The sequence below is a fragment of the Quercus robur genome, chromosome 12 (genome assembly GCF_932294415.1).
Source record: "Quercus robur chromosome 12, dhQueRobu3.1, whole genome shotgun sequence".
Lineage (NCBI taxonomy): Eukaryota > Viridiplantae > Streptophyta > Magnoliopsida > Fagales > Fagaceae > Quercus > Quercus robur.
In genome coordinates, this window is record NC_065545.1 from 1,228,063 (window position 1) to 1,372,241 (window position 144,179).

The window sequence follows — 144,179 nt, forward strand, 5'->3', positions numbered from 1 at the left end:
CTTTTTCGGAAAAATAGAGGTCATTTTGGGTTGAACCAACTCTCAAAATGCCGGTACCATTTAGGTAGATCCTTAAAGAGATTTAAAGCCTATATTGTATATCCAAGAGTTAGGTCATTTTGGATATATATCACTATCAGTTTCTTTAAGATCTTCTCCCCTATCTCCGTGTATGTGTGTAAAAATAGTTAGTATTCTAAAAAAAAAAAAAAAAAAAGGTAGACCCATTTCTAATTCAAATCCAACCATTAGAACGTGAAAGCGAGACATAGGATTTTTGGTTTTTGTTTATCAGATTACGATTTTTATCTGTAGGGTCTCAATTTAGGGCCCAAGCCCAACAAGTATGGGATCTTTGTCCAAGGAGCCCAGAAGCAATGAATTTGTAGAGAGTGAGCTACAGAACTAGGTCTTAGCGAAGTGGACAATGGGTAGGGTTGGGCTATGCAACAATTAGACATAAGCAATTCCTGTTAATACCCATATATTCTCAGTCCGAGGAGATGAGATGAATATTTGCTGGTTCCTGCTCTAAGTCTACAGTTATTTTCCTGTTCTTCTGTTCTCCCCCCCCCTCCCTTTTTCTCGGTCCCCTTCCTCGTGAGGACTCCCTTTCTTATATAGTCTTCTTGAAGCCATCATGGCCTTACACTTGTTGGCTATCTGGACCCTCACTTGAGTGCTTGTCCCATCGGACACCCCCCTCCATCTTTTTGTGAGTTGCGGTAGCCAAGATAGCACTGTTCACAGGTCTTCTCCACATTAATGCGGCCAGAAAAGTAGCTGCAACGCATTTAATGTGGCTGCTGCAGCCTCTCCTTGGACATCTTACGTTTCCTTCTTTGCCACGGGTCTGTGGGACTCGTCCTCGTTACTAATGTCCGTTGGGGTGGGTCCTTCTAGTAGGCAGAGTGCATGCTTGAGCCATACTCGTCACGTCCAAGGAGACATTTCTCCTCGAACTGCCCTTTAAATGTCTTCATGCCCACGAGAACTGGGCTGGGAGCCCTTTTGGCACCCACGTCTTCTCCTCGAACGCAGTGGATCTTCCCGTATAGGGCCCAAGGCCCATTGTATGATTTTGGGCCTTTGCCCCTACATTATCTTTATAGGAACAAGTGAACAAAGAACGTTACTAATCTAAAATAAAATGACTGCCGTCATAATTTTAGGGTAACGGTAGAATAAGATACTTCTACTTTGCTCATCTGGGTACAGCACATCTATATATATATATAAAACCGAAGCCTTTGCTGGCACCATAATTTTCCACGTCAGCACAATATATAAAAAATAAAAAATAAAAAAATATATATATATAAAACCGAAGCCTTTGCTGGCACCATAATTTTCCACGTCAGCACAATATTTAAAAAATAAAAAATAAATAAAAATTATAACTCCTCAAAACCCTAGCAACCTTATCCCTCTCTCAAGTTAAGAAATATAAAACCACGGTTTCTGCAAACTCTCTCTTTCTCTAGACGTAGGAAGCCCTAAAGCATTCAAGATCTACAAAACCCTAGCAACCTTACTCCTCTCTCAAGTTAAGAAATATAAAGCCACAGTTTCTGCAAACTCTCTCTCTCCAGACATAGGAAGCCCTAAAGCATTCAAGATCTACAATGCACGGTATAGATTTTAGCTTATAAAGTTCAGCTTTTGTAAGGTTAGTTTTGTTTATATATTAATTAATACATAGTACTTTGTTTACCATTGAATACTCATATAATCAATTTCCAATTCAGTGTTCAATAATTAAACCAAAATTCTAACTGCGCTATCATAAAATATTATTATTAGTATGAATTTTATGGAGTTGCGGTGTTCATGAATTAAACAAAAATTCTTTTAAATTATCTATAATATTTTGTCTTCTGAAAATTTTATCTTTTTGATTTTAGTATATTGTGTTTCTTAAGCTATAGAGAGATTTTCTTTGGTTTCTGCAAACTCTCTCTCTCTCCAGATGTAGGAAGCCCTAAACGCACGATATAGCATTCAAGATCTACAACTCACGGTATAGATTTTAGCTTATAAAGTTCAGCTTTTGTAAGGTTAGTTTGTTTATATATTTAGTCCTTATGTTTAGGTTTAGGTTTTAAGAGATTTATATATTACTACTATTTGGCTTTTATTTCTACCGCAAGAACTATTTAGGTATGTATCCCTTGCAAGCACACATGAACGTAAATTGTCTTTTAATATATGCATGCTTTATTATTTTCTAATAGTTTTCCCGTGCATCGCACGGGTTAGCGACTAGTTACTTTAATTTCGTTTACTTTAGAAAAAGAAAAGTTCTACGTGCAACACGGGTAGTAATTCATTTTCATAATTCACATGTAACGTAGAATACGTGTAACTTTAACTTTTAGGGTGGGGAACCTTGATGATAATTTAACTTTGTACATAACGTGAAAAAACAGGTACATTTAAGCATATTTACTGTAAGAGGTTACATTTAATTCAACTAATAAAATCTCTATTTCGGAAAGGGATTTGAATTTGAATCTCATTTACACCAAAACGAAACCAATTCCTTATTTAAGGATAAAAAGTAATTATCATAAAGTGGATACTATAAGTTAGAAGTAACAAAATTATTCTATGGGTCAACCCGATTAACCCAACCCACTCGCAATCACGTTCATATGCTCCTTTTCTTTTTTTCTTTTTTCTTTTTTTCTAAGTAATCACGTTCAGATGCTTTAGTGCTTTACAATTAAATAAGGACATTGTGTAAAGTTTACAACCTATAATAGAATTGTACTAACACGTTAGATTTTTGTAGATAAAAGTTATTCATATACTTTAGCACTTTGCTTTTCTTCTCTTCCCTCTCCCCGCTCTCTTATCCCTCCCTCTTATAGAAACAGGTACTGCCAACTTTTTTGTTACACACGGTTCCTATCTTTATCTCAAATTTATCTTCATATTGGTCTCAAATCTCAATCCATATGTCCTCGAAAAAGTCTAAACTCTACAAATTAAAGTAAAATCTCCTACCCCACTCTTTTTTTTTTTTTTTTTGAAATACCCTACCCAACTCTTCTTCTTTGAAAAAGACAAAGATCAAATTCTATTGCAAAAGAGCGCTGTGATAAAGATTCATTGTGCTTCTTAATGTAAAACAGAATATAACAGGGTTACGTCTTGTCATGGCTTGACATAAGCTTTAAATCTGTAATGGATTCCTTATATCTATAGCAAAAATCTTTGGGATCTATCACGAAATGAATGGAAGAACTCTATATTTTCATTAATTAGCAAAGAAAGAGTACAAATCCTTATATACAATCAGTAAAGCAAGCTAACCAACTAACTGCTACTAACAGAACAGAAAAACTAACTCTACACGTGTGTACACAGTGATAACTAACACTCTCACGTGCCATCACTTAAAAGAATTAATTCAGCTACTAAACTACAAGCCGTATCTACAATATAAAACTATCTTGTGTCGTTTATGCAGTGTTTGTTGTTCTGATCAAGCTCCACTGCTCTTATTGCCTTGCTCTTGCTACTTCCTTGTGCTCATTATTGTCTACACTCTGATACTCCCCCTCAAGAGCAGATGGTGTATGTATGTTTATCATTCCCATCTTGCAAACAAGATTGGAAAATTGATCGTAACTCAATACTTTGGTAAGCATGTCTGCTAATTGACAATGAGTCTTAACATGATTTAGCTTAATAACCCTTTCCAAAACTTTGTCCCTGACCACATGACAATCTATTTCAATATGTTTTGTCCTCTCATGAAAGACTGGATTGGAGCCAATGTGTAATGTTGTCTAACTGTCACAAAACAGCAAAGCCTCCCTATCATGTTTGACCCCAATGTCTTTGAGAAAGTATAAAATCCATACAATCTCACATATTGCAACTACCATGGCCCTACACTCAGCTTCTGTAGAGGATCTTGATACTGTGGACTACTTCTTTGACTTCCAAGACACCAAAGAGTCCCTAATGAAGATACTATAACCTGTCACAGACTTTCTTGTGTCAGGGCATGAAGCCCAATCAGCATCTGCAAAGCCCTTCAAGTGTAAATCTGTGTTAGAAGAGAACATAAGACCCTTTCCAAGTTCACTTTTCAGATATTGCAAGACTCTATATGCTACATCCAGATGTGGTTTTCTTGGCCTAGACATGTACTGACTAAGTTTATGGACAACAAAACTGATATCTGGTCTTGTGATTGTCAAATACAATAACCTGCCTATCAACCTTTTGTAGCTACTTGGATCTTTAAGTTCTTCTCCTTCCAACTGACTTAATCTGAGATTTTGTTCCATAGGTGTCTTAGTTGGCTTACATCCAAGCATACCAGCATCATTGAGAACCTCAAGTGTGTACTTTCTTTGACAAAGAGCAATCCCTTTGTCTGATCTAGCAACCTCCAGCCCAAGAAAGTACTTCAAATCACCTAGATACTTTAGCTTGAACTTGTCATCTAGCATAACCTTGAACCTGTCTATCTCAGTATTATCATTACAAGCTATTAAGACATCATCCACATACACTAAAAGAACCATGAAAACATCACCTTGCCTTCTAGTAAATAAGCCAAGCTGAAGCAAAGTATCAGAAAACTTGGCAAACCATTACCTAGAAGCTTGTTTAAGGCCATATAAGGATTTATTGAGCTTACAAACTACCTCCCCCTCGCTATGAGACCCTTGTGGAAGAGCCATATACACCTCTTCATCTAAATCACCATGACGAAAGGCATTATTCACATACAATTGACTAAGAAACCAGCCCCGAATTGCAGCCACAACAAGAAGAACTTTGATAAAAACCATCTTGGCCATAGGGGAAAAATTCTTAAAGTAGTCCACACCCTCCTTCTGTGTAAATCCCTTAGCAACTAACCTTGCCTTGTGCCTTTCAATTGAACCATCAGCCTTGTGCTTAATCTTGTATACCCATTTACATCCTATGGGTGTCTTACCAGTAGGCAGTGGGGTCAATGTCTAGGTATGATTAGCCTCAAGGGCAGCTATTTCAGCCGCCATGGCTTCTTGCCATTTGGGATCAGAAGTAGCTTGGTAATAGTAAGTAGGTTCAACAATGGAAGAAATTGAACAACAGAAAGACTTGTAAGAAGGAGAGAGATGATGCTAAGAAACATGGGAAGAAAGAGGATGGGAAGTACCTGAATAAGGAGGATTGCTAGCAAGAACAGAAGATACCTATAAGGTTGAATTTAATCAACCATGTGTTGGCTTTATTCCGTGACAAATTTGCTTGTAATACAGCACTTAGAAACCCTGTATTTAGGTGGGAATCATGTAAGGGTAGTGTGTGAGAGAGTGTGAAGAAATGCTCAAGACTATGCAGTGAAGTAGGGACTCGCGGCTTGATCTCGCGGGAGGCTCACGGCTTGCAAGCTGCCAAAAGTCGCACACGAGCAGAGCATGCAGGGGAGCTGAACAGTCATGCCACCTGGAGCACTACAGGACAAAAATCCAGACTGGCCATTAAGTTAGCTCGCGGCTTGAACTCGCGACTCAGTCAAGTGGCGAGGTCAAGTCGCCAGCCAACCATGTTTTGGGAAAAACTGACTTTTCGCATTCCACTATGACACCAGTATAAATACCCCTCATTCCCACAAAATATGTGTGGCTATTCAGAAAGAAAAACCCTAAGAGAGGTTTCTTCAAAACACCCACCCAATTAGAGAGAGCTACTCATTCTTAGAGAGAAATCTTTGTAGTCTCTTCTCATTCCCTCTCTCATTGTCATACCTATTGAGAGGAGATTTCTATCCAAACACTACCCACACCCATTTAGAGTGTTGAATGTTCTTGGAGCTATGGGAAGCATTGGAAGAGCCAAGGATGGCGGATGCTATGGATTATAGCGGAATCCGATAAGCTAGAAAAGAAAAAGGTTCGGCGCAACCTCGTTGGAGCAAGAAGTTTGGAGAGCTTAGGTACATCGGGTAGATTAGGCTTGGAGGGTCTATTGCTGTTCATGTATCCCAACTACATTTTCTAGTGGATTATTGACCGCTTGGAGGGCGGCGGAGAGGTTTTACGCCGAGAGCTTCGGTTTCCTCTTCGATAACACATCGTGTGTTGTCCTTGTGTTTGCATCTCTCTTCCCTTTATCTTTGCCTTTTATTTTCTGCTGTGGATGTGATTTTAATTGGCTTAGATTGTTTTCCAATTCTGTATTAAGTTTTTGTTCATGTTTTGCACATTAATTGTTTGATATAAAACTTGAATTGGTAATTTGTAATTTGGGGATCTAAACGTTCAAGGGTGTTTATACACATATTTGAACTTTCAATTGGTATTAGAGCGGGTACACTTGTTGTGGTTTAAATACCTAAGTGTGATCCTTGACCCCTTGTGTTTATTTGCCATGGATTGTGCTTTGTATGCCTCTTTGTATGATTTGGTTGGTGATGCATATAACATGCCACGTGTTTGTGAAAATGCCTCTATGAGTGTTAATCCTCATAAGTGTGATGACATGTTATTTGAATCTATGGGTGTTGTTGACAACCTCTTGAAGAAAAATGCTAAGAAGTTTCAAAAGAATTTGAGCAAGTTACTTTGTGAAAATGATGATTTGATTGCTAAGCTCAATGAATCCAACAAATTGGTTGAAAAATATAAAAAACTTGCTGAAATTTCTCTTGAAAAGCTGAAAGAGTTTGAATGTTTGAATATGGACTTGGATGCTCAACTTGTTTTGTCTAACAAACTTGTTGATGATCTTAAATGTGAAAATGAATCTCTTAAGATGCATGCCAAGTGTTTGATTGCTGAACTTATTGTTAAAAATGATGAAAATATTTGTTGCAATCATGTTGTGGTACCCGATTTTGTGCCTAGTGTGTGTTCTATCTTAAAGGACAAATCGGTGTACATTCCTCCACATAAAAGAAATCAAAAGGTGGAGAGAAAGGCTGTTAAGTCAAAGCCTCCGTTTCGGTCTCAACCTAAGGTTCTGAGTGGATCTAAGTTTGTTCTTACTTGCCACCATTGCGGTGTGATCGGTCACATAAGACCCCAATGCCCCAAGTTAAAAAGAGAACAAACCTTTGTTGTTAGATCCCTTCCCAAAAAGCCTAATGGACCTAAATACATTGTTTGTCACCATTGTGGTGCCTTTGGTCATCTAAGACCTCATTGCTCTAAGTTTCAAGCTCTTAAGAGAATCAAAAGAAAAGAGAAACTTGAGCTTTTTGGAAGTTGTGCTTTGAAAGCTAAACCGGATTGGATGGAAAATGGTAAGTTGTTGAAGAAAGTGGTTAATGCTCTTACCTCCTTGTCTATGTGCATCTCCAGTTTTCATTCTTCCAACCCTCGTCTCACTTCCCATAAGACACTCATTCCAAACAATCATTCCGTTTGGATGAGAAAGGGTTCCTATGGTTGAGCATTTACTCTTTTGGTCCTTGATCTAATTCTTTCGATCTTTGTAAGACCCTTCATGCATTAAATGTCATATCTTCATGCATTTTGTGCATCTTGCATTTATTTATATGCATTGTTTTGTTTTTTATCTTACTTTTATATTTCAGTTTTGTGTGAGTAAAAAATCCAAAACCACATAAAAAGTGAAAAATTCAAAAAGTTTGATCGTATATGTTTGAGCACATATCACATGTGAGTTTGGCCTTGTACCTTTGTACAAATGGCTTTGTGCATTTACGAGCTTAGCTTGTTATTTTTGCACTTATATCTTTGTGTGAAAAATCTTGACATCTTTGTGTGATTGTTGTAAATCGATCTTCAAGCTTGTCATGAATGATTTGTCAATAGTCATGTTGGTTTTGATACATGCGTAGACTTGTGCTTATGTCTCTTCCCACTCTTTTATTTTTATTACTTAAAGAGCTCAATAAATGTAAATCTCAAAATGAAAAGAGATAATGAGCTGCAAAAACCGTCGCATATACTAGTATTTGACTAGGAAAAAGGGAAAGCGACTTGTATTGAAAATGTGTGATGCCCAAAAGCCAAAGGCTTGTTCATTAAATTGAAATATCAAAAATTTCAGGCATCAATCTCAAAAAATGAGATGTATTGCTCAAAATGAGTTGTATTGATTCAAAATGATCAAATGATATGAATTGTAAGAAGCCAAATGAAAAGCTTTAATCTTATGTAATCATTTTCTTGTGGGAGGTCATATATGTTCATTTCTATAATTGAGATAGACCACTTGACTTAGTACTAGTTGTGTATGACTTGATTGAATTGATCATTGAAACTTCACTCTAGACTAAGGATTATTCCACATTTGATATGCACACACAACACACATGCCTAATGTTCAATGAATGTCTTATTCATTTGTCAGATTGTACTTGTTTAAATGTGATGTGTGTGTGCTCAATCATATATGGTTCAATTCAAAAAGATTTTTGATCATTTTATATGTTTTTGGAAGTGATTTTTATCACTCTTTGTGTTCATGTTTAGTATTTACTTTGTTTTTCATTGATTAACCATGTTCTGTATTGAAAAACTGGTGTCAGAGTTTTTCGTGGCTCAGCTGGCGACTCGCTAGTCACGAAACCCCAGTCGCGAGCTCATCCAGAAGCTTTAGGCGACTCACTCGCGGCTTGCTCACGACTCGCGAAAATTTTCGCGACTGAAACTCGCGACTCGCGGCTAGCTCCCGACTCACTCGCGACTTGCGAAAATGTTTGCGACTGAACCTCGCGACTCGCCCAGTCGTGAAACGCCCAGAAACAACTTTTTAAAGGGCTTTTTGTGGGAAACTTGTTTTAAACCTCTTCCATCTTCTCTAAAACCCTCTTTCAATATTTTTACAACAAAACCCAACCAATTTGAATGATTTTTCATTCTATTAACATTTCTAAGGTATTTATAAACTCTTTTCATTATTTTTTATCCTTAGATTATGTTTTGGAGAGTTTTGTGCTCTTGGTTGGGATTTTTATCATAAGGGTTGGGAAAACTTAATTTTTGTCAAATTTCTTCATGGGATTGGTTTTTTCTGTTGATTTGCATTGGATGTTGGCCCCTTGTGGCAGAAAGAACATGTATTAAGGGTGAATTTCATGATGTTCATGCATTGTTTCACATTATTGTTCATAGTGTGCATACTAGGTGTTTGATAAAATGCTTCTTAGACATTTTCTCGCTTGTTTGGACTCCGATGAGTACCAAACTTTGGGGTTTCTCATGTTTCCTCATTAGGAACATGTTTGGTTCATTGGTTGTGTATTTAACACACCTTACCCCACATGTGCATTTTTCATGCTGAAAGTTCAATTATGTGTATAAACACCCTTGAACGTTTAGACCCCCAAAATACAAATTACCAATACAAGCTTTAAATCAAACAATTAATGTGCGGAACATGAACAAAAGCTTAATACAGAATTGGTAAACAATCTAAGCCAATTAAAAACACATCCATAGCAGAAAATAAAAGGCAAAGATAAAGGGAAGAGAGATGCAAACACAAGGACAACACACGATGTGTTATCGAAGAGGAAACCGAAGCCCTCGGCGTAAAACCTCTCCGCCGCCCTCCAAGCGGTCAATAATCCACTTGAAAATGTAGTTGGGATACATGAACAGCAATAGACCCTCCAAGCCTAATCTACCCAGTGCACCTAAGCCCTCCAAGCTTCTTGCTCCAACGAGGTTGCGCCGAACCTTTTTCTTTTCTAGCTTTCCGGATTCCGCTACTACACCGTAGCATCAACCAATGAAGATTGGCTCCTTCCTAACTGCTTCCCAGAACTCCAAACGACTGTCTCACAAAGATGATAATGGTGAGAACCAGGTTTGGTATAATTCCTCTCAAGGTTTTGACAATGGAGAGGAAGAGAGTGAGGGATTTTGATGAGACTCTAAGGTAGGGATTGTGTGTGAAACAATCTTGTTTTTCTTTAGGGTTTCTCTCTCAAAATTCTCTCTGGAAGCTCTCTTTCAATCGTGGGTTAAAGGGGTATTTATACTGGAGTGGAGAGGAATGTGAAACGTCAGGTTTTTCCAAAACAGGGGTGGCTCGCGGCTTGACCTCGCGGCTTGACCAAGTCGCGAGATCCAGTCGCGAGTTAACCGTATGGCCAGTTGTCCTGTTTTGTCCTGTAGTGCTCCAGCTAGCATGACTGTTCATCTTCCAGCATGCTTGGCACGTGTGCAGCTTCTGGCGGCTTGCAGCCGCGAGTCCACCCGCGAGTCCCAGCCGCGACACTCTGTTTTCTTGCACACTCTTGAGCAATCTTCACTCTATCTCACTCACTACCCTTACAACAAACCCACCTAAATACAGGGTTACTAAATGCTGAATTACAAGCAAATTTGGCACGGAATAAAGCCAATTAGATGGTTGAATAAATTCAACCTTACACATGCATTGTTTATGCATTGCACTTAGCCACCTCTTGCACACACTTTTGCTACCCTTGTCATGCATTGGTCTTGACCTTGCCTCTTCATCTTAGCATGTCATGTCTACCTTATGCTTTGTAACATTTTACATTGTCTTAGGTTTGAGCTTCTTTTTCTCATTCATCTTGCTCCCCTCATGCATCATTATCATTGTTCGTTCCTTCATCTTTTGCCCTCGTTTCTTCTTGGCCCTTTGTCTATTCCTGACAAAAAGGGGGAGAGTACACTCTAGAGAGTATACCGGAGTGTTTTGTCATTTTTATATGACTCTTGATGCATATACCAAGGGGGAGAAGACATTGAGATCATAAGAAAACTTTGTTCTGTTTGTTTTCTTGTTGGCTTTATGGTGCTTTGAGTTATGCTTTGTGGTTCTCATCGCATCATGTTTTTGTTTTGGACATGCATATATCCCTATGTTATTGTGCTCCATTGAATGCATGTTCAGATGATCATTTGCTTTGCTATGTGATCATTGTAGTCATTTCTATATGACTGTTTTGGTGTATGATCAAGTTGCTCACATGTTTCACATCATGTTTACTTGATCGCAATTTACTTGTTACATTATACTTGTCCTTTTATTACTTGCTTTACCTTGAGGGTCTAATGTGTTTTGTGCAAGTGTTTCAGGTTACAAGTATATATGTTCCAAGTGCATCACAGTTTCTCATCACTTTGAAGGGGAGAACCTTTATGCACTTTTAGCTTATATTGTTTAAGTTTTTATTCAGTAATTTTGTCTTTGTACCCATGTTGCTTTTGTAAGCTTTTAGGGTTATGTTTTATGCATTTCTGTAGGCTTTATGGTTTGTACCATGCTTTATGCAGCCTTTTATGCTTTGTTTAAATCAGTACTTCTATATAAATGTATTGCATTTTCTTTTAAGTACTGTCACTCTTGTGCCCTTGTAGGATTGTTCCTAGATGCATATACTTAGTGTATTGTGCATTGGTTGAGTGTAGAACATGCAAGTGACTTGCATTGAGCTTGTTTACTTATTTGTTCAAGTGTTCATTCCAAGTGTGAATGAGCATTGTGATCACTACCTTGTAGTGATTGCTTTGTTGATCTAGCCATGGTTTGTTTCTTAACTCCATCTTTGCTTGATCACATATTGCATGTTTCATATGCATTTCATGCTTTTTTACATACAATGATCATGGTGTATTGTTGTGTTTCAGGAGATTCATGGTCATATGATTCAAGAGCTTCACAGCTTCTAGATTTAGGTGTGAGTGAGTTTTGCCATTGTTCCCAAACTCACGTTTAAGTCTAGAGTCTGTTTTAGGGTGTTTTGTCACGGAATAGCCAAAGGGGGAGAATATAAGGTTGAATTTAATCAACCATGTGTTGGCTTTATTCCGTGACAAATTTGCTTGTAATACAGCACTTAGAAACCTTGTATTTAGGTGGGAATCATGTAAGGGTAGTGTGTGAGAGAGTGTGAAGAAATGCTTAAGACTGTGCAGTGAAGCAAGGACTCGCGGCTTGATCTCGCGGGAGGCTCGCGGCTTGCAAGCCGCCAAAAGTCGCACACGCGCAGAGCATGCAGGGGAGCTGAACAGTCATGCCACCTGGAGCACTACAGGACAAAAATCCAGACTGGCCATTAAGTTAGCTCGCGGCTTGAACTCGCGACTCAGTCAAGTCGCGAGGTCAAGTCGCCAGCCAACCCTGTTTTGGGAAAAACTGACTTTTCGCATTCCACTATGACACCGGTATAAATACCCCTCATTCCCACAAAATATGTGTGGCTATTCAGAAAGAAAAACCCTAAGAGAGGTTTTTTCAAAACACCCACCCAATTAGAGAGAGCTACTCATTCTTAGAGAGAAATCTTTGTAGTCTCTTCTCATTCCCTCTTTCATTGTCATACCTATTGAGAGGAAATTTCTATCCAAACACTACCCACACCCATTTAGAGTGTTGAGTGTTCTTGGAGCTTTGGGAAGCATTGAAAGATGCCAAGGATGGCGGATGCTATGGATTATAGCGGAATCCGATAAGCTAGAAAAGAAAAAGGTTCGGCGCAACCTCGTTGGAGCAAGAAGCTTGGAGGGCTTAGGTACATCGGGTAGATTAGGCCTGGAGGGTCTATTGCTGTTCATGTATCCCAACTACATTTTCTAGGGGATTATTGACCGCTTGGAGGGCGGCGGAGAGGTTTTACGCCGAGGGCTTCAGTTTCTTCTTCGATAACACATCGTGTGTTGTCCTTGTGTTTGCATCTCTATTCCCTTTATCTTTGCCTTTTATTTTCTGCTGTGGATGTGATTTTAATTGGCTTAGATTGTTTTCCAATTCTGTATTAAGCTTTTGTTCATGTTCCGCACATTAGTTGTTTGATATAAAGTTTGAATTGGTAATTTGTAATTTGGGGGTCTAAACGTTCAAGGGTGTTTATACACATATTTGAACTTTCAATACCTGGTTGCAGTGATAAGCCTGTAAATAAGAAGGTTGTTTGACAGCTCTAGAAGACCTTCTAAGAGGGACAAGATCAACAATAGGTTCAGGAGGTTCTGCAGGTACCTCATCAAGCAAATCATCATCAAGGGAATGATGTTTGGATGATTGAATCATGAGGAACAGCAGAAGAAGAAGATTTGGACTGAAGTATGTTATCAAAAAGAGGATTAACAACTAGAATACAAGGCAATGGTAAAATAGACTAAGGGACAGAACCACAAGAAGTAGAACCAAAAGGGAAAACTGTCCCATGGAAAATGACATCCCTAGATACAAAGACAATATGAGACTCAAGATCAAAAACTTTATTCCCTTTAACAATGTAGGGATAACCAAGAAAAACACATTTTCTTGCCCTTGGGGAGAACTTAGTCCTTGTATAAGCAATGGTTAAGGAAAAACACAGACAACCAAAGACCTTAAGATGAGTATAATCTGGAAGTTTGTGAAAAAGGAGTTCAAAAAGAGTTTTATCATGCAATAAAGTAGAGGGTAGCTTATTAATGAGATAGACAGCATGTAAAACACAATCACCCCAAAATTTGATAGGAATTTGTGATTGAATTTGCAAAGCTCTAGCTATGGAAAGAATGTGCTAATGTTTCCTCTCCACAACAGAATTTTGTTGTGGAGTGTAAACACAGCTATGTTGATGAATATGTTAGGACATATGTGTTTCACATGTTAAGAACATATGTCATGATTTTATGTAATTGGCTTATCTTTTGACAAAACGCACTTTACTTGTATTTGGGTAGATTTAGGATGTGTTTAAATACTTCAAGAAACCATGTTTCAAGATCAAGTTTTGAAACCTTCAAGTCTGTCCAAGAAAAACAAGCTGAGAGTGCAAATTCATTAAAGCTCGACAGCTGGCTTGACAGCTACATCTATCGAGCTTAAGAAAGCTGTTCAAAGTCCGGTGTGCTCGACACCTACTCGACAGCTTCTCGACACCTCCTATCTGTCGAGGTTTAAGAATTTCAGAATTCAAATCTGATTTTCTTGGGATCCGTGAATATGTCTTTGGGCTTTCTTTTCTCCTAACCCTAGATATATAAAAGGATTCTTTTAAGGGCCGTCAAACAGTTCACAAGTTGCACAAGCTTTGAGCAAATTTTGTTCAAGCAAATTGTGACCGGAGACGAAGTTCTTGCCCTAGTTCATCTCTTTCTATTGAAGAAGTTGCTGTGTATGTGCATTGTAGGGTTTTGTGATCAAGTATCTTCTTGATCTTCATCGTGTGGATGAACTGAAGAACTTTGCAGCCAACAACCTTCATAGTTGGTGATTGAAGTCGCGTACTGGGATCCGCACAATTGGTTAGTCACGTACTTGGGAGTCGTGCATCATAAAGGGAAACTGTCACTACAGAACAAGTCCAATTGGGTATTGGGGTAAGGGTTCAACTGTAGGTTGGTAAGGTACTTGGGATTCCTTTACTTGTAACCGCTTGTTGTGATAATAGTGGAGTTTCGGGAGTGGTGACCTAAAAATCACCCGGTGGGGTTTTTGCCGTTAGGTTTTCCCCATTCGTAAACAAATCACCATATTATTTATTTTCCGCTGCATAATTAGTTTGTTTGGTGATTTGTTTGTGCTATCACGCGTTTGCATGATAAATTGATTAATTAATAACTTGACTAATTAATTAATTAATTTCTATCACAAGGGGTCATTCAGTTTGTGGCCTATCAGAATAATTGCATGAAAATTAAGAAAATCAAACATATCAAACTCTTTAGCATTATCAGTTCTTATAGATTTGATATTTAGGCCAAATTGAGTATGAACCATAGTATAGAAAGAGTAAAATAACTGTCTAACTTCAAATTTAGACCTCAAAAAAATAACCATGTTGCTCTTGTAGCATCATCCACAATAGTTAAAAAATACTTGAAGCCATCCAAAGTAGGAGTTGAATATGGTCCCCATACATTCATATGAACCAAATCAAAAGCACAATTACTGATTTTATTATGAAAAGGAAAATGCAATCTCTTAAGTTTTGCCATAGGACAGATTTGGCAATCTTTATTACATGAAGGTTGTAAAGAAGGAATTACATGACACAAAGTGTTGAGTTTGATGTCACAGGGGTGACCTAATCTTGCATGCCAAATGGAAGAAGATTGAGTATGAACATGTGTGGAAATTGTTGCAGTGAAATGACTAAAAACATCATTGATGTTGTGAGCAGCTAATAAGGTAGCAAGGGAAGAACTCGATGAATGTTGAAAGCTGTCAGACTGCAACAGATACTGAAAGTTCAAATATGTGTAAAAACACCCTTGAACGTTTAGACCCCCAAATTACAAATTAACCAATTCAAGCATTATGTCAAACAACAAGTGTGCAGAAACTTGACATAAGCTAATATATGGAATTGGTAAAACTATCTATGCCAAAATAAAAACATCCACAGCAGTTAATAAGAAGGCAAAGATAAAGAGGAAGAAAGATGCAAATACAAAGACAACACGCGATGTGTTATCGAAGAGGAAGCCAAAGCCCTTGGCGTAAAACCTCTCCGCCGCCCTCCAAGCGGTAATCAATCCACTAGAAAATATAGTTGGGATACATAGACAGCAAAAGACCCTCCAAGCCTAATCTACCCAGTGCACCTAAGCCCTCCAAGCTTCTTGCTCCAACAAGGTTGCGCCGAACCTTTTTCTTTTCTAGCTTCCCGGATTCCGCTACTAGACCATAGCATCAACCAATGTAGATTGGTTCCTTCCTAACTGCTTCCCAGAAATCCAAACAACCCACTCACAATGATGAATATGGTGAGAACAAGGTTTGGTAAAATGCCTCTCAAAGATTTGACAATGGAAAGGAAGAGAGTTGAGGAATTTGAAGAGATTCTAATGTATAGATCGTTGATGAATCAATCTTGTTTTTCTTTAGGGTTTCTCTCTCAAAATTCTCTCTGGAGCTCTCTTACAATCGTGGGTAAAAGGGGTATTTATACTGGAGTGAAAGAGGAATGTGAAACGTCAGGTTTTACAAAACAGGGGTCGCTCGCGGCTTGACCTCGCAACTTGACTAAGTCGCGAGATCCAGTCGCGAGATAACCATATGGCCAGTTGTCCTGTTTTGTCCTGTAGTGCTCCAGCTGGCATGACTGTTCACCTTCCGGCATGCGTGGCACGTGTGCTGCGTTTGGTGGCTTGAAGCCGCGAGTCACCGGCGAGGCCAAGCCGCGAGTCTCTGTTTTCTTGCACACTCTTGAGCAAACTTCACTCTATCTCACTCACTACCCTTACAACAAACCCACCTAAATACAGGGTTACTAAATGCTGAAATACAAGCAAATTTGGCACGGAATAAAGCCAATTAGATGGTTGAATAAATTCAACCTTACAATCTCCCCCTTTGGCTATTCCGTGACAAAACCCTAAAACAGACTCTAGACTTAATATGTGAGTTGGGAACAGTTGAACAAAACTCACTCACACCTAACTCTAGAAGCTTTGAAGCACTTGAATCATAAGAACATGAAACTCCTGAAACACAACAATACACCATGATCATTGTATGCAAAAAAAAAAAAAAAAACATGAAATGCATATGAAGCAAGCTTAAGGTGATCATGCAAAGATGGAGTTAAGAAACAAACCATGGCTTGATCAATCGAGTGAACATCACAAGGTAGTGATCACAGTGCTCATTCACACTTGGAATGAACACAAGGACATACAAGTTAACAAGCACAAGGCAAGATACTTGTATGCTCAACACTCAACCAATGCATAATACACTAAGTTTATGCATCTAGGAACAATCCTACAAAGGCACAAGAGTGACAGTACATAAATCAAAATGCAAGACATTTACTTTTGGCCATAACAAGTCATTTGAATTTCAAATTGTATCAAATGGATGTCAAGAGTGCTTTCTTGAATGGGATGTTGCAAGAAGAGGTGTATGTTGAACAACCAAAGGGTTTTGTCGATCCTAACAAACTGGATGATGTCTACAAGTTGAAGAGAGCCCTCTATGGTTTAAAACAATCTCCCAAGGCATGGTATGATAAGTTAACCACATATCTCATTGAGCATGGATTCAAAAGAGGATTTGCAAATACTGCACTCTTCATACGAAAGGATAAGAATTATTTTGTAGTAGCTCAAATTTATATTGATGATATTGTTTTTGGTGCTACTAATGATTCTACAAATTTATGAAGAAAATGTTTGAAATGAGTATGGTTGGTGAACTAACTTATTCCTTGGGATTACAAGTGAAGCAAACAGATTTTGGAATTTACATCAACCAAGCAAAATATGCTAGAAATCTTGTCAAGAGATTTGAATTTGAAAAGGCTGCACATGATAAAACACCAATGGCTCCTAATGTAAAGTTAACCAATGATCCTTCAGGTGAGTCTGTTGGTGTCACATTATATAGAAGCATGATTGGTTGTCTTTTGTATTTAATTGCAAGTCGTCCTGATATTGCTTTCAGTGTTGGTGTATGCTCTAAATTTCAATCTAATCCTAAAGTTTCACATTTGAATGTTGTTAAAAGAATCATAAAATATGTTAGTGAAACTTATGATTATGGATTGTTCTATAGCAAAGAGTCAAATTTGTCTCTTGTTGGATTTTCTGATTCAGATTGGGCCGGCAATGCCAATGATAGAAAAAGCACCATTGGTGGGTGTTTTTATGTGGGAGCCAATTTTGTTGCTTGGATGAGTAAAAAACAAAATTCTGTCTCTCTATCTATTGCAGAAGAAAAATATATTACTGCTGGAAGTTGTTGTTCACAACTTCTTTGAATGAAAAAGCTTTTAAGTGATTATGGGATATCACAAAACACCATGGTTATTTATTGTGATAATTCTAGTGCTATTGATATCTCTAAGAACCTTGTTCAACACTCTAAGACTAAACATATAGATATTAGATATCACTTTATTAGGGATCTGGTTGAAAGGAAAATTGTGGCTCTTGAATATATCCTTACTGAACGTCAAAATGCTGTCATTTTCACCAAACCTCTTGATAGAAGTAAGTTTGAGACACTCATCAAGTAATTGGTGTGATTATATATCCCTAATCATCTTTGGCTTTCTTGGTCCTTGTGTTCATCGCTCTACTCTTTGTGACCATCCTTTTTTGGTGTTTTGTTTTCTTTGTTTTTCTAGGATTTGCATTGCATAACATTCATGCATTTCATTCTAGGTTGTTTTTGTTATTCTTTTCAAAAAAAAAAAAAAGGAGGAAAAGGGAAGAAAAATGTGTTTTGCCTTATTTTTTCTTGGATTTGAAATTAAGGTTGGCCATATTATCTTTACCTAACATGTTTATATACCTTGTTTAGCTTGGATAAGCTTATTTTATTGCATTTTATTAGTTTGAGCTTTGTAGTGCATGTTGTGTGGGAGTTGTTTATATTTTTTGATGACATGATCCTAATCTTGAAGTCACATGTTTTTTATTGTAAGGACTAAAAAATTATAAAAGAAAGGCATAAATAACCATCTCACCACTATTTACTAGCCAGTCATGCGCACCTTAGTGCATATCATAAGATTTTGTACTCGAGAAAGTGTAGCACATGCACAAAAAGAAGATAAGGTGTTGTCTCGGCTTATAATAAAATTCAAATTCAAATAAAATTGGAGTGTACATTATCTTGGCTATCTAAGTAAGTTTCTAATCAAATAAAATTGGTGTGTATATTATGAGGCCAATCAAAAAACTTACATAATTGCAACCTTGTTTTCTAGGAGATGTGAGAGTTATATGATGTAACTCTTTATGTGATAGTCTCTCTCAAATTTATGTGATGAATTTTGTAGAAATTGTGATTGATTACTATTCACATATCACCTCACATGTATCTCAAATTTTTGCTAGTTGCACACACTACACAAGTTACTTTTTGCTAAACTTGATACATTATATTGTGCATGATCTTGTTGTGGCCATCTAAGATTAAAAGCCTCTTGATTTTAATGCAAAATATGTTTAATGTTTGAGAATTGGGGACAAATTGATTGAAAATTTTGTTTTTGGAAGATCTGGATTAAATTCAAGGGTTTTTGGAAAAATTTTCATCTCATACTCATGCATTTTATTCATAAAATATTGTGCTTTAAGGAGTTTTTGCAATAAAATGCTTTGTTTTTCAAAAATTTGATTTTTCCAGATCTTCGATTGATCGAACTTGTTGCTTGATCGATCGAAATTGCGATTAAAATTTTGGTCTGAATCTGCCTGGCTCGATCGATGCTGGATGAATCGAATGTAATTTTTGATTGATCGAACCTGTTTTTCGATCAATCGAAAATCATTCAAAGAGTTTTTTAAAAACATGAGTTTTTCACATGTTCTTCACTATTCAACTTTTCAAAAAGCTCTATCCTCTCTCTCTCTTCAATTGGTCCAGATTCAAAGCAAATTTTTTGTCATTTTCCCTCAATTTTTCTCAAAGGTTTTTGTCTTCTAGCACCGGTAAGACTATTCTACCCTTCCTTTTTCAGTTTCTTTTCATTTGTCATGCATTTAAGGGAGAATTTCGAACCTATAGAAATTTTGAGGTTTTTGGTGTTTTCAATGATTTCTTTTAAAATTGATCGATGGTTTTTTGTTGTAGGATGATATTAACATGATCTTTATGGTTTAATTTGATCAATTTGATGAATTGGGAAAAATTGAAATTTCTAGAGCTTGAAACTACCTGATTTGGGGATTTTGTTCAATTAAGCTTGATTTGGTGAAATTGGCTTATCTTATTGATTCATTTTGTCATTATGGGTGAGTTTGGTTCAGCTTTTTGAAAAAGTGCATAATGAAAAAGTGGAGTTTTCAAAAAGTGCATAATGAAAAAGTGCTTTTTCAAAAAGCTGAGTGTTTGGTAAAAGCTGTTAAAAAGTGCTTTTTGAAAAAGCTGAGTGTTTGGCTAACACTTATAAAAGTGGCAGTTTGAAAGATAAATTACCAAAAAGGACAATGTATATAAGAGAGTTTATTTCATACTTAAATCAATATTGTGAAATTATTTTTTTCTCACCAATATTAGATAATAATAACCTATCACTTAAGATTTATTGTAAAAGTATTGTGATAATTTATACTGATTTTAATTTGAACGTGCTATTGTAATTATTTTTTTTCAATTTCTAAACAAATTATTTTTTCTCACCAATATTAACTAATAATAACATACCACTTAAAATTTATTGTGAAAATATTGTAACAGTATTTCTCAATTTTAATTTCTTATTCTTTATTTTATGTTTCCCTTATTTTATTTTATTTTTTTATCCATATTTCTTTCTTTTTTTTTCTCCCTCTTTTTTTCTCCACCACACACGTACCCTCCATTTTTTTTTCTTTATTTCCTTATTTCCTCTCTTTCCCTGCCACTTCCTCCACACACGTGCCCCTACTTTTTTTTTCTTTGTTTCCTTATTTCTCCCTTCCACTTCACACTCCACTCCACTCCAGAATCTTCCACACACTTCAAACCCCTCTCATCCCTCAAGCCGGCTCAAGGTCTCTGCATCTCTTTTTTTTTTCTTTTTTTTTTTTGACACTTCAAAAGCTAATGATGATGATGAAGAAGATGAAGATGATGATGATTATGATGAAGAAGTCTCTGCATCTCTGCATCTCTTTTTTCGTCCTTTTTCTTTATTTCCTTATTTTGTCTTTCCTTCTTTATTCTTTTTTTTTTCACACTCCAGAGACGAAGATGATGATGATGATGATGATGATGAAGATGATTGGAACATAAGGATTTTGGGATTTTGGGTTTTTTTTTTCTATGGATTTTGGGTTGATTTTGAGTTGGGTTTGGGATGGGTTTTCCGGATTTGAGTTGATTTTAAGTTGTTTTTGTGTTGATTTTGAGTTATTTTTGGTTTGGTTTTGTTGATTCCGTGTTCGGAATATCAAACGTTGAAATGGGTTTTGTTGATTGTGGGGGTAGACCGGTGAAGAAGCAGAGGAAGACGAAGAGGAAGAAGAAAAGGAAGACGAAGAAAAAAGAGACAGATGAGAGATGAGGGGCGTGAGAGAAATAGCTGGGTATTTCGGTCTTTTTGGTTATTGCAACGGTAATATTGTAAACGCGCATAGCGCGTTTTGATTTATGGACCCCTGAGGGTCCATAAATCTTCTGCGTTTTGTCCTCAGTTTTTATAAAAGTTCAAAACGCAACTTTTATAAAAAAGCTGCGTTTTGAGCTTACCAAACGCGCAAGTTGGTGTGGCTTTTTTGAAAACGCCCTTTTTGGGCTCAAAAAGTGGAACCAAATGGGCTATATATACTGTTATCTAACTTGTGTAATGATAAATTGATTAATTTGTTGGGATTTTTGAAAGTGGGTTTTCAAAATTTTGGGCTTTTTGATATAAACTCTATGTTTAAGCCAATTCTGTGATTTTTAATGTATATGATAGGCCAAAAACATATTGACCCCTTATGATTAGTTAATTGATAAATTAGCTAAGTTTATTAATTAATCAAATTAACATACAAAGCGCGTGGCAGCACAAACAAATCACCAATTAAAATAAGTATGCAGCGGAAAATAAATTGACACGGTAATTTGTTTACAAATGGGGAAAACCAACATGGCAAAAACCCCACCGGGTGATTTTAAGGTCACCACTCCCGAGAATCCACTATTATCAAAACAAGCGGTTACAAGTAAAGGAATCACAGTACCTTATACCAACCTACAGTTGAACTCTTACCCTAATTCTCAACTGGACTTGTTCTGTAGTAATAATCTCTCCTTATAATACACGGCTCCTAGTACGTGACTAACCAATTGCGCGGATCCCAGTACACGACTTTAATTACCAACTAGAGAAGGTTGCTGGTTGCAAAATTCATCAGCTCATCCAGACGATTAAGATCAAAAAGATGCTTGGTCACAAAACCCTACGGTGCACAAACACAGTAACTTCTACATAAGAACAATGAACTAGGGCAAATTTTGTCTTCGGTCACAATTTGTTTGAACAAACTTTGCTCAACATTTATGCAACTTGTGTCACCTTTAACGATCTTTAAAATAATCCTTTTATATATCTAGGGTTGTGAGAAAAGAAAGCCCAAACACATAATCACGGATTAGAGTCAAAATAGAACTGAAAATCTATTGAGCTCGATAGATGGCTAGCTATTGAGCTAGCTATCAAGCTTTAATGAACTTGTACTTTTCAGCTTAAATCTTGATCAACTTGCATGGCTTTAACACTTAATCTTGAAACAAGATTTCTCAAAATATTAAACACATCCTAGATCTACCCAAATACAAGTAAAATGCGTGTTGTCAAAGGATTAGCCAATTACATAAAATAGTAACATATGTTCTTAACAAGTAAATCACATATGTCCTAACAATCTCCCCCTTTAGCAATCCTTAACAAAATCACAACAAATAAAGGAACATATGAGAGAAGTCATAAACTCATATTCACTTGTTGAATAAATAAAATATATCCTAACACAAAATCTTGAAAATTTTTGCAAGAAGAGAGTTTATGGCAAGTAGACGTTGACAATTTGTATTTCTGAAACACTTTAAACAAAACTCATCAATGCATCTTTGTGTGAAACAAAATAATAGATTGTATGCAAGAATAAGAAGCATGTGCATAAAGAGGGAAAAGAATCAACACATGTAAGGGTAGGTGAAAGAAACATACATCAACATATAAAGAAGATAAGTACAATGTATGTCAATAATGGTCACAAGACCCATGTACAAGATATAAATGTATCTAAAGTAGAGAAAAGAAAAAGATACAAATAATCCTCACTACATCCCTCAAATATCAACACTCCTCAAATATCAACACTCCCCCTAACAAAAAGGTCCTATACTAACTCTCCCCCTAAGAATGACTGCTTTCATATCCAAAATTACTCCCCCTTTTTGTCACGAGTGACAAAGGGTAAAAGTGTCAAGTAGACATCTCATCTATACCGGAAGAGTTAGCATCTCCATAATCATCATCCTCGGAAGCAGTAGTATCATCATCATCATACTTATCCTCAAAAGACGCTAGAGGAGGTGGAGGAAAGGCCTCAGGAGCAAAGCCACCCATGACTGCTTGTCATCGTGCTATACGACCAACACGAATGTTCACCTGATACAACTCAGTAGAGATTGTATCTTGCCGTCGTGCTATACGGCCAACACAAATGTTCACCTGATACAGCTTAGTAGAGAGTGTATCAAGGTGAGCATCCATGCGCTAAAGCTGCATCATGATGTCTTTGACAGTCACATCACCCATAGAAGAGGAATGAGTGGATGTGGATGGAGCAGATCGAGATGGAGCCGAACGGGAGGGAGGAGCTACTAACCCAGACTGCCTTGACCTAAATTGCGTCTCACTCCATTTAACGATAGTGGCGTCTATGGCACACATATAGGAAAAGTGGTTAGACGCTGGAAAGGGAATAGAAAAGTGGCGTAAGATCCTCGTGATAGCGGAAGGAAAGATGAGCTTATCATGGTACACTAAATCCCTATGGACATCTATGATAAAAAGAATAAAGTGAGAAGGAAAAACTATAGTAAGATGCTCAAGAAGGGACAAAAAAATCGAGCACGAGGCTCTGTGATAGAGTTATAGTGAGAAAGAGGGCGAAGAATAAATGTCATGACCATGTTCAAAAACCAAGGGCCTTTTGTAAAGCCCGAACAGTAAGTGAACTGATGCTTACCCCACTCAGAATGTTGCTCACAGAAAGCAGATTTGAGCTCATCTTTAGATACAGTCCTTAGACACTAACAACCAGGGTAATTAGGAAACTCTACCCTAGGGGCACGGAGCACATCCGCAACAATCTGCGATGTGAAAGTAATGCGCATACCTTGGACGCGAGTGATAAAATGAGGTATTGAAAGATCAAATCCATGCATGTTGGAGTAAAACTCCTGGATCAACACGGATGGATATGTGACCAGGACATCACATAGTGACTCCCAATCCCGACTTTAAATGACATTGGATAGGTCAGTGTCAGTGAAGTCTGCCAGGATGACTTGGTGTTCAGAATGAATGCCTCATCGAGAAAAGTTCTCCGAGAAAGCCTTTTGAGCATTCTCATCACGGAACCGAACAAATGAAGGAGTAGGATCAAACAAAGTGGATGCCCCAGAACGAAGAGGGTTCTAGGACGAAGTAGACTTGCGTTTAGGTGCCATAGACATAGACTAACGCAAACAGAAGGAGAGGGAGAGAGAGACAATTAGAAAAATCCCAAAACAATTCAAATATAGCAAGTATATTGAAAAGAGAGTACGTATGCATGGGAAATACATGAAATGTGACATGCAATATAAAAAGCATCATGGGCTCAACCCAATCTAATCCTACTAGCACACAATCAATTGCACACATCGAAATGCATGATAATACTGTTATAATGCTCAAGTGATGCAATGCATGAGGTATTTTAGATCAATTCTTTAAAACCCATCCCAAGATTTCAACAAAAACTCAACAATTTTCAAAAACCCCAAAAATTTTCAAAAACCTAAACCCTAGGTTTCAAAACATGAAATGCATGAATATGAGAGATTAGAAGCATACCAAGTGAAGAAGATCTTGAAACGAAACCTTGAGAAAGAAGTTTGGAGTAAGTGAGAGAGGTTTGGGACGTGAAAGGACGGATAGATCGAGAGAGATGTCGAGAAAAATGACAAACGGATCGCGCTAAACGATTTTATAGGAGTTCAGTAAATCTCGATAGATAAAGGTGTCGAGCCATATGTCAAGCATAAAAGGCGTCGACAGATGCAACTGTCGAGGATCTGTCGAGGAACAATTCAACAGAAAAGATAATAAAGAAGCTCGATCCACCAGCTATTGAGAAGCTATCGATATTGCGATAAAAAGAAGTTGAAAAGCTCGATAGATAGCCAGGTGTCAAGAAGGTTTCGAGAAGTTGTCGAGATTGCTTAAAAACAGTTTTTCAAGAAAGGAAAAACACAGATATGAATGCAATCAAGCATGCAACTCAGCCAAGGATCCAATCAACATTATAAACCCTCAAAATCATCTCTCAACAACAATTTTAAGCACATAGATCCCAAAAACACACACACACGCTAAACAAATCTAACCAATTTTATATTTCAAAAACAAGTCAAGACAGTTTAGTGAGCATACATTAACACATGTAAACCTTGTGATGGCCAAATCACATTGTACCTGCACATGTATCAAGAGTAGTAAAGAATATTGCATGTTGTGTGTGAAAAAAAAATCGCAAGATTGCATAAGTGCCAACTAGTTATGACGATTTGAGATATGAGAAAATCACTTTAACTCACACACAATCATAACTGTTTGATGGGGACTATCACCTTTGAGGTACATCCTATAACTCCCACATCTCCTAGTATACACACTTGCAATCATATATAAAGCATTTTGTTCTTTTTGCTTTTATTTTTCTTTGCATATTTTTCTTTTAAGCAAATGATGCATGGGCATATAAGAGATAGAAAAGAAATACCCAATTATGTTAATTATTTGACATTCCAATTTTGCTATGTCGAAACACACAAATGTCATTCATGATTGGCTGGCAACAGTGGTGAGATGGTTATTTATGCCTTTCTCTCAGGATTTTCTAGTCCTTCCCATTAAAAAGAGTTATACGAGTGTTAAGTATAGGAGATTACTTAATCTTACTCATCACAACCACGAGCCACAAAGCTCACTTGCTTAGTTGTGCATAGAGGTGCTCATCTAAGCTACAGAAAAATACAAAATTTAGAAAATTTTGTTTCAATGGCCATCCAAGGTACACAAGTACCAATGTACACAAAACACACTGTTTTTGTATTTTTCTGATTTTTCAATTTTTTTATATTTTTATATGAAAAACAAAATAAATAAAACTGAAACCAAAAAATAAAACATTGTTAATCAAAGCAAAGCATAAAACTAGACTGACTCAAAATAAAAACACACAAGTTATGCAAAAACAAAAACAAAAACAAAAACAAAAAAAAAAACACGAAAAGAGAGAAGAAAGTAATAGAATCACTTGGATCCATTTTCCTTCCACACCTTGGAAGAACCTTTCCTTTGATTAAACCCTTGAACCGACGGTGAAGGGGAAGAATTGAAACTATTCAAGTTCGAAAGGAATATGAAGGCTTTGAGAAGATCTCCAAGGGGAGCAAGAGAGGATTGAAGCTGATTCTGGCTTCCAGATGCTATCATACCGTTGCTTTGTTAAGTGGCTAACCACTTATAGCAATTTGATCATGTATGACCGGCAACTCCACAATGATGACAGAGATGTTGCTTCTTTTGTTTAGGTTTTTAAGAGTTATCCTTCTTAGCCCTAGGGTTTTTAGCTTCATTCTTATCTTGCTTAGGAGGTGCTCCTAAGATAGATTTACCCTTGTCTAAGTTCTCACTAGCTAATTCATTTTTAACAACATTGTTCTCAATTTCAACATTATTAGCAGAAGGAACAAAAACAGTATTACTAGGAGAAGCAATACTAGGAGAAGAGAAATCATACCCTAAACCGGTTTAATCAAAAGCAGATTTCTGAATACTGAGCATCTCATCAAGCTTTATACTTGAAATCCTCTCCAATTGAACTCTAACTTGGAACAGCTCCGCTTCAAGTTTCTTGGTCTTCTCAACTAAGAAATTATTCTCAAATCTCAATACTCCAATAGTCTGATTGGCCTCATCAAACTTTGTGTAAAGCTCTTCTCATTGAAGCTCCACATCACTAAGCTTCTTGGAGGCCAACCTATACATCTTTTCATACTTCTCTGAGACCTTATACAACTTTGCATAAGCTATGTAGATGTCATCATGTTCATCCATCTTCTCAAACTTGGACTCCACCAATTCCCCTTCTTCATCCACATCTTCAACAATCCCTTCAGTAGGATTGACAGTGGTAGTGAAGGCATTCAGGATTCCGTCATCCTCATTTTCGGAATCATCTTCAGGCTCAGTGTCGCTCAAAGTAGTAGCAAGTTCCTTACTCTTCCCAATGCTCTTCAAATATGTAGGACACTCATGTTTCATATGTCTGAAGCCTTGACACCCGAAGCACTTCGGTCCTAAGGGAATAGTGTACTGACCACCATCCCTAGCATCCTTCTTCCCTTTATCTTGGCTCTTGAACTAAGAAGAAATAGATTGCCTACGGTCCTTGTCGAAACCCTTTCCATTGGCATTCTTCATGAACTTCTTGAATTGCCTTATAATGTAGGACTTCATTTTAGAATCTTCATCATCTGAAGACTCATTCGTGTCATTGCTCTTGGCCTTCGAAGCCATGTACTTGCTATTACCTAACTTACTAATCCTCATTAACCCTAGCTTGTAGGTTTACATATTACCAACCAGCTCTATCAAAGGGATCTTGTCAATATTCTTTAATTCCTCGATTGTCGTAATCTTGGCATGGAATCTCTCGAATAGAGATCTGAGCACCTTTCTCACAATCTTGGGTTCAAGAATGTTTTCCCCAATATTGAAAATTGAGTTCACTATGTCCTTGAGCTTGGCATAGAACTCATCGAACGACTCATCCTCCTCCATCATGATTTCTTCAAAGCTTGTAATGAGCCTCTGAAACTTTGAATCTTTGACAGCCTTGGTTCCTTCATAGGTTGTTTGAAGAATGGTCTATGCCTCCTTAGTAGTTTCAGTAGAAGATATCTTCTTGAACTCCTTACTAGTGACTGCACTGAATAAAGCATTCAACACCCTATTGTTGAAGTTTACCGCCTTGATCTTGGCCTCATCCCAATCAGCCAGTGCTTCCTTCGACTTAGTCCAGCCTATCTCAACAACTTGCCACACTTTCTCATCTAAAGACTGGAAGAAAGCTCTCATGCATACTTTCTAGTATGCATAGTTAGTGCCATCAAATAAATGAGGTATAATTAATGATTGTCCTCTATCCATGACAAATAGAGGTCAATGGATCAACACAATAAAGATTAAAACCTATTCAGAGTGTGCTTGCTCTGATACCACTTGATAGGCCAAAAACGTATTGACCTCTTATGATTAATCAATTGATTAATTAGCCAAATTTATTAATTAATCAAATTAACATGCAAAGCACGTGGTAGCACAAATAAATCACCAACTAAACTAAGTATGCAACAGAAAATAAATTGACACTGTGATTTGTTTACGAATGGAGAAAACCAACATGGCAAAAACCCCACCAGGTGATTTTAAGGTCACCACTCTCGAGAATCCACTATTATCAAAACAAGCGGTTACAAGTAAAGGAATCTCAGTACCTTATATCAACCTACAGTTAAACCCTTACCCCAATACACAATTGGACTTACTCTGTCGTGACAATCTCTCCTTGTAATGCACAGCTTCCAGTACATGACTAATCAATTGCGCGGATCCTAGTACGTGACTTCAATCACTAACTAAAGAAGGTTGTTGGCTGCAAAATTCTTCAATTCATCTAGACAATGAAGATCAAGAAGATGCTTGGTCACAAAACCCTACAGTGCACAAACACAACAACTTCTACACAAGAACAATGAACTAGGGCAAATTTTGTCTCCGGTCACAATATGCTTAAACAAACTTTGCTCAACACTTGTGCAAGTTGTGTCACATTTGATGGCTCTTAAAATAATCCTTTTATATGTCTAGGATTGTGAGAAAAGAAAGTCTAAATACATAATCACGAATTAGAGTCAGGACAGAACTGAAGATCTTTTTTTTATAAACCTTGACAGATACCTTATCTATCGAGCTGTTGTTAAGCCATAGGACTGAAACAGCTCTTCAAGCTCGATAGATGGCTAGTTGTCGAGCTTTAATAAACTTACACTTTTCAGCTTGAATCTTGGAAAGACTTGCATGACTTTAATACTTAATCTTGAAACAAAATTTCTGGAAGTATTAAATACATCCTAGATCTACCCAAATACAAGTAAAGTGCGTTTTGTCAAAAGATTAGCCAATTACATAAAATAGTGACATATGTTCCTAACAAGTGAATCACATATGTCCTAACAGTATAATTGAATTATTCTTACTGCATTAGAGCATGCATCAAGTGTTAATACTTGATAGGCCAAAAACGTATTGACCTTTTTATGATGAATTAATTGATTAATTAGCCAAGTTTATTAATTAATCAGATTAACATGCAAACGCGTTGTAGTACAAACAAATTACCAATTAAACTAAGTGCAACAAAAAATAAATTGACACAGTGATTTGTTTACGAATGGGAAAAACCAATACGTCAAAAACCCCACCAGGTGATTTTAAGGTCACCACTCTCGAAATTCCAATATTATTGAAACAAGCGATTACAAGTAAAGGAATCCCAGTACTTTGTACCAACTTACAGTTGAACCCTTACCCCAATACCCAATTGGACTTGTTCTGTAGTGATAATTTCTCCCTTTGATGCATGGCTCCCAGTATGTGACTAACCAATTGCACGGATCCCAGTACGCGACTTCAATCACCAACTAGAAAAGGTTGTTGGTTGCAAAATTCTTCAGTTCATCCCAACGATGAAGATCAAGAAGATGCTTGATCACAAAATCCTACGGTACACAAACATAGCAACTTCTTCACAAGAATGATGAACTAGGGCAAAACAATGTCTCCGGTCACAAATTGCTTAAACAGACTTTGCTCAACACTTGTGCAACTTATGTTCACTTTGACGGCCCTTAAAATATTCCTTTTATATGTCTAGGGTTATGAGAAAAAAAATCTCAAACACATAATCACCGATTAGAGTCAAAACAGAACTAAAAATCTGTTTTTCATAAACCTCGACAGATGCCTATCTGTCAAGCTGCTGTCGAGCAACTGTTGAGCCACAGGGCTGGAACAGCTTCTTAAGCTCGATAGATGGCTAGCTGTCGAGTTTTAATGACAGGCACATTTTAGACTTGAATCTTGGACATACTTGCATGGCTTCAACACTTGATCTTGAAATACAGTTTCTTGAAGTATTAAACACATCCTAAATTTACCCAAATACAAATAAAATGTGTTTTGTCAAAAGATTAGCCAATTACATAAAATAGTTACATATATTCCTAACAAGTGAATCACATATGTCCTAACAATATTGTTCATGCATCATATTGATTGTTATTTTCTATATTTTTTGCTTGTGTCTGATGTAGCCTACCCTTGGGTTTTCTTTATTTTTTACTTCTTTGTCTTTTTCTGTCTGTCCTATTCCAACCTTAGCATCATGGTTAGGAAAACTAGAGTTCATAGGACATCCACCTCCTCTTCTGCTCCTTCTTTTGATAGTAAGAGGGTTTTGAGTGAGAAAAATCAAGAAACATATGAGAAGTTGAACATTCTTAGATCTGTGTGGGTTGAGTGGAAAGTAGTTTTAGATGAGCTTGACCTTGAGATTAGGAGAAACTTTGAGTGTAGGGGTTGGTTACCTTTGGTGGATATTGATCATCCTCCTCCGGCTACCCTGATCAAAGAGTTCTACTTGAACCTCTCTGTCCACTCCAATGATTCCAACACTCAGTTTATGAAGAGTTGGATACGTAGTGAAGAGTACACCATTACTCCTATGGTAGTGGCCTATGCTCTTAGGGTGCCTAAGGTACAGCATCCTATCTACCCGTATGATAAGTCTCCTCTACTCAATGACATTATGTCATATCTTACTGGGTCTTCTATCCAGTGGGGTTCTGATCCTTGAATCACTTCTCACGAGTTGATCGAGATTCATTATCTCTTTTTCCGGATTTCTTGCCATTCTATCTGGCTCATCTCTCACTTGCACACTATTCCTATAGAGAGATATGCATTTTTGTATGCCCTTGTCACAAATGCTCCTATGAGTTTTCCTCATCTTTTCATTCGTTCCTTAGTTGAGGTTCATAGGAGTAGTTCTACTGCTCATGGTCTGTTTTCCCTCGTTTTTATTCATCGGATTTTATTACATCTAGGTTTAGAGGAGTTTCCTGCGTTTGAGCCGGTACACATCATTGCTCCCATAGATGCTACCTTCCTTCGGCAAAGAGTTGCTCAGATGAGAGCTAGCTCTAAACGCCCTAGAGTAGAGTCTTCCTCTGGTGCATCTCCTCTGCCTCCTCCTCCTTCTTCAGGTTATCCAATTGCAGATGCATTTGTTGATCCGACTGCTACTGTTGATCCTCCACCTTCTACTTCAGATGATTCAAGCATTTGTCATATGTTGCACACTGTCATGACCATTCAGGTAGCTCTTGGTCAGCTCTTGGTGGGCATGCTCACGGAGCTTTAGGCGTTGCATGCAAAGTTGGTGAGTTTTAGACAGTCACCTCCACCACCTCCTTTTGGTGATGTATCTTGATTGCCCTTTAGCAATTCATCACAAAACAGGGGAGTACATATGGTTGGAGATAGGGGAGTTTTTTTTTTTTTTTTTTTTTTTTTTGGAGCTTTGGAGCTTTAGATTGTATCTAGGTGCTTCACTTTGCACTTATTTTTTGGCTCATGATGTATTTATTTTGTTGTCTTCTTTTTTATGATTTGTATATGATAGGGGGAGACATTATGTTCTTATTTCTGTTTCTTGTTTCGCATTGTACTAAATTGATTATTGATTTATATTTATGAGATTATTTATGATATATATCTTTTATTTTATGTTATGTGAAATCAAGAATTTATTTTGTTTTACTTGTATTTTCCACACATGCGTTTATGTATTTGTTAAGTGTTACAAGAATATACAGGTTGGTTCAGTCGTGTTTTTATCTACACTTGCAACTGATAAATAGTAATTAGGTTGAATTATTTTTGGTTGGGCTGTTTTTGTAACTTTGAGCATTTTGTTTTATTATGTGTTTTGTCACGGATTACCAAAGGGGGAGTTTAAATGTATTAGAAATTCATTATGTAATGTTGACAAACCATGATCAAAACATCTAGTCTTGTTTTAGACTTGCTCAAAGTGTGTTTATGAGTAAAGTTGGAATCGAGTGTACTGCAGGATTTATTGTGTAAATCTACAAAGCTCGATTGATAAAAAATTAGACTCGATTGATCAAAGCTCGTGCAGATTGTTTTTCTGCAAAATTTCCAACTCAACCCAAGCCCGTGTGACATGTAGGGTTTTATGTTTTGCCTTAAGTATAAAAGGAAAAACCCTAACCACGTTTTATTGCTGTTGTTTATGCTGTGTGTATGAATCTCTTGTGAAATATAGAGGTGTTTGCCTTCATACATACTTAAGGTTATCAAGAATCAAGATTCATGTCGAGAGCTTGATGATCATTTCAGTTGTTACATAAAGAGCTTAAAGAAAAACACAAGTGGGGGTACTTGTGGTTGCTGTGAATTCAAGAAAGAAGTAATTCGTGAACTCGGAGCTGTCACGTGGTCATGGTAGTAAGTTTCCTACTCGAGGTAGCAATAGAATGTTAGTAGTCTAAGTTGCTATGGTGAAAATTTTAATTCTTTCATAGTGGATCTGTTTTATCTGAGGATAGCTAGGTTAAATCCTTCCCAAGTTTCTTACCGGTTTGGTTTTCCTAGGTTATCTTATTGTTGTATTCTTTATTTTCCGCACTGTTTTAATGATATGATTTATCTGTGTTAACCTAGATCTGCATAATTTACCTAAGTTAATCACTTGGTTAAATAACTAGATTAATCTTGTTTGTGTTTAAGGGGTCTAAAAACGTACACTCTTGTTCTATGAGATTACGGATCTGAAATTGGGACATAGGAATTTTATCTTTCTAAGAACAAGTAAACATTACTAACCAAAAAGAAAATGGCTGCTGTAAATTAGGGTAATGGGAGAATAAAGATATTTCTACATTATTTATGTGGGTTTAGAAAAAGAAAAGTTCAATGTGCAAAGCTAGTAGGAATATCTTTAGGGTAACAGGAGGGAAAGTTCAATGTGCAAAACCGTTGACATTATCCCCCTGTTATTTGATGTTCATTAAGTTTGTCTTTCAATAAATTCCCAAACTGCTAGTCTAGTTTCTCAAAAAAAAAAAAAAAAAAAAAAAAAAAAAAAAAAAAACATTCATGTAACTTAAAATTTTAGGGTGAACCTTAATGAGAATTTAACATTGTACATAACGTGAAAAAACATGTCATTCTGAATATTTACTACAATGAGTTCTAGTTAATTTAATTGATAAAATATTTTATCATAGATTAAGAAATCTAGATCAAATCTTGTTCCATCCAAAAATAGTAATAATCAATTAATGTATCCTAGCCTAATGATAAAGAATGATCATCATAAAGTAGACACAAATTAAAATCTGAACACACACAAACCAAAATTTTGTGACTGATTCAATACTGGACATAGAGTAGTGGAACACGTAACTTAATTGGGGTCCTAAATCTTACGAGAACCGTCTTGGAGGATAGTTTTTTTTTTTTTTAATGATTAGAAATACTTGCATAATATATATGCGTGACCCTAGCACACCCCCCCCCCCCCCCCCCCCCGGTCTCCAACCACATGCCTCGGGAGCTACGAACCTGCCCAACTGAGTGGCGGTGGTTGTTAATCTTCTATTTAATCTTAATCAGACAGTTGCATAATGGTTAATAATCACATTCATAGGTTTTTTTTTATATATATTTATTTTTAATCTAGGTAATCATGATTAGATGCAATAAGGATATACTGTAAGAGCCCCTATTTTTATCCAATAGTATTGTGTCTAGTAACCAAACCAGAAATATTTTTTCAAGGGAACCAAATTAAATATTTAAAAAAATTAAAAAATGTAATATAGATTAATGAAAAATGTAATATTAATCTATAACTCTTAACCACAAAAATTCGCAATTTTCATTTCTCTTCAAATGAAATAAAATATATAAAAAAGACATATCCATATCTCAAATTCTCTAGATGAAAAATGATAATTTTTTTTACGTGGTGGTGGATGATCACTTGAAGAAGTTCATATACAAACTTATTCTCAATATTTTGTTTTTTGTCTTGTCCTGCTATCTTTATTTTACGACATTTTTCCTTTTTTATTAAGTATTTTTTTTCTCTATCAAATCATGAATCCTATATTGGGATATTGGGTCCGTTTAATAATGTTATTCTAGTAACGTTGCTTGTATTTTTTGGAAATACGTGTGAGTGAAAAAATGTGTGAAAATACGTTTAATATTATTTAAACACTGAAAATTGTTGTTCTAGTTACACTACCAAACAGCCCCGGGGCCTTTTATTTTTCTAAGAACGAACTTCTACAAAAGTGAAGTTTCTGGAACAAGGGAGAAAAAAAGAAGTAAACATTACTAACCAAAAAGAAAAAGACATGGCATTTTTTAATGCCAAATAACATTTATTATTATAATTTTAATGGTCACATCAGTTTTTAGTTTGCCAACAGAACACTCCGTTTGTCATGTATGCATTTTTCGTCTTTGATGTAACAATAGGGACAAAAATGAGATGCGTTTTTCAAGATAGAGAGTAAAAGTAGTGCAAATAAAAATTAGAGACCAAAGTAAAAATCGCGTGAAAATATAAGAATAAAAATTTTATTTTTCTAAGAACGAACTTCGACAAAAGTGAAGTTTCCGGAACAAGGGAGAAAAAAAAAGAAGGACATTACTAACCAAAAAGAAAAAGACATATTTTTTTTCAATTTCATTGGTCCTGCTTAAAAACGTCGTCTGAAATCCCCTACCCCACTCTTCTTCTTTGAAAAAGAAAAAGTCAAATTCTATTGCGAAAGAGCAGTGACAAAGATTCATTGTGCTACTTAATGTGAAACAGTGAATATATATAAGAAGGTTAAATCTTGTCCTACCTTCACATATGCTTTTAATCTATATTGAATCTATAACAAAAATATTTGAATGCACGAGAAATTTTTTTTTTAAATCTAAAAAAAAAAATATTAATGTATATTGAATTTTTTAGCTTTCCGTTTACAAATTCGATGTCAATCAATATATAGGCTCCATAAAAGCTAATTACAATGTAAGAGCATTCTTAGATTGATCCTAAATTCCTAACTAGAGTACTTACTCTAGAAGAACTTAAATTTGATTCAGAAAACCCTAAAAAACAATTAAAGTAAGGAAATAAAAAGCAAAACTTAAAAATCCAAAAATTATATAAAAATATTGAAGTAGGCCATAAAAATTGATTCCAGTTTGTGGGGGAGGGGGAACTAACTTAAAACAAAGTAAAGGTATTTGAACACTGTTTTGATATATATCTTGACAAAGTAAATCTCCAAAATTCACCGCAATCCAAAAAACACTGTTTTGTTTCACACTTTACACTTTACACCTAAAAAAATAATGGACTTTGACATGTTAATGAAATTGTAGGGCTTATCAGTCCAATCTTCGCCACATTTTTTAAATTTGGTTATATCTTCCATAATATTTCTAACGATCTTCACCTTAACATTATTTTTGCTTATCCATTCAATCAACTCTAAAATTTCTCTTTAACCTTTTGAGAGACTTCTTGTGAAATATTGTCTTCATCTCAAGCTCAGCTTATGGCAGGGCTTTACTTTCTTAAAAAGTTGGGTTCACATTCTAAGCATCATCCCCTTAATTTACATAAATTTTGCATCTTTCAAGCATTGTGTTTCACCATTTTCAAGCTTATTTGAGACACAATAGGATGTAATTATTATTATTATTATTATTATTATAAGGAGTAGCTAATCTATAAATAAAAAGGGCAATATCACTCACTGATGCTCATACAGCATACTAGTAGCATCTTCAAATTTCAAGGATCTTTGCACGCATAAGCAAAGAATTAATCTTCAAGTCAAGGATCCAATCTATTATTTTCAAGTTGGCCATATAAACAAAATATTTTGCATGACTATTCCTAATTGCCGTCACTCTTAAATCGATGGACATGTCACTAATTAATTTTATGGAGTCTATGGATCATCAACTTGATGATACTTGCCCTTAGGAGCTATACTCCTTGATAACCATGCATTAACATAGTTATTACTTTCGTCTTCGTTCCCATATCAATGGCAATACAATTGATATAAAATTAAAAGTTAAATCTCGTTCTCACTAGATAAAATACTTAAATCTAATACAAAGGACCCTTTGAATCCATAATGAAAACTTTAAAAATCCACCAAAATGTGAAAAAAAAAAAAAAAAAAAAAAAAAAAACAATTATCAAATATTTTCTGCTAAGGACTACTGAACCCTAACTTTCGTTTAGGCTTAGATGCCAATTTGTTAGGCTTGATTAAATATCAAATGTTCACTAGATAGGAATTTAACTAAGAAACCCAGAGAGAGAGAGAGAGAGAGAGAGAGATGGGAAAAGGACCTAATATTTGAAAATTCAAATATAACATAATACATAAAAAATAGTAAATCATAAAAATTATCTCAAATTTTGATAAACATCAATAATGATTGATTCAAGGATTCCTTAACATACTTAACATGGAGCATTTGAGACTTAGGGCATATTTAGTACACTAAATAAGGATTACAACAAGAATTGTAATCTTTATTACTAAAAATAAAATATGTTGTGATGGAATAATTAAACATATTCATAAGTTTATTTGGTTATGAGTTGTAATATTAGAGTAAAACTTGAGATTTATTTTAAGAAATATCTTACTCATATAAAAAAATTGAGAGAGAGAGATGAGTTTTTTTTATAATTTTTTATTTTTATAATTATTATATATATGTGGAAAGTTTATTTATTTAGAAATATATTTGTAAGACGCAATTTGAGTCTCTAGCCCAAATGATAAATGAACTTGAGTCTCTAGCCCAAAAAGCCCAATACAATGAATTTGTAGAGAGTAGGTTGGAAAGCTAGGCTTTAATGAATCATACAACAAGTAAAGTGAATTCAGATGATAAGAAAATAAAGATAGACTGGTTTATTCTAAAAAAAATTGTCCTCGGCACAGTCCGAGGAGATCAACTCTTATATATTTCTCCCAAGTTAGATTAAAAGTTCAATTCTTAATTGCTACAGTATTTTTCTCCTAATTTCTCGATCCCTTTCTCTTAAGGCCTCTTTCCCATTTTATACTATCTCCCCCTTTCATCTCCACCTTCCACGTGCAAATCAGATTGTTGGTGTTGATCCTTATCCCATCAACACCTTCTTAAAGTCTTTGGGTAGTAGCTATAAAGCTAAAAGTTACTGTTCAAGTATCACTTCATCATTAATGTGGCCAGAGAGTTAGCTGCAGAGCTTTTAATGCGATGGTAGCAGCTTTCCCTTTAGATATTTCATAGCCTCCCTATATCTTGTTCCTTTTTGATACTTATCCTCATTAGTGGAATTGTCCGAAACATTGCTTTTGATGTTAGACTATACCTTCCGACCTCGGCTTTGCATAGCCGAGGATATATTCCTCCTCGGACCACATTTTTGGATGATTATGATCATACTTCACTTCTTCACTTACTAACACGGATTCTCATGAAAGTGTTTACTCGTCCTCGGACTACTTAATGTTCTCCGATTGGGCCCCCAGCCTAATATGTGCATAGATATGTACTTTTAGGCCTATCACCCCTACAATAGCCCCTTGAGATTCTTCTTTCTGGTTCCTCAGGAAGAAAGAAGAATTTCGACGTCATTAGAGTTACTATGTGCTCATCACCCGTCACCTCTAACTACACAGATGCCTTTTTAACTGCCCAAGACACACTCCTAACGCTTCGGCATAAGAGATGTGCCTTCAATAAATATTTACGGCTCCATGTCCCCTACAATCTACGGCGCGATGCGGATCCAACGGCTGAGGAACTTGCTAGAACCTAGGCGGGAATTTTCCTGCTTGTAACTCTCTCTTTAATATAAATACTACTTAAATCAATCATTCATCTTACTTTAACACTCATACATTGACCCTACAAGCTTACCCAAACTACTTGTGCCCTCACAAATACCAAGAGCTAGTCCAAGTAGATCAGTACCCTTCTTTACGTAAGTCTTTATAAATTTCTTCGTTTACTTTTTCCATCAACTTTTTCTTTTCTTTGTCTTTTCCTCCTCAGCTGCCCTTATTTCTCTCAATTTTCTTAGTACCTCCAAATCTTTCTTAGGAATGGGTTGATTCGCCCATTTGGTAGACTCTGAGGGGGGTTTAGAGAGCTTCAAAGCTAGGTATAGGATCCCATCAGGAGTCACGATTAGATACTGTAAGGAAAGGCAGTGGCACAAGGAGAGGCAAGAGGGAGAGGTGGTAATCCCAATGATTTCCTTTAAAGAAGGAGGGATGAGAATCCCTATAGGAATGGTCACTAGGGACTACCTTAGGAACCATAGGTTAGATCCCACTCAATGTGCCCCAAACATGTTTAGAATCTTAGGTAGTGTAGATGCCCTTAACGAAAGAATGGGCTTAAACCTCACTCACCATGACATCAATTGAATTTACAACCTTCATCACCTAATAGGGAAGGGGTATTACCTAAAATCTAGGTACCCCGAGGTCAGGCTCATACAATGCCTCCCCAATTCCAAAAAATGCCTAAAAAATGACTTCTTGATCGTATCAGGGGAGTGGCACGATGGCCTCCCCAGTCCGACGAGAGAGGGGATACCAGGTGGGGTTCTAGGTCTAGGTTTATGATTTCAAAGTTATCCCCTTTTCTTTTTCTTTTGTTTGTGTTTGTACATGAAATTTCCTTTGATTTGCGTTATTTTTTGCTAACAATGTTTTTTGTTTCTCTTAATGGTTTTGTAGATAAGAACACTGTTATCCCTATCTTCAATCTCGTGAACCAGCTGAGCTTGAACAAGATCTTGAAGGCCGAGGTAATTGTCCACACAGACGGTCAACTGAGGGCGGCCCACTTAATCTTTAGCTACATTCCTATTTCAAAAGTTTCCAGGAGTCGAGGTGTGTAATCAAGGCAAGGGATTAGTGTTGCTACTCCAGGCTTCCTCACCACCGGTCCTATCCCAGAAGGTACTCTTACCACCAATCCAATCCCCAAAGGCATACCAAGGGTAGCATTATCCTACCAATGTGTTACCGAGGAGAAGGCAACCTCATCGCAACCAGCCACTAAAGAGGACGAAGGGGAAGAAGACAGAGAAGTGGTTGAGGTGAATGACTCTCAAGACAATTTTGCCATTTCCAACTAGCCACTATCTCCAGAGCTTCAGGTCGGCGATTCTAGCCACCCTCCTTTGGTTCAAGTACACAACCCTCAAGAAGACACCACAGTTCCTGAAGAGATGGGGATTCAGTGTAAGCCAAGATCAACTCTCCAAGAGTTGCTAAAGTCCTAACCTAGGGGGAAGGCTGCTCAGAATAGACTTCCCACCCCTCCACCCCCCCCCCCCCCAACCCATTCGAGGTGATACTGCCGACCACAAAAGGAAGAGGGATTAGAAGGGTAAGGAGGTGGTGGAAATAGGAAGAACCCATCCCTCCCAAGAGAATGAACCCCAAAGGGGGGCCAAACAGCCCCGAGGCATGCAACCAAGGTCATCCAGCGAGGGTGAGAAGAGGGGTGACCAGCAAGTAGTAACACCAGCCTAAGCCCTATTTTTGGTGTTGGATGGCGCTCCTCTGCCAAGTGATGCCTCAATAAGAGATTTCCAGGGGGGGCAAGGTGGGCTATGTGGCCAATTCGGTGGAGCAAGCTCTGTTACTACCCAAGGATATGGTAGACCTCAAATTCATAAGGAAACATGAGGTGTTCCTCAGTCTAAAAAGGGACCTCGCAATGGTAAGTCCTTTAACCCCCTCTCTCTTTTTCACTTATTATATTTTTATTTTTTATTACTTCTTTTTCTTCCTTTGTTAAATGCTTCTCTCCTTGGCAGGCTATTCAAATGAAGGAAGAAAGAAGGGAGACAGATAACGGCCATGGATGCCTTCCACGTGGCCGAAAAAAGCAATCAAGAGCTTAAGAGTAAGCTAACCGAGGCAGAGAGGGATAAAAGAAGTGTTGAAGCTACCTTGGACAGCATGAAAGGTAGGCCGAAGGTTAAAGAGTGCTCCTTCGCCAGGCTGAGGACCAACTGGCCGCCTCCAAAGAGCAAATCATCGCGTTAAAGAAGAAATTAAAAGAGGTCAAGAAGGCCAAAGATAAAGCCGAGCAGGATGGCTACGACATTGGGGTGGCAAAGACCGAGGAAGCCCTAAGGGCGAGGTCTCAGGGGTATGTAGAAACTATTGCCTCCAAGTGATGCTCATGAGCTTTTTTTTTTTTTTTTTTTTTAAACATGCTGCCACAATGAAGACCTTTGCCATGTACAGTGTCTAACCCCACTTGACATTCAAATATTCAATAAACAGTACTAACTTACCTCAAGCATGTGATCTGAGGAGCCGATTATGGCTAAGACTTCGCTTTAATACTTAGCAAAATGATAGGAAGTATTAATTTACCCAAAGCATGTGGTCTGAGGAGCTAGGCCTGACTAAGGTTTTGTTTAACACTTAGAAAGATGTCATTAAGTATTAATTTACCCAAAGCATGTGGTTCGAGGAGCCAAGCATGACTAAGGTTCTGTTTAATACTTAAAAAGATGTCATTAAATATTAATTTACCCAAAGCATGTGGTCCAAGGAGCCAAGCATGGCTAAGATTCTGTTTAATACTTAGAAAGATGTCATTAAGTATTGATTTACCCAAAGCATGTGGTCCGAGGAGCCAAGCATGGCTAAGGTTTTGTTTAATTCTTAGAAAGATGTCATTAAGTATTAATTTACCCAAAGCATGTGGTCCGAGGAGCCAGGAATGGCTAAGGTTCTGTTTAATACTTAGAAAGGTGTCATTAAGTATTAATTTACCCAAAGCATGTGGTCCGAGGAGCCAAGCATTGCTAAGGTTCTGTTTAATACTTAGAAAGATGTCATTAAGTATTAATTTGCCCAAAGTATGTGGTCCGAGGAGTCAGGCATAACTAAGGTTCTATTTAATACTTAGAAAGATATCTGGAGATATCAATTTACCCAAAGTATATGGCTCGAGGAGCCAGGTATGACCAAGGTTCTATTTGATATTCAAAATAATAATAATAGGAAGCTCAACGAATGATGTGATAAACGAGAATGTGACAAAGAAAATTTTCATTAATAATAATTCATTTTTAGGTTATTTAAATTCCAAGGGCATGGTACAACATTTTCATCTAGGTCTTCAAGATGATACACATCTATTCCAGCCATCGAGGTGATGCGATATGGCCCTTTCCAATTGCGCACTAACTTTCCCCATGTTGGATTCTTTGCAGTACCCAAAACCTTTCTTAGCACCAAGTCTCCAGGTGCCAATGGCCTTAGCTTCATGTTGACATCATACCCTTGCTTGAGCTTGTGTTGATAATAGACCAATTGGACCATGGCATTTTCTCTTCGCTCTTCAATTAAGTCTAAGCTCTTCCCTAACAGCCCATCATTGTTGCTCGGAGTGAAAGAACTCGTTTTCAGCGTTAGGAATCTAGTTTCCAGAGGAATAACAGCCTCAGTACCATAAGTCATTGAAAAGGGTGTCTCTCTTGTTGACCTACGAGGCGTGGTCCGATAAGTCCAAAGGACGTGTGACAACTCTTCCACCCATTTTCCCTTTGCATTGTCCAATCTCTTCTTGAGTCCATTCACTATGACCTTGTTGATAGCCTCGGCCTGTCCATTCCTTGTGGATAAGCCAGGGTGGAATACCTATTCATAATTCCTAGGTCACAACAGTACCCCTTGAAGGCTGCTATCAAACTGAAGACCATTGTCCGAGATGAGGGTATGAGGGATCCCAAACCGAGTGACAATATTTTTCCAAACAAATCTCTTAGCATCCACATCCCTGATATTTGCTAATGGTTTAGCTTCAACCCACTTGATGAAGTAATCCATGCCGACCAGCAAATATCTTTTATTCCCTACTGCCTTAGGAAAAGGACCTACAATGTCCAAGCCCTATTGCGCAAATGGCCAAGGGCTGGATAGAGGATTAAGGACTCCTCCTGACTGATGAATGTTTGGTGCAAATCTTTGGCATTGGTCACACTTTTTCACATATTCTTGTGCTTCCTTTTGCATATTCGGCCACCAATATCCTTAAGTGAGAGCTCTATGAGACAAAGACCTACCTCATGTGTGGCTTCCACAAATCCCTTCATGTATTACCTCAAGGAGTAGCTCTGATGCTTCTAGGTGTATGCATAGTAAGTATGGCCCAGAAAACGAGTGTTTGTACAATTTTTGGTCCTCAGACAGCCAAAACCAATGAGCCTTTCTTCGCATCTTGTTAGCCTCTGACTTCTCTTCGGGTAAGATATCCTTCTTAAGGAACAATACTATGGAGTCCATCCAGCTAGGTTCCACCCTAACTTGATGGATATGGACCACCTCATTCTTCATCTTAGTAGGCTTACACAGATCTTCAACAAGGATAACCCAAGGCAGGCTTTGTGCCAAGGAGGTTGCAAGCGTGGCCAAAGAATTGGCATGAGCGTTTCCACTTCTAGGAATATGCTGTAAATTGAAAGACTCAAAGTCTGACTGTAAATTCCTAACCTGACTTAAGTACTCTTGCATTCTTACGTCCCTAGCCTCCAATTCTCCCTGAACTTGGCCCACAACCAGCCTTGAATCTGAGAATATCTCCACTAGATTTCCACCCATTTTTTGAACCATGGTCATTCCTACCAATAGAGTTTCATACTTAGTTTCATTGTTTATGGCCAAGAAGCCCAATCTCAAGGATTTCTCAATTTTGATCCTCTCGGGAGATATCAGAATTAGCCCCACTCTAGATCCTCTGTGATTCGTTGCACCATCAACGTATACCCTCCAAGACAAAGGTTCTTGTAAGGAGACTAGCCCAACCGACTTTCCATCCATGTCCTGCTTCTCCATTCTCACTTCTAATGGAGATTCAGCAAACTCGGCCACCAAATCAGCAAGGACCTAACCCTTGATAGAGGTGCGAGGCATGTACTGTGTGATTGGAAGCCCCTAGGATTGTACCCCACTTGGCAATCCTCCTTGTATAATCAGCACTTCGGAGTAGAGATCTGAGCGAAAGTTAGGTTAGGACAACAACTGTGTGTGATTGGAAATAGTAGGGGAGCTTACATGTAGCATGCACCACTGCCAAAATGGCCTTCTCCAGTGGTAGATAATGAACCTCGGCCTCACGTAGTGACTTGCTCGCATAGTAAACTGGCATATGCACACCATTATCAACCCGTACCAGCACCAAGCTCACCACATGGGAGGCTACTGCAATATAAGCAAACAAAACCTCGTCCACCTCGGGTGTAGACAAAATGGATGGCCGAGAAAGGTATTCTTTCAACTGTTGGAAGGCCAAGACACACTCCTCGATCCATTCAAATCCCTTCCACTTATTCAACAACTGAAAGAAAGGCCTACACCTGTTTACTGACCAAGAGATGAATCGGTTTAAAGTAACAGTCATTCCTGTCAACTTCTGAACCTCTTTAGGGTTCCGAGGTGGTTGTAAATTGTTAATTGCTCTAATCTGGTCAGGATTGACTTCAATTCCATGGTGAGTAACCATGTATCCCAAGAACTTCCCTGATCTGACACCAAAAGAGCATTTAGAAGCATTAAGTCGCAGCTTGTGCCTCCTCAAGATCTCAAAGATATTCCCGAGGTCATTAACATGCTCGGATTCTAACTTACTCTTGACCACCATGTCATCTATATAAATCTCGATGTTTTTTCCTAACTGTGGCTCGAACATCCTGGTCATCATCCTTTGGTACGTAGCCCTCGCATTCTTTAAACCAAAAGGCATCACTTTGTAGTGGTAATTTCCAGTAGGGGTGACAAAAGCTGTCTTCTCTTGATCACTCAAAGCCAGTGGTATTTGGTGGTACCCCTGGAAGGCATCCAAAAAGCTCATCCGAGGATGGCCTACAATTGCATCCACTTGCTGATCAATCCAAGGCATGGGAAAGGGTCCTTTGGACAAGCCTTGTTCAAGTCTGTGAAATCCATGCATACTCGCCATTTTCCACTTTTCTTCTTTACTACCACTGTATTGGCTAACTATTCAGGGTAGAACATTTCCTTAATAGCCCCAGCCTGCTTAAGCTTGTTCACCTCCTCCTTGACAATATCAGAATGTTCCTTAAATGAGCACCGATGTGGTTGCTTCTTAGAGAGGATAGCTGGGTTAACATTCAGATGATGACAAATGAAGTTTGGATCCACCCCAGGAGCTTCGTAAGCATTCCATGCAAATATATCAACGTTTTCTCTAAGAAACGCTATCAACTTTTCGTTCTCCTGAGGAGGTAACTGAGCTCCGGTTTAAAAAAACTTCTCCAGATCACCATCTATAACAATTTCTTCCAACTTCTCACACTTTTCCCCTTCTGACACCGCATCCATAGATAGAACCAGAATCCTTGATTGTTATGAGCCCCTCTCAGTAGAGGCCGAGGACTCAGCTTTAGGCTGGTGCATAATTACTATTATCAGGCATTGCTTAGCCATGGATTGACTCCCAATAAGCTTTTCAACTTGGTCCCCGGACGAGTATTTTACCTTTAAATGTAAGGTGGAAGAAACAGCCCCCAGAGCATGGAGCCAGGGTCTTGTCACAATGGCCATGTAGCGAGAATAAGCATCCACCACAATTAAGTCTACTTCCACTACCTCTGAAACTGCTTGCATGGGTAGTCTGATCTGATCGATTAGGATGACAACTTTTCCATCAAAGCTTACCAAAGGTGAATCATAGGCTATCAAATCCTCTGGCTTCAGGTTCAGCCAATTGTATAAATCAGGGTACATAATCTCTACACCATTGCCCTGGTCCACCAACACTCTCTTCATATCATACCTTCTTATCCTGAGTGTGACCACTAAAGCATCATCGTGTGGCTATATGGTTCCAACCTTGTTCTCATCCGAAAAGCTCAACGCAGGTCGGACCTCCAGTCTAGCCCTCTTCGGCTTTGGATTAGGGTCCTCGGCGTGTGGCCAAGCTACAAACATCACTCTAGAGGGCTGCGAGCCAGTTCTCCTAGGAGCAGCAAAGATGACATTAATTATACTCAAAGGGAGCCTTGAAGAAGCCTTTCCCTGAGCCCTCGACCCTGCTTGGTCTTCGTGCCTATTGGGCTAATACAAAAACTGTTTCAACATTCTATCGTTGACCAGTTGATCCAAGTGATTCCACAGAGTTCTATAGTCCTCAGTGGTGTGTCTTTGTTCCTAGTGATACGAGCAATGAAGGCTTTGGTTGCGCCTTATGGGGTCTCCTCCCATCTTGTATGGCCATTTGAAGTATGACTCATTCTTGATTTTCTCCAAGACTTGATGTACTGGCTCTCCGAACATCGTGTTAACCACCTAAAGAGCCGTAGACCTAAACTGCCCAGCAAAATCCCTTCGGGGTCTATTATTATTGTAGCGGTCTGACTTGAAATCCCTCCTCTCCTGAGGGATAACCTTACCCTTCTCCTTGCCTTGTTGTTGGTCCTCCTCAACTTTCTTATACTTATCAATCTGGTCTATAAGCTGGCATACATTGGTAGCAGGTTTCCCAGTCAAAGACTTCCTCAAGCCATGCTCGGCAGGTAGGCCTACCTTGAAAGTCCTGATGGCTACATCATCAAAGTCACCATTTATCTCATTGAACATCTCTTAGTATCTGTCCGAATACGTTTTTAGGGTTTCCCCTTCTCTCATGGACGGAGACAACAAGGAATCTAAGGGCCGAGGAACCCTACTGCATGTAATAAAATGAGATCCAAACACTTGAGTGAGTTCCTTAAAGAAATCAATGGAACTTGCTCCTAAGCCATCAAACCACCTCATGGCCACGGGTCCTAAACTGGAGGGGAACACCTTGCACATCAAGGCCTCATTCTTGGAGTGCACAGTCATTCTCTGGTTGAAGTGGCTCACATGCTCCACAAGGTTTGTTCGACCATTGTACATGGTGAACGTTGGCTAAGTGAACCACCGAGGAAGTCTCCCTTCCTCAATTTTGCGCGTGAAAGATGACCTGAAAATTTGGTTGAGTGCTCTACTCATCGCATCATTTCCCAAGCCTTTGGAAGATAAATTTCTGTTTTTGTGCTCATGATGGTAATCCTCATCATACAAGAAAGACTCACTAAGAGGAGTCTTTGATCTGCATCTATAACTACCATTCTCTTCACCATCAGAAGAGAAGTCAGAATTGGAGGGAGTTCGCCTTTGCCGTTCGTGGCACAACTTCCTCTTCAAATTATCAATCTCCCGCTGCACGTTCTTGGCATCTTCCTTATAAGAGAGGTGGCTCCAACCTCGAGGCTGGCTCCTACTGGTCTGGGCAGTATGCACACTCCCTTCTCGGTCCCTTCTTTGTTCAAGATTATAAAGGTGATCTTGATGCTGAGACACCATAGATTCTGCCTGATTCAGACTTGAACCTACCACAGTTAGACGTTAGACTTACTAGAACACCAGAATTTCCCACAAACGGCACCAATTGTAAGGACGCAATTTGAGTCCCTAGCCCTAATGATAAATGAACTTAGGCCAAAAAAACCCAATACAATGAATTTGAGAAAGTGGGTTGGAAAGCTGGGCTTTAATGAATCATACAACAAGTAAAGTGGATTCAGATGATAAGAAAATGAAGATAGACTGGTTTATTCTAAATAAAATTGTCCTCAGCACAGTCCGAGGAGATCAACTCTTATATATTTCTCTCATGTTAGATTACAAGTTCAATCCTTGATTGCTACAATGTTTTTCTCCTAATTTCTCGATCCTTTTCTTTCAGGGTCTCTCTCCCATTTTATACTATCTCCCCCTTTCATTTCCACCTTCCACATGCAGATCAAATTGTTAGTGTTGATCATTGTCCCATCAGCACCTTTCTGAAGTTTTTGGGTAGTAGCTGTAAGTGGAATTGATACTTATCCTCATCAGTGGAATTGTCCGGAACGTTGCTTTTGATGTCAAACTGTACCTTTCGACCTCGACTTTGCATAGCCAAGGATATATTCCTCCTCAGACCACCTTTTTGGATGATTATGATCATACTTCACTTACTAACACGGATTCTCATGAAAGTGTTTACTCGTCCTCAGACTACTTAGGGTGAGTTTGGTTCAGTTTTTTAAAACTGGACTTTTTGAAAAAGTGAAGTTTTTAAAAAGTGTAGTATGAAAAAATTCTTTTTGAAAAAACTGAGTATTTGGTAAAAGTTGTTAAAAAGTGCTTTTTGAAAAAACTGAGTGTTTGGCTAGCACTTATAAAAGTGGCGGTTTGAATGATAAATTACCAAAAAGGACAATGTATATATAAAGTATTGTGAAAATACTTTCTAATTTTTTTTTTAACTTTCTAAAAAGATCTTTCAAGATTTCTAAAAAAATTATTTTTTTTTCTCACCAATATTAACTAATAATAACTTACCACTTAAAATTTATTGTGAAAATATTGTGATAGCATTTCTCAATTTTAATTTCTCATTCTTTATTTTATTTTTCCTTTATTTCTTTACTCTCTTTTTTTCATCCATATTTCTTTCTTCTTTTTTTCTTTTTTTATTCCCTCTTTTTTTCTCCTCCACACACGTACCCTTCTCTCCTTTTTTTTTTTTTTTTTTTTTTTTTTACCACTTCCTCCAAAACATTCCAGTTTTTTTTTTTTTTTTCTTTTTTCCTTCTTTCTCTTTTTCCCTTACCACTTCCTCCAAAACGTTCCACTTTTCTTTTTTTTCTTTTATTCCTTCTTTTCCCTTTTTCCCTACCATTTCCTCCAGAATGTTTCACTTTTCTTTTTCTTTTTCTTTTTCCCTATTTCCCCTTTTTCCCTACCACTTCCTCCAAAACATTCCAGTTGCCGCAGAGCTCTCTTTTTTTTTCTTTTTTTCTTTTTTTTCTTTTTTTCCTTCTTCCTTTCTCTCTTTTCTCTTACCACTTCGTCTACAAGTTTATTTCCCTCTATCCCATCAAAACACACAAACTTAAAGGTCACATACACCACACCATTTGATTCTCATCAAACGAAGATAGAGGGGGAAATCCAAAAGGGAGGAATGGGTCAGATCAGTGCTTGATCTTTGCCTTCACCGCCGCCTGTCTTCCTCCCCATTGCTGCTTGATCTCTTCCCCACTGCCAACGACATGCAACAGAAATGGGTTAGATCGTTTTTTTTTTTTTTTTTTTTTTTTTTTTTCTTTTTCTTTTTCTGATTTCATTATTGGGTTCCTTTGTAAAATTGTGTTATAAACAAAGGGATAAAATTGGGGTTTTGGGAAATTTGCACAACGATAACTTGAAACACACCGGTGCTTTTTTGCAATGGACCTCAGGGCTGCTTTCGCAAAACGAGCTTTTCCTTCACAAATGAAAACGTAGCTTTTTTAGAAAACACAACTTTTAAAATTTACCAAACACACATTTTATAAATTTGGTTTCAAAAAGCGTGTTTCAGCTTCTAAAAGCTGAAACAAACGAGCACTTATTGTCCTCGGATTGGGCCCCCGACCCAATATATACATAGATATGTACTCCTAGGCCTATCACTCCTACAATATTAATTTTAAAAATTATTTCATCTACTAAGAAAAAACTATTATAATCTTTTAGGGAGGAATAATTATTCTTCATTTTGAAGAATAACTATTTATAATGAATTACTATTCCCTGTAATAAAATATAGCCAAACTAAAAAATAACTGTACAGCACCTAAACGCCCAAGTTCATATTGGGCCTTGGACCATGAATCAATGATGTGGGCCAAAGATCCAATCTTCACATCGACAAGGGCCTCGGCCCAAACCCACGAATAGCTACCAACGTGGACTGAGTGTTGTCCGGACACTTAGAAAGCGGATTGCGTACGCCCTGCTCACAGGGTGCTCGGGAAACCATTTCCGGGCACTATGCACATGCTCAGTCACATTGCCTGGACACATTGCCGTTTATGTGCCCGGTAGAACCTTAAGAAACTCTGCTGCTGAACACATTAACTGAAGTGGGAACCATTTCCAAAGCCACTCGTGCCTAAAAACCCACTTAAGCCCATTGACATTGGACCCTTCTTTGCACTAAGGGAGAAGATAATGATGATCACCCCATTAACAAAGGCTATAAATAGGAGAAATGAATGGATAGTCAGGGGATGCAATTCTGAGAAAAAGAAAGGAGTAAGGGAGATAGAGAGAGGATAGAATTGAGAAAGAGAGAAAAATGACTCCGTTGGGTCTCTTAGCCTAGAACAACCCAAGGTAGGATACCCAGACCCACTAGATAAATAAATTGTGAGCCCAAATAGTGGTTTGGCCCATCAAGCCCGTCTTTGGTGCCTACAATTGGCGCCCACCGTGGGGCTCTCCTACGACGCTGTAGTTCTAGAGGGACTCAAATCTGGGGATAATGTCTGAAAGGCGTTCGGAGGACTATGCGGGAACTGGATCCCTAGGGTCCTCTCGGGGATCAAGTTGGCAAGAGCGCAGATAGAAACAATGAGAAGATAGGAGGCTTGACCAACTAGAAGTGATGTCCGGCACAGGAAAGGGTTCGTACCAAACCCAACGAACGGTTTCTGGTGCCACGGGACGTTGGCAGAGGGAGGAACGGGATGAAGAGCTCGAACGGCTCCGCAGACTAGTCAGGGGTTTGGAGCTGGAGGTGAGAGGAAGACGCTGGGGAGGAGACAGAAATGACCGGCAACAGGAGGACGGTATAGGGGGAAATAGACATAAAGAGGGATCCAATCAGTCTGGACCTCGACTACGGCAAAGTCGTTCACATTCCCGAGAATCCCGTCGGTACCGAGACCGTTCGCACTCGAGAGGGTCCTGACGAAATAGGAACCGATCTACCTCCCGAGAAAAGGGGCAACGCCAGGACTGTTCACATTCTCGGGATAATCAAGTCAGGGACTCACTCTCCCCGGAAGAGAGGCGTCCCCGGAATGCTGCGATGGACTCCATGAGTCACGCTTTGCGAAAAGTAGCTCAGTCCCCGTTTTCAAACGAAATCGAGCAAGCTGAAATGCCGGACAGGTTTGCCCGCCCGCCGTTCAACTGTTATGACGGGAAGACTGATCCGGTAGAACACGTCAGCCATTATATTCAGATGATGTCTTTGCATACTCATAACGATGCACTCATGTGCAAGGTATTTCCCTTGAGTTTGGGACCGACTGCATTGAGGTGATTTAATGGGTTACGGAAAGGATCCATACGTAGTTTCTCCGAGCTGATTCAAGAGTTCGGAGTCCGGTTTGTGACGTGCAGCTGAGTACCTCAGCCAGTGGATGCGTTTCTCTCAATGAAAATGAGGGCGAGAGAGACCCTCCGTAGTTACGCCAGCCGGTATTGGGAGCTATACAACGAGATTGGCAGAGATAACGAAAGGGTGGTGGCGAGCATATTTAGGATGGGACTGCCCGAGAATTCCGGACTACGAGAGTCATTAACCAAGAAGCCGCCCGAAGGCATGCGGCAGCTTATAAGACGCATCGAGAAATACAAACGATTAGAAGATGACCGACTGTAGAGTAAAGGCAAAGCATCGTTGATTACTCGTCCCCGGCAGACAGGTTTCCCGTTCAGGCCTTGTGGGGGTCTGGCCATTCAAGAACCGGCTGCACAAATGGGAGAAGTGAACGTGACGTTTAAGGAACCAGTACACAAAATTCTTGACCAAATCAAACACGAGCCGTATTTTCGATGGCCGAACAAGATGGAAGGGGACCCATCTAGAAGGAATCAGAATTTGTACTACACTTATCACCAAGACAAGGGTCACACCACCGAATAGTGTCGGGTACTAAAGGACCACCTCGGGCAGCTAGTCAAGGCAGGGTACTTAAGGGATTTTGTGCTAGACTCGGGGGACAGAGTCGTAGGGCAAGATACCCGGCAAAGGGGAAGCCCTCTCCCACCCCCTGTGGGGGTAATTGAAGTAATCCATGTTGCGCCGAAGAAGCTCATTGAAGGAAGGAGGAAAGGAGTGTTGACAATGGTACCGGTAAAAGATAACTCGGGTCTACAGTCGACAAGTAAGAGGATGAAGTTTGCACGGGAACCCGTCTTGTTTGACGATAATGATTTGGAGGGGACGATTCAGCCACATGATGACGCATTAGTGGTCACAGCCCAGATAAACGGCTTCTTAGTAAAAAAGGGTGATGATAGACCAGGGAAGTGGGGCCGACGTGATGTACCCCGATCTATTCAAGGGACTCAGTCTAAAGAAGGAGGACCTTATAAAGCACACTTCACCCTTGGTTGGGTTTGATGGCAAAGTAGTGATTCCAGAGGGGCAAATTTCCCTCCCCGTGATTATGGGAGGGAAAGAGGTATCTATAACATTCACAGTAGTAAGTTCATTTTCCCCGTATACTACCATCCTGGGAAGACCATGGATCCATTCAATGAGGGCCGTCCCATCAACGCTGCATGTAAAGATAAAATTCCCGACCGAGAGGGGTGTCCTTGTAATAAAAGGGGACCAGCAAGCAGCCAGACAGTGCCTTACTGCCGTAGTGAACTGGAAGCGGGGGAATCAAGTCAGTTAGGGAGGAACAACCGGACAACTGGTCGGAAATAAGGAGACCGGGTGGCCAGAACAGGGGCGTGTTGAACAGGGAGATGTGTCCCGGAAAGACCCATTATAGCAATTAAAGGACCCTCGAGAAGGAATGGGGGCTGGCTACGCTGAGGAGTTAGTAAAGGTAAAAATACTGCCAAATACCAATAAATATTTTCAGGTCGGAGCAAGCATGAGTTGCGAGGCTAGGGTCCAAGTATTACTATTTCTGGTTCAAAACTTAGATGTTTTCGCTTGGGATCCTTATGAAGTCCCCGGGGTCGATCTTGAGTTTATTGTCCACAAACTTAATGTAGACCCTTCATATCCCCTGAAGAAGCAGAAGCTGAGAAGGTCGGCCAAAGACCACGTTGAGGCAGTAAGACAGGAGGTAAAGAAGCTGAAGGAGGCAGGAGCAATAAAGGAGACATTTTTCCCGGAATGGCTGGCGAATACGGTGGTTGTCTGAAAGAAGAACAGCAAATGAAGGGTTTGTGTGGATTTCACGGATCTGAACCGGGCATGCCCAAAGGACCCGTTCCCCATGCCAAAGATTGATCGATTAGTGGACGCCACTTACAGGCACCCGAGGATGAGCTTCCTGGATGCCTTCCAAAGGTACCATCAGATTATCCTGGTCGATGAAGACCAGGAGAAAATGGCGTTCATATCCCCCGACGCTAATTATCATTACACCGTGATGCCTTTTGGGCTAAAGAATGCTAGGGCGACATACCAACGGATGATGACGGGGATCTTTCGGGATAAAATTGGGCATACGGTTGAAGTATATGTCGATGATATGGTGTTAAAAAGTAAGCAAGAGGTCCGGCATGTAGAGGATCTCTGGGGAGTGTTCGAGGTGTTGCGAAAGCACAGATTGCGTCTTAACGCAGAAAAATGCGCCTTTGGAGTGGGGGCCGGAAAATTTTTGGGGTACTTAATCACCAACAGGGGGATAGAAGTCAATCCCGACCAGATAGAAGCCGTGAAGCATCTCCGGTCACCGAGCAACTTGAAAGAAGTACAGGTATTGATCGGGATGCTGGCCGCTCTCAACCGGTTCATCTCAAAATTTTCAGATCGTTTCCGTCCTTTTTATCAGCTATTGAAGAAGTGGAAGGGGTTTCGGTGGGATGATGAATGTGAAAAGGCTTTCTAGAACCTTAAGGAGTACTTAATGCAAGCGTCGATGTTGAGTGCACCTGAGCCCGGAGAGGAATTGTTCATGTACCTCTCGGTGTCCGAACATGCTGTGACCCTGTGCTTTTAAGGGACCAAGGAGTACAACAGCTCGTGCATTATATCAGCAAGACTCTAGTCGACACCGAGACCAGGTATTTGCCCTTGGAGAAATTGGTGTTGGCCCTAGTGCATGCTACCAAGAAGTTACCTCAATACTTCCAGGCTCATACCGTGTATGTACTGACTAAACATCCCTTATAGTCATTATTGAAAAGATTCGATCTCACGGAGCGAATAGCTAAATGGGGGACACGGCTCGGGGCATTCAACGTGAGGTATAAGCTGAGAAGTGCAGTAAAGGGGCAAGTATTAGCGGATTTTGTAGCAGAATTCTCTCCTAAAGGGGATATGGTCTGTCAGTTGGAACATCACCCGTGGAAGGTACATGTGGATGGGGCTTCCAGCGCAAAAGGGGCTGGCGCTGGAATAGTCATAATCACCCCAGAGGGAATTCTCTTGGAGCATTCGTTCAGATTGGGGTTTAATGTCTCCAACAATGAGGCTGAGTATGAAGCTTTTCTTGCTGGACTGAGGGCAGTTACACGGTTAAAGGCCCGAGATGTAGAGATTTACTCGGATTCAAGACTCATAGTCAACCAGGTGTAGGGGAGTTTTGAGGCTCGAGATCCTCGGATGAAAGCATACTTAGACTTGGTGAAGCAGGTCATGGACGGCTTTTGTACAGTTAAGGTGATTCAAGTGGCCCGGGCACAGAATAGACATGTTGACTCTCTCGCCACTCTGGCATCATCAATTACCAAGGATATTCCCCGGCTTATCAGAGTGGAACTCGTCCCTAAGCCCAGCATTAAGGTGGCAGGAAATGAGGGGGCTGCGAGAGCTGAAGTCACAGCAGTCGCAACACTTGGACCGAGCTGGATGGACCCCATCGTAGATTTCTTGGCCGATGACCGGATTCCGGACGATGAGAAGGAGGCCAACAAGGTCCGCAGGGTGGCTTCTCGATATTGGTTGTCCATAGACCGGAAACTCTATCGCTGGTCATTCGGAGGGCCATAACTGTCATGCTTACACCCAGAGAAAGTAGGCCAACTCCTGGCCGAGTTCCATGAAGGGGTATGCGGCAGCCATGTTGGGGGACGGTCACTAGCGCACCGGGCAATGACTCAGGGATTCTGGTGGCCCTAGATGCAGAAGGATGCAGCGGAATATGTTCGAAAGTGTGAGCAGTGTCAGAAGCACGCCCCACAGATACACCGTCCTGCCGGGCATTTGAACCCGATTAGCAGTCCTTAGCCCTTCGCATAATGGGGGCTGGACATACTCGAGCCATTTCCCTGAGCAACAGGCAATCGAAGATTCTTGTTGGTGGCCGTTGATTACTTCACCAAATGGGCGGAGGCAGAGGCCTTGACCAATATCCGGGACGTAGATGTGAAGAGATTCGTATGGAAGAACATAATCAACAGGTTCGGGGTCCCGGACTCCTTCATATCAGATAACGGGCTGCAGTTTGACAGTCGGGGTTTCCGCGAATTCTGTAGCAATCTTGGCATCAGGAACAGGTACTCTACTCCGGCGTATCCCCAGGGCAATGGCCAGGCTGAGGTTGTAAACAAGGTGATCGTGAACGGCTTGAAGCGAAGGTTGGAAGGAGCAAAGGGCAACTGGGCTGAAGAACTACCAACTGTTTTGTGGGCATATCAGACAACTCCTCGAAGATCACGGGTGAAACCCCATTCTCTCTCACTTACGGGGCTAAAGCCGTAATACCAGCCGAGGTCAATTTATGTAGCGCATGAGTTTCAGAGTTCAATAAGAAATGGAACGAAGTTCAGCTGACGGAGCGCCTGGATTTACTTGAAGAACACCGAGAAGCAGCAACCATAAGGCTAGCAGAGTATCAGCAAAAGCTTTCCCGGCGCTACAACCAAGGTGTAAGGGTGAGAGAATTCAGCACAGGAGACCTAGTACTAAGAAAGGCAGTAGGAAGCATGTGGGATACCAATGCCGGGAAGCTAGTTCAAACATGGGAAGGGCCATACAGAGTTACAGCTATTACAGGCGTGGGGACGTATTATCTTGAAGACATGAACGAAGTACCATTACCCCGACCGTGGAATGCTTATAATCTTAAGAGGTTTTATCATTGACCGTCCATGCATGAAAAAAAAATGTACATTGTATTGGCTCATATGATAGAAATGCAACTAGTCCGTTCTTGCCGGGCAAAATCTTTTTGTTAATTATGTCTGGTTGATGGACAAGTGGGAAGCTAAGGAGATCCAAGCAGCTCAAAAATATTTCTAAGGACAGAAGCTTGCTTCTCAGTTCAATTCCTATCACCGAGCAGGTGGAAACCTTGCTAAAATATTTCTAAGGATAGAAGCCTGCTTCTCGGTTCGATTCCTATCACCGAGCAGGTGGAAACTTTGCTAAAATATTTCTAAGGACAGAAGCCTGCTTCTCGGTTCGATTCCTATCATCGAGCAGGTGGAAACCTTATTAAAACGTTTCTAAGGATAAAAGCCTTCTTCTTGGTTCAATCCCCACCACCGAGCAGGCAGTAAACTTACTCAGAATTCCGAAAAGCACAATCCGACTTCCCGGTTCAACCCCAACCAACCAGCAAGGGAAAGCCGCGCAAACATTTGCGGAAACTTTGAAACAAACACAAGAAGTAGAAAATATACATGCATCATCACAATTGATCGGCAAATAACACAAATTTGAAATCAAGCATGATAAATCAATTTTGTCATCACCAAAAGCCGGTGATATCGAGATTCAAGGACTGAGTAAACTGTTTAAAACAGGAAATAATTGTCTAGTCGCCACAGCCCGGTGACTTGGGCAAACCAACTGGAAATTAAATAAAAAGTATTAGAATAAAAGCGAATAAAAGAAATGTAAAGCAGGCTCGACAATTAGGAAGAAAGTTCCACGGGCTGCATCTCGGAGGTGATCTTGGTGGGGTGGTGCTCGGGCACGGGGGGCTGGGAATGGGCATCTTCACCTTGAGGGCCTTCAGTGGGAGGGTTGCTGGTTACTTCGGCCCCGATCATCTCTACGTGGGCATCAATCTGCTCCACCAGCTCCCTCAAGCTATCCGTCTCCTCCTCTTCGTTTGGACCAGTTGGGTTTTGAGCGGCAGGGACAGAGACTGGAACGGGGATCTGATCAGGGTCCCTAAGAGGGGAGTCCTTGGGCACCCCTAGGGCCTGTAGAGCAACCATCTAGCCCTCCCAGAAAGATAGCTGTTGAGCTTGCATAATCACCGGCTCCACGCTCTTCTCGGCGTCGGCAAACCCCTCATCGTACCACTTACTCTCACATGCTTCAAGGGCCGCCCGCAGATCAGCAACCTCTTCAGATAGAGTGGAGTTCAAGCTTGCTGTTTCGGCCAGCTTCATTTCTGTTTCATTCTGTCGCGCCACCAGCTCCGCCTATTTCTTCTCTGCCGCAGCCCGGGATTTCTCCACAGCAGCAGCCCTCTTCTCGGTAGATTCGGCAATGTTCGTTTTCTCCTTAGCCACTTCCACAGCCACTTCCTTACCGGCTTTCTCCCGACCAACTTCCTCGGTAAGATCCTTCACCCTCTCATTCAGTATATGGGCTAGCTGGGCAGCCTGTTAAAGACAATGTTATTCACGACTTAAAGTTACAACGAACACAAAAAATATAAGGATGTGCACGGAAGGAAAATGATAATAACAAGAGTGCGAAGGAAGAGGACTAACTGCGATGGTGTGCCATTGGAGCCTTCTCCCCATGGACTCATCAGTCACATCTACAAATGCACTCACGTCCACGGGCAGGAGGAGACCGTGGACTAAGCTTTGGGCAACACGGCCCCCTTTACCCTTCTCCCAGCCGCCATCCAGCTCGTACGTTGGATGCCACGAATGCGCCGATCTGGAGAATGAGGCCACATTCATTCCAACCTGGGCCGACGACTCCTGGATGGAAATACCCCGAGAAGGTTGAAGTGGAGTTTGGACTTGGCCCTCTCCTGGGCCGGTGGAGGATTGATCGGCAAGCCTTTGTCTCTTGCGTTGCTGCCCGGGAGCAGAGGGGGGCGGAGGATGAGCAGGAGGAGCCGGGACGCACCCTTGAGGTGGAGGTTGCTGCTGCTGAACGGCTTGGCTTGCCCTAGGGATGAAACGGCTGACAACCAAAGTCCTTCTGGTCACCATGTCTTCAGGAGCGGAATGGGTCCTGGAAGGTTCACTAGACTCCGCGGCTTCTTGCGCGGCTACTTGAACTGGATTCACGGGTTCGGCTTGTACGACTTCACGCTGAACGGCCTCGTGAGCATGTTCCCGGAGATGCCTGGATGCTACTTCGGCCGATTCACCCCTTATAGACGCGAGTTTGTCTAAACAGGTATACCGCGAGCCGAGGTCACGGGCTTCTCCTACAATGATGCTGGGGGGGAGGAAGTTCACGTGCCGAACATCTATATAAGAAAGGAGTGGGCTATCTACAATGAAGGCTTGGCTAAAAGGTTGCCAAGTGGAGTATACCGGGTCTACGCTGAGGATGAGGTGAGAAGCACGAATTTGCCCGTCCCGGTGAACGAAGATCTCAGACCTTAGCACAAAATTTAGGTTTCGGACGTGAACTGTTCTGATTTCCTGAGTGAACACTAAACCGTCTGTAGCAAAAGAAAAACGAATCAAGGTTAGAGTAAATAATGTATTTACAAATTTGGGAAACATGAGGAATTGAAGGTTAGGACGAACCAACTTCGCGCCGTGACAAAGGGGGAGGGATGTCATCGGCAAACCAATTACCGCGCACCCGGACAAATTCCCCGGCGGAATTCCTATTAGAGTCTGGCAAACAAGAAATCAGCCGTACCCTGTTATCTCTAGTCTTTAAGTAATAGTTTGATTTCTTCTTTCCACAAAGACTGTACATGTGGTTTATGTCGTTGTGGTCTAATTGCAAGCCGAACGTTTGGTTCAGCTTACCCACATAACTCACTACCCGGTAAAAGTTGGGGGGAAGTTGGTCGGCACTCAACCCGTAGTATCTAAGGGTGTTAAGTAGAAGTGGGTCTATGGGAAACCTGACCCTGCCTTCTAAGATGGACATCAGTGGGAAAAAGGCCGTGCCTGCCCCTCTGTAGAGAGCGATTTCACTTTCGTGACAATAAGCCAACTCCACATCATCAGGGATGCTAAAGGCTTGCCTAAAAGCGGCTAAGGAAGCTTTGGCGTTCAAAAGGTAAGCAAAACCCATCCTATGACTAGAAATTAAAAAGGGGGCTCTGGGAAGGAAATGAAAATAAAGGAAAGGGGAAGAAAACTTACTTCTGGCTCTAAGGGAGAGGAGGATTCTGGGTTTATGGATTGGAGCGCAGGGGAATGCTCGGCAGAGAGAAGTTTCGAAGTGACAGAGAGTGAAAAGTGAGAAAATGAATTAAGATGGGTTATTTATAGGAGCCAAGGAAAGCATCAGTTGGTATGCAATGAGTAACATTAATTAGCAATGATGAAGTAGAAAGGGGGTGACCTTAGAAATGCCCAGAGCAGTCCACACGCGTGCCTCGGTTTGTGAATCGCCAGGTAATAATGGCGGCAAAGCCGCAAGATCTAAAGCGACGCGTCTTTTGAGAAGCGCATTTATGGACCGCTGTAACCCCCCAAGCACATCCGTTGGACTTCTCGGGCAAAACACTGCCTCTCTGACTCCTTGATTCGTCCCTGGTGTCCGAGGACGAATCAAGGGGGGGGGGGGGGGGGCGCTATTGTACGGCACCTAAACGCCTAAGTTCATATTGGGCCTTGGACCATGAATCAATGATGTGGCCCAAAGATCCAATCTTCACATCGACAAGGGCCCCGGCCCAAACCCACGAATAGCTACCAACGTGGACTGAGTGTTGTCCGGACACTTAGAAAGCAGATTGCATACGCCCTGCTCACAAGGTGCTCGGGAAACCATTTCTGGGCACTATGCACATGCTCGGTCACATTGCCCGAACACATTGCCGTTTATGTGCCCGGCAGAACCTTAGGAAACTCCGCTGCCGAACACATTAACTGAAATGGGAACCATTTCCAAAGCCACTCGTGCCTAAAAACCCACTTAAGCCCATTGACATTGGACCCTTCTTTGCACTAAGGGAGAAGATAATGATGATCACCCCATTAACAAAGGTATAAATAGAAGAAATGAATGGATAGTTAGGGGATGCAATTCTGAGAAAAAGAAAGGAGTAAGGGAGAAAGAGAGAGGATAGAATTGAGAAAGAGAGAAAAATGACTCCGTTGGGTCCCTTAGCCTAGGACAACCCAAGGTAGGATACCCAGACCCACCAGATAAATAAATTGTGAGCCCAAATAGTGGTTTGGCCCATCAAGCCCGTCTTTGGTGCCTACAATAACAAAATCATATGAATAATTATTGAGAAATACTAACTTCATAACATTTTTACAATAAATCTCATGTGGTAATTTGTTATAAGCTTTTAATTTGAATCCATTACTGAAATTACTTTATTGCTCACCATTAAAAGCCAATAACAACATGCTACAGAATTTGTTATAAAAGTGTTGTGAAAATGTTAATAATATAACATTTCTCATAATTATTATATTACAGTGCATATTACACCTAACATGCCTTAAAGTACTTATATTTTATGGTGCAAAAGTCTAGGGATGGCAATGGGGTAGAACGGGTCTGAAGGAGGGGGTTTTCGCCCCCACCCTGCAAGATTTTGTTTTGCCCCATCCCCACCCCACCTCGCATGATGGGGAAAATTTCCTTGCCCTAATCCCGTCCCTTAGGGCCCGCGAAGCCCGACCCCACCTCGTAAAACTCTATTTTTTGTTAATTTTCCCTACAACTAGTATAATTTTTTTAATGAAACCTATTTCATTAATAAAAATATATTTGAAATTACAACTAAATTTATCCCATCAAATCAAACTAATTTTTAGAAAAAATTGAATAATATATCCAAGTGTTTAACAAGACAATCATAAAAAAAAAAAAAATAAATAAAAAAAAATAAAAAAAAAATCTCATAGTATAACACATGACAAAATAAAGGCAGAAAACCACATTGGGAAGAATAAAATAAGCTAATATTAATATGTTTGTTTAAATAATTGGGTTTTAGTGTATGAAAAATTTACAATTATAACCCTTAGCAAAGTCTAAATCCATCCCCGCCTCGCCCATGGTGCGGGGCTAAAATCTTGCCCCATCCTTGCTCCACCACCTTTGCGGGGCAAGGAAAATCTATGCGGGGCGAAGCAAGGTGAGGTGGGTTAAGCGGGGCTGGGGAAAAATTGTCATCCCTATACAAAACCTTAAGATCATTCACATTAAGAATGCTAAAAACTTAAAAAAGCTATTTTAGCATCTCATCTCACAAGAAACGCTCTACATCAATGTTGTTATATTTAAATTTTTTAGCAACTTAGCTACAATAGACTATTAAAGATGACAGCCAATTGTAGCTCAGATCTTATAAAAATAATAATATTTTATTAGTCTTTTAATTAAAATATCATTTCTCTCTCTCTCTCTCTCTTTTCTTCTACTGGAGCTTTCTTCTCTCTTTTGTTCTTTGGTTCACCAACCTCTCTCTCTCTCCCCTGTCATCATGTCCTGGTTCTGGAATGGTAATCGTCTCATCGTTTTGGTTCTGAGATGGGTCTCGTCTCATCTCGTCTCTCTCTCTCTCTCCACCAAATCTTTCATCTCTCTCCCGATTTGCCACCGTGGGTTTGTGATTTGTGGTGGTTGTGGGTTAGATTGTGGGTTTTGTGAGTTGTGGTGGAGGTTGTGGGTTTGGTGGGTTGTGGATTGTGGAGGTTGTGGGTTGTGGTGGAGGTTTTGAGTTGTTTTGTGGGTTGTGGTTGATGACAGTGGGTTGTGGGTGGTTTTACTGAGTGGCAATGGGTTGTTTCATTGGGTGGCAATGGGTTGTGGGTTGTGGGTTGTGGTGGGTGGTGGTAGTGGGCTGCGGTGGTGGCTAGTATTGGTAGTAGATTGTGGTGGCTAGTAGAGCAGGCAGAGAGGATGAGAGAGGAGAGATAGGGGTTAGGTGAAATGAATTTGTTGGGTTTTTTTATCTTTATTTAATGAAGTTGTTTATATTATTTTAATATGTTGTGTATTAAAATAGAACTTTTAATGTTGATTGTATTTAAAAATGAGTTGTTAAAATAGATAAAGTAGGTGTTAAATACTATATTTTTTAGCCTTCTAAGTGCGAATGCTCTAAAGAGGTACAATACCATGTATTGCTTTGTATACAGATGTGATGTGACAATCACAATGCATGCAGGTGCGACAACATCCCCAACACATATATAGGTTCTGGGATACTCCTGAGCTTCACTTTATAACATTTTGTGGTTTTTCCGTTTCGTTTTCCATGTTCTTGGCCTGCCTTTCTGTACCAATTGACATTGGTGTGTTATTCACTTATTTGTCTTCTCTCTTTTTTGCCGGTTATTCGCATAAAACAATTACTCCTACTTTTGAAAATTTAAAGTATTCCCAACAAACATAAATAGTAATTATTCCTCCTTTATGGTTTAGGATTAATCTCTCTCTCTCTCTCTCTCTCTCTCTCTTTTATCTATATATAAATAGCTTAAAAACTGACACACATCTCCAGTATTGCGAGGTAGACAACCTTACATCTAATATATATATTTTTCGTCATTGTTCCTAGTGTATTGTAAGAAAGAAAAAAATAGAAGATTTAGCAAAAATAAAGAAAATGGAAGAAGATAGGGATAGACAGAGCCAGGATGATGTGCTCGCCTTCGATTTGTACAAGAATACCATGACAGGTGAATGGGGGAATATTGTTAAGATGTATAAGGAACACAAATTCTCAGCCATTTACGCCAGGATCAACTCGGCAGGTGACACGGCATTGCATGTAGCTGTCTCTATTGCGCCAGAAGAAATTGTCCAACAACTCATACGTGTAATTTCTCTCCATTCAGAGCCCTCTCTTCGGTTAACAAACAACGAAGGGAATACCCCTTTGCATGTGGCAGCCTCAGCTGATAGATTGAACATTTGCATCCTTCTTGCTAAAGTTGACGTGTTTTCGGAACTTCCAACTTTGGAGGTTCATCAAGATCCATTTCGTAACAAGCTCGGTGAAACTCCTCTCTTCTTAGCCGCCTTTCATGGTTACAAACCAATCTTCCTTTACCTGCATTCCTTACTCTTGGAACCATCCGACAAGGACCTTGATTCAGTCAATCCCGCCTACAGAAGAAATGATGGTGAGACTGCCCTTCACTGTGCCATTAGGTGGGAGTATTTCGGTGAGCATTTTTTGCTTTAACTTTTTTCACACCGAAATTTTATATTTTCTAAAGTAAAATCTTATATAGTTCCGCTTTGTCGTTCAAAAGTATTATCTTCTCTCTTTTTCAAGGAAAAGCAAGAATCTCCCTCTAGTACTATTGTCAAAAGCGGAACCAAGATTTGACTTTAGAAAATATAAAATCTCTATAACTAGCATATGCTAGTTATAACATATAGATACACGAATATTATGCATGTGCATAACGCACATATTTTATGTAATGCTCAAAACCAATCTAAATAATAAAATGGCACTAATGTGAATACAAAGTGGTATTTTAATGTTATAGAACCCATAAAAACTGTTCTATTATATTGTATTTATTTGTTAGAGTTTATACATAAATGAGTCATGTTGTATTTTTTTTTTCCCCTGATATCCCAAATTTGACTTAATATTTTTCATCCAATTATATTTAGTAATTATATGAATCTCAAGTGCAACTTATGTTTTTTTTTTTTTTTTTTTTTTTTTTTTTTTTTGAGAAGTACAAATTATGTTGATTTTTGCTAAGCATATAAAATGATTAAATTTAAAAAAAATTTAATCCAAATTGTAACTATTTGAGTATCTAAAACTTTAGAGTTCAACTTAATGTAGAGACTGAATTGACAATGACTCAAAAATGTAAAGAACAAAAATGGTATTTTCATTAACCAAGAATTATTAATTCACATAGTCTATCACATTATGTCTTTACAAGGTTTTTTTTTTAAGTTGATGAAAATATAAAAATGACTGTTAATAGTATTCAACTTTAGGTAGCAATTTTAACATGCATCAAATTATGTTTTCTTTTTTTAAAATGCACTTATTTGTATGTATAAGATTACAAGCTAGTGCTAGGATATAAAGTTTTATATACAATTAAAATAATAATAATAATAAATCGATTATATATATTAAATGTTCTTGTGCATTACTGATTAGTTTTATTATGGTTGACAGATGTGGCATTTGAGATACTTGCAAAGGAACCTAATCTTGCTTATTCTGTGAACGAGGTAGGAATCACCCCTTTGCATCTCCTAGCAAGTAAGCCTTCGGTCTTCAGAAGTGGTTCCCACCTCGGATGGTGGAAGAGCATCATTTATCATTGTAAGTATTACTCAATTGTGTAGCCGCAAATCACTAAATCACTTTAATTTTGTAGATCGGAGTTGTACCTACATTACACGTACTTCTCCTTTGTTGTTGTCCATTGTCCAACATAAAAAACTGTCGTTATCTTTTATTGTTTATGAAAGGTATACATGTTGAAGAGCTGGAGCACGAAACTGCTCATAAAGATTTTATTGATTCTGTCGTTAAAGAATTGCATGAATCTTCCGAAAAGGACATTACTGACAAATTCCCAAAGAACTACCAAACATGCATCCAGTTCTATCAAATGCTGCAGAATATGGCTCGATCGGGTATGGAATAGATTTTTTTTTTCTTTACTTTAATTAAAATAACACTTTTTATGGTCTGTTTGGATTGAGGGAGAGAGATAGAAAGAACAAGAAGGAGTAGACTAGAGTTAACCAAAAATTAAGTTAATTTCTAACTAACTCTCTCTACTCCTTCTCCCTCCTCTTCAATCCAAATAGATCATTAAAGTTATTACAAAACTGGTGACAGAACATATTAACATAACATCAATCAGGGCAACTCAAAAATGTTTAGACCTACACCAGGTAATAAATTTTTTAGGATCATTTAGGACTCTAGGTTTATCAGATTCATGGAGTTGCTTTTCCATTCTTTAATACTGGATGTCTTATTAATCATGTGAATTTTATTTTATTTTATTTTATTTTTTAATTTTGACAATTGGGTACACTTCCGATCTTCTAGCTTTACAACAAAAATGCATTAAACAGAACGATTAAACTTCAAACATATACAGCAACCCTAAAACCAACGGAAAACAGTGTTGATTTATTTATATATTTCAGTTCTTCCCTTGAATTTCTGTTACCGAGTTGCTTTTCTTTTCTAGCGTTTAGAAGCAAAAATATGAATTGCAAAGGTCGGAAAGCAGATGAAGAGAGTGCCAGCGAACGTGATATTGTTGGCCAATCACAAAAAGGTGAGAAATGCTTATTATCAAAAGTGCATTTGAGTTGCCAAGAACCTTCAATTGATATTTGATCATAAAAAAAAATTTCTTTGTTGGTCCGGTACATCTATTAAATGTTTGGCTCGAAATCTTCTAAAAATATATATGGGTGGAGTGCTTTAGTGGCCTTAAAGTACTGATTATTATTGTTATTGTAGAGGCCCAATGAAAAGTAGTTTTAAACTTCCATTATTTATTCTTTTTTTTTTTTTAATCAAGTAGTTCTTCACTTCTACTATTTAAACATTGTTATTTGCACATTACATAATGAATTGATTTTGTTTATTATAGGATACCAAGCTCAGAGTAAAGTTCAGAAGCATCATTCTTTTCGGAGCCGTTATGCAGTCTGTTTTAACTTTTTCCATCTTTTATACACAATATTCATCCGGATTATTCTTGGCCTTGGATATGGTATGCCACTATATACACACACCCCCCCGACTCCACACACACACACACAAATATATCTACAAATTTTAAACTTTTTAATATAAAATAAAATTTTTTATTAAATATTTTTTAAAATTAAAAATAAAAAGCCATAATTATTTATTAAATGTTATTGATATAATTTCAATCACATTAATTATCATGTCAATTCGTTAGTTTTTTATTATATATAATTGATAATATAAGTAAAGTACAGTAATTAATATATTTGCCTTTTGTAATATATATTATATACTTATTGAAAAATAATCAGAGGGTATAAGGAAGATTAAACGGAAGCATGTACATTCTGCTAAAATCATGGAAATCCTTATTGAGGAAATTACAAAAGACGCTCGCGACTTCACAAGTGGGACGGATCCTGGGCATACAATCAACCGGCATGGAAGTTCGGATGGAAAACCATCACTAACAGACGGTGACAATGCCACCACTTCCAAACCTGAGCAACAAGATGGAAACAAGATAAACAGAACTGATAAAGTAGAGAAAAATAATGGAAATGGTGATTACTATTCTTCTACACTGTAGTTTTATGGATTTTACATATTACTGTTTATTTTAGAGTAAGAACTTACTTGAAGTTAAAATTATTTTAGTCAACCATTTTGAAAAGTATTTATATCATATTAAAATATAATTTTTTTCTTAAATCTTTATAATTATTATTCTTTCTTTACATATATCAATTATTGTATATTTTTTACTCTTGGAAAACTCAAAGAAATAATAAAAAATCATTTTGCACAAACTACAATGACTTGGACATTTGCACAAAGATAGTAACGAAAACTCATTTTGCATGACTAGTTCATAACTTGATATGGGTGATTTTTGGTTTTCATTTGCTACAATTTGTTCTTTATGCTATAAAAGTGTGACTTGTATATTTGCACAAGTATGTTAACGAAATTCCATTTTGCATAACTGGTTTGTAACTTGATGTGGATGATTTTTGGACTTTGTTAGCTATAATTTGGATTTTATGCTATTTTATATAAGCTTGTGAGAATAAGGGTCATCAAATAGCTCACAGTCCATGAGTTGGCCCCAGTAACGCACTAGGCTAACCACTAGGCTAACCATTTAGCCCGATACATTAATTAACTCAAAATATATAGCAAAAATAATTTAGGTGGGGAGGGGGTTGAACTTAAAGATACAAGAGTAATAATTTAAGAGCATGCCTAACCATTAGGATACTTGAAGTGATTATACTAAATTATGCTTACTAAATATAAATTTTGCTAGTAAATTGGTATCTTTGATTTTTTTTTTTTTTTTTTGTCAAAAAACATAAACATTGGAAATTTTATTTATTAAAGGATATGAAGAAAAAGAATTATTTAAAACCTCAATAAAAAATTTTATTAAGAAAAATTGACTCTTTTCTTAATTTTTTTTAAAGAAGGAAATCTTACTAGAAAAAATTCATGGTTAGACCATTCGGCCTAAATACAAAATGGTATTACCCATAGGCTGAGATTTTCTCTTTCGGCCTAACCCACTAGGTCCATGGGCTAAGTAAAAACAGGGCAGACCAGCTTGGCTGGGCTCTTTGTCGACTTTTAAGTACAAATATATGCTCGTAGATTTTTTAGCCAAAAGAAAAAACTCTGTGTTTTTATTTTGAGAATCTAATTTATAAGTGGATAAAACAATTTGAAAATTAACAGGAGAGTGGTTCTATTTTTTAGGCAATGTTTTAGTGGGAGTTAGAATTGCGTTTTTACCGAATTATCCTTTAGTTTTGTCTCTACTTAAACACAAGGGTGTAAGTGCATTTTTGAACTAAAAAGTGAGGAATCCAAATAAGAGAAGCTCCTTAAATAATAGTATAGATACTAAAGATTCAAATATGATAAGAAATCACCACATCATATTTTTTAAGTTAAGCAATAGGCACCCTCATACACAATCCTATTCTCCAAACCAATTAAAAATAAATAAATAACTTTTGTTTTTCTTTTCTTTTTTGGGTAAGTATCTAATCTCTATTTCGTTATGAGCATATATAAAACTACATAAGAAAAGAAAGAAAAAAACTAACATAAAAAATTCAAAACTTTTTATTTGTTCTGGGCTCTTCTTGAACTCAAGATTTTCCCTCTACCGTCCTACCAACAAATCAGACTTGATCTCAAGCATATCATGACATTTCATAGTAGTCTTGATGACCTTCTTATAGCGATGATCTATTTCTCAAATCTGTAATTTTGTTAAGACTATTCCATGACTTCTTCACTCAGTTTCGCTTGAGGAGTTGGTAGGCAGTGGTCAGAGCCTTAGAGGACATGGCAATTCGAGATCGAGAGGGTTGTAAAATTTAAAAAGAAAAAAAGAAATTGGTTTGGAGAGTAGGATTGTGTGTGAAAGTGTCTATTGCTTAACTTAGAAAATTGGCAGCATATTATAATAACTGCATATTATTGGAGGTTGTATAACATATGGTTTTACACCATATCTTTATTGAATTCAAACTCATGAACTAAATTGTTATCAGTTATATATATATATATATATATGGCTAACATTTGAAGATGCACTCTGTGTAATTAGCAGGAAAGGAGGAAAGGCCTAAAACTACAAAGACAGAGACGCCCTTACTTATTTTATTGCCAGGTAAAGAGGAAACGCCTGAAACGGCAGAGATAGAGACACCCACATTGGTTGCGGCAAGAAACGGTATCACAGAAATGGTTGAGCAAATACTTCAAAAGTTTCCCATGGCCATTAATGACAAGAGTAAAGAAATGTCTAAAATGACAAAGATGGAGACACCCATATTGCTTGCAGCTAGAAATGGTATCACGGAGATGGTTGAATACTTACTCAAAAAGTTTCCAGTAGTCATTGCTGACAAGAGTGAAGGTAAAAATATTGTTCTTTGGGCCGCAAAGAGCAGGCAAACACATGTATTACAGCTACTGCTCAAGCAAAGGTTTGTAAAACGTAAACTAATTCATGAAGTGGATATGAATGAAAACAATGCATTGCATCTGGCAGCTGAGATAGGAAAGCAAAAGCCTTGGCTAATTCCTGGTGCTGCATTGCAAATGCAGTGGGAAATCAAGTGGTATGAGGTATGAACTCAAAACCAGCTTTGTCCTCGATTTTTATCACACAATATAAATATAGCACATCGTAGCAAATGCCACCATCCTATAAAGCAGTGGCAGAGGAGGGGTAGGCAAGCTTTTTAAAAATTCCTCCTCTCATAAATTTTTTTTTTTTAAAAGAAAAAAGAAAAAATATATCAAAAATTTTTTTTTTAATGTATAGTCAATAAATTCTCTCTCAATTTCAAAAGCTTTTTATTTTTGTTGATGTCTTTCTGATGTTTTCACATAAACTTTTGAAAACCCACATTTTCCCATACCAGTATTTTAATGTGTATATTTTAATTGAATTTAAATTTAATAAGGTCTCTGTTAAACTTTTTATATTTACTCCCTCTATTAGAATTTTGCTATGCTTGTTTTTCTTTAAATGATAAAATAGATAGTTTAATATATAAGCATATTCAAAATAATGGTCATACCATCGCACACCCTTAGTGTGATGGTCGCTCCACAAGTATAAGTGCTTGTGGGGGTGGAGGGCAAGGTCTAGGATTTAAGTCTTTAGGAAATAGTTTTACACATATACACTTAGATTAAATTAGAGTAGAATTTATATCTTATATTAAAAAAAATTAATGGTCATTAAGAACTACTATAAATATAAAATTCTATATATAAGAAAAAATAAAATTAAGAAAAAAAATATTTTATATAATCTTTTTGTGTATTTCATGAGTTAATGACTATATATAATAATGCATGCAGTTTGTAAAAGACAACATGCCGCAACACTTTTGCTATCAAGTCAATAAGGATAACAAGACCCCAGAAGAAATCTTCAATGAAACGCACGAGGACTTAGTCACAAAAGGAGGCGAGTGGCTTGACAAAACCGCTGAATCATGCTCAGTTGTGGCTGCACTCATTGCTACTGTTGCCTTTGCCACGTCAACCGCTATCCCTGGTGACATTGATATACAACACGGGAGAGCAAATCTTGAAGGCCAATCGACACTCACCATCTTTGCCATCTCATCACTCGTTGCTCTTTGCTTCTCCATCACTGCTTTGTTCTCGTTTCTTGCCATCCTCACTTCTCGGTATGAACAGAAAGATTTTCGTAGAGACTTGCCAAAGAAACTTCTGCTTGGCTTAACTTCTCTCCTTGTTTCCATTACATCAATGTTGATTTCTTTTTGTGCTGGACATTACTTTATGCTGAAGAATAAACTGAAAGATAAGGCTTTTCCAGTATATGCAGCGACATGCCTGCCAATAGTCTTTTTTACCATACAACAGTTACCACTCTACATTGACATTGTTTGGGCTATTTTCAAGAAGGTCCCCCGATCAAGCTGTAAGGCTATTTCTCTCTAGGGTTTCTTCTACAATATTATATACATAAACTTTTTATTTTTGAATGTTTGTACTTTTTCTATCAATCGAGATTGATGGTATGCTTTAGGATTGAAATAAGTTGTTTCCCATTTTAAATTAAGATGGGATGCATTGTTTGCTATTTTAAATTAATTTGGGATGCATTGTGTTCTTGGGCTTATGAATTATGAGTTCAATAATTGAATAGTTTTAGTTCCTCAATTTTTTTTAATTGAATAGTTCAAGTATTTTATGTTGAATATCTTTCTCTCTCTCCCCCCACCCCCCAAGCAATTATTCAATATTTTGAAGGTATAGTGAATTAATGATGGGTACTCATTCCCCTCATATAATAGTGAATCCCACTAATTTTTTGTTATTGATAATTTCAATATTTACAATAAGGGAGAGAAGTTTGAACTCTGAATATTTTTAATTTGTTGAAAACACCAAGAAATGCCAACTAATATGTTCTAGTTAACTCAACTAGTAAAGTCTCTTGTCGTTAAATAAGAGATTTAGGATTTGAACTTTACTTGTACCAAAAACCGATTGGTATTTTAGCCTAATGATAAGAATAATTATTATGCAGTAGACGTTATAGGTGAAATTATATTCTATTTATATAAATAAATAAAAGATGTCAACCGATCGAATCTACCTACATAAAAAATTGATTGATACCTTAATCTGATGATAAGAGTAATCATTATGAAGTGAACATTATAGGTGAAATTCTATTCTATTTATTAAAAAAAATATATATCAACCAATTGAGTTATAAGGCTTTTGAGCATTGTTATTTGAAGAAAATGGTTTTGACTTTATCTTTTAATAACCCAAGCCCATTTAAATTTCTTAAAACTTAGGTAACTGAATTGTACGTTCAAAAATTATCTTAACAACTAATAAATCACTTAATATTTTGACAATACAGTTTTGGTTTTACCTAAAATAAACCTCTCCAAAAAAATAAAAAAAATAAAAAGCCTCATAGTAATCAACAATAGAAATACTGAAATAGGTTCATAGAAGAGGTTCATAGAAGAGAGTATATTTCACCTTTGTGATTTTTTTAGTATTTTTTTTAATGGCCAAAATACAAAATCCACCTTCTAGGTTTCACTATTAGTCATTTCAATCCTCTAAGTTTAGGTTTTGTTATTTTAGTTATCTAAGTTTCATTTCTTCTTAATTAAATCCTCCGTTAATATATTGTTACTTTTTGCCATTAACTTACCAAAACCGCGTTGTTTTGAACCTTGGTTAATATATACATATATATATATATATATATATATATATATATATATATATGTTAACAAAGCCATTAGATTTTTTTTTTTTTCTTTGGTCCAGAATGACATTATAAAGTTAAAAGACCTCAGTCTCATGGACTACCAATAAATCGAGAAATTTGTGCATATAAAGGCTTCAGGAAAAATAAAGAATCATACTGAGATGCAGAAAGAGTCGGATTGAAAAAGAAATATCACCCGCCAACGGAACAAGGGCCAAGAGCAAGAAGATCTTCCAGAGTCGTTGGCAATAAAGATGTCAGAAGTGAAGTAGACAATTTTTATTTGGTTTTATGTGTTTCTTGGAGCTCTATGGTTGATGGGTATTGCAAAGGGGAAAGGATAGGTGATGCTAGAAATTTGTTTGATATCGTACCAGAGAGGAATGTAGTAACTTGGACAGCAATGATTGATGGGTACACGAGGTTGGAGAGTTTCAAATATGGGTTTGAATTGTTATTCAAAGGTGGGTGGGACGACGTGGTTCTTCTAATTGGATTTCTGTTTTTTTTTTTTTTAATAAACTTTTTGTTTTCTAAAATTAAGAAAAAAAATTTATCAATTAAGATCCAAAATGACACTGTTTTGGTAAGTTAACGGCATAAACTAACAGCATATTAAAAAATTGAAAGGATAAAACTCAAATTTACAGAACTGAAATGAAAATGAGTGAAATTTAAAGCATAAATTTTACATTTTAACCTCTTTTAATTTATTTTTTTGGATCTAAAGAGTATCTCGTGTTTTCTATAAGAACGGTTAATTTGTACCATTATTTATTATGAGAGAGAATATTTCTTCTCTTAAAAATCATGTCTTTTTGGGCGCTCATATGGGCTTTTATGAGTTAATGACTTATGTAAAACTTACAGATAGTAAAAAAATAATAATAATAATAAGTAAGCTTACTTATAATTACATCTCAAAAATAAGCATATTCTTCAATTCACTATTAATGTATCTACACTCCGTAAACAAAAACAGAAAAAAAAAAAAAATATATATATATATATATATATATAAAAACCATAAATAAAAACCCTTTGTTTCCGTTGCAGCTCACCACCGACCTATTTACCCAGAAAATTTTCAATTTTCTCATATAAATGACAGTACCTAACGGTGAATTTTCAGTTTCCCAAACGGTAACAAATGAATGAATCATTCAAATTTCACATCCTCCTATTAGCGATTCTTTTTGCAACGCGCTCTAATGGAGAATCATCGACGTGCGTGACGGTCTACAAAGAAGGCGGTGCTCCCGCGGTCTTTCAATCCCCAAAATGCCCCCGCTGGACGCTCCCCAATTACGGTTCCACCACCACCGCTCCTTGCCAAATGGCAATACTTCAAGGTCGCCGAAAGTCCCAAGAGGATCGCACTCTCTGTGCCCTCGATATTCGCATCCCTTTTCCTGGTCTCTCTCTCTCTCTCTCTCTCTCTCTTAGGGTTTTTCTTTTGTTAATTGCATTAATACCATTCTATTTAGCACAATTGCAGAAACACCCCTGAGTACTTCCGTTTTGTTTCCTTTTAGGTCAATTTTAGTTGCTTGCTGAGAATTTTCAATGGCGAAAGATTTTTTGAGAGTTTAATTAAAGCTACAAGAAATCGATTATGTTTATTGTGGATATAGTTAGATTTTGAATTTATAAGAAACATTATTTATATAAGAAAATTATAAATTTTAATTGTTTAATGGAATTATTTGATTAGAACAATTAAATACCATATAGGGTTGTGATTAGAAATATTGAAAATAGTTAAAGTAATTAAATATATTATTTCTTTTTATCATCCTAATTTTTTGAAACCATTAGTAATTTAACATAGTATTAGACTAAGTAATCTTGATAAACAATGCTACAGACCCGATAATTTTTACAATAGTTGAGTTGGCAAGTTTTTACTTATTACGATAATTTTTACAATAGTTGAGTTGGCAAGTTTTTACTTATTAACATCTAGGCCAACCATTGATATTAATAATAAATTTTCACATTTTGTGCGACTCTAGACTTGTTGGATCTTGATTCCTGAGTCCCAACCTTGCCTTTACTCTACCTTCCCAATTAAGAGTTAAAAATTCCTCATGTTGGGGTCCCACTTATCAAGGGAGAGTCTAGTCCATTCGTGAGAGTGAGTGTTATAGTAATGATTAGGTAAATTTACCTTTCCTATCGGTTTAAGTTTTTGGGACTAGTGATAATTTATCAAAAATGAAAGGAATTTAGGTGTGTTTTACTGTTTCATTTATTGTAAAGTTGGCATTTGTAATGTAATGAATTTGATGTTGGAGCAGGCAAAATGGGGGTTAAGGAGGTTACAGTTGGAATTATAGCGGTTTTTGATGGTCATAATGGTGCTGAAGCTAGTGATATGGCTTCGAAGCTTTTATTGGAGTATTTCATTTTGCATACTTATTTCCTTCTGGATGCAACATATTCAGTCATATCATCGAAGCAATCCACCGGAAGATTGCCAGATAGAAGAGTACATGATTTTGTTTTTCAAGTGCTTAATTTGGATGAAAGAACCAGGTAAGCATTACTTGGATTTTTTAAGGTGTTTTTGCCTACGCGTTAATGATTAATGTTAGATATCAGTATTTGTAGTGTTAGATTCATGGAGTGTTCTACTTCTACCATTGTGGTATTGCTAAAGTTGATAACATCCACTTTAAATACACAAATATGTAAACTAAAGAAACCAAAGAAGAAAAAAAAAACTTATGAGAAGTTCTTACAAATGAACAGTGGTGGGGTTGTGTTTTACATGTGTCTTAATAAAGATATTTCCCCATTGCTCTGTATGTAGAATTTGTAAGATTGTTTCCAAGAAAATAAGTTTCATTTATTTTAATATGATAAAACAGCTTCCAACATTAACTGAGGGATGTGTTGGTCATGTGTATACATTTGCATTTGTAAGGTTGTTGTTTTTCAGGATGTTAGTTTTTGGGTCTACAAAACCTCTGTTTTTGGTACAGTGCTCTTATATTGTTAATGGTATTGCCTAAATGTTATCTCACCATATAATTTTAATCGACATGATATTGTTTATATGTACTTCCAAATAATGGGAATGCATTCCTAGGTTAAAGTATTCATGGCCGGTGAATTTCGATGATTCTCTTCACTTCGAAAATTTAAAGGAAGCATTGTTGAGGTGTAGATTTTTAATTGATGGGATATTGTTTATATGTACTTCAAATTTGTGAATTCTTTCCTAGGTTTAAGTATTCTTGGCCGGTGAATTTCGATGATTCTCTTCACTTAGAAATTTTAAAGGAAGCGTTGTTGAGGGCAATCCATGATGTTGATGCAACATTTTCTAAGGCAAGTTCTATTTGATATATCTTGGCTTGTTTTAGAATTATTGTGCGTTATTCCCTTCCTTTTTATCTTATGTTGACATTCATTCACTTAAGTAATGAAGGAAGCATCTAGAAGGAATCTTAATTCTGGTTCGACGGCCACCGTCATACTAATAGCAGATGGTCAAATTTTAGTTGCCAACATTGGAGATTCAAAAGCCTTTTTGTGCTCTGAAAAATTCCAGCCTCCTGCAGAGGCAAAAGGTTAGAATGGTCTTGGCCTAATTCGCTATGTGTTCAGAATGTTAGACGATGTTTTGCAGTTATTATTTATGGTGTGATTTGTTTTTTACCTACTAAGTTACACATGCTCCCAATGGGTCTTGAACCTACAACCTCACCCTCCACCTAGTGCTTACAAGGGGAGGAGGTGCCAATTGAGCTAGAGCTCATTGGCTATGGTGTGATATTCTTGTATGATTATTGAAACACAAAGTATGATTTATTATGCCAGAGTTTTACTTATCATTTTAACAAAGACATAGTAAAGGCTATTCAATTGATGTTGCTTATGCATTGCAGCCACTTTAATAAGGTTATATAGGCAGAAAGGACGCAATGGCCCTGTTTCACGCGTGAGAGATCATGGCAACTTCAAAGTGGCTTCATCCAATGGATTCACGCATTTTTATGTTAAGGAATTGACCAAAGATCATCATCCAGATAGAGATGATGAAAGGATTCGGGTGGAAACTGCTGGTGGTTATGTTCTTGAATTGGGTGGTGTGTCCCGAGTAAATGGTCAACTAGCTATTTCTCGAGCAATTGGTGATGTGTCCTTTAAAAGGTCAGGTTCACAAACAGTGTAAAATATTTGAATTGGTATTCTTCCTTAATTGTGACTTCCAAAAGAGCTTGTGATGAAGTCTTATTAACTTTCCCCGCTGCCAAAAGCCTTGTAGTCAGTTCTCTCCTTGTGGAGAACCTAGGTTTGAATCCTTAATTGACTTGGCATTAAAAACTCACATTTCTTATCTTTTTATCATGACATCCTTATTTTACTTGTCACTAAAAGAAATATTAATTGAAATTCTGATTTAGTATTCTCTGAATCTTTTTTATCAGTTACGGTGTTATATCTGCACCAGAGGTGACAGATTGGCAACCTCTGACCACAAATGATAGCTATCTGGTGGCTGCATCTGATGGAGTTTTTGAGAAGTTGAGTCTGCAGGATGTTTGTGATTTGTTGTGGGAAGTAAATAGTCATGGTACCCTGGAATCAGAACTTTCTACTTCATGCTTGTACTCATCAGCTGATTGCATAGTGAAGAATGCCTTTGGAAAGGGCAGTCTGGATAATATGGCAGCTGTTGTGGTTCCTTTGGGATCTACTGTTTTTTCTGAAGCTTTTCTCAAGGAAGGTTGTGTGGAAGAGGGGGACAGAGATTTGACAGCAAGTGGACTACAAAAGTTCAGATATGAAAACTCAGGTGACTCTCTGCTTTTAAAATTTCCAACAGATTATAGATTGCATAAGTATGGAAACTAGAACTTCAGTTTGTAACTTTGTCTTAGAACCACTGGGGCATCAGAAACCGAAAACTCCAGAGGTCATTTATCCTATCGTTTAATTTTTTTCTATATAAAAGAAAAAAATGCTGTGATCATTTTGTAGACTTTGAGATGTGGATTAAACTGGGTTCACATATTTTGGCAATATGGTTTATGAGATAGCTGTTAGAATAATGGTTAAATGATCAAATTCACCCGTTTCCAACAGCTTAAGCTTTTGGGACAATTGGTAATTTATAGTAGCATCAGAGCAGGAGATTATAAACTCTATCTCTATCCCCATTCTACCTCCCATTTAAATGTTAAAAATCTTACATGTTGGGCCTCACTTATTAAGGTGGAATTTGGGTCTACACATGTTGGGGGTGTTAGAATTATGGTTAAATGATTAAATTCACAATTTCCTAACAATTTAAGCTTTTGGGACAATTGGTAATTTATCAATAACCAACATAGAGTTGGTCTAAAAGTTATCACTTTTGTTCATGATTTTAGTGGTATTAACTTTTTCTTCATTGCAATTTTTTTTTGATAAGTAACTTTTTCTTCATTGCAATTGTGCCAAAACCAAATGATTAGAAGTCAAAACTAGCAGTTTGTCATACCAAGAGCCTTGTACCTCAATTAGTTGGCACTTCTTAGTATCTTCAATAGAGACATTTAGGGTTCAAATCTCCTCACCCTAAATTATCAAATTATCCAAAAACTGGTAGTTTACCTCAAGTGATGTAGCTTTTGGGTTTTCAAAAATCACATTATCTTGTAAAAAAAATACCAATATATTGTTTTGTCAACTTTGTCCTTATTTAATAACTTAAATTCATTTCTATCACATCTTGTTTGTGTTTGCTGATGTCTCGTCTGTGATAGGCATGTTGGCATGCCCTTGACTTGGGCACACCTGTCCTTTCGATTTTTCCATCATAGTTATTCTTTTACTGTTCATTTATGCGGACCTGCCTGCTCAAAATATCTGCTTGTGGTGTGTTGGCGGCCACTAATGTTAGTCTAAAAGTGCACAGACCATGTCAAGAACTTAAGATGAAAAATATATTGACTGATTTCTCAGTTGTCTATATCACATTTTTATCTTGGTACATAGGCTCATTATGATGATTCTTTTATCTGCTATTGTACTCATCATTAATTTCTCGCCCTGATCAGCTGATGATGTCGCTTCTGGCCTAGTGGATTTGAAGCATGCTCATCCATTAATGTTCAAGTTTGAGAGGTTATTGGTGAGTATGAAAGCTTAGATTTTTTTTTTCCTTGTTTTGATCCATTTGCTTTCCAAGGCAGTTGGTTTAATGTCATTTATTACCTCATAGGGAAATGAATTATGATTTTTTCCTACTGTTGTGTGCAAATGCATTTAAACCTTTCAAATAAATATATTTTTCTGATTAATGATGGGAAAGGAGCTGGGACAGATTCCTTTCATATAACAAACTGCAAGGTGGTTAAGGTGGTTTTAACTAATAATCATGGCATTGGTATTGATGTTCATTAATGTCCACATCATCTATCATGCATCTTGGCAATTAACAGTGGTCCTTTTGCAATTGTTCCATACTTTATTTTTGTTAATGAAATTTTATTTCATCTCTATTCTCTCATGAAGGAAGAGGTTCTGCTCATCCGGAACATAACAAGTTTTGACAAATTAACTTATATTATCTTATGTAAGTTGTAAAAGTCTGATACATATTTACGAAGTATATCTTGGATAAGTGATTGTTTTGATTGAATGGTTGTGGACATTTGGTTATTTTGAGAGAATGATTTGTGGGCCACCAAGATATTTTTGGTAGACTGAAGCAGTCATTTTACTAAAAGAAGACTGTCTACCTCGTCAAGGTCATCCAAGTTTGTTATGTGGTAAATTGTAATTGTTAAAGTTGAAACTAACAATTTTGGGTTCATGTAATGAGACCATGATTTATTTATTTAGTGACTTGTGCCATTAGTACTGGGAAAGGTTTTGTATGAATGATATTGGCTGCATTTCTTTCTCTAGGTTGAAAGAAAACATGGCAAATTTGGCTGTTTTCATTTATTTGAGAACCTTGATGAACACATGGGTTACACCTTGCAAGCTCAAACGGATGACCTAGAAGACCATGTGTATTATGTACCTCAGGCTCTACCTGAGGCCCTTGATCAACAGTGTGGTAAGTGAAGGTGTCATTGGGGTCTTTAATCCATGGTATTTTCTTTTTTTATGGCCATAAATTACCTCTAGCCAAGAGGCCTGTGTTTCTGGGTTTGCTTTCAGTAATTTGGATAGAAACTCTGTTAAGTTCCCCTACATTCAGTTTTTAATAAATGTGAGTTAACCTTCTGTTTGAATCCCTCTCTTTTAGCTGCAATTTCAAAATATAAGCTAGATTTTGTTTCACTCACAAATTGTCTTAATGCATAGGAGAATAATGTGAATTTTATTTTATTAATCATAGACATTTGTCTTTCATTTTTGTCACTAACATACACTATCTATTTACAACGAGCTCTAATTTTGATTTTAGGTGGACCTCTATGTTTGTATAATGACCAGAATTTTTGCTTGCACCTTGGTATGAATGTTGATGGAACTAAAGATCAATGCATAAATCCTGAAGGCTTTGCTAATTTCCTTAGTCTGCTTGAATCAATTCCTCTTCATGATACGGGGCCAAATTATGGATCATTTGAGTATGCAATGCCAGACTTGAGGTACATTGCTTTGCTTTAATTTAATTTTGCTGCTTAATGATTGTTAGCCTGATGAAGCTAATATAAATAAAAAATTACAACTTTTACAACTATACTTGTAAAAGGGGAGAAAAAATCTTAAATTCAATACATGTACACACCTTCATGCAATGTACCTCTATTATGTTAATTTAATTTTTGAAATGATGTGCTAACTCAGTATGTAATCATCATAATAATGTTTGTGAAGTACTCACAATCTGAGATGCCCCTCTTCAAGGGAATTTGATGATCACATACAAATACTTATTAAAAAATTGTGAATTTGTTCTTAGTGGTTTCTTTGTGTTAAAAGGTTTTTATTATTTTTTATTTTTTTTATAAGCTTTTGTGTTTCAGAATTTTTTTGAACATCGCATGTGTGACAGGTGATCTTCTGTGTTCTTTGATAAGAGACCCTAAGTCATATGGTGCATTATTTGATTGACTTCCTCTGTTAGGTACACACTAAAGAAGAGGTTTGGTCGTGGATCATATGGTGAAGTATGGTTGGCTTTTCATTGGAATTGCTGTGAAGGAAGCAATGCTTCAAACCTTAATGGAAAAAACAATAATACCTCATCTAATTCTTTTCATTTTGATTCAAATCATATTTCATCAAATAATTGTCATGCTGATCCTGCTGACGAGAACTTCTTCATTTTGAAACGTATAATGGTAATAATCTTTACAATTTAAAATTGAATCTTTAGAATTTCGTTTGGATCTAATGTTGATGTCTTTTCATTTGTACAACACTTTTATCCTCCATGTTGCATTTGTTAGGATGATAGCATGAATTAACACTTGCTTCCTATAAATAGGTGGAGAGAGGGACTGCTGTTTACTTGAGTGGTCTACGGGAGAAGTATTTTGGTGAAGTTTTTTCAAATGCCTCTAAAAGTCTTGGAGGGTTGCTCTCAAATTCTGTTGTGGAAGAATCACATGTGGGCTTCACTGACCTAATAGAAGCAAATGAACCAATGATTCATGAAAACACTTGGAGTTTTGAAAATGAATTTCTGAATGATAGACTGCAAAGAGCTATCCTTGAAGAAGGTCTAAACCATATTGCAAGATATGTAGAGTCATTTGAATCTCGATCTAATGAAATATGGCTTGTATTTCGTCATGAAGGCATCTCTTTGTCAAAGCTTATGTATACTGTTGAAGATGTAGATGATAATGCAGATGGGGTTGAACAAGTTAAACGTGTTCAGATTTTGCGTCCCTCAAAATGGTGGCATTGGTTGAAGACTACAGAAGCAGGACAAGAGGAAATGCGCAATCTTATATGGCAGTTGGTATTTCTGCAATACACATTTCTCTCTATCATGAACTTTTTTTTCAACCTAGTCAATTTCCCATTTTCTATAGTGCTATATCTCGTAGAAATAGTTGCTTGACTTGGATGGATGGCACATCCTTTAGGCATGTGAATATGTCATTGGAAGATATGTTAATCCTATGCTAAGTAAACATGCTTAAATTTATATTAAGGACAATTTCATGTTGTTTAAATATTCTAGTTTCTATCAAAAGATTGATGAATGTAAAACAAGGCTTGGAGATAAATATGACTCAGCTTAAATTGGTGAATCATACTTTTAATAGGCTGAAGTTAATTTATTTTAAATCTCTAACTTGTGTGACTTTTGCCATACGTCTTTAAGTAAGAATCATAAGTTGGATTATGTATACTACATGTGTCCAAATTTTTTGCAGTTGTTTTTTCTGTTGCATTCATTTAGATACCTGACATACTATCCTTTTCATGTCCCAGTTGTTGGCGATCAAGTCCTGTCATGACCGCAATATCACCCACAGGGATATAAAACCTGGTGAGGACATTAGTACCTTATGTTAGAGCTGATTATTAAGTAAAATGATATGGACATGCACATGCACACGGATACATGCGTGAGAAATCAATTTTTTTGCACTTGCTGATCCAATGAGCAATAGCTCAAATTGCACTCCCTCCCACAACAATGGGATGGAGGATAAGGTCAGCCTATGGGGTGCATGTGTAACTTACCGATCCAGTTTTTTTTTTTTTTTTTTTTTTTTTTTAATTTAAAAAGAAGATCCAAGCTCATCACTCCATATTCTTTTCTCCTGCGAATTTATATCATAATTGTCCCACATTAACCAGTTATTTGGTTATGAAAAGAATCATTTATTTTTTCCAAAAAGTGCTCAATTGGAAAGTTTTCATTTGTGATCTCTTGCCATATATATATTGTGATTTTGCATGACTCAATTGGAAGGAGTACTATTTGGGAAAAAGCTAATTGCAAATTCATTTTTGTTTGGAAGAGAACATGGTCATATGCTTTGAAGATCAGGAGACAGGGAGATGCCTAAAAGGAAGTCCAAGTGGAGATAAGAATTTCATCACCAAAATGTACTGTAGAATATATCTAACTGTTATTGTATTTCAACTGAAATTTTCTTCTTTGTTAAAGTTTTTTGCTAAATGACATTAGCTTCTACTCATCAAGTATTAGGAGAGAGTCAAAACATACTACTATACAATTTGATGGGCTATTGGTTTTCTTTTTTCTTTTTCTTTTTCTTTTTAAATTTCTTTTTAAAAAAAGTTGATTGTCTGTGTCATATCTGTAGGAATTATATATATATGGACTTGAGTCCGTGTTCACCTTCTTTTCGGCCTTATTTTTTCTATCTTGTGTTCGTTTTTTTTGGCTGTTCAAAATACTTGTCTTGTTTTAAAAAGTAAGTGGTCATTAATTTACTGACTTCCCAACAGACCGATGGATTTAATACATATTTGAATTCTTGAAAGTTTACAAGGGTAATTTTGAAACTTAAATATTAAACAGAAGTCTTTATCCCCCCTTCCCCACACAATTTATCCTCTTCATTTAGTGCATTTTAGAAGCTTATCACATATGCTAGAGATTCTGCACAACCTCTCTCAACCAAATTGACTGGCCAATAGTTTGTTGGTTGTCTTTCTTTCCCCTTTTAAAAACCCCATTGCTTTGCAATCTTTGGTTGGAGTCTGATTTTGCAAAGGTTTCTAACATAAATAAAAAAGGACTACTTTGAGTTTGCATTATTCCATCATGTTTTGCAATGTCTTAGTTACCATGATTTTGGTCCCAAGTGATTTTTACATGAAATTAGTTAACAACTTCAGATGCTAGTGGTTTACTTGTCATTTAATTTCATGGTCCTCCCTTGTCTCATAGCAGTAGTCTGGGTTGATCCAGCAACATATTATGACAATAATATTTGGGTAAAGTTTGTCATTTCCATATGAATACTTTCCAAAATTGGCTGGTTGTCCACCAAAAACGTGATTTATTGAGACAGCATTATTTGTCAAAAGAGTATTCAAATACTTCATGTTCGAAGAAGCTTCTTTTCTCCTCCAGGTAAATCTTAGTGTAAGCTGTAGTGATCAATGTCTGGCGGAATGTGTCAATTTGTATTTTCCTATGGCCTCGTTTGGGAGGAGGGAATGGAATGTAATGGAAATGAATGAAAAAAATAATTTTAGAATATTCTTCCCTTCCCTTGTCTGGGAGTATTAATGGAGGGAATAGAAAGCCCATTCCCTTGTTTGAGAGTTTAAGTGGGAGGGAATTGAATGAGTAGGAGGAAATACTCATTCCACTCTATTCCCTTAATTCAACCATTTATTTTAAAATATGGGTCTAATAGTAATATTGTTATAAAATGATTCCATTCCATTCCCTCCATATTGCTCCCAAAAAAAATTACTAACATTCCATTCATTTCATTCCCGTCCATTCCTTTATTTTAAAACATCCAATCAAGATTACTTAATTCCATTCCATTCCATTCTTTTCCATTCCTTTCCCTTGCTTAAATACGTTCTATTCCATTCCGTTCCTTTCCATTCCCTTATGATCATTCCATTCCGTTCCATTTCGTTCTCTTATGAACTCTCAAACAGAGCCTATATGGTGGTGGGGGGAAGGGAATCTTTGTGTTCTCCTTTGCCTGTTTAATATGAGTTAACATTTTTGATTGATAGTAACCCACCCCACAAGTCATTCCCTTCTTTTCCTATATGTATGTTTTTATATGTAGAGGAAATGTAATTTTTATATCATGCTTATTGTTCAATTTATGATACATTCCATGATCACCTTTTAACCCATTTCTGTTAAAAAGCAATGTTTCTTTTGCGACTCTTTACAAGCTCTGAAGTTGCAGTGTGCTTTATTTATCCATAATTGTTTGACACCTAATTTGACATTATGTATGTGCAAGGGTCCCCCCCTACATCAATTAAAACACAAATAGTGAGGTTGGGTCTTTCACCATTACATACATGTACTGGTCTTCTTTTTGGCATAGACTAGAAATGAATGGTTGGGTTGACTCTTGAATATATGTATCAACAAAACAAAGAAATTATGAATGGTTGAAATTTAGTACTGTTCTGTGTGCTTATTTGATGTATAATAATGTAACTGAAACTTTATGCTTTTTGTGCTTACGCATGTTGCACTACGGATTTAATGCCTTTTTCTTCAATGGATTAGGCGCATTATTGACTTTGGTAGTGCAATAGATGAGTTCACACTGAAGCACTTATATGGTTCCACTGGACCGTCTAGGTATCTCTTCTTTCTTTGGAAGCTTTTTACTTCTGCAATATCTGTGTTTTAATATCTCAGTTAATGGTATGATGCATATTCATTTTTGGGGTTGCTTCAGGGCTGAACAAACTTATGAATACACTCCACCTGAAGCCTTGCTTAATGCAAGTTGGTATCATGGGCCAAAAGGCACAACTGTGAAGTATGTCAATCTTCGATATAAATCAATATGAAAGTTAGCATGCATGGTTTATATATTAAGGATATATTACTTTTTTACAATGCTGCGTATGTATCTTCATATGTTGGATTTATTTTATTTGCATTGCAGGACTAATAATCACCTTTACTTGACAGGTATGATATGTGGAGTGTTGGCGTTGTGATGTTAGAGTTGATCTTAGGATCACCAAATGTATTTCAAATAAGTTCCTTAACACGTGCTCTTTTAGATCAGCATGTTCAGGGTTGGAATGAAGACTTAAAAGAGCTGGCATATAAGTGAGTTTTGCTTTTAAGGAGACTTTAAGATTGTCAAATTATTTTGTACTTTGAGTGGCTCTCAGTGATAGTATTGCATCTGTTACAAATAACCATTGACACGCTTGAAAATAAATCTTGATGGACTAGTTTCTGATCCGAAGATGACATTCTGATCTAAGTGCAAAGCTTTCTAGCAATGTAGCATTAATCAATGTGATAACTCTGTTCCTGTGTCATAGTGTATGCTAAAAATAAGGATGTTAAAACAAAATAGAATTGTTTAGGCATGATAATATTAATTCATTTCATGATAAGTGTTTGGTATGACACCCAATGAGCTCTGGCTCGCACTTTCTTCATGCACAACAATGGGTTGGAGGGTAAGGTCATCATAGGTTCAGGTTCCACTTGATGCACGTGAAACTTATCAATTTAAAAAAAGTGTTAGGCATATACTTTAATCATCTGACATATCTTCCCACATTTATGGAAATTGTTTTGATCCTGTGTAGCAAGTATTCTTAGCCATATAATCTCTTCTATAGGATGATATTTGGATCCCATGTAGCAGGTTTTTATGGCCAAATTTTCTGCAATTAACCATTTGCCTCTCCTTCACATTAACGTCTGTTCAAAAGTTTTGGCTATTTGTGCATTCCAAGTGCCTTCATATTAACCGTCTCCACCCCCCACAGCTTCATCTTTTACAGTTAACTGATCTGTAATTACATTGTTCCATATAAGCTCTCAGTCTCTGTAGTTAAGCAGATGTGAGACAAATGATTAGATATGTAACTTGATTTTTATTGGCCCAAATCTCTAATTTTATATAATGTCATGTTTGAAGTCTATGGCTTCAGAACAAAAGGGTTGCATACTTGATGTTCCTACTCCAGCTAATGGACTAAGAATCAGTTTACAGATGTCTCCCTTCCCCTTACCAAAAAATCCCCTTTCTGAGATTTTAGAATCAAATCGGGTAAGTGACATGTGGCTAGAAGAGAAAGAGATAGCACGGATTTGTAATCAATTCTCACTACTTCACCAAACATAGCATTCTTGTTAAAATTCTTATTTTAAATCTTAAGTGTTCTTTAAGAATGACAGATTTGATAAACGGAATGAAAAGGTATTTGTTAAAAGCTTCTCATTATGATGTGGAGAAATGGATTTTTTTTTTTTTTTTTTTTTTTCTGTCCCTGAATTTTAATACAAATGTTGAATATTATCAGATTATATAAGGTGAGATTTAAGCCATCAAATTTGTATGCATTAAAGAAAGACTACACTGTCTAAGGAGATTGAATGTTTTGGATCTGTCCATTTTTTGGATAAATTCTGAGATTGATGATTGAAACTTTTTCTTATGATTACAGGCTTAGATCATTTATGGAATTGTGTATCTTAATCTCTGGGAGTTCTTCAAAACATCATCACTCAATGGACCAAGTAAGCATACCATCTTTTATTGCTAAGTGATGGCTAGATTGTTTTAGTGTTACAATGTACTGTGTTTTAGTGCTGAATATTCTCCTGTGTTTGTCAGTGTGTTAAGTATACTTTTTTCATTCTTTTTCCATCATCTTTCACCCTGACTTTACATTTTAGTTTGGTGATAGATTCTTTTTTATTTATTGGATAAATAGTTTGGTGATAGATTCATAGACATTAGACATTGCAGAAATGGATTTTATTTTAAGAGCAGCATGGTTGAACAACATGCTTAATTCCTAATATGCTATGTCATGGCATCTATGCTCATGGAATCTATGGCTCCTGGCACAACTATGTGTTATATTAATTGAGCAAAAGTAGTGATATATTAATTTTCTATGTTATATTTTCTTTTTAGGAGTAAGGGAAATTTAGAGGAAATTTGAAGTTTTTTACCTGATGTTACATGCGTGCTATATATTGGCTGATGTAATTTGGCACTTCTTTAAGTTGTGTGAAACTTGAGGCTGCTTGTTCTGTATTGCTTTCTCTTGGATTGTGTTCATTGATTAAGTGTCTGTTTGTCAACAGAGTTTTCTTTTAGGAAATCCGTAATCCCTCTCTTCTTTTCTGATTCTTTTATCTTTTGGGAGGGTGTGAGATCTGATTTTAGTTATGGTGCCCTTCTAGAACTAGAATTGACATCCTTGCCATATTATGTATAAGAGTGACTCATACAATAAGAATTTACAGGCCTGAAAAAGTGCATGAGACATGTTTTAGGACACGAGGTATTTATTTTACAAACAGATATAACGTGCTGTCCCTTTAGGAAAGGAATTGGTATGGACCTTGAGGAATGTGGTATTTTTTATTAAGGATGGTCTTCTTTTTTCCAAGCATACAATCTGAGTATATAATCTGGTCACCTATTAATGAAATTTCATCTGTTGGAATTCAGGTTGGAGTTTCACCAGCCTCATGGAAATGCTCTGAAGAATTTTTTTCACATCAGATAAAGAATAGAGATCCTCTTAAACTAGGGTTTGTCTATAATTTCTCATGCTTTTGTTGGTATCAGTATTCATATTTCGTTACTCGTATGCTCCTTTTTACAAATGTTATGCTAATCAATCTTTTGTTTTTTTTCATAATGGCCGCAGATTTCCAAATATTTGGGCTCTGCGGCTAGTACGCCATTTATTACTCTGGGACCCAGTAAGTTGTCATTGCAATTATAAGCATTGCATGGTTTGAGGCAGATTTTTTTTTTTCCTTGATTAAAGAAAAGAATAGAATAAGACTTTCTTTTTCATTCTTCTAAATTGTTTTAAGTACATATATACCTTAATGGAGATGTGGTTTTAATTTCTAGATTTTCCTGAGTATTTTTCTTGAAAATTATTAATTCATGCAGAAAAATGCAATAAGTAGTTAGTTGTTTGCTATATTGGACATCGTGTTTAGTCTATAAGATGTGAATGTAGAACCTCGGTTCTAATTAAGCGTATTTATTTTGAAATTTATGATTAATTAAAGAGAAATAAGTTTTGCTCCAAAGTGTGGGTGACCCCTTGGATTCATGCAATGCATTTATTCCCTCATTCAAAATTGCATGTCTATTATATTATTGATAGACACTTGGCCAAACCATTTTTTTGTTATAATTTTTTAAGTAGGAGTTTACTAATATTTTTCCCTCTTTAACATACCCACATTGAAACTTTCCCTTCTCCTAATTACACGCCACAGACACATTTTCCATATAATCGGTGACAAGAGGGTTAGGTGTTATAGGCTGTTAAATCAACTCCTTGGGCAACGGCATGTAATAAGGGTATTATGACTTGATTACAAGAACTTAAAAACATAGTGTCTGATAATTTTTTGTGATTAAGCATGTTGTATCACTCTTGTATATTTGATATATAGCTGAATATGATGTGGGTTTTAAATGCATGCGAATTTTAGGAGGATCGATTGAGTGTCGATGATGCTTTAAGGCATCCTTATTTCCAACCTCCTCCCAGAGGATGATTTTTTGGGAGTTCAGGGGTTCTTCTGGTGCTTAATTTTCCCAACAAGGTACTATATTTATGCTAATTAGACATACAAGAGACGTACTAGATTACTACCACTTACAACACTTATGGTCTTAAATTTATTATTCAGATCCAGGTTCCATCCTCTCATTACATGGAAAAGGAATTGAGAAAGTCAGAATTGGGAAGCCTCGCAAAAAGCTTTCGGAAAATTAACTGATCGAAATACTCCATATATAAAGAAGTGTAGAAATATCTCGAGTTTTTGCTGGCTTGCTTGGGGTCTTCTGGAGGATACTGTAAGTTCAAGCCCCAAATAGAAGCACTTGATCAAAAACTATCCAGGAGGGAAATTGAAGCCGAAGCCTCAACGTCTAATGTATTTCCAGAAGATCGGCAAATCCATGTGGAGGGAAACAGTTGTAAATATATATATTCTTGCTATTACAATTCACAGTGCCCAATTTTCTAAATTTGCCTCTACACATCCCAACGGCCGAACCCCTAAGCTATGGACAAAGTTTCAAATCGGTTTGGAAGAATCTCCTTCAAGACAATTCTTAAAGGAGAAGATTACTGTATACAATTTTTCCTTCCCTTTGAACACTAGTCACTTTTAACTATAAAAATATCACATCATTTATAAAATGAAGAAGATTACTGTATACAATATTTTAATGTACATTTGAGAGTTAATCTGATATAATATATAAATATACAATATTGCTTAATAGATGAACGATTCAAATTACATAAGTTATGGTCAGTTAATAATAATTTTAGCATGTTATGTACAATCTCATGTAAGATTTGACTTAGGCTATGTTTGTTTTGGTTGAAAATCACTTCCGGAAATGCTTTTCCGTAAATGCGGGTGTTTGGTTGCGCATGGAAAATGCATTTTCCGGAAATGCTTTTCAGTTGACCTGTGTTGGGATGTAAAATGATTTTCGTTTTTATTTTACCTTCAAATATCATTTTCTGGAAAACAGAGAAAGAGCTGAGTGAGAGGGAGATCGCACCCATGCGTAGAGAGAGAGAGAGAGAGGAAGAAGAGACCGAACCTAGAAACCGACTCCGACGAACCCAGAAAACCCAAGACCGAGCTCGTTCGTCGAGCAATGCCCAAACCCATTCGTCAAACCTAGAAAACCCATTCGATCGCACCATCTCAGACCCTCATTGCGCCGATCGCACCACCGACGAGATCGTCGCACCCCCGCACCGATCCACCCAAAATTGATCGTTCTCGTCGCACTCCAAAACCGATCGTCCTCAACCTAGATTCGTCGTCCCAGATCACGATCTCGCCTTCGCGCCGATCGCGATCGCAGTACCGCGCCGCGCGATCTCGCCTCTCATCGAACCCAGTCACCTCTCTCTCTTCCTTCTTCTCTCAATTTGACCGGATTATGAATTATTTTTTTTCTGGGTTTTATTTGTGTTTCTGGATTGAGGAATGAAATTATATATTTGTTTGGCAGCTGAGAAAATGTGAGAAAATGTGTTTTCTATGGTATTTTCAACAACACAACCAAACACCAGAAAATATTTTTCACAACATTTTCTGAAATGCAACCAAACACTTAAAAATATTTTCTTTTCTTGAAAATAACATTTCCGGAAAATAAGTATTTTCCGAAAAATATTTTACATGAAACAAACACAGCCTTAATGGCAAAAAATCTTCCTTTAAAAAGATTGAAGGGAAAAAAGTAGGAAAGGAAAGCGAGAATGGTCTTTTACAGCGTGAAATATTAGCAAGTAGGCACAGTGATCGAGCCTTTAAGAACATGAAATATTAGTCATGTGCTCTGTCCACAAGGAAGCCTTACCCTTGGATTTGTTCATGCAACTAGAAAATTTGACATTTGTTTTCACAATTTTGAGGGTATTACTTGCACAAAATTCTTTTTTTTTTTTTTTTTTTTTTTTTTTTTTTTTTTTTTTTTTTTTTTTTTTTTTTTTTTAAATAGATAGTTCTTGGCAGCCTTTTAGAAGTATTTAGTGCTAATCAAAAGTGCAAAGTAAAACCACTGAAGGAGATATTTCTACAAGGTTTGAATAGATTAAAAAAAAAGAGTTTGCAATAGTTAAATTAACTTCAAAACATAATTTCATTGACACACTGTTTCAATTCAGTGTGCTTTGAAAGAATCACACACTTAATCAGAACAAACTAAAAATTAACTCTAAGACAAATTTGAGATAAAATTAAGATCAACAAACAAAGAATCTATCAAACTAAGCCATCTTATGGCGACAGAGTGGACAGAAATCATTCATCCATAACCATGGAAGAATGCAGTTTTGATGAAAGATGTGTGAGCATGGCAACTTAGCATGCGACCCCACACGAAACTCTTCCAAACACACTGCACACTCACCACCCAAAAGCAACAATGACCCTTCTTAAATATTCATCACTTTCAAGCCTACAATTAATCTTACATCATCAGAATCATCATCAACAACATCCTCGGGAGATTCGTTGTAATAAACACCACCTTCATCATCATCACCATAGTCAATAAAAAGAACAGCACCATCATAATCATCATAAACATCCTCTTCTTCTTCTTCTTCTTCTTCATCTTCTTCTTCCACGAAGATTATTGGCGGAGGACTACTTGGAGGAGCCAAGTTAAAATTGCTTTCATCGACTGAAAACAAAGACGTATTCTTCATTGAAAATATGAAGAGAGGACAGAAATTCTAATACAGATAGGCTTTTTGATTTGAGGCTTTTGATCTCTCAATAAAAGAAAATAGTTGCTATTTATATTATAGAGGACCTAATCCGATTTTGTAAAGGAAAACCCATATATACTATGATTGGGATGTGTGATGTATCGGTTATTTTAAGATAGAATTTACAACTAATCCCTAAATCTAATCAACTTGGAAGTTTTTGTATGATAATGTAATGACACGAGTTAAATAAACTGATAAACACAAGGGTGCTCTATGTACGTTGGGGACTGGGGTGCACGGCTTCACCTAGGAGTCCAGCCCACATAGGACTCTTAAGTTCTTATTTAATGAATCCTATTTCAACATGAAATAGGTGAACTTGGTGTACCAGACTTTTTATTTTTATTTTTTGAAACTGAAACCGAAACCTTCATTTCATTCAACAATAAAATAGTATCGGCTATTATCCATGGCGTTGGTTGTACAAGACTTCTATTCCTAATTGTATTTGGAGTGTCAGGACTCAGGCTGCAGAAGCTTTTATATAATGCTTGGTGCGTGTGGTTTCATTGAAAGAGAGATTGAAGAGTGAAACACAGTTTTGAAGCCTATTGAAGGAAAAAGAATAGTGTTTCAGAGAGTTGAAGTATTCAAAGTTGAAGATACTGCTACCGGATTTTGTGGTGAGGTTGTACTTGTTTCTAGAGGTATTATATATTGTATTTGCCCTGTGGTTTTTCCTTTTACGTAATTCTTGGTGTTCTTTTTGGTTGATTTCTTATTACTTTCTAGTTAATTTCTTATTGCTTTCATAGATTTCTATTTTCTCTGTTGCTTAGTTATATTTAATTTAATTCACACATGGATGGAGATTTATCCCAACACTCTATATATACCACCACAACAGAGACCTATTATCATCGTTAAGTTTTACAACTTTTTCTCTAGCTCCTTTATTATTCATTGAGTTTTTAAATTCCACAACTTTTTCATTCATTTAAGTTTTAAATTCCACAACTTTTTTCAGTTAAGTTAAACTTTCAATTTCTTCCTTTCTATTTATTTTATGTAGTTCATTAACGTATTGAGTTATTAATTTTCTTGTACATATATAATTGGTTATTTCTTTTCTTTCTTTATAGTTCACTGTTTTTATTGTATGTTTGCTAATATTAGATTCATGTTGTAATGTCAGTTGCGATCGTTATGGAGAGTGTGAATGTGAATACACCATCTGTGACAATTGAAGAGAGAAAAAGAAAGACTCGAGAAGCTGTAACACAAGCACAAAATAATGAAAGAGATCAGTATTTGAAGGACTTGGTGAATGAAAAATCTTATTTGGAGAAGGAAATCGAGAGGGGTCGTGAACTGTGCTCTGTAGCTGATGAAAAGCAAAGAGAATTCGACTTGGAGAAGACATATTTGAGTGCTGAAAAGGCCAAACTTAACCAATATCGTAACCTTTTGTTACGCTTTTCTCTGGGGCGTGGCATATGATATTTTGACCAACTACTTTTGACTATGGTCCATCATGGTTGATGTAGTAGAAAATAATGGCGTCCAGTAGTATTTATTTTTAGTTGCATTCAATATTTGTCATGATGTTCTTCACTCCAAGATGTAGATCATCATTTAATTTATATAAATAAGTTTTTATAGCAGGTTCCTCCTAGATAACTTGAGATGATCATCATTCAATGTGGACCGAATAAAACTTTTGAATATTTATCATTTTTAATGCATTTTTAGACCTCATATTTCTAATTTCTAATATCTAATTTAGTATTTTTCTTTTTATTTTTTAACTCAAAACTAAAGAGTTTAGTCCAAATATTATAAATTTTTATACTTTTCAACCCAAAAAAGAAAAAGAAAAAAAAAATTTTGAGCCAAACTTGAAAAGAAAATCTACAAAAAGAATCAGTTTAATTGGGCCTAAGTAGACCTAATTGGACTAAATAGAAGTTGTATAATTTTTAAGAAAAATAAATTATCTTCAAAAATTTTTGGAGAAAAAATTATACATTATATTACAATAAAAAAAAATTATTTATTATCACGCATCACATAAGTCTACGTCTAATATATATATAAAATAAAGAGAGAGAGAAAGGTTGACAATTGATGTTTGTTTAACAAACTTCTCACTCACCCATAGTGAATGCTTAATCTACAACTTTACAAGTTAATGTGTGAATAAACAAATGTTGAAAACATGATCTGAAATGATTTTACTTGTAGCCATTATGAAGTGGGTGAAAAGGGCTTACATGAAAGGAAGGGTTCGAATTTTGTTATATAGCTGATAGCACATTAATACAAGTTTGAAAAAGATATAAGTACAAAGTGCACAGAATAGAAAATACTTGAAATACTACAACCCTAAGGCTTGGCAACAATTGTCGTGTGACTATGATTAGTTCATACTCTGTTTCATAGTTACAAAGCATATTTTTTTGTAGCTAACAATATTAAAATAATTTTGTTGACTCCTTTTTTCTCATAAAGAATTTTTACTTGTCTCTCTAAGAAATAACTGGTGGACAAATTGAAGATGCATTTAAAGAATTTACAAGGGCGGACATTGCAGTAGTTTTGATTAGCCATTATATGCAAGTTGATTCTTGTCTTTAGTTTCTCATTATCTTGTGCAACTATACATATGACAGAGCTGTTTGATTATTTACTTGTTGGATAGGGTATAAGTATAACAAAGTGTTCTGTAAACACTTTTAGTGTACACCATTTTTTGTTTATCTCTCATCGACATTCAATTGTATTAAAAAAAAAAAAAAAAAAAAACATTGAAAAAAAAGGTTTTTTAGATCCAAAACATAAACTTGTTTTTCGCTGTTTTCAAAATAGAAATTTTCTTTAGAATGGTCTAACTCAAAAACATTATTTAGAAATTCCCAACTTTGAATTGACTCCTAGCAATGCTAATTTCCACATGCACCACCAAATACAAGCAAAAAAAACCCAGTGGCCAATAGCATGTTTTCATCGTATGCATATCATATATTCTAAACTTTAGGTCAATCTGATTTTATTTATTAATGAATCCAATATTTTCTAACAAGAAAATAATAATAATAATCCAATCTCATTTATATATGATATGAATATCCTCAATATTTGGTCTACATCATTTACTCAAATTGGTCAAGCTAGATAGCATATATTCAAGAAAACAGTAGTCCATAGAGTGCCATAATAATTTTTCATAAAAGAAAGGGGAAAACATCAATGAATGTACCCAATTATTATGGTTAAAAAGGTTATGATCTTTCATCATGCTGTTTTTGAGTAAATGATTGTATGTGTAGCCAATGCTCCAAAAAAAGCAATTACAAACCAATTTACCAAGTATCTAATTCTAACATCTTTCTTCCTACAAGTTGACAGAAAAACCATCATAATGGAACTACAATAACTGACAAATTATCCACGCTGCCTTTCTCAAACGCTGTATTTACTATGCATTCAGCTAACGAGGATGAGGGCGAGCATGAACTTGAATCATGTACAAGATCACATACATCTTGCGGTGTCATGCTTTCAAAAATACCATCAGAAGAAACCACCAAAAATCTATCTTTGGCATCTAGAGTTTGCCAACCTGTCACTTCAGGCTCAGCTATAACACCAAATCTGACCAAAAAAGAATGAAAATACAAGCTCCATTATAATTGCAAGTGTGTGTGTATGTTAACATGAATTAGATAACAGAACCGACAGTGAACTCTAGACATGGTAAAAATCAGAGCTTTTTTACCTTGGGTTAAAACTAGGATTGTGTGTGTCTAAAATGGGGGGGGGGGGGGGGTTTGGTGGGGCTATTTCAGTATTTCTGAATGGAATGCAATCGTAACAAATCAGTTAGTCCCAAAACTTTGAGATTGGTCTCTATTTCTGAATGGAATAAAAAATAGAAAATCAGGTAACAAAAATATGACAAACTGAGAAAATAAGGGAAACTTTAGCTGTCATTCAAGTTAAGAAACCCACCTCTTTTGGTACACATCACCAATGGCTCGGGACATAGGAAGTTCAGCATTCACCCAAGGCTTACCCCAAAGAGTAACAACGATACCACCAGCTGCTTCAATTCGAGCTCTTTCATCATCTCTACCTGGACTATGATCTTCTGTTAGTTCAGTAGCTGAAAGACTGGCTGTCAAGTTACCTGTCATTTTCATGTAAACATACAGATATTCAATTATTAGGTTAAAATAAGGTAAAGTTTTTATACTCCTTCACTTAATATACAACTGATGCTTAGGAAAGTCCTATTTCAGGTAAAAGCATTAAGAGAAAGAAATTCTTTATCATTTTAGCACAAATCTAATCGACACAACTATTTCAACTCAACTCAACTAAACCTTAATTCCCATTCAATAGTATGAGTTATCTTCTCGGTGCAACTGGTTTAAAAGTCAATAATCAATATCACTACATAAAAAAAAGGGAGATATCAGAGAACTAGAACCTTGACCAGACTGAATTTTCTTTGTGCATAAAAGGGCCTTTGAGTCACCAACATTGGCAATTAAAATCTTCCCATCAACAAGAATAGCCACAGTGGCTGTGGATCCTGAGAAAATCCTCTTTTCAAAAGCCTCCTGAAAGCATATAGCAGAGCATAGATAAATCTGTGAAGAAAACCAGATAAAAGTACTAGAAGTGAACAGATTCTGCTTGCCTGAGAAAATTTGAAATCAATGTCACGAATTGTCCTCAACAATGCTTCTTTTAATATTTCCAAATGTGTTATTTCATCCTCAGTTACAGGTACTCCCTCGTACTGTTCCATTAGCTCGGAGGTATTGAATAAAGCATGCATGTAAAAGTAATCCAGCAGAAGTTTTGAAGCCATCTCACTAGCTTCCTCACCAATATGACCATCAAATACTGCCATAACACCAACTGTACCCTCCCCAAGCCCATTTTTGCCTGCATTCAAGTCAAGCTTCAAACAATAACTTGTCCACATCAATATAAACATCAAAAGTGTTCTGTCAGTTTGAGAAGTCATGCTCCTAAAGCAGTGTTTCTTCAAGATATGAAACCTTACTTTGAGCGTCCTGTTATTGGATTCATTATGAATTTATATTATTACACTCTCTCTCTCTCTCTCTCTCTCTCTCTCTTTATGTGTAAAATCTGAAATTTATGAATGTGAACATACAATAAAACCTGTCCTAAAATAATAAGGGTAATTTTCAAGAGCGAGGAAAGAGAGAGAGAGAGAGTGAGTACCTAGATGTGGTATCTTCATATCAAGATCACATACAATACGATCCTCTTGGTATTCCCTATGCCCCAGAAATGTGGCAAACTGGCAGTTCACTGTCTTATTTTGAAGAGATTCGGTGGAGAGATCCCACTCAGCACGTTCAGAAAGGCCACCTTCATCATTTTCCATCATACGCAACATGGATACCCCATATGAAGATGGAATCAAAATAACAAAAATTGTTAACCAAAGTACTGAAATTTTAAACCCTTCCATTATGAAGTGGATAATAGAATTCTACTCCTGAGAAAAAAGAAACCCCAAAAGTCATACAGAGAAGATTTTAAACTCTGAAAAAACAAACTAACAATGGGAAAGAAATTGCATAGAAACAAAAGCTTAGGACTCAATTTGTTCACTCCCTAGTAAAAGTTTCATTAAACATCAGTCATAGAAGTTCATTTCAGGCAGCATGTAATCATGAGAAGTAACTCAAACTTTACATTTCTATAGATTCATATGATATTTCCATAGACATGATACAGTGATTAGTTTAAGAAATGCCAATTGTACTGCTTTTTAAAAAAAATGCCAATTGTACTGCTTTTGAAAAAAAAGTATATACTTTAAGATGAACCGTTAATAAACATGATGAAAAGTCAACTAATTTAGTAACCACTTCGAGCATATAAAAGAAGACCCAATACCATTCCAAAAAAATAAAAGCATTATGCCCTGTTTGGTTGCTAGGAAAGAAACCTCAAATTGTTTAGATTCGGATTTTTCATTATTTAAGTAGAAAAACAAAAAACAACAACAAAAAAAGGATTTCTTTTGTTTATAACAAGACTGATGGTTGTACCTGATCAATAGGGTTTGATTTGAATCTGAGAGGAACGATTCGATTGGGACTGTTGTAGTTGTAGTTGTAGTTGTAGAGTGAGTCAGTGTGAATGACTCTGACTCGGACTCTCTCTCTCTCTTTCTCTCTCTCTGAGAGCAATCTTCCTCTATATGACTATACATAGTGCTTGGTTCCGTAGTTGGAGGTGATACTGTTACGTTGGTGAGCAATAGGATTGCCATGTCAGATTAGTCAAAGCAGCTACCACTTGCCACATTATCTGTTTTTGATTTAATTAAATAAAACTAAGTTTTTTTTTTTGTTTTTTAAAAGAAGGAAACAAAACTAAGTTGGGTTAGTGAAAGAAGCTAGCATTTGCAACGTCACCTGTTAATAATCTTTTCATTTCCATATTACACAAGTTTCGTTCAAGAAATTAAAAGTGGAGAACCTGGTAGTTCAATTAGTTGGGATTTAAATATGGTCTATATTGAAAATTGATTAGTGTTTTGACCTGATGATAAAAATAATTATCATGATAAGGTCATCAAAAAACTAGTTTGCCCCTCTCTACATTCATCGTACATCATTTTTAATGAATATAAGCAATCCTGTAATAAGATCCTCTCCATTAAATGGATCCATTACATGGTTCAAATTAAATTTTAGAAATCTAAATATGAATCTAGTGGCACATTATTTAAAATTTTAAATGATGTGGCATTTTCTACATTGTCAATCAGGAATAAAGGATCCTATTTCATAGGCAAGAGTGTAGCATTTCTGTCCATTTTGATCCTTTCCTTTTGATTCAGTCCATTTAGTCCATTTCAATTCATTCTCTCCGACTCACTCCACTTTGGTTAATTTTAGTCTACTTTAGTCCATTCGGTCCACTTAAGTCCTTTTTGGTCCACTTCGATCTATTCAATCTACTTAAGAATTAAATTTGGATAGTTTCGACTTGTTAGATTGAGAAAAATAGTTTTTTTCTTCTTTTTTTAAAAAAAAATTTTAACCTCCAATACTTCTATTATTTAAGTAAAATAACTTTTACTAATTGAGTTAATTGGAATCCATCAAATAATCCAAATTTATTAAGATATATAATTATAAGCTTATTATTATTTTTTCCTCTCTTTTGGTCCACTAAAGGCCTTTTTTTTTTTTTTTTTTTTTTTTAATTCAATAGTTAGGGTGAGGTAGGGTTTTTGATCCTTCATCAGGCTCTTTTTGAGTAAATAAACCGATGTGTAGCCAATGCTAATTCAAAAAAATAAAATAAAAAAGAAGAGAGAGTCAGAGAAGAAGAAGAAATTACAAACCACTTTGGCTAAAGCCTATCTAATTCTGATATCTTTCTACCAACAAGTTCACAACAACAACAAAAAATACAAATAAATAAAACATCATAATGGAACTACAATAACTGACAAATTATCCATGCTACCTTTCTCAAATGCTGTATTTACAATGCAATCGCCCAATGAGGATGAGGGCGAGCATGAACTTGAATCATATATAAGATCACACACATCTTGCGGTGTCAAGCTTTCGAAAATACCATCAGATGAAATCACCAGAAATCTATCATTGGCATCTAGAGGTTGCCAACCTGTCACTTGAGGCACAGCTATAACGCCAAATCTGATCACACAAGAAGAAGAATACAAGCTCCTTTAAAATTGGAAGTATATATAAATCATAACATGTAACAGATAACATAACTGAAAGCAAACTCTAGACATTATAAAAATCAGTACTTTTTTACGTCATGTAAAAACTATGATTGCGTGTGTGAGAAAGGGTGAAGGCGGGGGGGAGGGGGTGGGGGTTAATATATCATTCTATTTCTGAATGGAATATAGTTTGCAAACAATAACAAAGCCTTTACTCCCAAAACTGTAAGGTTGGTTACTATTTCTGAATGGAATAAGAAATCACCTCTTTAGATACACATCACCAATGGCTCTGGACAAAGTGAGTATTCGATTGACTCGAGGCACACCCCAAACACTAACAACAGAACCACCAGCTGCTTCAATTCGAACTCTTTCATCATCTCTATCTGGATGGTGATCTTCTGTTAGTTTAGTGACTGAAAGACTAGTTGTCATGTTGCCTGTCATTTTCATGTAAACGTACAGATAGTCAGCTATTAGGTTAAAAAAAAGGTAAAAGTTTATATACTCTTTGCTTAATATACAACCAACTTCTTAGGAAAGTCATTTTTCACGTAGAAGCATTAAGAGAAGTATTCTTTACCATTTTAGCATGCTTCTAACAGCGACAACTAAATTTAACTCAACCCAACTAAACCTTTAATCCCATTCGTTAGGGTCACTATCTTCTGGATGCAACTGGTTAAAGAGTCAAATATAACTAATGAGAGAGAGAGAAGATATCAGAGAATCAATTAACTGACCAGACCGAATCTTCTTCGTGCATAAAAGGGCCTTTGAGTCACCAACATTGGCAATTAAAATCTTCCCATCAACAAGAAGAGCCACAGTGGCTGTGGATCCTGAGAAAATCTTCTTTTGAAAAGCCTCCTGAAAGTATACAGTGGAACATAGATCTATATTTGAAGAAAACCAGCTAAAAGAACTAAAGTACATAGATTCTGCTTGCCTGAGAAAATTTGAAATCAATTTCTTGAATTGTATTCAACAATGCTTCTTTTAGTATTTTCAAATGTGTGATTTCATCATCAGTTACAGGTAACACTCCCTTGTACTGTGTCAGTAGCTTGTACGAGCTGAATAAAGCATGCATGTAAAAGTAATCCAACAGAAGTTTTGAAGCCATCTCACTAGCTTCCTTACCACCATGACCATCAAATACTGCCATAACACCAACTTTACCCTCCTCAAGACCACTTTTTCCTGCATCCAAGGCATGCTTCAAACAATAAGTTGTCCACATCAATGTAAATATCAAAAGTTTTTGTCAATTTGAAAAGTGATGCTCCTAAAGAAGTGTTTCTTCAACATATGAAACCTTAGTTTGTCTAACAAATGAGAAAGGAAATCAATTTGGGTACCCCGTTCTTGGATTCATTACGCACATATCATTTTATCTTCTCTTTCTTTTATTTTTTTCTTTTTTCTTTTTCCATTTTTTAAGGGTGATCCTAAAATTTTAAAAAGTAACAAATTAAACATTAGCATTGTGTTTGATTTTTAATATGGCTGAATCTTTAATTTACTACCTTTTGAAACATCGGGGTTTTAATTTGTTACTTTGAAACTCTAGGGTTCTTTTTTTTTTTTTTTTTTTTTTTTTTAAATTTTTTACTCTTGAAAACTATAGGGTTTAAATTGTTCTACTCCTAAACTGAAGGCTTTAAAATGTAATTTTCCCCCCCCAACACTAGCAGATCCTAAATACAGTTTCACATGTTACATCTGAAATTTATAAATCCAAAAATACAAATAAAATCAGTCTTTGAGTAAGGATAACTTTCAAGAGGGAGAAAAGAGAGCGTACCAAGGCGTGGTATTTTCATATCAGGATGACATAAGATACGATCTTCTTGGTAGTCCCTATGTCCCTGAAGTGTGGCAGACTGGCAGTTCAAAGTCTTATTTTGAAGAGATTCAGTGGAAAGAACCCACTCAGAACATTCAGGAGACTCCAACACATTAGAAATGCCACCTTCGTCATATGCCATCATACATGATACAGATACTCCATATGAAGATGGAATCGCAAGAACAGAAATTCCTAACCAGAGTATTGAAATTTTAAAGCCTTTCATCATGAAGTGGACAATAGAAATTTACTCCTGAGAAAAAAGAAATACCAAAAGTCATACAGAGAAACACTTTAAACTCTGGAAAAATCAAACTAACACAGTCTTAAGAAATGCACAGATATGACAGTTTGTTTGGCCAACAATCAGTAGAAAATTGAATAGGAATAAAAAATTAAAAAGCTTCAGTAGTAAACTGATAGTTAATTCATTCGCTTCCTAGTAAAAGTCTCATTAAACGATAGTCATAAATATTCATATTTTGGCACCCTGTAATCAACTAATCATGAGAACATGGCATCCTATCTTCTCAGTCTATCAGTTACAGAGTCATGCAAAAAGTGATTCAAATTTAGATTTCTTAAGACTCATATAATATATTTAGTTGGCAATTTAATATATGGACGAAGTTTTGGCAAGTAGAAGTTGTAAACGTATTACACAGAAATGATATGGTGATTAGTTAAAGAAATACCGACCAAAATTTCTGACATTTGAGAGATACAAATAGATTAAATAGATCAAATACTAGCACATAAGCCACTTGTATTCTTAAAAAAAAAAAAAAAAAAAAAAAAAAAAAAAAAAAAAAAAAAAAAAAACCTATTACTTTAAGATGAACAATTAGGAGAAAACTATATGGTGTTACTCTTCTGGTTACTGCTTCTTCAAAGTATTTCCAACAACACAAAATATGAATGTGATATGTCTTTCCACCAGCCCTTGCAGCTCACACAAAAACAGGACATGAACCACCTACAATTGTTGTCAATATATACTAGGAACTGATCAATTAGACATTTGTGATCTATGTACAATGGCAGTAGTTACTTTAGCTGTATAAACTAGTTTTAAGATGGTAGCAAATGCTTACATTAGTAAAAGAATATCATAAGAAACCCTTTTAATTACACAATATACTACCCCAAAGGCCTAAAACCATATGTTATATTAAGCATTGCATGCTTAAATATTATCATGAATTCTAGTACTCCTTTTCCCCTTTCTGCCCTGCACCAGGAGCAGAGTGCACTTTATATTTATATTTTCAGAAAAAAAAAAAAAAAAAATGCTAGTTTAGAGAACATGTTCACGATCGCTTCTAAACCGCGCATAAAAAGGTCTCTAATAAGTAAATTCACACACACACACACACACAGTTTCTAGAAATCTGTCTAGTCTTAAGGAAACCCATTCTCTATTTTTGCCAATAAGTTAAAGAAATCTATCGCCAAATCAGCCAAAGAGTCCAAATTGAAATCTGGGGTGTTCCAACTTCAAATGGCAAGTTGAAGCCAAGAGCTTTGTAGCTCAGTTGCACTATTTTATAAAATTTAGGTTTTGTATAAAATTAAAATTTTTAAGCTAACAATAGATATTCACAAACAACATAACATAGAAACAAACAAACAAACAAACCCACTAAAATTTCAAGCTTTAACAATAGATATTCTGGCTTGTTTGGTACCTAGGAAAGAAAGAAACCTGAAATTCATGTAATTAGCTTTGGATTTTCATTAATTTAAGAAGCTGGGAAACAAAAGGCAATAATAATCAACTATAACCAAGCAATAAGTTATTTTCGTCAACCAAACGGAACCATAGCTTAGCTAGAAAAAGAAGGGCAATAAGATTGATATTTTGTACCTGGTCAATGGGCTATGAATTGAGTCCTGAGAGGAACGATTTGATTGCGACGGTGATAGAGTGAGTGAGTGAGTGAGTCAGTGTGAATGACTCGGACTCTCTCTCTCTCTGTCAGTTTCCGATTGAATTTTTAAGCGTATACAACTATATAGTGCTCGACTGCTCGGTTCCAAAGCTGGTATTATTTTTTATTTTCTAGAAAAGTCTCTATTTGGCTGATTGAATAGGTTTGTGGTTTAATTCTGAATATACCAAAAACCGATTAATGTATGTGTAATGATAGAAAATGCAATAATCAAAATGAACGTAATAAGTTGAAATTCTATAAATAAATAAAACAAACAAAAAAATTAAAATAAATCAATCGTATCAATATTAAATTGCAGTAAAATTTTTAAATAAAAATAACAACTTATTTGTTTTTATAACGTTATTGTTATGATTCAATCTCTTGGATGACAATGATGTTTTAACGTTCTCTCTTCAACTTTATCATTTCATCTTTCGAACGAAGATGTAAGTGTTCTTATAGATCTATCAAGTAGTGCTTTCTCAAAAAAAGTAGTTCTTTTTAGAAACCCCCATATATATTCTTTGTAATTGCCACAAAAATTGCTTGCTCTATTAATTTTGATTTCCCAAAGTTGTTATTTAACAGCAAGAAAATTTATTGATTGAGCTAACTAGATCCACTGTTATTGAATTCTTTAGCCTATGACAATCATTTAATTTTTCATTAAGTCTAGTGAAGTGAGAATTTTATAACCCTTTTAATAATTGTTGAGAGGTCGTATTGAAATTGTTACCCCATAGCTTTTGAACATGTAGAACACTATGGTCTAGGCCACAGCAAGTGAATTTGTTCTTGTGTGTTTAAAGCCTAAGCTTGAGGTCGGACCAAGATTTTAAATGGTCCAATTCACAGCCTCAACCCTGCCCCTACCCTTTATGGTGGTCTACTACAAACAGCAGAATCAGGGATTCGTATTCTGGACCCTTATAAAGGAGTGAGGAAAGTAAAGTAGCCAAAAGACTCATAATTAACAGAACAAACGGTTAATCATGGTTTTGGATTTCTTTTTGTATAGAGAGGCAATAATAATAGTAGGGATCACAATTTTTTGCAACCATAAAAGTCTGGCCAGTGGCCAACACATACACACACAAGAAGTGAAAAAGACAGACTAGTTACCAAAGCATGAATAGAACCCCGGCTTTTCATCTTTTGCTTCATCTCCCTAATCCCATGGGCAAAATACATAGTAACAGAAACTGAGTATCTCATGTAAAATAACTTGCATATGTTCTTCCTTATATCAGTTTATAATAACAGGAAACTACTTTAAGGGAAAGACAATTTTTTACTGTGACAAATTAAATTATATTACCAAAAATATTAAAACATAAAATTACAAAATTTGGGTTAAAAAAGAAAGAGAAAAAGAAAAAAAGATATGACATGGTGTACATGCACAAACTCACTAGTATACATGATGGTAATATAATTTAACTTGTTTTTCTTTTCTTTTCTTTTTTTTTCCAATCTTACAATTTTCTTTTTCTAATTCATGGTTCATGGCTGTATACACGGCTGTGAAGCTCCAACATTTCTTGATGGTTTGGATCAACAGAAAGAGCTGCTCGACAGTCACGTAGTGCACCTAAGACATTGCCAACGTGCTCATGGAACGCAGCCCGCAGATGTAGAAGGTGAACGTCTGCTTTGAATGAAATTGCTCTTGATAGTTCAGCAATGGCTTCATTTTCTTTGTGGCTGTCCATTAATACTGCTCCAACCAAACACAATATGAACTTAATAACAGTAGTAGCTACAGAATCCCAACAGCCAAAAATCAAAAAGACTACAATAGCAGCACCTAATCACTTTACTCTGCACTCATTTTTTTCACAACCTGCTGAGATGGCAAGTCGTGAGTGGTAGACAATTTTCATATGGACCCACTACTGACCCCAATTTTATTTTCCACCATTCATATTTTGCCACTTTAGCAAAGTTGTGAAAAAATTATGTCACAAGACTTATTCAAAGGCTTATTAGTTTGAATGGACAGTAAAGTTGAACACAAAATATCTGTGTACAATTTCACAGTTCTAGATGGAGAAAGAAAGAAAAAGAGTTGACCACCTCAAATTTCATTATGCCACTAAAGATGGTGCATTATGAAGACTAAATCCCGGAAAGACTTAAAACTTAAAAGTACACTACCAGATATAACATCCGCATAATTCAGGTTATACAAAAAACGTGCAAAAGAAATTCTGCTTTAACTGTGTTCATTTTTTGTATCAAGTGAGGAAATTTCTTCACATAAATTATACACCAGCAACAATAATCGTGGTTTTGTTGTTGAGGACTTTGTGGTCATCATTTATTTCAATTGTTTGAGATCTTTACATTACAGATTTTTCAGGCACCACTAAAGTCATGCAGTTATAAGAAAAGGGATGGGGGGTGGGGGATCTAACCTGCAGCTCGATATCTGTAAGGGTACACCCGGAGGGGATCTAATTGGGTGACCATCTCCAGATCCGCCTTTGTAAAATCACGATCACAGTACTCAGACCTCTTCTCATAGGCAGATGCATTGTTCCGAGCCTTCTCAATCAGTTTGGTCATTTCATCATATGCAGCAGACTTATCATTTCTGAGAAAATGAACACGAGCTAGGCCCTGGTGGGCTCGTGTGTGCCGGATGTTAAGGGCATTAATGTAACAATTAGCTGCTAAGTCTAACTTCCCACAGTCTACATAAACGCTTCCAAGATTGTTCAGTGCCTGGCAAATGGAAATATTAGGACTCAAATAACGATCACAGAATTCATGAAAATCTATAAATCCAAATCATTATTACAGGTTGGCAACATGATGGACTAATTAGCTTTCTACATTTTAACTTCCATTTACAACAAATATGCTACCTTCTGGTCAATCATCAAGTCTCTCTGAAGCCTGAAGGCTAAAACCTTCTTGCAATCCTTAATATCGTGGGACCCCAACTATCACTACTCAACACTTGCTAAAGCTTGAATTTTCATATAGTCAGGTGGCCCAATTTGAAAATTTTCATATCCACTACTAATAAAAGGGCTTCAAAAAGAAAGAAAAAGGAGAGAATTCATCATTGGACATCCTTTACTAGAAAGGGAAAATAGTCGAGATATGGTCTATCAACCAAGATAAAATCACTCAGCAATGAGGTGCGCTGATTAATTGTATCAATAAGAGAACCTCTTGAACTAAAACTCCACATTGTCTCCAAGTTACAGAAAGTATTACCTTCCAAAGTGCAATCCAATGTCAGTCAGCAGTCCGTTGTGCGAATTTATCGAAACAACAAAAGACTCAGCTGCCCAATGGACCTCATGGGTCCAGAGGGACAATGCCCGGAAACTTTTAAATAATTTCAAATGCTAAATTTTGAAGTATTAGTCAGTATGGTAATAGATATTGAACTCCTGTACTTCATATGTTTTTCTGAATTTAGAAAGACCTAGAATTTAATATAAGTCATAATTGTAGGAAGAATTAGTTCATAAGTGGAGACTTATATTGCCCAAGAAAAGGTGTTGTTGCAGGAAGACAGGGTTGATTGTTATACAGAATAGTATTATATTTAGTGACTAGGTTATGCCTTTCACGACTTCTTTTGGTCCTCTCTCCAGAATTTTCCACAAGCGCCAGCCAAATATGAACAAAATCATACTATATGCCAAAAACATCCACAGTTAACCTTCTAAGTTTTTACTTATTTTCTTTTTCACTGGGCAGTTCTTTGCCCTCCACCTAAGCTGCGCAGGAAAGGCCCAAAGCCAATCCCAGGGAACACCATAAATGACATGAAAAAATAAATGCACATCTGCCCAATAAACATAGTGCAGAGAAGATGACCTGACAAGTGCAACGAAATTTAATCACCCCTTGATTGCAACAAGTGCTCGTCTTTTATTCTATCCCACAGTTGTTTCTCCAACAAGAAAAACATCATCAAAACTAAAATCATGTTATCATTCTAGAAAAAACCTTCACTCCCTGTGTGCTAGGGTGTTTCCTTTTTGGTATCAATATATCTTATCACTTATCAAAAAAAGGATAATGAAGGCATAACCATGACTTGGATAAAGCATGAATTTTATTGAAAATCACAGTATTTTTTATTAAGTCAAGAAATACAAACAGCCAAGTGCACAGGAAAGTAATAGAAACATAAACTGACAAAATTTAAGAGTATAGTTTTTGTAGTATTAAGTATTGACTACTTCATTGAGAGCCTATATACTACCGCTACACACTTTTTTCAAAATGAAATAATCATACATTAATTTTTTAAAAGAACCATGATACCAAACATGCCTTTGTTTGCAAGTGCATGATAAGAAAGTTTTCCATGAAAATGCCCAGAGATAGACAAACATACCTGACCTTTACGAAGCCTGTCTGACGGACACTTCAATGCATCTTCAAGAAGTGAAACAACAGTTGAAGAACAAGATGGATCTTGGCTAGAGTCAGCCAATGCATAGGCTTTCAGGAAGAAGGCCTCAAAGGACCTCTTGATTTTGATAGACTCTTCTGCTTTCTGGAGCCCTTCCTCACAATGACCAGTATCATATAAGATCCATCCCTCATAGACCAGCCGTTCATGTTCAGTGGATGCATGTTGGCGAGCTAATTGTAAACTCCGCATGGCTGCCTCAGCACAGTTCAACCTGATCAAGTGAAGGTTTAAGGGTTCTAGTCACCCCAATGTAAAAAGAAATATTTTACAACCTAAAATATCACATAGGTAGAAGAGGAGAAATGGAGCCAAATTCAGGATTTACAGGACCTGAAGTAATTCCCACGGCATGAATAGATTCACAAATATACTAAATTGCAAAGAAAAAAAAAGGTTTAAAAAGACTTGATGAGATAGGAGAGTTTCCAGTCCTTTTAAACTCCAGGGGTCATTTTATTACAGTGCCCAAACAGATCAGAAAGCAGGACATACCTCAAAAGAAGCAAAGACTGTCTGAAGTATAAAATCCCTTTTGCTGCATCAGATTCAAGCATCTGGTAGATAACAGACAGAGACCCAATATCATCAACTGAAGACCACCGCTCATACAATTGCATCCAACAATCTGCTGTAGTCCAATTATCTACATGCTCATGCACAAGAGTACGGAGCTGGGATGCTGCCACCCGTCCCTCAAACATCCTATAATCAGGGGAAAGTGTGAGAATAGCCTGAACATCACAAAGGGCTGACTGATAATTCTCAAGTGTCAGAAAGAAGCAAAACCGAAGCTCCAAGCATTCTAATGCAAGTTTAAACCCAAGAACCCGATTAATTTCTTTAAGCGCATCTGTAGCATTCTGTTTCCTCATTGATGAAGCAGCCCGATACATGTAGGGATAAGTAAGAGTTGGGTCCAACTCAGTTGCTTTCTCAAGGTCCTCCTTCCTCTTATCACCTTCACAGTATAATGATCTCTCCTGGTGCATCCAACCAAGTGGGGTAACAGTGGAAATTACAGAGCTGAGCTTCTCATAAGCCCAAAGTTTATGACCCTTGATGTAACCAACTCTAGCCAAACCTGCAACAGAATAAATATGGCCAGCGTTCAAAGCTTCCTCAAAAAGATGTTCGGCTTCATCGTACTCTTTCCTCATCAACCTCACACATCCCAATTGATGAAGCCCCAATAGTCTCTGCCGGTCTGTTTCAGCAAACTCAATCAGCTTTTCTAGGAAACAAGCTGTTTTACCAGACCTAGGATCAAGGTTCATGGCAACTTCACTTAATAAACAGTATAGGGAAAATGAGGCTGGCCCAACCATGATTGATCTTTGTTGTCTATTAGCATTAATAAATATTTCCACCACCCGATCATCATTCAAACAATCAGGTAGATCACGTAAAAAAATTTGCAAACATGCGGCTGCTAAAATTGGAGTATTCTCTTCAAGAGCATATTCCATGAGTTCCACTGCATCTTCTCTAGAGCAAACCAGAGATGTGAGTTTCCTATCACAAGCATCTTTGAGCCTTTCACAACAAAACTTGTTTGCAAAAAATAATATTTCCAGCAAGAGATTTGGGGGGACTTCACTTAAACTGCCTGTCATACTAAATTCCTTAACTGCCCTCATACCTGATGGCGAGATATTGTTTTCAGACAAATCAATGTCCTCACAAAGTGATTCTGTGAAACACCCATTTAGCATAGCATTAAATGGGGCTGAAAGGCTAGAGATTTTCTGCCTATCACAAACTATTTTCTCATCTCCAATTCTAAAACTAACATTCCTCGAAACTTGGTTCCCATTCATCGAAACACACTCATGGGAATTAACATTTAAATTAAGGGGAAGCTGAGATGCTACATCAATAGGCCCAAACTCTTGTGCACATTTCACACAAGTGCCAAGCAAGTCAGCAATAAGATCTTCCCCTTGCTTCTCATACTTCAACCATGCCCCAAATACAAGCTTCTCATGAACAGTGCTAGCCTTCTGCCAAGCTGCGCGGAGGCTTCTCCGCATCAATTTGACCTCTCCAAGGCCTCTAAACACCTGAAATTGTAATAAACAGAGGTTTGACCTCTCTTGCGGAGGACATGATTCGAGTTCTTCATGAATTTGAGCTAAAACTTCTACATAATCAACAGGTTTAAAGAATGGGAGTATCTGTGGCTCAGGGACCTTGATAAAAGATTCTCTACACCAATTTAAACCCCCCAAGAAACAACAAGACAACACCAAAACTACTTTAATTCACTGAATTGGAAAATAAATTAAGCTGCTGTAACTGAATAATTTGAGTAGAAAAAACTTACATGGATGAAGAAGAAGAAGAAGAAGAAGAAGAAGGATGCAATGAAAGTTTGGAAAGTTTCCCTCTTTCAACTTGGAGCCAAGACTGTGGATTGAGAGCATTGAGCTGTGTTTCTTTACAAGACTCAGAGGGAAAGAAAGTCCTCATCGGGCATAAGAGATGAAACAAGTCCCAGATCTCCACAATAGCAAGATGGGTTTCTCTCTCCAAAACAACTCAAACACAATGAAAGTATGGGGGAAAAACAACTCCTTTTAATCACAAATCACTACCCTTAGCTGAGACAAATTCTAACCCCACCCCAGCAGACATCAAAGAAGAACCTAAAAGTTAAAATTTAAAAATACAAAGCTACAAATAAACAAAATAGTCACAATAATATGTGGGCTTCTTTCAAAGAGTAGATACACTCCAATTCAAAAAAGGGAAAAAAAAAGATAACAGTGGGTTCCTTTTCGCTCACCAAAAGAACAAAAATCAATCTTTGTTTTTTACTTTAGCAATCACAATCATACAACAAAAATTATGCTGATTCTGTTATAAACAAATGACAACCAGAACCCATTATTATTTTGCATCTAATTTACAATAGAATAAAATATCATTGGTCTCTTCAGCATATAAAATCATAAAAACCAGAAAAGACCAAACACCCACTAATGTTTACGTAAGATCTCTACCTGAAAAATGACCAAACCAACATTTAAGCCCACCCAAACCCCCCATAAAGAGCCAAACAAAGCAAAGCAAAGAGAGTGAGAGGGAGAGAGAGACCCACTTCACTTTGTGGCTTGAATTTGCAGACCCAGATCAGAAAATAGGAGCTGGGAGCTTGAGAGAGTAGGAGATCAGACAAGAGAATAGGAATCCAAACCAAAAATTCTAACTTTAACTTCGCTTCTGTCTTTTTTGTTTGGTAAAAGGGAAAGTTTTTTTTCTTTTACTTTTTTGCTAACTTTCTTTCCGTTGGAGAGGTCAGAAAAGAAAAGATAATCATAATATAGTAGCAGACACTCTTTGTTGGAAGTAGAACTGTAGAAGTGTAGAAGTGGGGCAAACAAAAGTACAAAAACTACCCAAAAAATATAATAATAAATAATAAATAATAAATATAGATTTCTTCAATGAATCCAAACGACGTCGCTTTAGAGATTGGTAAGCGTTTTTTTTTCAAGTAACTGTGACTTTTATGGGAAGCCAGGAAGGGTTTGTGTTGTTTTGTTTACGACAATAATTGTTGAACCAATGTGGGGTCCTTGGAATTGAATGAAACCATTAAAATATGGGAAGTTGTAATTAAGAATGGCGGGAGAGGGACTTGAATGTTTTGCTCAGACCAGTGGCTTGGTTCTGCATCTGCAGCAGTTTAAATATTACTGTGAGACAATACAGATTTAAAGATTAAAGAAAGAAAGGGCCCCACCAGTTGATATGGCCCACCTATTTTAAGAATTGAGAGAGATGAAAGGAGAGACAGAGTGAAAAGGAAAAAGTAATAGGAAAATACCAGTGAAATTTTGTAAATTCTAATGATATTTTTTCCCTTTTCTCCTTTTTCTTCTTCATCCTTTCACTCTGTCCAAACATAGGATAAGAATCCTTAAGTTTTTATTTGAGAAAGATTACAATTTACTTCTTTATAGTCTGACTCTAACACTATCACAAAAGCCCACATTTAATCCCTTAAGATTTAATTTAATTTAATTCAAATTTAAAGGAGTCAAACGTAATAATTAAAATAAAAACTTGTGAGACTAAATTGTGATTGGGTTAAAGTGTTAAACAAAATTGATGAAATTTCTTTGGTCAAAACAATGGAAAATATGTTAATTTAAAAAAAAACCTTAGCAATCTTATTTTAATCCAAAAGAGGCCCACTATAAAAATTGAAAATTTGTTGAATAAATTGTGATATGGTAAAATTACAAGAAGTTATAGCATGACCATAATAACCACCCAACGACTAGGATATAATCATCTCATAGCCAATTCAGTTAGGCAATGGCCAATCTCGGCCTCTTAGCAAGGATGATGATTAGTGATCCTTTTGGAGAGAGAGAGAGAGAGAGAGAATTAATTAAAAAATTAAAAACTCATTTACTAAGCTACAGTCTTAGTTAGATTTGGACTTGCACTATAGTTATCATTTGTTTTGCTTGGCTACCTCGTAGCCAATACTGACCACTTTTTTGGGGTTAGGCTATCAAATTTTAGTTGAACTAGCTAAATGTCAAATTTTACATTGGGCCTCTTTTTATGGTGTTTTATTTTTATAGTTTGAACCTCATTCCCACTACCTCTCCTCTAATATCTACCTAAAAAAAAAAAGAGATAGAAAAACAGAAGTAGCATGAGGCTTGAAGATTTTCAAAAAAAAAAAAAAAAAAAAAAAAAGCTAGATGTTTAGTGGAAGGTGTACTGTAGATAGAAAAACGGAAGTAGCGTGAGGCTTGAAGATTTAAAAAAAAAAAAAAAAAAAAAAAGCTAAATGTTTAGTGCTCGGAAGGTGTACGATAGATAGAAAAACGAAAGTAGCGTGAGGCCTGAAGATTCTCAAAAAAAAAAAAAACCTAAATATTTAGTGCTCAGTTTTTTTTTTAGATAGGTAGATATTAGAGGAGAGGTAGTGGGAATGAGGTTCAAACTATAAAAATAAAACACCATAAAGAGATGTCATTAACATTAACCTGTTATTTGAATTCTAAATGTTTAGTGCATTATTAATGCTCTTACATTGTGATTAGATAGAAAAAGTGATATAACCAATGCTTAAAATAGTATATGACATAATTGAGATTAAAAAGAAAAAAGAAGTAACATAATGAGCGGCGACTTTGTAGTAGTGGATTTTGGTGTGGGATAGATAGATCTTGGGTTTAAATCTTTAAGGACGATGACAGGGTGTTGGTTCAATTAAAATTAATGTTGTCCCTTGCCTAATGCTATTGGACCCAAGTGGGTTAAAGACTTAAAAGTCATATGTTATGCCTCAAACCATGTAAAAAGAGTTCTTACAAATCCCTCAATTGAGTCAATTTCTTATGGGTTCTCCTCCTAAGGCTTTAAGATACTGGTTTCTCCATAAATAGGAGTACTAGAGATTAAAATGAACACACCATGGTAGTGGTAGGTTTGTCTTAATAATTGTCAATTGATCTCTCCTCTCACCCTTTTTTATATAGGAAAAAAGGAAAAGTATAAATCATGATCATAAAGGTGAAAAAAAATGATGAATAATAAAATTTTTATTATCATTTGGTCATAAATTAACATGATTACTTGTGATCATGATAATTTGAAATCACAGCTGTGGAGAGCACTGTTGCTGTACACATGGAGTTGAGTGAGATGAGATCAATTAAAGTTTTTTTTGGAAATATTTGTTACAACAAACAAGAATGTGACAGGAGTGAGAGGCAGCCAATATAATGTGAGTGACACACCTCGTCTTATTCAAACAAAGCATGAATGAATTCATGCGTCGTTTCTTGATTGTTTCTTTTGAATTTGTATCCTACATGATGTTAAATGAGGGTTGCTTCTCCATTAGAGCATGAAATTTTGATGAGTGTGACATTCCTATTGTTTGATATGATTCGCATGGTGTGTGGGGCAGACAGGTATTCAAACATGATATGTGGATAAGGGTGAGTGACAACATCTAATACTGTCTTATAATAAAAAATCTAATACTATCATCTTATCTTACTGGCCGAGAGAAACTATGTGCATCACATTCTCATCTTTCACACAAATCGTTAAAAAAAAAAAATAGCAAGTGCCGATGTTTTCGCCTTTGAATTCTCGGGAAAGTATCATGCCCCAATGACCAAAATGTCCATCACTTCCTTTTTCAAAATTCAGAATGCAATACTAAAATAGTAAAATGACTTCTTTGTTGATGGAGGTTGGTTGGCTATGTTAGCTTTCACTGATTAAAAAGAAAAATCACAGCAATAAGGCTCTGCTCCACTAACATTCCCCCACCTGGGTCCGAGTGAAAATATATTCCTTTTATTCATCCTAAAAAATACTAAAATATTGGAGTTTTTCTGATAAATGTGTTATATGTTCAGCATCTTAGGAAGGACTGAGGAGTGAGGCCCATCTCGCTGAAATTCAGCATAAAATGCTTTCTAACTTTACATTTCTCTCCACTCTTAAAGTAGGCCCACTATTATCATAAAATTTGTACAACACTTCTTACCGAATCTTTAAAAAAAAAAATTTTTTTTTAACTACGTAAAGCATTCATACAGGACTTACTAGTTCTCTTTTTTTTTTTAGCTAAAATATAACTGAACTTGTTAGGATCCTTGGCATATTTTGTGCCAAATTTAGGTGTAATTTGAATTTTAAATTTCATTGTAATTATATAAAGTTGTGCATTTTAATTTGTAATGGGTTGAGGAGGGTTAGATGTTTGAAGTTTAGAATTGCAAACAAAAGAAACTCACATGATTGAACTCAGAGGGTGTGGTGAACACATTTTGCAAATCAATTGAGGCAGCAATTTCACCTTTCATTTTTAGGATACTGGCTTAATTGCGATTGCTAGAACTTGAGAGAATTGTTATGAACTTCTTTGCAATACCAATCCTTAGTCTCTCTTTATAATCTCATTTCCCATGAAATTTGTAAACTCATTACCCAGATTGAAGAACTAGAGAGAGTCCTAAAACCCTAGATCTAAAACCCATTCCCTCTCTCTACCTTCTCCCTTTCCAACTGCCAAATTACATGAGAGGAAATTAAAATTAACACACATTAACTGTTCTTGTTTCGTGGATTGTTTGGTGCTATTGGCTGCAAAGAGGTTTTTTTCATCCGATTATTGGGTTTTTATATCTGTAAACACACCCAACTCAAAACAATTGTAGACAGGATGGTGCTAGTTTTGGTATTGGATTTGGTGGAGTTGCAGGAATAGAAAAGGGTTGGTTTCTAATTTCCAATAGAGGGTTTTTTTTTTTTTTTTTTTTTTTGAAGAGCAAACGAACTAGGTTTTTTGTTCTTCGAAGACCGAACTTTTGTTTGGTGAAAATTTGTGAAGGGTTAATTTGTAATTTTATTGTGAAAAATTGTGAATTTGTGAAGTGTTGATTTATCCGTAAACGAGAGAATGTGAAAATGGGAAAGGGTGATGGAGAAAAAAGTTATATTTGTGGAGAGAGAAAAATTAAATTAAAATAAAATAGGGAAAGAATAAAAAGGCTTATGTGAGTGAATAGTAAAAATTAACTAAAATAGAAAAGGTAGAGTTTTTACTTTACACTTTTAGCTTAGATTTGGCTAAACCTACATTGACTTTCTCCTCCATACCCTTACATATTTAAGTTCACTCAATTGTCAATTCCATGACATTTTTTCCCCCTGAAATTCTCAACCATGACTTAGTAATTCATTATATTGCTTATGAAATCATGTCAATCTTTTCTTCTTTTTTGAGAAAAAAATAGGACCATTAGCATTTAGCACCCGGAGAATAGCCAGGGACATACACTTCAGCAGAAAGGGCCGTTGCCACCCTACCCAAATGATCACTTCTTATGTCTTTTTGCTGAATCACAGATGATCACTTCCAGAGAATAGTTTACCCACCTTATGAATGGTAGTGATTCAGTAAAAATAAGAATAACCTAACGAGCAAAACATCTTATGCATCATCATGCGCAGAACATAAAAGGCAAAGCTAAAATAGGCTAGGGAACAGGTTGTAATGAAGTGCCTTGGGCTGGGCATCAACGGTGGGACATCATTGAGAAATCATTATTTGGTGATCACTGGACTCACTACTCATCACTAGCTACTTACTATAATAGATGGATATCGACAAATCGAGCAGGGCAGATTGTGGTGGGTTTTGGATTCGTTCCTATGATTTTTAATCATGAGGGGAAAAGACTAAAAGCCAGCACATAATCATATCTTGCATACTGTTAATAGCAAATTTTGACCGAAATGTCACACAATTTTTTATAATATGTCCACATTCACCTCATCACTCCCCCCCCCCCCTCCCCACCTTTTTAACGTTTTTTATTTTTTATTTTTATTTTTTTAAGGTAGGAGTGGTTGGAGAATTCTGACAAAACTTTATTTGAGCTAGGGTTGGCATGAGATTAAAATGATTCTTAACCAATTTTAATTGCATGGTTATTAGAGAAGATAAAAAGGAAACTTTGATTTACACATTAGAAAAGGAGATCGAGACAAGGCTTTAGTACAATGATAAAGTATATAAACAAAATATGTAGAAGAAAATAAATACAATCTTAGAGGACCACATCAACGATAAAAATAAAAAATAAAAAAACCTTTGATGGCCAAAGTTTTGCTATTAAGATTTATATTTTAGAATGGAGCACTCAAAAAAGGTTATGAAAAACTTTTGTCTTTAGACTTATTTTTAATTTTTACTAGAGCTAGGTCAATAAAAGAAAAGCACTCATGGATTACCGACGAGTGTGACTCAACGGTAAGAAACCCTCAAAAGCTCCATTTGTTTAAAGGTTTGAGTCCCAACTCATGCAATTTTGTGTTGTGGGCTGTTTTAGCATTTGGACCAAACTGGCTTGATGGTATAAAACGTGGGCGAGAATAGTGGTATACCTTATTGTGCATTGGTGGTACTCTTGAGCTTACCCAAATTGTACCTTGAGACGTGGGATAATGATTACACCTGTGAGCTCTTTTTTTTTTTTTTTTTTTTTTTTTTTTTCAAAAAAAAAAGAAAGCACTCACGAATATTCAAGCTAGTCATTAATTAATTTAGGTATATCTCAACAGGTTTTACTCAGATTGTGTGATAACATTTTAGGATAATAATAGATGACCACCATCGAGACAATTTCATATTTTCATGATTTGGTTTCTTTATGGGATCTTACCGACAAGATTTTGAAGTCAATAATTGGAGGCTAGGATGCAATGTTTGTAGATAAAGTCTTGTTGATTTGTGAATTCATAGAGAGACTTTGAAAGAGCCAATAATAAATAAAATTCTACGATTCACGTTAATGTCGGCTTATATTTATGTTTTATCCTGAAACGGTAATTGAGTTTTGAATGTGTAAGTAAACACACACACACATATATATATATATATATATTTTTTTTTTTTTTTGAATCCATAAACACACACATATATATATATATATATTAATATATATATATATATATATATTAATATATATATATATATATTTATATATATATATATATATATATTTTTTTTTTTTTTTTGAGAAACGGTAAGTAAAATAAACTCTAACAATGTGGATTATGTAATTATGTCTAGAATGTTTTATCCTTAAATATTTCAGAGAATATGTTTAGGATTGATGACAATGGTGCAGGAGGTGATTGGATAAGGGGTGAAGTGGTGAACCATCTCTATCTAGTCCTCTCTTTAGAAAGAACTTACGCAAATCGGGAATGGAATAGATCGGTGTTTGGTGGAGGTACTTTGTCATCTACTCATCTTTAACATGGTGGTATTGAGTCTATTGACACTAGCTAATAAAATTAAAAAGAAAAGAAAAGAAAAGAAAAGAGATGAGAGTAAAGGGAAGGGGATTATGACATTCATAACAAATTATGATTCTTTATATTTGTGAGAGCTTATTTTTGTTGGTTTATTTTGTTTAAGAAATAAGTTGGGTAAAAATAAATTATACTTAGAAAAAGTTGAGAAAGTATCTCTTGTGACAATTATTTCAAGTCATCCATGAGAAAGTTAATTTGGTGGAACCAACATTGATAAATAACTAAAATAATAATAATTTATATAGCGTTCACTCATTTTGTTATTATTTCATGGATACTTTGGTATACCTTCTATAAGAGATGTTTTCTTTCGTGCAAGTGAGATTTTAAAAAACTATACATTAAGGATCCGTTTGGGATCTGGTTATTTTGCTGAAACTGAAAAAATTTTACTGAAAGTACTGTAGATAAAAGTAAAAGTTAGCTGAAATAGTACAGTAGGACCTATAAATAGTACCCAAAAAGTGCAGTAGAACCCATAAATAATAACAAAAATAAGCTGAATGATAAAATAAGTTGACAAAAATAATATTTGCCAAACGAACACTAAAAAGGAAAAATTACCCAAATAAAACCGAACCTAAGAATAGTAATACGGAGAGGTAGTATAGGATCAAGGGTGCCTGCTCCTCATCTCATTCCCTCTTTGGGGTGGGAAAAATTCATGCAATAAAGTTATTTCGAGACGTAATATAGAGTTACCATATTATAAAATTAATAACCATTACTTAATTTGAGATACATGTATGTTTGTAAAGCGAACGTAATAAAATTTGTAATATCCCTTGTAACACTCCTGAACATGTAATTTTAAAATTTTAGAAAAGTAAAAGAAATAAACTTGCACATTAAAAAGGAACCACCTTGTAGCTACGTTGTGGCACCTTCTTGATGGTAGCCCACATAAGATCAAAGTACAACGGAAACTGCGCTACTGCAAAAAATGTTATCGGCAGGCAAGTCACTGCATACACTGGAAACGCTGCATATTTCAGTTTATCCTTTAGAACAAAGAAATGTCCCGCGCAGAAGGCAATCAACATGGAAGCTATGGAAACGAACAGTGATGTTAAGCCTAGCAAAAGCTTCCTTGGTAGGTCTCCGCCAAAATCCTTCTCCTGGTACCGAGATGTTAAGATGGAGAGGAACATGACCAGGGCCGTGGCAGAGAAGCAGAGCGCGACGAGTGATGAGATGGCAAAGACGTCGAATGCAGGATGGTTTTCAAGTGTTGGAGTGCCAATATCCTGCTTAACGCCTCCGGGGACTGTGGTGGCGCTGGCAAAGGTCACGGTGGCTATGAGTGCAGCGACCACGGAGCAGGATTCAGAGGTGCTTCTTAGCCACTCGCTTCCATCTTTGACGAGATCTTTGTGGGTTTCGGTAAATATCTCTTTTGAGGTATTGCCCTTGATGTTGTAGCGTTGGAAGAAGTGGAAGAGCATGGACTCTTTGACAAACTGAAAATACTAAAAAGTTGAAAAAAAAAAAAGAGTGATTATATCTAGTACAAATTTTAGTATATAACTAGTCCGTGTAATATATGAAAAGTTTAACAAAATGATTTAAATTTTTTTTGTTATAAAAAAAAGTTTAACATAATGATTTTTTTAAAAAATACAGTATGAAATATGATAGTTATTAATATATATATATATATATATATATTTTTTTTTTTTTTTGAGCGGAATGATATATGGTTATTATTAAATATTTATTATGATGATTTTTATATATGAAGTTATAGGTTTTCAGATTAGGCATTTACTATGATTGTGTACTGTCTGTATATGAAAGTACTAAAAAAAATGTTTTAAAATTTTAAGGAGAGGTTCAAATATAGAATATAATTTAAATTAATATATATTAAAATAATAATGTGCAAAATTGTAAGGGCTCAAAAATTTACATGACATAATACTATGGGGTCAACCAAAAGCCAAATATTTTTATATAGACTGTAAATTTTTTGTAGTAAGTTTTTTGAGGTCAACCAGTTTCTAAATTTTTTGTAGTAAATTCAATTGTTAGTAGTTTTAGCATTTTTTTAATTATTAATTTGATGTCTAAGAATTTCTTTAAGTAGTAGTTATACATTTTTACAATTATTAACCTTATTAGTATTATTAATCTTGAATGGAGTTGGATAAAAATTTAAAGTTTTATTAGTTTGCGGTTGATTTGGAGCCATGGTTCAAATTTGAGGCCACTTTCTCTGATAATATGTTAAATTATTGATTGTTAAAAAAAAAATCATAAAAAATGATAAATTTAATAATTTAACCATAATTTTAATAGATATTTTCAATATAACCTTAATTTTCAATGAGGATGTTTGTCTTGGGATATTTTACCTCATTGACTTAGAGCGCGTTTGGATTCGGCTGAAAAAAACTGCGTTTGCGTTTTGTCTGTTTTTTTTTTTTTTTTTTTTTTTTTTTTTTTTTCACGCGTTTTGGAGCGTTTTTGGTGTTGCGGCTACTGTTCATTGCATGAACAGTAGCCGCAAACTTTGACTTTTCAAATTTTTTTGGACCAATCACAGCACATAGTGTACTGTTCACGGACCCACAAATTTCACTTTTCAGCAACTTTTTCATTAAAAATGGGTCCCACGATATTATTCACACATTTAAAAATTATTTCGCTACAGTGTTTTTCAGTTTTCAGTTTTCAACTGTATCCAAACGGACCCTTAGTTAGTTGTTTTAGGATATTTTAACTCATCAATTTAACTAGGGTTGTGATGTAGAACATGGGCTGATAAATGGTTAAGGTAAAAAAATTTGATATTGCAAATCAAACAACTAGATTCTAGAATTTTCCCTCTAAAGAATTCTAGCAATTCTTGAGACTAACATAATATAATTTGTTGAGAATTCATAGTCTACCCCAATTTTGGGACTAATGTCATAGTAGTAAAGGATTCTAACAATGAGCTAGAAATTCTCAAAAAAAAAAAAAAAAAAAAAAACAATGAGCTAGAATGAGTTCACCAATTTTACGAGAGGAACTCGAATTGTATCCCTCATATATACCTCATGCCACTTGATTTCCCATTGCATTTGCAATGCTGCTCCGGGAATTAGCCAAGGCTAGCTTATGCTCCCCAAGCTTTGCCGCGAGATGCAAGGCACTATTACCTTCGTCATCCACTCTCAAAAAAACGCTTTCTTTCATCCTTTTTTTTTGTAGCAGAAGTTCATATACATGTGGTTGCCTGTTCTCCACCGCCAACAGCACTATATTCTTCTTGTGTTCATTCATGTCATGGATGGCAACGGGAAAGAGTTCCAGGATATTTGCCACAATTTCGGTGATACCATTCTTAGCTGCAATTAATATGGGGCTCTCCTTCTTTGCCTTCTCAGTGGGTTTCTCCTTATCTGCCGATAACACAAGGGGCACTTAAGTAATGTTTGATCTTTGTTTAAACTGTTTGCAACATTCATTGCTAAAGTAACAGTAAGTGAAGTATCATCACGCACCCTTGGTATAATGATCACTTCATAAATATAAATGCTTGTGAAATATGAAGAGTAAAGATAAAAATTATATCTTTTATATATATATATATAATAGTACATGAAGTAAATATAATTATATAAATCCTTTATTTTTTTCCCTAATTGATAGCTTTCTATTATCATCCCCAACTTTTTAGGTCATTCCAAATAATTGGGCAATCAAGAGCCTCTTATAGATCAATGAGTATTTCTTTTGTAACTTCATCGAAGACATCTTTATTTTAATTATCGAACTATTAAAAAAAAAAAAAAAAAAAAAAGAAAGATAGTTTTAGTTGAAAATACAATATTGGCCCCTAAGGTTTATCTAATAAGTATTTTTGGTCCCTAAAGTTTCACATGAACACTATTGACCCATCAAATCTAAAAAAATAAGTATTATTAATTTTTCTGTTGACTTTTATTAATATTTTTGCTTACGTGACTAATGAAACAATTAAATAACTTTTGTTAAGTGACATGGCTGTATTTTACTAATATTAAAAAATTAAATGCATATCTCGTTAAAAAGCCAACTCAGCCAAACTGACCGGTCACCTAAAAGAGTCCCAATAAGTCCTCTCTTGCCCCGCCATCTGCCGTCCCTGTACTCTGCCCAGCCACCCATGGCGCCACTATCCCCAACAAGATGGAGGTCCTCCAAAAGTCCCAGGATGCTATCGAATTTCCCCATAAAAAGATCATCTCGACATTGATTTGTTATTTCTAGTGCGGGTCTCCGTTCCAACTTTGAAGTAAAGTGCCATGGGATGTGTGGATCTCCGATTCTTAGTTTTAAGTTATTACTAGTGTGGCTCTTTATTTTATTTTATTTTATTTTTCTTTTTATACGGTATTGAGGTAATGTTCAAAGCTGAATTTAAAAAGCTTAAACTATGGTGGGTATGTAAAATTTGAAGCAGTAGTGTAGTGTCAGTGCCTTAAGTCTTTTTATTACTTTACAAACAAAATTTGCTTCATTTTGTGGTGATGTTGTTAAGTGCAAAATTTCTTGTTGTTGTTGCATATAGCCAAGAGATTTGAGGACGTGGTGTTCACATCCTGATCTTTTGAAGTCTTGTTAGGGTCGGTGGCGCCGTTGGTGGTCAGACTGAGGAAGGGGATGGTGGCTGGCGCACTGGGGTTTTGGGACTCTTTAGGTAACCGGTCAGTTCTACTGAGCTGGCTATTTTGTTAGGATATGTATTTAATTTTTTTAATATTAAAAAACTATTATGTCACTTAAATAATGCCACTTCATTGTTACCTTAACCACAAAAGAAAAAATACTAAGAGCATTACCGGTGGGAATGCCAAATGGGAAATGTAAGGATTATTTAGCATTAGGAGCCACAAATCACCCAGCATTTGGACTTGTAAACGTTCGGAATTGTAAATTTTTTTACAATTGTGCTACAGTAACATCTTATTAATAAAATGCTACTAATATGCTACTGTAGCACAATTCTATTTCTAAAAATTATTTTTTAATTGTCTCTCTCATCCTTTTTATCCGACCAACTTTCTCTCTCCTCTCTCTCTCATTATTTCTTTTCTTTTCTCTATCTTCCTTCTCTCTCTCATTCTGCTCTCCTCTCTTCAGACGCAAAACCCCATAGCCACCACAGTGACTACACCATGGCCTGACCCACTGTCACCGGCCATGGCAAGCCACCACCCACTCATTATTTCTCTTCTCTCTCTCGTTGCAGATCAGTGTGGTGGCGTGGAGATCGGCGTTTGGGGTTTGGCGTAGAGATCGGTGTTTGAATGTGGGGTGGAGATCGGCGTTGGGAGTGGTGATCGGCGTGGGATGTGGAGATCGTCGTTGAGCATGGAGATCGGCGTTGGGCGTAGGATGTGGAGATCGCCATTGGGCATGGGTTTCCGGCATTTGGATCTGATTTGGGTGGCGACGGTGGCATGGGTTTGGGCATGGGTTTGGGCGACGATGGCGACGGTCGGATTTGGATTTGGGCATGGGTTTCCGGCGTTTGGGTTGGATTTGGGCATGGGTTTTCGACGTTTGGTTAAGTTTCTGTTGATTTGGGTGATTTTTTGTTATGATTTGCTTCTTGTGATTTTGTTGGGTATGGGTTTGCTAGAGGTTGAGGCTGGTGCTAGAGGTTGAGGGAGAAAGAGAGGAAAAGAAAGAGAAAAAGTGAAATAGAAAGAAAAAAAAAAAGATTAAAAAAGAATATTTAAATAAAATGGGAAAAAAATAGAGTTTTGGGATGTTGGGGGTGTTGTAAAATGGTATGGTATAATTAATAAAGTAGCTTTTTGGGATGGTAAAATGAGATAAGATGGCATTTCCGGCTGTGGATGCTCTAACGAAAGTTAATGAAATGATTAATAATGTTCATTTTTTAAACTTTAAAGATCAATAACATTTACTTGAAACTTCATGAACTAAAAGTGTTCACTAAGTAAATTTAAAGAATTAACATTGTAGTTTCGCCATAATTTAAGGCCCAGGACAAAATAATCAAACGACTTAAAGAATTATTGAATAAGACATCAGGAAAAAGTTATGCTATGTTTTTTTTGGAAGGCCAGCCTAAGCTTGAAGTACCCAGCCCGATAATGCCTATTGCAATATGCATTTTTGGCTTGGACTCATGTGTGGACCATTTTATTTTTAAAAAACAAACAAAATTTTATAATGCTTTTTACAATTATTAAGGTGTCATGTATATTTTATTGGAGTATAAAAAAAATGATGTTAATTAGTATCTATTACATTTGCTATTTATTAAGGACAAAATTTGACTCTAAACATTTTTGGTGCCCTAAGTAAGCTTCAACCCAAACTAAGAAAATGAAATGTATCTATGTTACGTTCAAATGCAATACACATATTTCACTTATTCATTTTCTTATTTGGTAACTATGCTCACAAATGACAAAGTCGGATGGTGGACTAGCCCTAACATGCTTATTAATTACTTTTTTTCCTTATGGATATTTGAATCTAGGTTTTTTTTTTTTTTTTTTTTTTTTTTTTTTTTTTTTTTTTTTTTAAGGGAAAGAGTTGTAAATTTTCATTCAACATGGGTAAGACCCAAGGAAATTACATCAGATTGAATTTGAGATACAATAGGAGGGGGAGTATCTTCCACCCATATTAAACAGCCTACAATGTCTTTAGCATGCCTAGCCATTAAATGGGCTGCCTTGTTACAATCTCATTGAGCGAAAATTGCTTTCCATGATTTGAAGTTCGATAGCCAGGTCTGAGCACCTGAGATGATTTGCTGGATTGGTAGGGGGCTTTTGGTCCCACGGTTGAGTGCATGGATTACCACTTGTGAGTCCCCTTCCATGATGACTTGTCTGAGTCCCAGCTCCCATGCGAAGATGATCCCGCATTCCATAGCCTTGGCCTCTGCTTCCATTGCTCCTAGCGGATACGGAAGCATTTTCGAGAGCGCTTCCATGAGTTACCCACGGTCATTACGGATCAAAACCCCAAGGCCACACTGTCCTGCTTCGGCGAAGACCACGACATCAACATTTATTTTGTACCAGTCTAGGGGCAAAGGTTTCCAAAATTTGGGAGAGATTACTACTTGCCTGGGCATGGGGTGGCTTGCCTATTTCTGATACTCAGTCATGTATCAGTGGGCATCATTAATGATTCCCAAAGCAGTTTTTGAAGTGGCTCTCTGCCTAATATTATTCCTATTGTTCCAAATGCCCCATGCTGTGGTAATGACGATTTCCATGTCAACATGGGAGTGATGTTCCTAGAAAAGCTAGAGTATATCTATGAAATCACGAGGCTCCCAAGATTGGTTGGGTGGGTGAATCTTGAGGGTAGTCCATACCTCTTTGGCTAAGTTGCATTTCTAGAAGACATGCCCTATGGTTTCAACCTCCTCACACAGATCACAATCCACCTCAATTGGATTGTGGCGGTCTTGAAGTTGGGTCTTCGTTGGAAGTATGTTCTTGCAAGCTCGCCAGGTGAAGTTTCGGATTTTTCTCGGGCATTTCAGTCCCCATATCAACTTCCATAAGGCTTTCATTGCTGAGTTGTCTAAGCACTGTCCTTCAGCTTGGTTGTCAAGAAGCTTCTTGGCCACGTGGTAAACACTACGAATAGAGAAGGCTCCATTTGGTGTTACGGCCCAGACTAGACAATCCTCAGTGGGGACGGAGCTAAGTGGGATGCCTAATATTACTTGGGCTTTATATGGTAGGAAGGTACAGTGAATAACATCTGCTTTCCACGCATGCAGCTCTTGGTCAATAAGGCATGAAACATTATTTCCATTACTCAGGGTCATACAAGGGCTCACCACTTTGTAGGATGATGGGGTCGGCATCCATTTGTCTTCCCAAACTCGGACCTTCGTGCCATTGCCAATGTTCCATCGAGTGCCTTCAAGAATAACATCTTTTGCAGCCATAATACTCCGCCATGTGAAGGAGGGCCGTTTGCCAAGTTGTGCATCCAAAAATGTATCATTTGCAAAGTACTTGGCTTTGAAGATTTGGTGGAATAGGGAGTTTCGGTTCTGCATGAGGCGTCAGCCTTGTTTTGCCAAGAGAGCTAGGTTGAAAGCCTTTAAATACCTAAAGCCCATGCCCCCTTCAGCCTTCGACTTGCAAAGCTTATCCCAAGCAATCCAAGGTATTTTCCTCTCTTCATTTTTCTGCCCCCACTAGAATCTACTAATCATGGAGCCAAGTTCTCTACATAGTGATTCTGGCAATTTGAAACAGCTTATCGTATAGGTTGGAGCCACTTGGGCGACGGCTTTAATGAGTGTTTCTCGACCTGCATTTGAGAGAAGCTTCCCTTTCCATCTTACAATCTTTTTCCCCACCTGGTCTTTTAGTTTGTTGAAAGCTTTCTTTTTACCTTTACCGATTAGAGAGGGGAGTCCCAAGTATTGGTCATGCTGCTTGATAATTTGGGCTCCAAAGGGGCTTTTGATGGAGTTTTGAATTTCCATGCTTGTGTTTTTGCTGAAAAATAGAGAAGTTTTTTCTTTATTCATTCACTGACCCAAGGCTGCCTCATAGCCTTTCAACACCTTCCAAACTTTGTTACACTCACTCATATTGGCCTTGCAAAATATTAAGCTGTCGTCCATGAATAGGAGGTGCGAGATGGGTGGTGCTCTGCGGCAGACCGAGACACCTTTGATGTAACCTTAAAGTTCTTCCTTTTTAAGCATGGCCGAGAGTCCCTCGGCGCATAATAGAAATAGGTAGGGGGATATTGGATCGCCTTGTTGGATTCCCCTGGTTGGCCTGATCATTCCTCGAGGTTCACCATTTAGTAAAACTGAGTATGATACGGTTGTGACACACATCATCATAAAAGAAATCCAACGGTCATGGAAGCCAAGTTTCCTCATGATCCTTTCCAAGCATGGCCACTCAACTCGGTTAAAAGCCTTACTCATGTTGAGTTTGATGGCCATGAGACCATCCTTCCCCTTTCGCCTTTGGTTGATATGATGCATTGTTTCAAATGCCACCACTACGTTGTCTATGATCAACCTGTCAGAGAGAAAAGCACTTTGGGAGGTGCTAATGACATTAGGCAGAATCTGTTTTAAGTGGTTAGCCAAGACTTTTGAGATGATGCGGGAAAGAACATTACTGAGGCTAATGGGGCGATAGTCTGTGATTTTTTGTGGATTAGAATTTTTTGGGGTTAAGCATATGTGTGTGGCATTTATATCAGAGGGCATGATACCAGAGTTTAAAGTACTAAGAACACATACTGTAACATTTGATCCTGCAACATTCCAAAATTTCTGATAAAAGACAGGTGACATGCCGTCGGGTTCGGGGGATTTGAGTGGGTGCATTTGTTGGAGAGCATCTTTGACTTCATCAGGGTGGAACTCACTAAGCAAAGCGGCATTCATTTTTGGTGTTACCTTTGGCTCAAGAGCCTCCTCTACTACTGCAAAAGTGGATGGCATGTCTGATTGGAAAATGGATGTGTAATAGTCCAACACAAAGTCTCTATGTCCTTCGCATTGTCCCTCTAGCAACCAAAGTCATCTTGTAGTCCCAGGATAGTGTTTTTTCGATGCCTCTGGGTTGCTGTAGAGTGAAAAACCTTGGTGTTGCAGTCTCCTTCTTGCATGCATAGAACTCGTGATCTCTGGTGCCACATGTCATTTTCCTTATCCATTAGCTCATTTATTTCTTTCCAAAGACGTTGAATATCCTTGGCATATTCATGTAGCGTGTTGAGGGACATAAGCTGCTGAAGTTTTTCCTGCCGAACCTTCAGCTGCTTATCAATGCGCCCAAAAACATTTTTGTTCCACCATTAGAGCTGGTCCTGACAATTTTTTACTTTAGCTTGGATGGTGTAGTTCTCACTAGTAGTGCTAATACCAGTCCAAGCTAATTCCACAACTTCCTTGCATGCTAGGTCCCACAACCACATCGTTTCAAAATGGAACCAATGCTTTTGTTTTCGAGTTTTGCACCTGTGGGTTAAGTGCAGCAGTAGGGAGTAGTTAGAGGTTGCCATGGATCGATGTTGCACCTTTGCTCCACGGAATATGGCTCGCCATGCGGAGTTTGCCACCATTCTATCAAGGCGAATTAACGTACGTTGCTGCCCAAATCTTCCGTTGCACTATGTATAATTTGGGCCACTGAAGCCCAAGTCTTGGAGGTCATAAAAGTCAAAGGCATCTCTGAATGCCACCATTTGATCAGCACTCTCTACCCATCCACATTTTTCATCAGTGTGAGTAATCTCATTGAAGTCCCCAAAAACAACCTAAGGGAGTTCAAGCTGTGCATGTATATATTCTAGGAGCTTCCAGGATGTATGTCTCTTCTGCATATCAGGGTGGCCATAGAAACCCGTGGCCCTCCAATACTGGCTGGTTACAGAATCAGGAATGATGATGTCAATGTGGGAGTTTGAATACTTATGGGTCCAAACAATTATGCCTTCTTTCCAAAGGAGAGCAAGACCTCCACTCTTTCCATCACTCGGGACTATTATTCCTTTTGTGTAGTCTAGATTTGTCTAAATCTTTGACATATATGCTACGTTGGGTTTTGTCTCCACAAGGAAGATCAAAAGGGGAGCTTTTGCTTTCACCATTTTGGTGGGTGCAAGAACTGACCGAGAGTTCCCAAGCCCTCAACAGTTCTAGGATAAGATACTCATTGGGTTGGGCTAGGCGGCATTGCAGCCTCCACCATATTGCTAACCATGTTGTATTTGTTTTCCCATGTAGTCTCAACCAACGTCTTTCCTTTCTTTCGATTCATAGGGATGAAATTTGGGTCAAGTTCCTATAAGGGAGTTGGGCCATCTCTCTTTTGGGCTCCTTTGTTAGTGGTAGGTATTGGGCTTTCTATTTCACCACTTCTAGTAATACGCTTCCAAAATCTTCCCTTAGGCTCAGCCGGGTCATCAATCTAGCCCACTTCATCTTCAAATATCATAGGTGTAGGCCCAGTATTAATATCCCATTGTAATATTTGACTTTTTTCAGCTTTTGCCATTGCTTGCAAAATGTCATTTTCTGTATCCTCGGTTGTTGCCAATTTGTCTCTTGTCACTGTCATTCGGCATACTGCACTTGCTTTCAAGGTGCTTGACTTAGCTAGGTTTAAGGAGACATTACCTCTGGAGTTTACTTACTTTTGGGAGAGTTCAGCTTTGGTAACGTAACCTTCTGCAGGGTCTGGCTCACTGCTCCAAGCTAAGCTTTTTGCAAGTTCTGAAATTGGCAACTTTGGCGTGACTTTTAGGTGGGACACAGGTGTGTTAGACGCTCCCTTGGGACTACCAACCACCCCGCTTGTGTGTGGTTCACCTACTTCGGTTGTCACGTGGGAGAGAGGGAGGCCATGGCTATCATTCTGCCTGTTACATTGCCGGTCTTCCGATGTACGACTACTCTGGCCTTGTGCATTGTTGCTCGAAGAATCATCGTATTGGTGAATACCTTCGTCTGTGGGAGTCGTTGTTCTCATCAGAGGAGTGGGAGTTGGTCTGGGAGTGCGGGGAAGGGCGGAATGAAGGATAGCAAAAGAGTGTACAACTTACTATTGCTCGTCCTTTGATAGTGTGCCGCCACTATCTGTCTAGAGCTTACAATCCCTCTCATCGTGGTTTAGGGTGCTGCACCAATAACAGAATATTGGCAGGTGTTCATACTGAAAGGATATCCACAGTGGTTTGGTCTTGCCCATGTTTACGAACCTACCTCGGCAGAGAGGTTGATTGATGTCGATGCGAACTCGGACCCATATATAGCGACCACGACATTCTCCATTCACGGACACATCAACTTGCTCCAAAGTGCCCATTGTACTCCGTATCACTTCGGCGTTCTCTCTAGTCATTCGTCGAAAAGGGAGGTTGTGGATTTATACCCAAAAAGATGTATGAAGGAACGTTACATCATCTGCGGATTCATCGTCTTTTGGTTTGTATAGCCCGATGAAATATTTGTCAAAAGACCAAGGCCTTTGTGTGAGGATTTTCATCAGTGCGGCGTCATCGTTGAAGATGATCAGGACTGTGTTTGAGCCAAGGTCACAAACCTCGAAGTTCTGAATAGAACGCCACATGCTTTTAAGGATTTGCACTAAGGCTTCCACATTAATACGACGTTTTGTGAAGAGTTGAGCAACAAGGATCCTACTGTTGTTCACAACGTTATGGGCAAGACTGACTATTTGGGCTTCCTTTGTGTTCAATGATAAGCTCGCACACTTCCCTGTGATGTCGTCCATGTGAGGATGTGGGTGAAAAGGAAGGAAATAAGGGAGGAGTGTTCCACCGATGTGGGGAAAGAGAGGTTGCTTATATGAGATAGGTGCAAAGGTTTTCACCTTCGTGGGTTTCTTAGGAAGAGAGAGCATTATTGAATCTAAAGTATATTCTAGAACTCTTAGCTTAAGTTTACAATTCCATGAAGTCTTAGCTTATTCTAGAATCTGGACACTTCTGGACCACCGATGTGACAATGTTATTAATCACAAAACTCTTAGCTTATTCTAGAATCTAAAGTCTAAGTAAGAATTGTATTTTCTGCTAGAAAACCTTGAAAAATTCTCTTTTTCCTTATGGGGGGAAAATGTTTTAAAATCCCTAGTCTTAAAAGTTAAAACAGAAATTTCCCAAAATACCCCATTTGGAATTTTCTTTTCATGAGTGCCCCTATGGCCTCTGTGTTTTGTAAGCTAGTCAAAAAGTTTAGAGGTGAGAATGATATTAACTAATAGTCTTATAGTTCAATTGGTTGACACATTCTATTGTTTCTAATGAAAACATTCAAAGTTGAAATTTCTCATCCCTATTGTAATTATCAAAAAACAAAGTAAAAAAAAAAAAAATCAGATTATTGTACCTTCTTTTGTTTCATCGTTACTGCCAGTTTTCTTGCTGTTGTCTTCTTTGTTAGTTTTCAAAGTATCAATAGGAGGAGGAGGTGTTGGCTTCTGATCCCTAAAGAAGGCCTCGCCAGAAAAATTGACTGTGCTACCATCGCTAAGAACATAAGGCTTTGTCTCAACATCTGTTTGAGATGCAACTGTTGCTGTCACGGGGTTTGACTCAGTGTCCTCATATTCGTATATTGAAGTATAATGTAGAAGTTCGTTTAGGATCTGAACAGCCCATGTGTGCTTCTTTTTCTTTTCTTCTATCCTTCTTATACTGGTAGATCCTAATTAACATAATATGGTTTTACAAATTAGAAACACTGTGAATTCCCCCCCCGAAAGAAAGAAAGAAATAATGTGGAAGCTTCACCTAAGGTATTTCTTCTAATTGAAAAAGCTATTTTTATGATTTTGAGTGTTTAAAGTTTGGAATTTATAAAGTATGAATATTGAATTGTTGAGTGTTTTTTTACCCTCTAAAAAATTTAAAGGGGTCCTTAAAATTGTTTTAACGAAATTGACAAATATTTGACAATTCTTACTAAAATTTGCTCTTAAAGCACTTTTAACACCACTTGAAAAGAAAATTCAGGACCGAAGACTGTTACTAGGCAGTTCAAGGGAGCCTGGCCTTATATAGTTACGATGTTTTAGTAATAATAAAAAAGTTTGTAACACTTTTTTAGGACAAATAATATTTGATACAAAAGAATGGAGGTTGCAATCAATGGTTATAAAAACAAAAATTCTAATATCACACTCATTCTCACACCATTTGCTATAACTATTATATATGGTTGATTGTGAGTGGTGGAGAAAAAGTAATAAACAACTTATCACAATTTACTACATAAGATATTTGTGAGAAAAAAAAGTGTAGTAAAGATTATGGTCCTAAAATCACTCGTTATATATAATGACTAATACGTTTAGTGATTAATTTTTTTACAACTATTGATATGACCTATATATTTTGATTGGTGTATAGTAAGAAGTATGAGTGATAGATAAGGTTTGTATGAAAGATATTTCTCCAAACATAACTTGTCATGTTAGCAAATTGTACAAAAGAATATGAAAAAAATTATGTTCAAACTTTGCTCTATAGTGACATACCTAATCCCAAAATGACCAGCATGGCCTTGGATGCAAGCTTGACAAACTCAAAGCAGATGCCATAATTAGCTGGAAACAGTTGATGCCCTCGAGCTCCTTTGGTAGCACTGAATCCTGAATAAGGTAGATAATTGTAATGCTTAGATAAACAAGGTTCAAGAGTTGTAGTTTACACAATGCTTATCTCAGTGACTAAAGATAAGTCATGATGACACTAGGACCTCATTGATTCAACAATTTGATCCATCCCAAAAATTGGCCTATAATCTTTTCCCCCTTTGATTAAAATGAGTCAGTATATGACTATTTGAATGATTACGAACGCAGACTTGTAATTTTTTTGTAAAATTAGCATGCAATTACAGGGTATTCATTTCTCCCTTTTATATCATATCCATTTTTTTTTCTTGTATTTGCTACAACTATTTGCTTCATTAGTAAGCACCAATAGTTTCATGAAAACTGAAGAGACAGGGGAGCACCAATCTCATCTTTGTGAAGTACACAATTATATATTATGAAACTCAACGAATGTTCGTGTAATTACTTTATAAAATTTAATCCATAGAACTCGAGGTGTCACAGTTAATCCTTTTTTTTTTTTTTTTTTTTTTTGAGAATCTGTCACAGCTCATCTTGATTACCTGCTTCATGTGCATCCTTTGATCCTTTAGGGTTCTGTGCATCCGTAACCTTTCGCACTACATTCAATTCTAGGACAGATAAGAAAAAAGTAGTTTGGTCACTTTATAAAACATAGTAATGAGTTTAAATTAAAAAAAAACTTGCATTATGTCCCTATTGCTTTGGGTTCATGTATCCTAATCGTTTTACAAATGTGACATTTGAAGAGGGAGTTGGAGGTTGACTTTATAAGTTTAACACCAATTGGATTTAATGTAGGTGGAGAATGAACTCTACATCTCTTATTCGATAATAATAAACTTTATTAGTTGAGTTGATTGAAACCTATTAGGTTGTGTTTGGATACTGCTTATTTTGCTGAAATTGAAAAATTATTTCCGAAAGTACTGTAGATAAAGGTAAGTGTTAGTTGAAATAGTATATTGTGACTCATAAATAGTGTCAAAAAGTGCAGTAGGGCCCATGAATAGTTGTAAAAATAAGCTGAATTTTAATTTTTCATTTCAATCCAAACGCACACTTAGTGTGAGTTTGGATAGCAGTAGAGTGAATTATTTTATGTGTCTGTGTTTTTTTGGCTGGGTCATGTGCACTGTTCACAGAACCTGCAAGTAACGAAAAAACACAAATCTAACTTTAAAACCAGGTCCCACGGTACTATTCACACATTTAAAAATTATTTCGCTACAGTGTTTTCAGTTTTTAGCAATAAGCGGTATCCAAATAGACATTTAGTTGACTTTATAAGTGATTAAACTACTAAGAGAATTTTGGCATAAACTTAGGACTTAAACCTATATCCAAATATTAATAGAGCTTAAATCTATATATTAGTTTTATGTATAAAAATTATACTTTTCATACTTTATTTAAATAATTCAAATCAAAATTAATTTAAAAGCAAAAGTTTTCTCTTCGAATCACTACAAGAAAACTGAGCAATTGCGGCGGGCCTATTGCGGCGGGTGCAAAAACCGCCGCTATATGTAGCCTATTGCGGCGCTTTTTTGGCCCGCCGCTGTATATGAGATCTATTGCGGCGTTCCATATGCCCGCCGCAATAGCTCTAGTATTTTGCGGCGTACTATAGCGGCGGGCTGATGACCCGCCGCAATAGACCTGTTTTACCAGCACTGAATTTAGATATAGCGGCGGGTTAATGAACCGCCGCAATAGTTCAGGTGTTTTGCAGCAGGCTACAGCGGCGGGCGAATGACCCGCCGCAATAGACCTGTTTTAGCGGCATTAATCTTAGATATAGCGGCGGGTCATTGACCCGCCGCAATATGTACTCCTTTTTGCGGCGGGTTGGACCGCCGCAATAGACATTTAAATTTCCCTCTATTTTTTTGTCTTCCCATTTAAAGATCAAATAGTAAATTACACCCGATTGGCATGAAAATTTGCATGCATGTTAAGAACATATAGAAAATGTGATCCAACGGTTGGATTTTCAAAATTTAAATCCAACAATAAGTTATTGGTTGGTGTAACATTTTTTAGAGTTACATCAAGTGTAACTAGAACTCCACGATATATTTCTTAATTCGATGTGAATTTTGACAAATGTACCGTTAGATTACATTATCTTCATATATTTTTCATGCATACAAAATTTTAAGGTGATCAAAGATTAATAGTCATGTCATCAATCAATTATTTAAATTCAAGTTTTTGTAATTTAAAATAACACATAAAAGATGAGTTTAAAGATCAAATGGTAAATTACACTCGATTGGCATGAAAATTGGCATTCATGTTAAAAACAAATAGAAAATATGATCCAACGGTTGGATTTTAAAAATATGAATTCAACAATAAGTTATTGGTTGGTGTAACATTTTTTAGAATTACATCAAGTGTAACTTGAACCCAACGCTATATTTCTTAATTCGATGTGAATTTCGACAAATCTACTGTTCGATTACATTATTTTCATATATTTTCAAGCATACAAAATTTCAAGGTGATAAAAAATTAATAGTCGTGTCAACAATCAATTGTTTAAATTCAAGTTTTTGTAATTTAAAATAACGCATAAAATATGATTTTAAAGATCAAATGGTAAATTACACCCGATTGGCATGAAAATTGGCATGCATGTTAAGAACATATAGAAAATGAGATCCAACGGTTGGATTTTCAAAATGTGAATTGAACAATAAGTTATTGGTTGGTGTAACATTTTTTAGAGTTACATCAAGGATAACTTGAACCTAACGCTATATTTCTTAATTCGATGTGAATTTTGACAAATCTACCGTTAGATTACATTATCTTCATATATTTTTTACGCATGCAAAAATTCAAGGTGATCAAAGATTATTAGTTATGTCATCAATCAATTGTTTAAATTCAAGTTTTTGTAATTTAAAATAACGCATAAAAGATGAGTTTAAAGATCAAATGGTAAATTACACCCGATTGGCAAGAAAATTGGCATGCATGTTAAGAACAAATAGAAAATGTGATCTAACGGTTAGATTTTCAAAATGTGAATTCAACAATAAGTTATTGGTTGGTGTAACATTTTTTAGAGTTACATCAAGTGTAACTAGAACCCAACGATATATTTCTTAATTCGATGTGAATTTTGACAAATATACCGTTAGATTACATTATCTTCATCTATTTTTCATGCATACAAAATTTCAAGGTGATCAAAGATTAATAGTCATGTCATCAATCAATTGTTTAAATTCAAATTTTTGTAATTTAAAATAACGCATAAAAAATGAGTTTAAAGATCAAATGGTAAATTACACCCGATTGGCATGAAAATTGGCATGCATGTTAAAAACAAATAGAAAATATGATCCAACGGTTGGATTTTCAAAATATGAATTCAACAATAAATTATTGGTTGGTGTAATATTTTTTAGAGTTACGTCAAGTGTAACTTGAACCCAACCTTATATTTCTTAATTTGATGTGAATTTTGACAAATCTACCGTTGGATTACATTATCTTCATATACTTTTCATGTTTAAAAAATTTCACGGTGATCAAAGATTAATAGCCATGTCATCAATCAATTGTTTAAATTCAAGTTTTCGTAGTTTAAAATAAGGCATAAAAGATGAGTTTAAAGATCAAAGGGTAAATTACATCCAATTGGCAAGAAAATTGACATGCATGTTAAAAACATATAGGAAATGTGATCTAACGGTTGGATTTTCAAAATATGAATTCAACAATAAGTTATTGGTTGGTTTAACATTTTTTAGAGTTACATCAAGTGTAACTTGAACCTAACCCTATATTTCTTAATTCGTTGTGAATTTTGACAAATCTACCGTTAGATTACATTATCTTCATATATTTTTTACGCATGCAAAATTTCAAGGTGATCAAAGATTAATAGTTATGTCATCAATCAATTGTTTAAATTCAAGTTTTTGTAATTTAAAACAACGCATAAAAGATGAGTTTAAAGATCAAATGGTAAATTACACCCGATTGGCATGAAAATTGGCATGCATGTTAAGAACAAATAGAAAATGTGATCTAACGGTTAGATTTTCAAAATGTGAATTCAACAATAAGTTATTGATTGGTGTAACATTTTTTAGAGTTACATCAAGTGTAACTAGAACCCAACGATATATTTCTTAATTCGATGTGAATTTTGACAAATCTACCGTTAGATTACATTATCTTCATATATATTTTACGCATGCAAAAATTCAAGGTGATCAAAGATTAATAGTTATGTCATCAATCAATTGTTTAAATTCAAGTCTTTGTAATTTAAAATAACGCATGAAAGATGAGTTTAAAGATCAAAAGGTAAATTACACCCGATTGGCAAGAAAATTGGCATGCCTGTTAAGAACAAATAGAAAATGTGATCTAACGGTTAGATTTTCAAAATGTGAATTCAACAATAAGTTATTGGTTGGTGTAACATTTTTTAGAGTTACATCAAGTGTAACTAGAACCCAACGATATATTTCTTAATTCGATGTGAATTTTGACAAATATACCGTTAGATTACATTATCTTCATCTATTTTTCATGCATACAAAATTTCAAGGTGATCAAAGATTAATAGTCATGTCATCAATCAATTGTTTAAATTCAAATTTTTGTAATTTAAAATAACGCATAAAAAATGAGTTTAAAGATCAAGTGGTAAATTACACCCGATTGGCATGAAAATTGGCATGCATGTTAAAAACAAATAGAAAATATGATCCAACGGTTGGATTTTCAAAATATGAATTCAACAATAAGTTATTGGTTGATGCAACATTTTTTAGAGTTACGTCAAGTGTAACTTGAACCCAACCTTATATTTCTTAATTTGATGTGAATTTTGACAAATCTACCGTTGGATTACATTATCTTCATATACTTTTCATGCTTAAAAAATTTCACGGTGATTAAAGATTAATAGCCATGTCATCAATCAATTGTTTAAATTCAAGTTTTCGTAGTTTAAAATAAGGCATAAAAGATGAGTTTAAAGATCAAAGGGTAAATTACATCCAATTGGCAAGAAAATTGACATGCATGTTAAAAACATATAGGAAATGTGATCTAACGGTTGGATTTTCAAAATATGAATTCAACAATAAGTTATTGGTTGGTTTAACATTTTTTAGAGTTACATCAAGTGTAACTTGAACCTAACCCTATATTTCTTAATTCGTTGTGAATTTTGACAAATCTACCGTTAGATTACATTATCTTCATATATTTTTTACGCATGCAAAATTTCAAGGTGATCAAAGATTAATAGTTATGTCATCAATCAATTGTTTAAATTCAAGTTTTTGTAATTTAAAACAACGCATAAAAGATGAGTTTAAAGATCAAATGGTAAATTACACCCGATTGGCATGAAAATTGGCATGCATGTTAAGAACAAATAGAAAATGTGATCTAACGGTTAGATTTTCAAAATGTGAATTCAACAATAAGTTATTGATTGGTGTAACATTTTTTAGAGTTACATCAAGTGTAACTAGAACCCAACGATATATTTCTTAATTCGATGTGAATTTTGACAAATATACCGTTAGATTACATTATCTTCATCTATTTTTCATGCATACAAAATTTCAAGGTGATCAAAGATTAATAGTCATGTCATCAATCAATTGTTTAAATTCAAATTTTTGTAATTTAAAATAACGCATAAAAAATGAGTTTAAAGATCAAATGGTAAATTACACCCGATTGGCATGAAAATTGGCATGCATGTTAAAAACAAATATAAAATATGATCCAACGGTTGGATTTTCAAAATATGAATTCAACAATAAGTTATTGGTTGGTGTAACATTTTTTAGAGTTACGTCAAGTGTAACTTGAACCCAACCTTATATTTCTTAATTTGATGTGAATTTTGACAAATCTACCGTTGGATTACATTATCTTCATATATTTTTCATGCTTAAAAAATTTCACGGTGATCGAAGATTAATAGCCATGTCATCAATCAATTGTTTAAATTCAAGTTTTCGTAGTTTAAAATAAGGCATAAAAGATGAGTTTAAAGATCAAAGGGTAAATTACATCCAATTGGCAAGAAAATTGACATGCATGTTAAAAACATATAGGAATATGATCTAACGGTTGGATTTTCAAAATATGAATTCAACAATAAGTTATTGGTTGGTGTAACATTTTTTTGAATTACATCAAGTGTAACTTGAACCTAACCCTATATTTCTTAATTCAATGTGAATTTTGACAAATCTACCGTTAGATTACATTATCTTCATATATTTTTCATGTTTACAAAATTTCAAGGTGATCAAAGATTAATAGTCATGTCATCAATCAATTATTTAAATTCAAGTTCTTGTAGTTTAAAATAACGCATAAAAGATGACTTTAAATATCATATAGTAAATTACATCCGATTGACATGAAAATTGGCATGCTTGTTAAGAACATATAGAAAATATGATCCAACGGTTGGATTTGCATAATATGAATTTAACAATAAGTTATTGGCTAGTGTAACATTTTTTAGAATTACATCAAGTGTAATTTGAACCCAACCCCGCATTTTTTAATTCAATATGAATTTTGACAAATCTACCGTTAGAGTACATTATCTTCATATATTTTTCATGCTTAAAAAATTTCAAGGTGATGAAAGATTAATAGCCATGTCATCAATCAATTATTTAAATTCAATTTTTTGTAGTTTAAAATAACGCATAAAAGATGAGTTTAAAAATCAAGTGGTAAATTACATTCAATTGGCATACATGTTAAGAACATATTGAATTATTAAAATATATTTTTATTAAATAATATATTTCATTTTATTAATTTGTATTTGTAGTGTTAAATTATATTTTATTAATTTGAAGTATTATATTAACTCTTATTAATTATTAAATTATACTCATTAATTTGTAGTATTAAAATATATTTACATAATTGGAAGTATTAATTATATTGTCATTAATTAGTAATTTATAACAATCGAAACACTCTAAAACCATAAAATGACCAAAATACCCCATGCCTGAAAAATACTAAAATACCCTCGATGACTAAAAAAAAAAAGACCAAAAACGCTTATTATTATTATTATTATTATTATTATTATTATTATTATTATTATTATTATTATTATTATTATTATATGTACTATATATATTATTATAGGTAAGGTACAATTGTAAAATGTAAGTTACCTGGGTGGTAATTATGTGTGTGTTTGAACTTCGTGTCAAAGGTTCGAGCCTTCTGAACAGCTCTATTTTTCATTTTTTAAGTTTCTATCAAACGCACTAATATTTATTAAATATAAATATGTACAAAATGTTTCAGGATGTGTACCACTGGACTAGTGGTAAGGCACGCATGTTATTATACTTGGCTCGGGTTCAAACCATGCTAGAAACGTTTTAATGTTTTATTTTTTTCTCTCCTACAAAACTACGTCGTTTTATACATCAACTTAAAACATAAAAAGAAAAAACCCTACTCTCCACATTTCACTTCAGCCGCCTCACGCCCTCACCCTCATTATTTTCTTTTCTTCTTTACACAGACGCTTGGATCCAATTGCCTCATCCTTGCCGCCGATCCAAAAAAAAAAAAAAAAAAAAATCCTGATCTGATCTGATCTGTTCTGCTCTGTTTCTCTGTTACTTGATTCTCTTTTACTATAAACTGATTCTTTTATTACTTATACAAATCGGTACGTTCATCTTCAGCTTTGTTTTTAAAAAAAGCGAAGATCGGTCGGTTTTGTTAGATTTTTTTGCTTAGCTTGATGATTTTTGGATGTGGATCTGACTAGATCTGGTGTGTTTTCTCTTTGTTGTTGTGGTTTTTGTTGTTTTCAGATCATCAACGATCATGAAACCGGTAGATCGAAGGAATGAACTGCCAGAACCTTGACGGCCGCAACATCACAGTCAACGAGGCTTAGTCTCGTGATAACGGAGGCGGCGGTGGTGGCGGAGGCTACAGCCGTGGTGGAGGTGGTTACGGAGGCGGCGGACATCGCGAAGGTGGAGGATTCGCTTCGGGATCTGAGGAAAACGTCGTCGTCGTCATCGGCGGTGGCCCTGGTGGTTACGTGGTCGCCATCAAAGCCGCTCAGTTGGGTCTGAAGACCACTCCAGCTTTTACTTTCATACTTGCCATCATCTCCAGGTGGGTCTCCTCTCTGTTCAAAGTACTCAAATAAAGTGTTCGTGCTTCCTAAGTGATGCCTTATTTGACTGTAACCTTACTTACCGGTGGGCTTTTATATTTTTATCATTTTGTTTTGAGGTAATTTTTTTTTTTAAAACCTCGGTGGTTAACATGAGTTAGGGTTAGATTGATTCGTTTTGAGGGTAAAAGGAATTGATAGTTTTGTTTATACTTGTATATGATGTGAATAACAGACAAGAAAAGAATTTATTTTTTTTTGTTTTTGACTTTTTGTTGGCATTCGTTTATGTCGAGTGTGAATTTTTTAATGGACATTTTTGTGCGTGTTTAATTCTTGCTAGTTTGTTGTTGTTGTTATTGTTTTGTTCTCTTATGCTTTGATTAATTCTTTTCAAACACAATGTTGAAGAAATTGATAGGAATTCCTGGATATTGTATTTTAATATTTTAGTCTGGATATCATATACGTTGTTTGGTTGTGAATATCATATATTATCATATAATTCAATGGGAGATTTTTGAAATTAGACTCCAACACATATGTCGACTTTCTATTTTTGGCTAATTAAAAAATAAGGCTAAAGTTTAGTTTAATCCCTAGATATTTTTACTTCAATTGTCAAATTAGTAATTAAGATTTAATTTTTTTGTCAAATTAGGAGTAGTTATTAATTATTTTTTCCATTTACCAGTGGCATTTACCATTTAGAATATGCCACCTGAATTTGGGCTAGTTCATTTCTGTTATTAACCCAAAAAATGGGGATACTTTTGATTTTAGCATTAATGGACTTAGATACTTCCCCACAATTTCATATCTCACGTGGGATAGTGAGTATTACCAGATTTTGCCTGGAATTTTTCACCTCCAAAAAATTTTGGAGGACCAACAAAAAATTTTATGTCCCAATAAAATTGTTCCACTTTATATTGTATCAACTATAGTATGTCATATGTCTAATTTAAAAAAAAAAAGAAAAAAAAGAAAAAGAAGAAGAGACATGTCACATACCGTGATTGGTGGATTATAGAACAATACACACATTGGAACAAAGATTTTTATTTGACAATGTTGATACCAAAGTCAAAACTATCCTTTGGATTTCCAATATGAATATTTAGGATTCTAAAATATACTCTTCTAATTAAAGTTAATTATTGGTGTTTACAATTAGTGTTGAGTTAGATGGTAAGTTTAAAAGTTTTTTTTTTTTTTTTTCCTTTACTGATAAAAATAAAAATAAGGTAGTGTAGTAATTTTCATATAACAGCGGTAACCCCACACATTAGTAAAGAAGAGAAGAAGTCATATAGGAAATTAGGAATGGTAATCTCAATAGTTTTTGATACTGCGTGAGAGTTGAAAGATAAAATTTTGTGCTGTTGTAACTTGTAAGTTAATGTAAAAATATTACTGGATGTCCAAGGTTCGCTTTTTTTTTTTTTTCCCCTTTGTCAAAGACAAAAAATCCAAACGCCAACTCAAACCTGAACGCCGTCAGGTCCTCTCTCTCTCTCTCAAAACCCTAACTTTTTGCTTTTTTTCATATTCATACATACATACAGTATATTGTATATGCTAAACGAAGCGTTTCGATAACATTGTAGGATCAAAAATCATCAAAAAATATATGTTCTTTGATTGCGAAAACCGGAGATATCACTTTGTGTCCTTACAATGATAAGTGCGGATTTAGCCACGACGTGGAAGGGTTTAAAGCTCAGGTTTTTGAATTGAATTTGAGTTTGAATTAGTTTGTAGTTTCTTGTTTGAGTGATAAAAATTTGATTTTTGGTTTTGGTTTTGAAATGCAGAAACCGGAGGATATAGAAGGGGAGTGCCCGTTTTTGGATTCAGAGGAGCCGTGTCCTTATGGCTTAGCTTGTAGGTTTTTGGGCACGCATAAAAGTAAAGATAAAGATGGTGTTTTGGGTGGTAAGAAGAAGATGAGTGATGAGTGTAATGGGTTGAATAAGGATGTATAGAAGCTTTTGTGGAAAAATAAAATGAAATTTCCCAAGGCTGATGCCAAGCTCAAAGCTCTTGGTCTCCTGGTAACTATGCTAAGATTTTACTTTTCTACTTAAAATGCATTTATGTATTTGTATTTTTATCTTGCATACTACCTTCATTGTTATTTAGAAAGAGAAGCTTGTAAAGATTTTTGTACGGGTTTTATTGATTTAGAGAGTGTGTATGATAGAGACTATAGACTACGTAGAGAGATTATGGGGTGGGTTTAGATAAGATTAAGGATATGTACAACGCTAGTTGTAACTGGCGTGAGAACAAATGGATCGATAATTCATATTCATCTTTTTCTCTTGCATACTACTTTCATTCTTATTTAGAAAGAGAAGGTTGTAATGATTTTTGTAGGGGTTTTGTTGATTAAGAGAGTGTATGATAGAGGACTATAGACTGTGTAGACAGATTATGGGGTGGGTTTAGATAAGATTAAGGATATATATAACATAGTTGTAACTAGTGTGAGAACAAATGGATTGATAATTCTTAAGGACGTATATATTGAAGAGGGTGTGATTTATAGGATAAGAGTGGATGAAGTGGAGAAGTTCTTTGGGTGTATTGTGTGATTATAGAATACTAGTTAAGTTGAAAGGGAAAATTTTACAATTTATGCTATATGGTTGCTGAATGTTCAGCTATCAAGAAGTAACATATTCATAAAATGAGTGTGGATGAAATGAGAAAATTAACTTGGGTAAGTGGAAACATAAGGGTGGCTACTAATAATGAAAAGATGAGGAAGAGTCACTTGAGATGATTTAATTTTACATTTTTTTTTGGTTTAGTGCCTCTAAGATCTAATTGGTTAATTTGTTGTAGTATTGTAATTTATTTTTTATTGGTATTGGATTTTGAGGTCAGTGGAAATATTGTTTTGGAATGGTATTCAATTACAATTGAATTTGATCGCGTTCTAGAATTTTGGTTTTTTTATTATTTATTTTCAATGGCATATGAGGAAACAAGTTTGTTGTTGATTAGGCCTATTTGGTATATCTTAGTTTCCAGCTTTTTGAAAATGTGGTTTTAAAACCCACAAGAAAAGAAGAAAAAAAAAAAAAAAAGGACCTATAGCGGCGGGCAAAAACCGCCACTAAAGGTGCACATTTTATGCTTTAAAATGATTCCCTATAGTGGCGCCATATACCCGCCGCTAAAGGTAGACACCAATAGCGGCGGGCATGACCCCGCCGCTAAAAGTCAATGCCATGAATTCTGAACACGTATAGTGGCGGTTTTATGCCCGCCGCAATAAACCTTCACCCGCCGCTAAAGGGTGCATCTATAGCGGCGCTTGTAGGGACCGCCGCAATCTACCTATAGCGGCACTGCAGCACCGACGGGACGGCCCGCCGCAATAGCACCCGCCGCTATAGGTCGAATGTACCTTTAGCGGCGGTTTTTGGGGCTTTAGCGGCGGTTCTGGACCGCCGCAGTAGCCCGTTTTTCTTGTAGTGAATATCACCATCCAAAACAACCATTAAAATTGATGATGTTATGTGAAGGTTCGAATCCTCTCCTATTCTATTATCCAGTAGCCTTCAATTTTTGGTCAGTAGAAAAGCAAATACCTGTAAAATAATCCAACGGCACATAAGAAGCAACCCAAGATAACCATTTGAACATCTTCTATCGTTTTAAAAAGGTTCATAATAGCTTGAATTTTAACCAATGCTGTCTCGGTTCTCTTTCTCACTGCTCATATAAGAAAGCATTCCATAGATATTATATAGGTCAAAAGCACCTCTTTGGGTTTGGGATAGTTGCAAAAGTACGTGGTTTTAATTTTTCCTTTTAACTCTTTGAGGTTTTCATAACCGCCAAATTGACCTCTAGGCTTAAATTTCGTAAGCTTTTATGGACGGAAAAATCACCTGATTATCATGTGATCACGTTAAGAATACTCACCAACTAATTTGAACCACTCGTCCTATCATGTTAACATAATTTTTCCATCCATAAGAACTATTAGAAGTTAGTTTCAATAGTTTATTTGGTGGATATGGAAACCTTAAAAAGTTATAAGGAAAAATTGAAACCTCAAAGAATGTTTTTGAAACCTCATTTTTAGGACTTATTGGTGGGGTGCATCCTTTGGTAAGAGGAGGAATGGTACAATGGATAATGTTGTAAAAGTGGAAGCTTTGATACCAATTTGTTGAGAATAGCATAAGCGAAAAAATCTATTTGTTGGGTATGTAGCCAAATAAGAAACAATCATATTAGAACACAAAAATTTACGTGGTTCCGCTTTTGACCTATGTCCACGGGCAGCGTCGAGGAAAAAGTTTCACTGACAAAAGAGATTACAAAAATGATACTAAAACACTCTTACAATACCCAAACTCCAAATACACCCAAAAGAGAAGCATGTGACTAGAGAAAATCCTTAGAACTCTATCAAAATATCAGAGAGTAGAGAAACTTATTCTAATATTGCGGCGCTCATAACACATGGAACAATAGCCGTATAACTAGTGTATATATAAGCAAGAGACATGGGCCTTTTGTCGTGGAGTAAAATACAAAATCCAAGTTGGACTTGGGTTTCTTAAGTCGTCAAAGTAAACCAACAAGGACTTGGTTTACAAGTCCTTCCAAGACAAGGACTATGCACTCCCAGGTGCACTATTCAAGCCACTAATCATAACAGATAATAACAACAATTAAGCCTTAATCTTAAATTTTTTTCTGGTCAGCTACGAATTTTCAATTAATTAATTAGTCAGGATAGGTTACATGTATTCATTTTTGCAATATTTATATTTTATCCAAAGTTCTATATATTCTCTATAACTTAATTAACATGTTATTTTTACTATTTCTATTAGTACTATTATTTTTGGTTTTTCTTTATTTGTTCCTCCAATTTGAATCAACTTACTCATTTTTATCTATATATTAATCACTTTTCTTTGAACAGGGCCGTTTTCATTCCAAACTACTCTTCCTCATAATTTCATTCATAGGGGCCGTCCATATTTTTAAGCAAATTACCTTATTTATTTATATCCTATATGAGAATATGTTTTCACTTATCATCTTAATAGTAGATACGTATTTATTCAAATTCAAAGATATAAGAGGAATATATTTTACTAGTTAATAAAGAAATAAATAAAGATTTAGTCACATGCCAACTGATACCACAGTCCAAAACAATTGCAAGAAGTTGACGCATGTTCTGTAGTTCTCCGGATACTTCTGCTTCTTTTGGTCGTGGACACTGTTTTTTGTTCCCGTTGCCGGATAATCAGATGGTTCTTTCTCTTCAATTTTGATCTCGCCACCGACAATGATTTCTGGTATCGCTGGCAGCTGATCAGATGGTTCCTTCTCGATCTCATCAACAAAGACAATTTCCAAATCCTGAATGGTTTGGCCATTGAGACTCTTTGTCTCGAGCTCATCAACAAAGATACCTTCGAAATAACAATAGAAGATAATATATCGTGATAAAATGCATATTGATTACATTTATAAAAAATAAAGTATAAGTTAAAGTTAAAGTGCACTTATAGTTATAAAAAAAAAAAAAAAAAAGAGTTTTATTATTATTATTTTTTTATTAGGGAAAGAAAAAAGAAAAACAAAAAAGAGAGTTTTTTTTTTTTTTTTTTTTTTGGGGGGAAAAAAAGAGAGTTTTTTTTTTTTTAGAAAGAAAAAAAAGGAGATTCGTGTATGACAGTCATTGTCCCATGCCCCATGATACAGTTCGGTAAACTCATGGGTACTACAATCTCGAACTGGAGCTTGGAAACTCCGAACCCACACACACCCCAGACTCTATTGGTTTCTGAAACTTTCAGAAATTGCAATTACAGTACTCGTGAGAATTCGAACCTAGGATGTGGTGAAAGACTCAACAGCCACTTATTAGTTGTACCACACCCATCAGTGAAAAAGCTAATAAAGTGCGTGTACATTGTAATAGGAAAAGTTTCATTTCACATAATAAGGAAATTATTGTTCATCTCATGACAATGTAGTTTGGAGAAATATTCTTTTTACCTATTACTGATAGGTGACAATTCAGAAAGTCATTCACATATATTATTTAAATAAATTTAATGATTCATTAAAAATGTATTGCAACTAAAAATATATTAGTTGGTACAGTGTAATATATATGAGAAAATTTTAACATAATATGATTTTTATATGAAACTTTTATTATTATTATTATTATTATATGAAACTATAGGATTTGCCAGTATTCTAATATATGGTTGCTTAAATTTAATTAAGAAATATAGATTATATTATATATAAAATTGTGAGTCCTCTTTCTTTAAAAAAAAATTTGTGAATCGCTAGAAGTTTATGTAAGCCAACTATAAGTCAAATTCTTTCAGTTTTATAAAGATTATAGACTATAGATTATAGAAGTGAATAATCAATTTAACAGCCACATAACGAGGGTTTTTTTTTTTTTGAGTGGAGCCACATAATGAGTTGAATGGATTTTTCTTCAAATTCGTTTGATTGTAAACTCTACCATTAATTTTATTTTATATTTTTATAAAAATATTTTATGACATATCTGACTAGCGACTAAATATTTGTCATGCACACTTGTGGGGTAAATAAATAAAAAACAAACAAAAGGATATATTGATAACGAGCCACATGCCCATGAATAAAAATTCTTAATATCACATTTTAGTTTTCATCAATTGCAATATCCCATGTATTTATTTTTGTTTCATTTTTCCTTCATTTTAAACTTTAGTTTTTTTCTTTTGTTGAGAATCAAACTTTAGTTAATTTATAAGAATTCTTTCTCAAAAAAAAAAAAAAAAAAAAACAATTATGAGAAAAAAGAAAAAAAGAAAAAGAAAAAGCGTACGTGAACCTGGCTAAAAT

General features: G+C 36.2%; 6 protein-coding genes and 1 long non-coding RNA gene across 9 annotated transcripts; 3 read left to right on the plus strand and 4 right to left on the minus strand.

Annotated features, from left to right (window-relative positions):
* The first annotated feature begins 61,249 nt into the window (after positions 1-61,249).
* Positions 61,250-69,110, plus strand: LOC126710247 (uncharacterized). Its single transcript, XM_050410628.1, has 8 exons — positions 61,250-61,899; positions 62,892-63,041; positions 63,191-63,358; positions 63,928-64,017; positions 64,339-64,461; positions 64,754-65,005; positions 67,063-67,583; positions 68,328-69,110. The coding sequence occupies exons 1-8, from the start codon at positions 61,338-61,340 to the stop codon at positions 68,937-68,939; spliced, it is 2,478 nt and encodes an 825-aa protein (XP_050266585.1). The 5' UTR covers positions 61,250-61,337; the 3' UTR covers positions 68,940-69,110.
* Positions 69,111-71,276: 2,166 nt separating this feature from the next.
* LOC126707961 (probable inactive protein kinase At3g63330) lies at positions 71,277-87,151 on the plus strand. 2 transcript variants are annotated; one of them, XM_050407729.1, is made up of 21 exons: positions 71,277-71,654; positions 72,540-72,777; positions 73,470-73,579; positions 73,680-73,817; positions 74,136-74,400; positions 74,679-75,046; positions 76,293-76,366; positions 77,146-77,299; positions 77,654-77,840; positions 78,320-78,536; positions 78,683-79,162; positions 79,642-79,699; positions 80,178-80,265; positions 82,403-82,477; positions 82,578-82,661; positions 82,817-82,960; positions 84,319-84,391; positions 85,338-85,420; positions 85,540-85,594; positions 86,348-86,461; positions 86,549-87,151. In XM_050407729.1, exons 1-20 carry the CDS (start codon positions 71,390-71,392, stop codon positions 86,411-86,413), a joined length of 3,222 nt encoding a protein of 1,073 aa, XP_050263686.1. In that variant the 5' UTR covers positions 71,277-71,389; the 3' UTR covers positions 86,414-86,461; positions 86,549-87,151. The 2 variants fall into 2 exon arrangements, with proteins under 2 accessions (XP_050263686.1, XP_050263687.1); XM_050407730.1 differs by lacking the exons at positions 71,277-71,654; positions 72,540-72,777; positions 73,470-73,579; ... (2 more) ...; positions 74,679-75,046; positions 76,293-76,366 and adding an exon at positions 76,447-76,584.
* Positions 87,152-92,353: 5,202 nt separating this feature from the next.
* On the minus strand, positions 92,354-95,378 carry LOC126707963 (probable protein phosphatase 2C 51). The gene is made up of 6 exons (XM_050407732.1): positions 95,214-95,378; positions 94,375-94,654; positions 93,818-94,068; positions 93,605-93,737; positions 93,124-93,301; positions 92,354-92,766 (listed from the first exon to the last, which is right to left on the minus strand). Exons 2-6 carry the CDS (start codon positions 94,625-94,627, stop codon positions 92,529-92,531), a joined length of 1,053 nt encoding a protein of 350 aa, XP_050263689.1. The 5' UTR covers positions 94,628-94,654; positions 95,214-95,378; the 3' UTR covers positions 92,354-92,528.
* A 1,134-nt stretch (positions 95,379-96,512) lies between these two features.
* On the minus strand, positions 96,513-100,765 carry LOC126707962 (probable protein phosphatase 2C 51). The gene is made up of 6 exons (XM_050407731.1): positions 100,597-100,765; positions 98,685-98,982; positions 97,827-98,080; positions 97,621-97,747; positions 97,140-97,317; positions 96,513-96,842 (listed from the first exon to the last, which is right to left on the minus strand). The coding sequence occupies exons 2-6, from the start codon at positions 98,956-98,958 to the stop codon at positions 96,605-96,607; spliced, it is 1,071 nt and encodes a 356-aa protein (XP_050263688.1). The 5' UTR covers positions 98,959-98,982; positions 100,597-100,765; the 3' UTR covers positions 96,513-96,604.
* A 1,094-nt stretch (positions 100,766-101,859) lies between these two features.
* Positions 101,860-108,428, minus strand: LOC126707964 (ETO1-like protein 1). The gene is made up of 5 exons (XM_050407733.1): positions 107,437-108,428; positions 105,606-107,318; positions 105,033-105,324; positions 103,084-103,393; positions 101,860-102,383 (listed from the first exon to the last, which is right to left on the minus strand). The coding sequence occupies exons 1-5, from the start codon at positions 107,580-107,582 to the stop codon at positions 102,163-102,165; spliced, it is 2,682 nt and encodes an 893-aa protein (XP_050263690.1). The 5' UTR covers positions 107,583-108,428; the 3' UTR covers positions 101,860-102,162.
* A 7,403-nt stretch (positions 108,429-115,831) lies between these two features.
* Positions 115,832-121,929, minus strand: LOC126710173 (uncharacterized). The gene is made up of 3 exons (XM_050410559.1): positions 121,734-121,929; positions 118,194-118,369; positions 115,832-116,452 (listed from the first exon to the last, which is right to left on the minus strand). Exons 1-3 carry the CDS (start codon positions 121,927-121,929, stop codon positions 115,832-115,834), a joined length of 993 nt encoding a protein of 330 aa, XP_050266516.1.
* A 14,662-nt stretch (positions 121,930-136,591) lies between these two features.
* LOC126708721 (uncharacterized) lies at positions 136,592-139,611 on the plus strand. 2 transcript variants are annotated; one of them, XR_007649245.1, is made up of 4 exons: positions 136,592-136,860; positions 136,966-137,278; positions 138,890-139,006; positions 139,097-139,611. It is a non-coding gene; the product is annotated as an uncharacterized LOC126708721 (long non-coding RNA). The 2 variants fall into 2 exon arrangements; XR_007649244.1 differs by having other exon boundaries at positions 136,593-136,817.
* The last annotated feature ends 4,568 nt before the right edge of the window (positions 139,612-144,179 follow it).

Coding starts and splice junctions, on each gene's coding strand:
- LOC126710247 (XM_050410628.1), top strand. CDS start 61,338: ATGGAAGAAGATAGGGATAGACAGAGCCAGGATGATGTGCTCGCCTTC. Junction 63,359..63,927: donor GCAGAATATGGCTCGATCGG/GTATGGAATAGA, acceptor TTTCTTTTCTAG/CGTTTAGAAGCAAAAATATG. Junction 67,584..68,327: donor GGGAAATCAAGTGGTATGAG/GTATGAACTCAA, acceptor TAATGCATGCAG/TTTGTAAAAGACAACATGCC.
- LOC126707961 (XM_050407729.1), top strand. CDS start 71,390: ATGAATGAATCATTCAAATTTCACATCCTCCTATTAGCGATTCTTTTT. Junction 76,367..77,145: donor TCAAGTTTGAGAGGTTATTG/GTGAGTATGAAA, acceptor TTCTTTCTCTAG/GTTGAAAGAAAACATGGCAA. Junction 77,300..77,653: donor GGCCCTTGATCAACAGTGTG/GTAAGTGAAGGT, acceptor TTTTGATTTTAG/GTGGACCTCTATGTTTGTAT.
- LOC126707963 (XM_050407732.1), bottom strand. CDS start 94,627: ATGGAAGGGTTTAAAATTTCAGTACTTTGGTTAACAATTTTTGTTATT. Junction 93,738..93,817: donor TTGATTTCAAATTTTCTCAG/GCAAGCAGAATC, acceptor ATATGCTTTCAG/GAGGCTTTTGAAAAGAGGAT. Junction 92,767..93,123: donor GGTGATGTGTACCAAAAGAG/GTGGGTTTCTTA, acceptor TTTTTTGGTCAG/ATTTGGTGTTATAGCTGAGC.
- LOC126707962 (XM_050407731.1), bottom strand. CDS start 98,958: ATGATGAAAGGCTTTAAAATTTCAATACTCTGGTTAGGAATTTCTGTT. Junction 97,748..97,826: donor TTGATTTCAAATTTTCTCAG/GCAAGCAGAATC, acceptor GTATACTTTCAG/GAGGCTTTTCAAAAGAAGAT. Junction 96,843..97,139: donor GGTGATGTGTATCTAAAGAG/GTGATTTCTTAT, acceptor TTGTGTGATCAG/ATTTGGCGTTATAGCTGTGC.
- LOC126707964 (XM_050407733.1), bottom strand. CDS start 107,582: ATGAGGACTTTCTTTCCCTCTGAGTCTTGTAAAGAAACACAGCTCAAT. Junction 105,325..105,605: donor CAGTCTTTGCTTCTTTTGAG/GTATGTCCTGCT, acceptor TCACTTGATCAG/GTTGAACTGTGCTGAGGCAG. Junction 103,394..105,032: donor ACAGGCTTCGTAAAGGTCAG/GTATGTTTGTCT, acceptor TCCATTTGCCAG/GCACTGAACAATCTTGGAAG.
- LOC126710173 (XM_050410559.1), bottom strand. CDS start 121,929: ATGGAAGCGCTCTCGAAAATGCTTCCGTATCCGCTAGGAGCAATGGAA. Junction 118,370..121,733: donor AATCCAGCAAATCATCTCAG/GTGCTCAGACCT, acceptor TGTTATCGGCAG/ATAAGGAGAAACCCACTGAG. Junction 116,453..118,193: donor TGGAGAACAGGCAACCACAT/GTATATGAACTT, acceptor TCAACTTTTTAG/TATTTTCAGTTTGTCAAAGA.